Source organism: Triticum dicoccoides, chromosome 4A, assembly GCF_002162155.2.
Source record: "Triticum dicoccoides isolate Atlit2015 ecotype Zavitan chromosome 4A, WEW_v2.0, whole genome shotgun sequence".
Classification (NCBI taxonomy): Eukaryota; Viridiplantae; Streptophyta; class Magnoliopsida; order Poales; family Poaceae; genus Triticum; species Triticum dicoccoides.
This window is the reverse complement of record NC_041386.1, coordinates 718825440-718934376: the sequence shown is the minus strand read 5'-3', so window position 1 is coordinate 718934376 and position 108937 is coordinate 718825440. Positions and strand designations below refer to the sequence as shown.

The following is a 108937-nucleotide window of genomic DNA, read 5'->3' as shown; positions in this document are numbered from 1 at the left end:
TAGGAGGGGGGGCGGCGCCCCCCTCTTTCCTTCCCCTCCTCTCCCCCTTCCTTCCCCTCCTAGTAGAAGTAGGAAAGGAGGAGTCCTACTCCTACTAGGAGGAGGACTCCTCCTCCGGGCACGCCCAACAAGGGCCGGCCGGCCTCCCCCCTCCCTCCTTTATATACGGGGGCAGGGGGCACCCCATAGACACAAGTTGATCTACGGATCATTCCTTAGCCGTGTGCGGTGCCCCCCTCCACCATATTCCACCTCGGTCATATCGTCGCGGAGTTTAGGCGAAGCCCTGCACCGGTAGAACATCATCATCGTCACCACGCCGTCGTGCTGACGGAACTCATCCCCGAAGCTTTGCTGGATCGGAGCCCGGGGATCGTCATCGAGCTGAACGTGTGCTGAACTCGGAGGTGCCGTATGTTCGGTGCTTGGATCGGTCGGATCGTGAAGACGTACGACTACATCAACCGCGTTGTCATAACGCTTCCGCTTACGGTCTACGAGGGTACGTGGACGAACACTCTCCCCTCTCGTTGCTATGCATCACCATGATCTTGCGTGTGCGTAGGAAATTTTTTGAAATTACTACGTTCCCCTTCAGTGGCATCCGAGCCTGGTTTTATGCGTTGATGTTATATGCACGAGTAAAACACAAGTGAGTTGTGGGCGATATAAGTCATACTGCTTACCAGCATGTCATACTTTGGTTCGGCGGTATTGTGAGATGAAGCGGCCCGGACCGACATTACACGTACGCTTACGCGAGACTGGTTTCACCGTTACGAGCACTCGTGCTTAAAGGTGGCTGGCGGGTGTCTGTCTCTCTCACTTTAGCTGAATCGAGTGTGGCTACGCCCGGTCCTTGCGAAGGTTAAAACAGCACCAACTTGACAAACTATCGTTGTGGTTTTTTATGCGTAGGTAAGAACAGTTCTTGCTAAAAGCCCGTAGCAGCCACGTAAAATTTGCAACAACAAAGTAGAGGACGTCTAACTTGTTTTTGCAGGGCATGTTGTGATGTGATATGGTCAAGACGTGATGCTATATTTTTGTATGAGATGATCATGTTTTGTAACCGAAGTTATCGGCAACTGGCAGGAGCCATATGGTTGTCGCTTTATTGTATGAAATGCAAACGCCCTGTAATTGCTTTACTTTATCACTAAGCGGTAGCGATAGTCATAGAAGCAATAGTTGGCGAGATGACAACGATGCTACGATGGAGATCAAGGTGTCGCGCCGGTGACGATGGTGATCATGACGGTGCTTCGGAGATGGAGATCACAAGCACAAGATGATGATGGCCATATCATATCACTTATATTGATTGCATGTGATGTTTATCCTTTATGCATCTTATCTTGCTTTGATTGACGGTAGCATTTTAAGATGATCTCTCACTAAAATTATCAAGAAGTGTTCTCCCTGAGTATGCACCGTTGCCAAAGTTCGTCGTGCCCAGACACCACGTGATGATCGGGTGTGATAAGCTCTACGTCCATCTACAACAGGTGCAAGCCAGTTTTGCACACGCAGAATACTCAGGTTAAACTTGACGAGCCTAGCATATGCAGATATGGCCTCGAAACACGGAGACCGAAAGGTGGAGCGTGAATCATATAGTAGATATGATCAACATAGTGATGTTCACCATTGAAAACTACTCCATCTCACGTGATGATCGGTTATGGTTTAGTTGATTTGGATCACGTGATCACTTAGATGACTAGAGAGATGTCTGTCTAAGTGGGAGTTCTTAAGTAATATGATTAATTGAACTTAAATTTATCATGAACTTAGTACCTGATAGTATTTTGCTTGTCTATGTTTGTTTGTAGATAGATGGCTCGTGTTGTTGTTCCGTTGAATTTTAATGCGTTCCTTGAGAAAGCAAAGTTGAAAGATGATGGTAGCAATTACACGGACTGGGTCCGTAACCTGAGGATTATCCTCATTGCTGCACAGAAAAGTTACGTCCTGAAAGCACCGCTGGGTGCTAGGCCTGCTGCTGATGCAACTGACGACGTTAAGAACGTCTGGCAGAGCAAAGCTGATGACTACTCTATAGTTCAGTGTGCCATGCTTTACGGCTTAGAACCGGGTCTTCAACGACATTTTGAACGTCATGGAGCATATGAGATGTTCCAGGAGTTGAAGTTAATATTTCAAGCAAATGCCCGGATTGAAGATATGAAGTCTCCAATAAGTTCTACAGCTGCAAGATGGAGGAGAATAGTTCTGTCAGTGAACATATACTCAAAATGTCTGGGTATAATAATTACTTGATTCAACTGGGAGTTAATCTTCCGGATGATAGCGTCATTGACAGAATTCTCCAATCACTGCCACCAAGCTACAAGAGATTTGTGATGAACTATAATATGCAAGGGATGAACAAGACTATTCCCGAGCTCTTCGCAATGCTAAAAGTTGCGGAGGTAGAAATCAAAAAGGAGCATCAAGTGTTGATGGTCAACAAGACCACTAGTTTCAAGAAAAAGGGCAAAGGGAAGAAGAAGGGGAACTTCAAGAAGAACAGCAAGCAAGTTGCTGCTCAAGAGAAGAAACCCAAGTCTGGACCTAAGCCTGAAACTGAGTGCTTCTACTGCAAGCAGACTGGTCACTGGAAGCGGAACTGCCCCAAGTATTTGGCGGATAAGAAGGATGGCAAAGTGAACAAAGGTATATGTGATATACATGTTATTGATGTGTACCTAACTAGAGCTCGTAGTAGCACCTGGGTATTTGATACTGGTTCTGTTGCTAATATTTGCAACTCGAAACAGGGACTACGGAATAAGCGAGCACTGGCCAAGGACGAGGTGACGATGCGCGTGGGAAATGGTTCCAAAGTTGATGTGATCGCGGTCGGCACGCTACCTCTACATCTACCTTCGGGATTAGTTTTAGACCTGAATAATTGTTATTTGGTGTCAGCGTTGAGCATGAACATTATATCTGGATCTTGTTTGATGCGAGACGGTTATTCATTTAAATCAGAGAATAATGGTTGTTCTATTTATATGAGTAATATCTTTTATGGTCATGCACCCTTGAAGAATGGTCTATTTTTATTAAATCTCGATAGTAGTGATACACATATTCATAGTGTTGAAACCAAAAGATGCAGAGTTAATAATGATAGTGCAACTTATTTGTGGCACTGCCGTTTGGGTCATATCGGTGTAAAGCGCATGAAGAAACTCCATACTGATGGACTTTTGGAATCACTTGATTATGAATCACTTGGTACTTGCGAACCGTGCCTTATGGGCAAGATGACTAAAACGCCGTTCTCCGGAACTACGGAGCGAGCAACTGATTTGTTAGAAATCATACATACTGATGTTTGTGGCCCAATGAATGTTGAGGCTCGTGGCGGGTATCGTTATTTTCTCACCTTCACAGATGATTTGAGCAGATATGGGTATATCTACTTGATGAAACACAAGTCTGAAACATTTGAAAAGTTCAAAGAATTTCAGAGTGAAGTGGAAAATCATCGTAACAAGAAAATAAAGTTTCTACGATCTGATCGTGGAGGAGAGTATTTGAGTTATGAGTTTGGCCTACACTTGAAACAATGTAGAATAGTTTCGCAACTCACGCCACCTGGAACACCACAACGAAATGGTGTGTCCGAACGTTGTAATCGTACTTTACTTGATTTGGTGCGATCTATGATGTCTCTTACTGATTTACCGCTATCATTTTGGGGTTATGCTTTAGAGACGGCCGCATTCACGTTAAATAGGGCACCATCAAAATCCGTTGAAACGACGCCTTATGAACTGTGGTTTGGCAAGAAACCAAAGTTGTCGTTTCTTAAAGTTTGGGGCTGCGATGCTTATGTGAAGAAACTTCAACCAGATAAGCTCGAACCTAAATCGGAGAAATGTGTCTTCATAGGATACCCAAAAGAGACAATTGGGTACACCTTCTATCACAGATCCGAAGGCAAGACATTCGTTGCTAAGAATGGATCCTTTCTAGAGAAGGAGTTTCTCTCGAAAGAAGTGAGTGGGAGGAAAGTAGAACTTGATGAGATAACTGTATCTACTCCCTTATTGGAAAGTAGTTCATCACGAGAACCAGTTCATGTGACAACTACACCAATTAGTGAGGAAGCTAATGATAATGATCATGAAACTTCAGATCAAGTTTCTACTGAACCTCGTAGGTCTACCAGAGTAAGATCCGCACCAGACTGGTACGGTAATCCTATTCTGGAAGTCATGTTACTTGACCATGATGAACCTACGAACTATGAGGAAGCGATGATGAGCCCGGATTCTGCAAAATGGCTAGAAGCCATGAAATCTGAGATGGGATCCATGTATGAAAACAAAGTATGGACTTTGGTTGACTTGCCCGATGATCGGCAAACCATTGAGAATAAATGGATCTTTAAGAAGAAGACTGACGCTGATGGTAATATAACTGTCTATAAAGCTCGACTTGTTGCAAAAGGTTTTCGACAAGTTCAAGGGGTTGACTACGATGAGACTTTCTCACCCGTAGCGATGCTTAAGTCCGTCCGAATCATGTTAGCTATTGCTGCATTTCATGATTATGAAATTTAGCAAATGGATGTCAAGACTGCATTCTTGAATGGATTTCTAGAAGAAGAGTTGTATATGATGTAGCCGGAAGGTTTTGTTGATCCAAAGGGTGCTGACAAAGTGTCCAAGCTCCAGCGTTCCATTTATGGACTGGTGCAAGCATCTCGGAGTTGGAATAAACGCTTTGATAGTGTGATCAAAGCATATGGTTTTATATAGACTTTTGGAGAAGCCTGTATTTACAAGAAAGCGAGTCGGAGCTCTGTAGCATTTCTAATTTTATATGTAGATGACATATTATTAATTGGAAATGATATAGAATTTCTGGATAGCATAAAAGGATACTTGAATAAAAGTTTTTCAATGAAAGACCTCGGTGAAGCTGCTTACATATTGGGCATCAAGATCTATAGAGATAGATCAAGACGCTTAATAGGACTTTCACAAAGCACATACCTTGACCAAATTTTGAAAAAAGTTCAAAATGGATCAGGCAAAGAAAGGATTCTTGCCTGTGCTACAAGGTGTGAAGTTGAGTCAAACTCAATGCCCGACCACAGCAGAAGATAGAGAGAAAATGAAAAATGTTCCCTATGCTTCAGCCATAGGCTCTATCATGTATGCAATGCTGTGTACCAGACCTGACGTATGCTTAGCAATAAGCTTGGCAGGAAGGTACCAAAGTAATCCAGGAGTGGATCACTGGACAGCGGTCAAGAACATCCTGAAATACCTGAAAAGGACTAAGGATATGTTTCTCGTATATGAAGGTGACAAAGAGCTAGTCGTAAACGGTTACATCGATGCAAGCTTTGACACTGATCCGGACGATTCTAAATAGCAAACCGGATACGTGTTTTTATTAAACGGTGGAGCTGTAAGTTGGTGCAGTTCTAAACAAAGCGTCGTAGCGGGATCTACATGTGAAGCGGAGTACATAGCTGCTTCGGAAGCAGCAAATGAAGGAGTCTGGATGAAGGAGTTCATTTCCGATCTAGGTGTCATACCTAGTGCATCGGGACCAATGAAGATCTTCTGTGACAATACTGGTGCAATTGCCTTGGCAAAGGAATCCAGATTTCACAAGAGGACCAAGCACATCAAGAGACGCTTCAATTCCATTCGGGACCAAGTCCAAGTGGGAGACATAGAGATTTGCAAGATACATACGGATCTGAATGTTGCAGACCCGTTGACTAAGCCTCTCTCACGAGCAAAACATGATCAGCACCAAGACTCCATGGGTGTTAGAATCATTACTATGTAATCTAGATTATTGACTCTAGTGCAAGTGGGAGACTGAAGGAAATATGCCCTAGAGGCAATAATAAAGTTATTATTTATTTCCTCATATCATGATAAATGTTTATTATTCATGCTAGAATTGTATTAACCGGAAACATAATACACGTGTGAATACATAGACAAACATAAAGTCACTAGTATGCCTCTACTTGACTAGCTCATTAATCAAAGATGGTTATGTTTCCTAACCATAGACATGTGTTGTCATTTGATTAATGGGATCACATCATTAGGAGAATGATGTGATTGACATGACCCATTCCGTTAGCCTAGCACTTGATCGTTTAGTATGTTGCTACTGCTTTCTTCATGACTTATACAAAGTTCCTGCAACTATGAGATTGTGCAACTCCCGTTTATCGGAAGAACACTTTGTGTGCTACCAAACGTCACAAGGTAACTGGGTGATTATAAAGGTGCTCTACAGGTGTTTCCGAAGGTACATGTTGGGTTGGCATAATTCGAGATTAGTTTTTGTCACTCCGATTGTCGGAGAGGTATCTCTGGGCCCTCTCGGTAATACTCATCACCTAAGCCTTGCAAGCATTGTAACTAATGAGTTAGTTATAAGATGATGTGTTACAGAACGAGTAAAGAGACTTGCCGGTAACGAGATTGAACTTGGTATTGGATACCGATGATCAAATCTCGGGCAAGTAACATACCGATGACAAAGGGAACAACGTATGTTGTTATGCGGTTTGACCGATAAAGATCTTCGTAGAATATGTAGGAACCAATATGGGCATCCAGGTTCCGCTATTGGTTATTGACCGAGAATAGTTCTAGGTCATGTCTACATAGTTCTCGAACCCGTAGGGTCCGCACGCTTAACGTTATGATGACAGTTTTATTATGAGTTTACAAGTTTTGATGTACCGAAGTTTGTTCGGAGTCACAGATGTGATCACGGACATGACGAGGAGTCTCGAAATGGTCGAGACATAAAGATTGATATATTGGACGACTATATTCGGACACCGGAAGTGTTCCGGGTGATTTCGGAGAAAACTGGAGTGCCGGAGGGTTACCGGAACCACCCCCCCCTCGGAGAGTTAATGGGCCACATGGGCCTTGGTGGGAAGAGAGAGGGGCGGCCAGGAAGGGCCGCGCGCCCCCTCTCCCTCTGGTCCGAATTGGACTAGGAGGGGGGCGCCCCCCTCTTTCCTTCCCCTCCTCTCCCCCTGCCTTCCCCTCCTAGTAGGAGTAGGAAAGGAGGAGTCCTACTCCTACTAGGAGGAGGACTCCTCCTCCTGGCGTGCCCAACAAAGACCGGCCGGCCTCCCCCCTCCCTCCTTTATATACGGGGGCAGGGGGCACCCCATAGACACAAGTTGATCTACGGATCGTTCCTTAGCCGTGTGCGGTGACCCCCTCCACCATATTCCACCTCGGTCATATCGTCGCAGAGTTTAGGCGAAGCCCTGCGCCGGTAGAACATCATCATCGTCACCACGCCGTCGTGCTGACGGAACTCATCCCCGAAGCTTTGCTGGATCGGAGCCCGGGGATCATCATCGAGCTGAACGTGTGCTGAACTCGGAGGTGCCGTACGTTCGGTGCTTGGATCGGTCGGATCGTGAAGACGTACGACTACATCAACCGCGTTGTCATAACGCTTCCGCTTACGGTCTACGAGGGTACGTGGACGAACACTCTCCCCTATCGTTGCTATGCATCACCATGATCTTGCGTGTGCGTAGGAAATTTTTTGAAATTACTACGTTCCCCTTCAATGAGCCCCCTCACAAAGGGGTCGAGGGTGAGGCCTAGGCCTCGGAGGAAGTGAGGAATGAATACGACGCTCTCATTGGGCTCCAGCGTGGGGATAACTGGCCCTGGAGCAGGAAGTCTGTGTTGGATATCAACGGTCAGGTATTCGACCTCCCTAAGCTTAGTAATATCCTCCTCTTGGATCGAGGAGGCCACCCACCGGCCTTCTGCGTCGGATCCGGACATACTGTCGGATCTGGGGTGTTGGATCTTAGGTTTTGAGTGTTGGAGCTCGAGGTGCAAGAAGGAGCAGGAGAGGTGGAAAAGAGGTGTAGGCATGGTCCCCTTTATAAAGGGGATGAATATCAAGAGTCCTCAGCGTGACCGCTTGAGACTTATCTAAAATACACAGAGTCATACCAACAGTCATCGTGGGGCCACACACGCCCATATTGATGAAAGATCCCGTAATAGGAGGAACACGATCTCTGCTTTGGCAGGACGTGCCAATAAAACCACCTCGTGACGCGAGTCGAGGTGGAGCAGGAAATGCCGGTTCGTGTTGGACCAGGCCACGATGCAAGGGCACGGCATACAAAAATTGCCGGCAGAACGGATTTATGCTATGTTCCCTACAATGGTGTGTGAAGATCATCTTGCAGATCCGGACACGGTCTACGTATTCGATAAATAACCTTGGAGTATTCGGAGAAGGAACCAGCCTTGCAATGCCGAAGACAAGACTGTGCGTCGGACTCATCGTCATTGAAGCCTGGTTCAGGGGCTACTGAGGGAGTCCTGGATTAGGGGGTATTCGGACAGCCGGACTATGTACTTCGTCCGGACTATTGAAGCGTGAAGATACAAGACTCAAGACTTCGGCCCGTGTCCGGATGGGACTCTCCTTTGCGTGGAAGACAAGCTTGGCGATCCGGATATTATATTTCCTTCCTTGTAACCGACTCCATGTAAACCCTAGCCCTCTCCGGTGTCTATATAAACCGGAGAGGATGGTCCTTAGAAGGCCGATCACAATTACAATCATACCATCATAGGCTACCTCTTAGGGTTTAGCCTCTACATCTCGTGGTAGATCTACTCTTGTACTACTCATATCTTCAATATTAATCAAGCAGGAAGTAGGGTTTTACCTCCATCGAGAGGGCCCGAACCTGGGTAAACATTGTGTCCCTTGCTTCCTGTTACCATCAGCCTAAGACGCACAGATCGGTACCCCCTACCCGAGATCCGCCGGTTTTGACACCGACACTAAGCACTAGGCTTTGAAGCAAATCCTATTTTACATCTGTGGAACGATGCGTTATAGCTAAAATACAAGTCTGGTGCCGTCACGAAGGAACGATCTTGTAGGGGAGCGACACGATCACCAAAGCACATCAGTGGTGATCTTCTTCCTCGCGTCAAGCGTCATCAACTAGGCCACCCAAAAGTAGAAGATCATTGCACTCTCCTCGTGTGAGGTGGAGTACATCATCAACAAGTCAAGGGATTTGGCTCACTTGTCTCCTCGGTGACATGAATGGCAGGGAGTCGCAACATGTGAAGCTTTATATGTGGACACCACGTCTACAATTGTTCTTAGATAGAACCCCATTCATCATGAGGGGAGCAACTATATTGACATACGCTACCACTTCATTCATAAATGCATCAACCGTGGGAAAACTGTTGTCGATCACATCGAACACATGGACAACTTGCTGACATACTCACTAAGCGTCTTAGACGAGTCAACTTCATCGAGATGAGATTGAAGCTTGGCATGAAGGAGGTGATGTCAAGCACAACAGGATTAAGGGGTGAGTTGTTGGCTTTGTTCAATCATGTCACTCCATAGTTAGCTTAGTCAGTTGGTCAAGTTCATTGAGATGAGATTGAAGCTTGGCATGAAGGAGGTGCAGTCAAGCGCAACAGGATTAAGGTGCTGAGTTGTTCGCTCTATTTAATTATGTCAGTCAATAGTTAGCTTAGTCAAATTGTTAGTAGCTAATAAGGTGCCATGGAGTGTGTTCCCTACACGAGTTTTCCGCCTTGTCATTTCCTTGCACCATAGTTGTAGGCAAACAAAAATGATAGCTACCTGGGATAACACGAGTTTTGTGGGCACGCCTTTAAAGAATAATGCAAACCCAACGAGTCCAGTTATTTTTAGTTGAACCCAGCGACTCCAGTTGTCAGGAAGATTTATCAGGCAACCCTCGTTTTGTCATACTATCGGCCTTTTACATGAACTAAGCGACTGAGTGAAATATGTCGGCCCATAAAATGTTTTTTTATTTTCCTTTAATCTGTTGTTTAATTTACCCATTTTTGTTGGCTTTCTTTTCTTTATTCATATTTTCCAAAATATTTCCACAATTTTCAAATTTTCTGAAATTTTTAATGACAACATTTTCAAAAGATGTCTTTTTAGCAAAAAATCAGAAAGATAAAATATTTTGCATTTCAAATAATACATATTCCTAGATTATTTTTTGAAAAATTCTAAAAACAATGTTCACAATATTATTCAAATATTCTTAAATTTTCAAAATATGTTGGATCTTTTACATAAATAAAACTTATTTTTCTAAAACCAAATGAAAATATGACTGACAATAAATAAACTAGATAAAGCAAAAAACAAAAGTAGAAATATGACCTAAAACACTCCAGTCGCTTCACTGTAGTACACGTACTCGGTCCAGTCAACAGAAAGCTCCCGCGCTACCAGGCTATCAGGAACAGACAACATGTTGGCAATCTAATTTCCCGCATATTGCGATGGATAGCCAAGTAACCTGACCCCCTCTGCTACTACGTATGATAAGCCCAACTCCAGTTTCTGATTTCGGAAAGGTTCAGACCGGTTTTTGTGAGGTATTTTTCTCGAATTTCCCTTTTTAATTAATGAATTGTTTTTCAATTTCACGAACATTAATGAGGCGTTGAAGATTTTCTTTTCATTTTTTCGAACTTTTTGAATTGGTCAATATTTTTTAGTTTCGCGAGAACGTTTTCGAATTCAAGACCAAAAATCAATATCGCAAACATATTCCAATTCGTGGAAGTTATTTTCATTTCCTGAAGTCTATTTTAATTTCCGAAATTAAATTTGAATTTATGAACATTCTTTTACGTCATGAACATTTTTTTAACTCACAAACATTATTAAATTCAAGAATATTTTTTCAATTCACGATCATTATTATAGATTCATGAACAACTTTGTTTTTTTATTTCACAAATATTTCTTTAATTTTTTAACATTTTTATTCACGAACATTGTTTTTGTAATTCTTGAAAGTTGTTTGAATTCGTATAACTTTTTAGGTTTTACGAACATATTTTTTACAACTATGAATATTGTTTGAAAGCAGAAACAATCTTTGAATTCATAGAGATTTTCAAAATTTATGAACATATTTAATTATTAGAGAGTACTGCATTTGAAACTGGCCAAATTTATAAAGAAAAAATTGAAAAAATTACACTAATAAAAACAAAGAATCTTGTACCCCTAGCATCGCATTCTTATTGTATCAGCGTTGTAACACTACTGACATGGGTAGGGGATGTGTTTGCTCGCCTGCCAATGCCCTACGCATTGCTTAGGAGGTCCCTTAATATGTGTCGCTGCTTTGGAGGGTTATGCACGAGCGACCTAGATATTTCTCCTTCAATCCAAAATTTTCTCGCTAGCAAATTAAGTCACTATTATTTCACCGGATATCTACTTGGTGTGGCTGACACAAAAAAACCAAGAAAGAACTCCAGAAAGTAAATACATTGCAAAAACACATTTCATGATAGTGATGTTGACTGAGTAAATAGGATCTTTTGTTTCTATCAAGTTGGTCAAACTTCAAAGATTTCACTCAAGACAAAATCTACATGTCTTATTATTGGAGAGGAATGAGTCAGTAATACACATGTCTTATTCATAGTCAATGCAATAACTATCCTTAGATGGCAACACAAAAGCGATCTTGTTTTTTATTCTTTCGTAAAAAATAAGTAAATTACTTATAAATGGCTTATGTTCTCCCACATATAACTCCAAGAAAGGTGCACTCTCACGATACTTCGTCAATAAAATTAATAATAGTAACAATCAAAGCTTATGTTATCCTATGTGCATATTTTAAAAGGAGAGCGAAAAGATATTTTCCCAGATCCAGGCATTTTTCGGTCAGGTCATCCTACTGCAAAGTGTTCATGTTCAAAATGTTAAATGGATCTGACAGGTATGTGGATAGCATACCCAGATTCGTTATATTTTTCTGATCATTTTTCATATGTAAAATATTTTCATCTGACTTTCGATTTTATTTTCTATGAGTTTCCAAAGTTTATATGATTTTTTGAATTTATTGGACATATTTTAATTTGAAAAATATTAAATGGATAACTGGTAGATACACCTAAAAGTGTACCCAGGCAGTGCTGTGTGAGGCTGTCAGTGGGGCCTGTTGACTGCCTAGTCACCAGACAACTACTGACTGTCAACTAGTCAATTGACAGGTGGGGCCCAGCTGCCATTGACACATTAAATTAACAGGGGTATAATCATGTTAGTTAGCCGGGGGGGCAAGGGGTCAGTGGGGTTAGGGGGTTACTTAGGTGGCTAACTAAGTTAGTTAGCTCATGGGCCCACCATCAATGACCCACCGGCAGGTTTATGCCGGCCGCGCACGCGGTGGTGCATGTCGGTGACAAACAGAAGGGCGGCGACGCGCGGATCGACGCTTCTGGTCACCATTTGGCCTGGGAGGAGATGCTAAGGGACCGCAGCGACGTAGCGCATCGATATGCACCAGCAGCAGCGGCTGGGGTGCCCTGTAATGGCGACGGCGGCGAGCTCAAGCCACGACGGAGCTCGGAGCTTGAGGGTACGGCTAGAGGAATAAAACGAGCAGGGGGAGAGGGGAAGCACATGGGATTTCACAGCGAATCATACAGGCAAACCAGTAGGGTCAGAGGCGCTCAGATGGCGACGTGGTTGACAACGGCGGCAGGCGGCTCCGGGGTTGAACACGCGGTCGATTCGGTCATCTTTGGGCTTCTCTGGATGCGGTTGTGGGTGGAGACGAAGAGGCCATTGAGGCGGATCCTCAGGACAAACAGCGGAGGCGATTCAAGGACGGTGGTCATGCGGACGAGCTGCGGTGGCGACGGCCATCTCGGGCGCGAACGGACCTGGGAGGGAGACGGGCTAGCGAGGGAGAATGGGGAGGTGCTAAGGTTCGTCAAGGGTTCCGGGGGACCTTATCCATTGCGGGACCCGATGGATGACCGGTGTGTGTCCATCTCAGCCATGGACGCACCTGCCACGTCCAGCGCGCCCCGGTGAGCAGTAGGTTGAAGACAACCTTAGGGGTGGGCTGGCAGGTAAGTTTCTCTTTTCCTTTTTCCTTTCTGTTTTGTAATTTTCTTTTTCTTTTTTTTTGTTTCTTTATTTATTATTTTCTGTGTTGCATTTTAATCTCATAATAAATGAATTCAGTTGAATATTAAATTTGTCCCATAAATGTTAGGCAAAGATTTGAAGTATCCCAACAAGTATCAATTTATTTTGAAATGATTAAGTATTTGTTTAAACTAAACTGGCTCAAATTAATGTTGCTGGCACTGTTTTATTTAGGTTAAGTGCATTTTAGTAATTAAAAAGATCTTGGTTTATTTATGACAATTACCTGGTGATTATTTGCCACCCAACGAACATTTTTGTTTCTCTGTTTGAAGAAATAATAATTTGAATTGAATTTAAATTTGCTTTTAACTTTGAGTTTTATCAATTGGCAATTGGCTTAGCAAAAAGGTGATGACATTGCATCATTAGCATGGGTTCACCATAGCTAATCATCAAGAGTGTTACACTATCGGGAGGCATCAAAGGTGCATCGATGACTGGAGGCAGCTGTGGAGACGCCACAACCACATATACAGCACATCTCATACAAGGAATTTGACGTTGTGCACTGCGACCAGAGGTCCCAATCCAGTAGTGTTCATAGTCGGGGGAGCCTCAACTAATGTTGCCACATGCATCGGTAGGGGATGCTATGAGGGCACCACTGGAGATCTATGCCCCACCAGTCAACCGGGGACTGCCGCGGCAGTGGCTCCGCAGGTGCATGTATGTGGACCAACAATGAAAGGGTGTGTGCTTCTATCCGAGCGTCGAGGTTCAAACCTACCAAGAAAATCATGTACCATCTCTGAAGACCGCCGGAGTGGCAGTTTCTCGGACATGAGGGAGTGAAGTGTGATGTTTGTATTGGAACATTTGTTGAGGTGATCACCTATGCCCAATCTAAACCGAAGCACTTGGTACGAGGCTCTATATGACTGCATTCCTCTTGATATTGTTTTTTGAACCAATAAAATCCACCCTTTGTCAAAAAAATATGACTGTATTTCCAATCTGCACTAACTATGTGCACTTGGGTGTGTGGCTCATGTAACGAAGGTGGGCTCTCATGTGAAGAAACTAGGCGACAAATAGTGAATTGTTTGTTAGATACATGAAGGGCTCCAAATCCTATCATGTCATGTCTATGACTTCGTTACGCACTGCCACAACATCAGCAGGGCATGCTACACAAAGGTAGATGCGTCCATGTCATCTCTGGGCTTTGAGTGGTGCCCACATCAGCATGATTTGCACCAGAGGGAGAACGCATCATCCTACCTCCATGTTGGCCTCTATGCCAATGATCGGGTAATCAACCGCATGTGCGTCAATGAGATCAAAGAGTTCAATGCACATATGCACGAGCTCTTCAACATGAGCGACCTCGGGTGTCTCAGATACTAACAGGGACTCGAAGCCACATATCGCACATGCTTTTTCATGTTGTGCCAAGCAAGCTATGTGGTAGAAATTCTGGAGCTTGCCAGCATGGAAAATTTCTACTCGTGTCACATGCCTATGGAGAATAGGCTTAAACTTAGCAAGAGCACTGGGGGAGTAGGTGTAGATGTGATACACTATCGCAATGTGATCAGGAATCTATGGTACACTAGTGAACTCGCATATGGAAATCGCCTATGAGGCGGGAATCGCAAGCCGGTTCATGGATGCTCCAAAGGCTAAGCACTAGGATGCGGTGAAGCAAATCCTATTTTACATCTGTGGAACGATGCGTTATAGCTAAAATACAAGTCTGGTGCGTCACGAAGGAACGATCTTGTAGGGGAGCGACACGATCACCGAAGCACATCGGTGGTGATCTTCTTCCTCGCGTCAAGCGTCATCAACTAGGCCACCCAAAAGTAGAAGATCATTGCACTCTTCTCGTGTGAGGTGAAGTACATCATCAGCAAGTCAAGGGATTTGGCTCACTTATCTCCTCGGTGACATGAATGGCAAGGAAACGCAACATGTGAACCTTTATATGTGGACACCACGTCTACAATTGTTCTTAGATAGAACCCCATTCATTATGATCGGAGCAACTATATTGACACACGCTACCACTTCATTCATAAATGCATCGACAGCGGGAAAACTGTTGTCGATCACATCGAACACATGGACAACTTGCTGACATACTCACTAAGCATCTTAGACCAGTCAACATCATCGAGATGAGATTGAAGCTTGGCGTGAAGGAGGTGATGTCAAGCACAACAGGATTAAGGGGTGAGTTGTTGGCTCTGTTCAATTATGTCACTCCATAGTTAGCTTAGTCAGTTGGTCAAGGTCATTGAGATGAGATTGAAGCTTGGCATGAAGGAGGTGCAGTCAAGCGCAACAGGATTAAGGTGCTGAGTTGTTCGCTCTGTTTAATTATGTTAGTCCATAGTTAGCTTAGTCAATTTGTGAGTAGCTAATAAGGTGCCATGGAGTGTGTTCCCTACACGACTTTTCCGCCTTGTCATTTCCTTGCACCATAGTTGTAGGCAAACAAAAATGATAGCTACCTGGGATAACACGAGTTTTGTGGGCGCGCCTTTGAATAATGCAAACCCAACGAGTCCAGTTTATTTTTAGTTGAACCCAGCGACTCCAGTTGTCAGGACGATTTATCAGGCAACTCACATACGACCCTCGTTTTGTCATACTATCGACCTTTTACATGAACTAAGCGACTGAGTGAAATAGGTCGGCCCATAAAATGTTTTTTCCTTTTTTTTAATCTATTGTTTAATTTACCCATTTTTTTGGTTTTCTTTTCTTTATTCATATTTTCCAAAAAAAATCCACAATTTTCAAAATTTCTGAAATTTTTAATAACAAGATTTTCAAAAGATGTTTGTCTTTTTAGCAAAAAATCAGAAAGATAAAATATTTTGCATTTCAAATAATACATATTCCTAGATTATTTTTTGAAAAATTCTAAAAACAATGTTTACAATAGTTATTCAAATTTAAAATATGTTGGATCTTTTACATAAATAAAACTTCTTTTGTTAAAACCAAATGAAAATACAGGGCTCCTCCTCCACCTCCTCCTCCTCCTCCAAGAAAGAAAGTTAGGGTTTGTGCCTCTCGCCGGCGCCGACGCAGGTCCGCCTCGTCTCCGGTGGCCCTAGGGCCATGGAGGCGCGGTGGATCCTGGCAAGGGTCGGCGGGAGGGCTTCATTTTTAGTCGGTTTTTTCAATCTTGTTAGGGTTTGTGTCCTATTTTCAGGAAGACGAGACGGCGGCGGCTCCCTGAAGATGGAATAAAGGTCTCCCCGCCTAGCCCCCATTCCGGCGGTGCGTCTAGCATCGTTGGTGGGCGTGTGGAGGTGTGTCTCTGGCAGATCTATCTTTGGTGGATTTGCTCGGATCTCGTCGTTGTTCGTATACGTTCGTGTGTCTTCGGTTTGGATCCTTCCGATCTACGTTATTTTTCATCGGCGGCGGTTGTTGTTCTGGGGTGCTGGTCCTATGGGGCCTTAGCACGACGACTTCCCGATTGTCTACTACAACAAGTTGTGTCCGGCTCCGGCGATGGAGGGGCGATGACGGCGGCGCGCCTTCGGCTTGCTTCGGTGCTTGTAGTCGTCGCTAGGTGGTCTACGAATCTGGATGTAACTTTTATTTCTGGTATTCGTTGTACTGCCATGATTGAAGATGAATAGATTGGAAGTTTTTCCCAAAAAAAAACAAATGAAAATACGACTGGCAATAAATAAACTAGATAAAGCAAAAAACAAAACTAGAAATATGACCTAAAACACTCCAGTCGCTTCACTATAGTACACGTACTCGGTCCAGTCAACAGAAAGCTCCCGCGCTACCAGGCTCTCAGGAACAGACAACATGTTGGCAATCCAATTTCCCGCATATGGCGATGGATAGCCAAGTAACGTGACCCCCTCTGCTACTACGTATGATAAGCCCAACTCCAGTTTCTGGTTCAGACCAGTTTTCCTTTTCGCGAGGTATTTTCCTCGAATTTCCCTTTTTAATTAATGAATTGTTTTTCAATTTCACGAACGTTAATGAGGCGTTGAAGATTTTCTTTTCATTTTTTCGAACTTTTTGAATTGGTCAACATTTTTTAGTTTCGCGAGAACGTTTTTGAATTCAAGACCGAAAATCAATATCGCAAACATAGTTCAATTCGTGGAAGTTATTTTCATTTCCTGAAGTCTATTTTAATTTCCGAAGTTAAATTATAATTTATGAACATTCTTTTGACGTCATGAACATTTTTTTAACTCACAAACGTTATTAAATTCAAGAACATATTTTTAATTCACGATCATTATTATAAAGTCATGAACAACTTTGTTTTTTTATTTCACAAAGATGCCTTTAATTTGTTAACATTTTTTATTGCCGAACATTGTTTTTGTAATTCTTGAAAGTTGTTTGAATTCGTAGAACCTTTTAGGTTTTACGAACATTTTTTTACAACTATGAATATTGTTTGAAAGCAGAAACAATCTTTGAATTCATAGACATTTTCAAAATTTATGAACATATTTAATTGTTAGATAGTACTGCATTTGAAACCGACCAAATTTATAAAAAAAAGTTGAAAAAATCACACTAATAAAAACAAAGAATCTTGTACCCCTAGCATCGCATTCTTATTGAGTCAGCATTGTAACACTACTGACTTGGGTAGGGTATGTGTCTGCTAGCCCACCAATGCCCTACGCATTGCTTAGGCGGTCCCTTAAGATGTGTCGCTGCTTTGGAGCAACTAACTAAAGGTTATCCTTGGGTTACCCCAGCAGGGGTCATTTTTTGGCATGGAGGGCGCAAGTGGTGTGCCACACTGCCACATGTCGTATGTTGGGTGCTTCCTCTATATTTGGGTTTTGTTATTTTTCCGTACCTGTTTGCGGATAGATGATTTTTCTTGGCTCTTGAGTTTTTTCCTAGTTTTTGTTATGTTTTCAAGGGAATTTTTTGTTTTTTTAAGAAACAGTGTTTTCCTATAAGAGGCGTAACATGTGCTTTTGCAAGAAACACAGTTGTGCTTCCCGAAAAAGCAAAAAGCATAGCGTGTGCTTTTTCCCCGAGATGAAGCACAACCTTACTTTCGCGAGAAGCACAACCTCTACTTCTTCAGTAAAAGAAAAAATCACTACTTGTGCTTCCCAAAAAATAGAAAACTGCAACCGTGCTTTCAAACGCCGAGTTTATTGGTATTCGTTTTATGTTCCATGTTTTTTGGGTTTTTATTTTTTTGGATTTTTTTTGTTTTCCCTTTTTTTTCATGAAAAAAAAGTTGGCCGAAACATATTAATATGGGATCTAACTTCAAAGTTCTCAATGAGAGAAATCCAATAGGAAAAATGGTTCCGTATTTGGACGTATGGTTCAAGAGATAAAACATTTTGAATAAACAAATCTACAAGAAAAGCTCACGGGTTGTGAGAAGTGGCGCACATGAAGTGAGCCACTTGTAAACAGTGGAGAAAGCTGGGGAGTGGCCTTTGCAAAGAGTATCCTTTAACTAGTGATTTTGATGAATCTAGACCTGGGTGCGAGTTCGGCTTGGTCCAAAATAATAGAAGGGCAAGCCGAGCTCCTCTTTCGGCCTAGCCAGTTGATGGTCCTTTCGGCCTTGTGGATTTTGCAGACTAAAAATATCCAACCAGGATGACCTATGCGGGGGTGCTTCTATTCTGGGAGACTTGTATGAGATATCACATTAGGTGAGATCGTGAGATCAATCCAAAATTTCATATTTAGACATTTTGAAAAAAATCTGAAATTATTTAACAACATTCATGTGGGGTATGTCTACAACTTAAAAAGAATCAGCTCAAAACTCGATGTACATTTGGAGATTCAAAAAGACAAATTCACATGTGAATAGTGGCAGCTTTGGGTGAATAATACTTTGACACTATTCATGTTCAACTTTGTATTTTTTGTTTCTATTAATGTAGGTCGAATTAGGAGCTGAAACTTTTTTGAGGTTGAACATGTAGGTTTATTTTTCAAAAAACAATTGATCTCAACTAATGTGCGATCTCACACAAGTCTTCCCTGCCCCCATTTCTTAGAATGGGCTAGAAAATCGCTCACCCCGAAATATGGGCCTGGCCCATTTATCATATATTTCACACAAACCTTTATGTCCGAATTTTTTGGGGAAAAGTTCCTTCCGAGTTTTCTGTTCGCTTTTCATTCCATTTTGAAAAATTTATTAAATTTCCTGAAATATAAAATGTACTAACAATAGAAGACAAACCAAATGCATGCATTTTACATAATTTAAAAAATACTCATGAGTTTTCAAAAAATTGAATTTCAAATAGTATAAAATTAAGAAATCGCCCATGTTAATGAAAAAATAAAAGTCTCGGTACACTAGAAAATCAATACAAAAATAAAAGATGTGAAGAAAAAATGGAAAATGGAAAAGGAAGAAATGTTATAGAAATGAAGAAAAAGAAAGGCCAGAAAAAGAGAACTAAAAAACCGGAAGAAATCATGTACATAAACAAGAGACGTGTTAGATCGAAAGAGCACGGTCTATCTCATTTATTGCACATCCTTTGTGATTTGGGCATCAATTCTACATCGTGAGCATAGAATAGGAAATGAACCCGGCAACCAGAAAGTCCGTGTTTATGATCAAATTTGATCTTCAGGTACCTTCATACCAAAAATAACATCAAGATATGGAAACTTGACAAGGAGGTGAAGGGCATGCTCAGGACATCATCAAAAGTTAGCTTGCAACCAATGACACCAAGGGCTACAAAACCGAACTGATCGGGCTAATGTTAGAGGCATACACACCACACGATCACGGTCATGACCCGCTTATATGAATGGACAACATCATAGATGAGTGCAATACCTTCTTCTTCGCCAGGCATGACACTAGCTTGCACATGCTTACATGGGCCATTTTCTTGCGGAGCACACATCCAATGGCAGCAAAAGCTCAACGAGGAAGTGATGAGAGGGTGTGGCAATGAGATTCCCACGGCAAACATTCTCAACAAACTAGGGACAGCCACGACGATCCCCATTGGACAGAACTTCAGAATGATCGGGGCAAAGGTCGTGATTACTATGATTCTTCAAAGGTTCTCCTTCTCCTTATCCCCAATGTACATCCATGTCTCGATGGACGTCGTCACTCTATTACCCAAGTTTGGTCTTCTCATGATCCTCAAGAACCTAGAGATGTAAAGATAGACGTATGTGTTGGGTGTAACACATTGTTTTGTATTTATTTGACTAGGGTATAGTTTATGTAATCGGTATGTTTACATTAGCTTTGTCAACTCTTGTGTTGGGCTTGGAAAACCCCATAAGTTCAACTTCATCGATGTTTCTATATGATTGGTTTCCAATAACTTCCATGCCAGAATCACTGTCATCAATGGTTCTAGTGATTTTATTCTTCTCAATCAGGTTGTAGCATGTGTTCCTGATGCTCACGTCTTCAAGTTATGGTTTGAAATCATGGATGGGCTGGCTACTCGATGGTGGTCTTTATGCTTCACCATCTACCGTGACAACATTTTGACTTGCCACGTGCCACATGTATTCACCAAGGTAGCATGCTTTATTTTGATAAAAATCAAGGTAGCATGTGCATTTCTCATTCATTGCTTCAGCCGCCACCTTTAGTAGCATGTCTTTATCCCTCATTCAATTTCACTCAGCATGGATATATCAAACGGCTAAGAATGTCAAACTTTATCTGGTTCACGTAAACATGGGTTAAACAAGGCCCTCAATTGTGGCAACTTTCTCTGGTTCACGTAAACATGGGATAAACAAGGCCCTCAATTGTTGTTATAAATAGTACCAATTAAATTAGGAAGGCAACTGGCTGTTGCATGTTGGGTTGCATGGATACTCGCAATCGATCTCTTTTACTCTTTGGCCTCTGCTGAAGTGCCAATCTCCAACAGCTTGTGCGATCGTCTGATCGGCAGAATGAAAAGCAGAAGATATCAATCCGAACTATAAACATGTATATGTTGCATCAAAGAAATAACTTCATAAATAATGGTGTATGATGAATATTTTACATCCTAGATATCGAGTTACTTAATTTAAACACACCCATAAAGAAGAGTCTACCTTATTTCCAAGCCTTGGGGAAATTGGTGAATCCCATGAGATTTTAAATGGTGTTTGGCAGTGGGTGAAGCACGAATCAATGAACAATCCCCACTCCTCCTTATCTTGGACGACTTTCAGATCACCTACCATTGTTTTCCTGAATCCTAGATATAGAACGTTGTTCAGAGAAACGAAAGGTAGTATTCCTACCCGATGCTAGAGAGAAAAGATGCACCAACCATGAAGGACTTCGATTTGTGTGGAATCACAGTCTCGGATGTTAGCCTTGCAAGTCAACCATGACTTTTCGGGAGAGGATTCATCTGGTACTAGTACATTTTGTATCTACGGATCATCAAGGAGCATGTATAAATATATAGCTAATTAGAACTTTTAGTCTAGACGGATGCATGCTTACAAGATGAATATAAGGATCAATTGACACTTAATTACCTGCCAAGAGTCATATCCAGAGTTGAGAATAAAAGTGGGGGTGTTGATGCTCTTAATAAGCTCAGAAGGAAAGAAACACTAGGAACATACATTAAGTACGTCAGCAAATGATTCGTTTCAATTACTATTGAGCAAGATACAACAAAATCTGTGTGTGCAAGAAAATCAAAGTAAACGATGGTTCGGGACTTCTAACTGCGTACATCCAGTGGTTCCATCCTAGCGAGGCAGTCCTTGGGCAAAACTTTGCTAACATTCTGAAAGAAATTCATCAGCAAGAAATGACTCAGTGACAAACTTACAATGCATGAATGTGGGCATAAGTAGTAAACTACATATAAAGATAAAAAATAATAAAGGTTTTACATATGACATTACAGCCTTTTTAATATAAAAAATGCAACACAATTAGAAGAGGGCTAAACAAAAGACTAGATCAATCATAGACTAAGAAATGTTTCTTTTTGGTTTAAAGTAGTTGCCTCCCAAGCAGCTCACCTGGAGGTGAACAACCCCATTGTACACGGACCGGAAAAAACTTTCTCCGTCTATATCCTTTCTGTCAGAGAAAAGTAATTAGCACGTAAAAACATGTAAAGTGGAATAGCTAGTGACCAATATTTGTTTAGTTTTAAGTGTAGTCTTACTTGTCAAGAAAAAATCCAGCATCAGAAAAGCATTTAACTGCAACCTTCCGAGGAAAATGTGCACTAAAATCATCACAGTGCAGTAGTGTGGCTAAACCACCAGAAGAACAACCTGCAAGAAGGGCCTGATCCACGATGATATTTCACATGGTCAATTATTGTTCAAGAATCGCAATAGATATGAGATATATGCTTCTTGGTAGCTTAAAACACAACAACGTTGAAATATTAGTAAATTGTTGTTATGTATGACCTGTTTAGCATTAGCAAGTCCTTTCTCCATGAGTTCATCAATGATCGCTTCCCAAATGCGCAACCCTCTGAAGAATAGCCTGTTTCCATCCTAATAACCCCATCCATTAAGAGAATATCATTGTAATTAATAAAATAAGTAAACAATGGAATATCAAACGAGAGCACAAAAAGAAAATATATAGCCCTACTTGATCTTCATACTCAGCATCCCCAGAAAATGACGCCCCATCACAATACCGCACGAAAACTTTATTCCAGTTGTAGAAATCTAATTGATAATCATGTGAGTAATCAAAACTAGTGCAAGGCCGGCCGGCAAACATATTCAAGATAGGTAGGCGGCAACTAAGAAATGGAACTCAGGCCGATTAAACACTTTGATCAACAAAACTATGTCAGAATAACAGAACATTGCAGATTACCAGAATTTTGGCTCTGGTCATTGCTGAAAATTCCAGCATACTGCACCGCTTCCATAAAGTTAGATGAACCAAGCGCCGATTTTGTGTGCTTCGAACAAGCCTCAACGGTGCTGCACCACCCTCCTCCCTGAGAAACACCGGATTTACTCGCTGCAGGTCTGAAATAGATGACATATTTCTACATTCTGCGTGGTGTTTGTTAATTAATTAATAAGCTATTTTTACCATCAATCTTAGTATGGATATGCGACTGGAAATTATGCCCAGTAAAATAAAATGTAAATAATTTTGTATTTACTGGTGGTTAAACATGGATAAATCAATTTCACGCACTCTAGGACGTCATGTATTTACTGGAGTATGAATGATAGTAACCTCTAGATAGACCAGCCAGTTGTGAGATCCGGAGCCGAAGCCTGCCTCCAATTGGTAAGCCGGCGGGCTTCCATCCAAGCACACTGAAATGTATATATGGGATCACCGTTCACAGCGCCAGTATACAAACTTAAGCAGCCCTACTACGTACATGTGAATGATTTTGTTCTGCTACATATAACATGATTTTGCATAAGAAATCGTTGAAATCTAGATAGGTGTACCAAAGCAAATTAAACTTTAGAAGAAGCTAACTGATTCAAATTGACGGCCATACTGGCTCTGATGTGAGTACATAATACTATGCTTACCTGCGCCCTTCTCTGCTGCTCCGGCGAGGAAGGTTAGCTCCGGCGGCCGTCTCACAGTCGTCGGCGGTGAGGACCAAACAAGAGGGCACATCATCACGGAGGCCAGGAGAAGGAGAATAGGCACCAAGCAACCCGGTCGACGCTGCAGGAGCTGCTCGGACGCCATGGCCTTCCCGGTCGCCGGTGTGGTCAATCAGAGACTACTGGCTCGATCTGCAATCTAATCCTTGCTATGCTGAACATACAAACAAACGACGCAGCAATTTCTATTAGTCTATGACCTACCGGCCAGTGGCTGGCGTGCATGTTACAGTAACATGCATATGGCCTCGATCGTCGATGGCATCCCATGACAACGTACATATTCCCATGAGATTTCAAGGAATCTCTCGCACAATGTGTAACCAACCACTTTTTAAAAAAAATGATCCCATGAACCAGCTGACTTCTCTTTATAAAACAAACGAATCTGGGCAATACTCACATATTAATCCTAATTAATTATATAATATTTTTGAAGAATAAGAATGCAATAATTTTTGTACTAGTATCGTACACATGCCTTAATCCTAGTTAATGCAATAATTTGTTTTCGATGATTAACCAATGCAATAATTGTGTGATTGCTTCGCTCATACGCAAGGATACCCAGCCGCTAGGGTTTCTCGTACCTCCCGCCGGCAGTCTACCTCGTTTCCTGTGGCCTTAGGACCATGTAGACGTGGTGGATCTTGACCCTTGCCGGTGGGAGGGCTCCGTTTTGGGATGTTTTTTGAGTTTTGTTAGGGTCTGTGTCCCGCTCAAAGTGGTGAAGCGGCTGTGGTTTTTTAAAATGGAATAAGGTTCTCTCCGCCTATCCCTTGTCCCGGTGGTGCTTCTAGCATCGTCTGTGGAGGTTTGTCTCCGATGCATTTCACATGATTCGGTCGGTATTTGTCTACGGTGGATCCATGTGGATCTGGTATCTGTTCATCTGTCTTCGTGTGTGTACAGGTTGGATCATTCTGATTTACGCTTCTCTTCAATGGTGGTGGCTCCTAATCTGCTGCGTTGGCCCTGTCGGGTCTTAGCACGACGACTTCCCAACTGTCTATTATAACAAGGTTTTTCCGGCTGCGATGAGGGGGCAGGGGGTGAGGGGATGACGGGAACCCGCCTTCGGCCTGCTCCAGTACTTGTAGTCGTCGTAAGGTGCTCTACTGACCTAGATATAATTTCTATTTCTAATGCTTTGTACTCTGCCTTGACAGTAGATAAATAGATCAGAAGTTTTTTCCCATAAAGAATAACAATTGTGTATTGAATAGCAACACATGAGCGACGTGTGTAATCCCACGAGGAAAAACTACCAATTTTTTTAAAGTAGTGTATCATTAAGAAAGATAGTTTCATTTTAATCCTTGCAGGTCAAATTTAAATATATATTTATTTTACTAGTTTTACCAAAATGCTTGTAGGTAAGTAAAAAAGTTGAAAGTATTTTAAGAAAAGGTTTGTCATGCATCAAGATTTTTTAATCATGTTTAAAAAAAGCATCACATATTTCAAATATTTTACCAAGTTTTTAAAAAGTTTATTGTGTTCAAAATATGTTCATCGTGTTATATAATAAATCACCGGGTATTAAAAATGTTCATAGTGTATTTTAAAAAACACTGGATATTAAAACAATGTTCACTACGTATTTAAAAATCCATGATGAACATGTCCAAAGAAATGATGTACATTTTTTAAATACTCGACGAACAGTTTCTAAATACACAATGAACAGTATCTAGGTACATGATTAACATCCTTTAAGAAACAATGAATATTCTATAATACTGATGAACAATTTCCTGATATGTCCAATTTTTTAACAATTATATTAATTAGTTTAAATAACTGATTAATATTTTTTGAAATACTGGACAATCCTTTCTAGAGTACACAACAACAAAATTTATAAACGGTGATCATTTTTTATATACGCGCCTAACAATTTTCAAAAAGGTGACATAAATCCTTTTAACATACATGATGAGCACTATTAAGTTCCCAGTACCCTCGGAATTTTTTTAAAGCTTTTTATGCATGATGAACAAAGAAAAAGAATCGGAACACAAATCTTAGAAGAAAGAACAAAAAATAAACGAAATGTATGCCGGGAACCAGAAAAGGGAAAATAAAAGAACAGAAATGAAAGCGAAGGAGACAGAATCAAAAAGAAAAAAAGAAAGGAAAAATAAAACCGACCAGGTAGCAGCTTAAAAAGTATGTAAAAACGACAAATAAAAATCGATGTGAATCGCACTTCGCCTGGCTGCTTCTGAGTCGGCCATCTAGTGTCGCCCTTAGGCGAGCTGACAATAAGTTTCACAGCAAGCGAGATATATAGCATCATCTGTCCCACCTGCTGCGACAAAGAGTGTGAGTGGCTCGCGACAGGTTAGCCTCTGATGAACCAGCCCAGTAGGGACCTGTCGCTTGGTTTGTTCATGTTCGACGCGTTTTTGTCGCAATTTTATGAAAATATGGCATCAATACGCACATACAGGTGTTGACAAAGATGTTGATTTTCTTTGAAAAATACCGTATCGAGCCGGTGGAGAGCATGATTTATGCCTGCCGGTACGTTGATCTAATCAACTTGATTAGATAACTATGCATGCAATGAGCCATGCATGGCTCACGTGCGCTATGAAGAATGAAGAACATTATGTGTGTATCCATATGGTACGTGCTAGTATATACGCATATAGCTAGTTAAATGGTCAATGGCCAAGTTGTACAGCAAGCAAATGACCGTGCATGCCCGATCGATCAGGTTGTGGTGCACAGCATGCTTAGCACATACATATATACGCGTCACAACTTAACGACCGGCCGGATAAGCATCAGGAAGCAGATAACTATGACCCTCACAAGATCGTACATATCTGCTCCTTGAAAATCGGGAGCTCGTTAGCTCGCCTGCGCCTTACCCTCTACCTATAAATACTAGAGCAGATTGATCAGCTGAGGGGGGCGAGACGCGCCCACAGCGGCCGCGTCGAGGAGATGGACGGAGGGAACCTGCGGAAGAGGCCCTAACACTTCACACGCACGTACGCGAGGCCCTGGGCGTAGGGCGGCAACCCATGGACATGCGCCGTGCAACCGGCCGCGGATGACGCGTCGACCGGCATAGCGCCCGGGCCGAGGAGGAGGCTGCGGCATGGCATACGCGCCGGCCGCCGACGAACAGGAAGCCTCGATGCTATCTTCATGGTGTTGATGAGACTCTCGGGGGCAGCACCAAGTGCGCCCAGGAAAAGGAAGGCGAGAGGCAGCAACCAAGCGGAGTCGGGTCTGCCGCACACGGTGTGCCGGCGTTCGTGATGACAGTGGACGTCCGCCGGCGAGCCCGACGGAATCTTCATTCATATGAGCTGCCGCCGCTGCATCAACAATCAACACAAGCATCCTTCTTTGCTAATGGCGTGCCTATATAATTAATCTTCTCACTGTTTTCTTCCCTCATTTCATCTCTCTCTTCAGCCCAAGGCAACAACGTCAACGAGTTGGACGGAGGAGGCCGAGGAGTGGGCGCGCCCGCGGCGGCGGCACACTTGCCCTGTAACATGCACGTGGTCTGGCGATGTCCGGTGGCAGTAGCGCATGCGCCAAGAGGACGCACGACAGCGAGCAGAATGCACCAGCGGCTAAGGTGGCATGCACTAGTGTGAAGCCTACGCGGAACGCCTGGTGGTGACGAGCATGCTATCGATGACACAAAGTGGAGCTTCATCCAGGTCAACATAATTTTTCTACATCCATTTATCTCTTATGTACCCAGGTCAGGATATTTCATGAGTGTCCGAGAGCAGCACCTCCAAGACACGGAGCAGAGAGGCGAGGGAGCGCCTGCGGCAGCGCGCACGGCGTGTACACCCGGGACGTCCAAGTAACCCGAAGCTGTTCCCCGGAGATGCGTGCGCTCTCGGCGGCAGCCGACATCACCTTCATACACGCGCCCTCATGGCGGCAGCAGCTCGCCGGCGGCCCGAGGCAACGCCAGTCGCGTCCGCAAGACCAGGAAGCTGCGCCGCCGGCAAGCAGCAAGGCACTAACTTTACCTCAGAGGCGACATCGAAGGGACGGCCGACGTGTGGCCTGGCTCCATCACCACCGCCACGACAACGTCGGATGCCGGCCTCAAGCCCGGCGCTATCTCCACCATGCCGGCGTGCGTCCCGGCTCCATCATCATTGCCACGACAACATTGGAGCTGCCGGCCTCAAGCCCGGCGCTATCTTCACCATGCCGGCGTGCGTCCCGGCTCCGTCACCATCGCCACGACAACATCGGAGCTGCCGGCCTCAAGCCCGATGCTATCTCCAACACGCCGGTGTGCGGCCCGGCTCCATCGCCACCGCCACGACGATACTGGAGCTGTCGGCCTGAAGCCCGGCGTTATCTCCATCACCACCGCCACGACGATACTGGAGCTGTCGGCCTGAAGCCCGGCGTTATCTCCATCACCACCGCCACGATGATGTCAGAGCTACCGGCGTGCAGCCCGGCGCCATCTACGCCACCACGATGACATTGAAGCTACCGACCTACCGTCCGCCCCATCTGTACCCTGCCGACATCAACCCACACTAAGGTTGAGAGAGGCGACACATCACATAGAAGCAGCGACACATCAGCAACCAGGCGCGTCCCATGAAGACCGCATGCAGATGACGCGCCAAGGCTAAGTATATTGGCACCGATGATGGGCTTGTGCGCGCAGACGTACTAGACCTGGAAGAGCACATGGATCTTCCAAGAGGACCTGTGTAGCCACGCACCAGAAAAAAGGAGGCCAACATCTAAGGCCACGACATCATCTACCACGACAAGGGAAGATCAAACTCAGGGCATCCATATTCTTCAGTGCCAGGCCTACACGTACCATCTTCTCTTTATCTCATTCTCTTTTCCTTTCCCTCTCGTTCCAGCGCATCCAGAGTTGAGCGGACGATAGGACTCACCACGGAGGCCATGGCTGGATGATCAGAGCTCGCCCATGCGCCATTGAAAAGGACGGAGGAGGAGTTACCCATCGTCAGCCCATCTTCATCAACCCCGCCAGGGCCGTCATCACCAATCCCGGGCTCGACAAAGAAGGCTTCTACATCAACCTGACTTCGCCATTCTTCATCAACTTCTCTCGAGGAGAGGGCACCGACTGCCTCGACATGCCACCCGGCTACATCGACATGGTGTCGCCAACTTCATCAGCTCTACATTTGACGAGTATGTCGTCTACATCAGCACCACCGGTCATCCATATGTCATGGCCATCTTCTTCGACTTTGCGTCTAAGCGACGACGTCGTCTACACCAACATATTGTCATTCTTCTATACCAAGTGGAGGCCATCCCTGTAACTGCGACGGTATGAGGTCTACATCGATGAGCTCGCATCATCGTCATCTTCAGGTAATGCCGCCATGCGGCGACCCTCGAGTCTACTCCAAGTTCTACATCAACACACTCCCCAAACCCCGTCCAAGCTCCGACGAGGCGAAGCCACTTCACCGACATGTCTTCTTCCGATGAAGCTACCCATATCTTGCTGGGCACCGACAAGGCGAAGGCAAGACACACCATGTCCGACACCGACGAGGCGGACATCACCAGGTCGGGCACCGACGAGGCGAAGGCCGCCCATCTATCTGAGCTGACGAAGCCAGACATCTTCATCATCGGACATCGACAAGCCGGAGGGATACCGCTAAGCATCGCCAGAGCGACGGACGTACCGCTCCATCCTTCTTTTCCACCACATCATCTCCATCGTCTACACCGAGCACTTGGAGAAGACGAGACTTGAAGACGACGACCATTGCAGCAGCTTAATCGGAGATGGTCCGCGGCTTCAGTTCGCGGACGTAATTAAGCGGGAGCTTCCCGAGGCCCCGTGAACCAGAACTTCACAATCGCCCAAGTCGTATCGGCCGCGCTAGCAGGCCACGGAGCGCTTATGTAAAGGGATCATGTAATTTGTTTCTCCGATGAGAGATTAATAAAATACAAGTTTCCCTAATTTTATTTGTGTACTTAGTACACTGGCACGCCCGCATGTTTATTTCTCCTAGCGCGTAGAGAGATAATAACACGACAACCATCGTTGTTTTTATTATTTTTCGTGTCAGACAAAATGGCACGCCCGGTGGGACCTGGTTCTCCTCCCATCTTTGCTGCACAACAATGGTCGTCGATTTCATCTTTTGGGTCTTCTCCAACTTACAAGATGGTGTGGATATTTCTCAGCTCGGTTTATTCTTGTCATGCATCTATCTTTTATGGCGGCTTCAGTTAACCCTTTTGCGATCCAACTCGGATTACTATTCTATGGAGGTCCGCGGGTGCAATTTCATTATGCCCTAATCACCGGTTTCCTCAATATTGCGCGGCCACGTCAAGAAGGCGCCACAATTCACTTCAAGTACCCAAGACGTTGCATTTATCTTGGAGGCGTTCTCAGTGGATGAACAAATGTGCCATGTATGACCATGAGCTTTGGCAACCTCGACCTCACGCCCAATATGCTGGTGGCATTTCTTGAGGTGGCCACAACACGCGAAGGCGCTTCGTTAATCTTGACTATAAATTCCAGTCGGCGAAGCCTATATAAAATGAAATGGTCTTTTATCTGTAAAGAAATCATCCTGAACACACGCTCAATAGTAGCCAACCTGATGGGCCCATCTCCTCCACCCAACTAGTGCCTTGACGTGATGACGAAAAGTTGAGCGAACATCTTCATCGGGCGCAGGTTCAACTTGAAGAGCTATGGCAAATATAGCCTTCTCATATTGCATTTCCTTTCAATTTACACCACACCCGTCACATTTCTTTCACATGTTTGCATGATTGGAGGCAATTTCGAGCATAAATACTGGCTTTCCTCACAATTCCACGCTAGTGCTTCAGAAAGGCTACCTGAGGGCTTGTTGACGGGCGGCACATTGTGCCATGTTGAAAGTGAAGCGGCTCCCACACCCATAATGCACCACACGTGCCAAGTGTATGCTTCTGGAGGCAGTAAAGAAGACTACTTGGGCACTTCTATTATCAGATCCCACGCCCATCATGTTTCCCGGCATGTCTCATGTTCGCAGAGGCTCACGTCCCAGGGAAGACTATAGGAAAAGATCATGAAAAGGCTACCTGACCCAACACAAGTTGGACTTGGTGTGTAGCCACATGGCAACCCTGGGGTGTACCACCAATAAGCCCCAGATAAAGTGTCGGAGGGTTTTCTTAGTACATAGAGGTGAATAGTTGTCTTCCAAGTTCTCAAGGTGGGCCCCCAAGCAAGTGTAGAAAGTGTTCCCCCAAGAAGTTCAACCAAATATCCAAAAAAAAGTACTCATGAAGTCTAGGGCCATGCAGTCGGCCCGTGCAAGTAATCCTCACAAAAGAGCAAATCTCCTGAAATTCCAAGAAGCAATCCTCAGAAGAGGAAAATTCTGCAAATGCCAAGAAGCAAGTCCAGTGAACCGAAGCTGTAGGGGGACCACTGGAAAGAAGGCGGAAGATAGCCATTCACGGCCCACTTGTCTTGCGCTAGACGCAAGACGGTAGCAGGTCCTGCATTGATTTAATGAACACGAGAGGGAAACAATTGACGACGGGCAGATTCTATGGGCTCGGCTTTACATTTATGTGGGCTTGGTACGGGCCTTGTTGACTAAGGTAACAGAACTCGTGAATCCTGATACGCTTCCAAGTGGTTATCTTCCCCTCAAACAAAAACATCCAAGTGGTTAACATTGCTAAAAAAAATCGAAGTGGTTCTCTGGCAAACAGAATTCCCTAGTTAACGCATTGTGCGCCAAATAGAACCCCAACACACAGTAGGTATCGAGCAAGCAACCGAACGGTCCGGCCCATTTGGCTTACAGTGATCAGCGATTTGGGGATCAATTTTTGAAAAGGTTCAGGTTCAACTTTTTACTGGTTTTTTATTTTCATTTTTTGGTTGTGTCTTTTAACAGTTTTCTGTGTGTGTGTTTTTCAAACTTCTTTTTAAAAAGGTAGACTTCACTTTTTTTCCTTTTAGAAAACCTTTATGTTTTCAAAATAATTGGAACTTCAAAAAACGTTCCCTTTTCAAAAATTGTTCGCAGATCAAAAAATTATCCTATATTCAGGATATGTTCGAAATTTCGAAAAAAATAAATCATATTTTAAAATTTTATTCTGGAACTTTACAAATGTTCCCATTTTTGAAAAGCATAGATTCAACAAATGTTCGTACAAAACAAAGGTTTGGGAAATTTGCGTTCTTGTTTTGTTTTTCTGAATCTAAAAAATGTTCCCGTTTCCAAAAAAAATCATAGATTCAACAAATGTTCGTACAAAAACAATGATTTGAAAAATTTGCGTTCTCGTTTTTTTTCTGAATCTCCAAAATGTCTTGTTTCCAAAAAAACATCATATTTCCATCAAATGTTCATGTTTTGGAAAAATTCTCCAAATTCTTTAAAAATTTCAAAAGATTCAAAAAAATGTTCCCATTGTTGAAAAATATTCGCTTTCGTAAAAATCAGTTCATATTTTCAAAAGTGCTCCGAATTGTTTTTTTAAACACGGCTGCTACGGTGATAATGTCATCCGTGCCGCTCTCTACAGTGATTTTTTTTGGGTAGCTCTGTGCATCCGGGCGACGTTTTGACCCACAGAGCATAACATAGGTACTCCCCTTGCAAGCCAGATACATGTGTTTAGCTGCAAATGGAGGCTACACATTCTATCCAAGCTGACACGTCCAAACTTTTTTTTTTATCGTTGTAGAAAATGGTGAGCCTAATGGGAACTTCGACACCTTTGAAGGTTTCCCATCTCATCTGCAGTAATCCAGAAGGTGTGTATCAGTGTACCGTTGTTGCTTCCTATCATAACAAGGAAAAGGAGACAGAAAAATATAAGAATTAAAAGGTCACGATATGCACCTCGACTACAGGTTTGTTTTACCGCATCAGCGATGATCTTATCTCTGTTATATGGGTTAATTGCACTACGCTACCATATTTGCGTCTAGGTTTGTAGAAAACCACCAAATCGCTAATTCGTTGCAAAAATCAGCATTTTCACTAAACCTCTTGCAGAAAGTACTGATCATCCACTTTGGCTCGTTTAAATGTGTTTATGACAGATGGGACCAGATCGTCAGAGCTGACTTGGCAAAAAAATTGACACACACACCCCTCGAATCTACAAACGCAATCAGCTCCTCCCGATGTTGGCCTTGTCCACCCGCTCAGATCCGTCGTTGTTGAGCTCGGTTGCGACGGGATCCATCGAGGGGAGGTGCTGCAGCCACGGCTCCTTCTCTGGCAAGGATGACGCCATGGTATCCCAGCTTCGGTCGCCGTCGATTTGTGGACCTCTTCCTCTGGCACCGTCCACTCGTCGGCTCTACTCGCAGGAACGGTGTCCCCTAGGGTGGACAGCATCTCGCCTGGCGCGGGTATGGGCAGGGAGGTCTCGTCGCCGGCCGGCGAGGCCCTGGCGCGGTGGCAGGCGGTGATGAAGTCATGTACCTAGGGTAGGGTCATGGACCTGTCCAAGGCACCCTCCCCGAGGACATCTTTTAGAAGAAGCCGTCTTCCAGTCGACCAAGAGGCACTCCACTCGACGGACTAGAGGACGCTCGACGAACCTGAAGACACTCGACCATGAAGACTCACTCGACCGCCAGGAGTTCAAGATCTACTCTCTATCCAAACGGTCTGTAATTAAGTAGTCTTTATGGTCATGATGACACTTTATGTAGGGTGTTACCAGTAACGCCCGGCCCTAATGTACTTTAAACCCTCCGTTACGTGGGCTGGCTGGGGTCTTCTGTTACTTCCTCTGAGAAGGGTCTGAACTCGTAAAACACTTGTGTGCACAACTGCTCCATAGCTAGGATCTTACCTCTCCATACCTGCCCCCTATTCTACTGTCAGACTTAGAACCACGACAGGCGGCATTGTTGGAGAAGGGAGAGAGACAGCGGAGTTGGAGAGGGAGAGGGGGCGGCGGCGGTGCCCGGTGCACCGACGACCTGGTGGCAGCGAGTTGCGGGGAAGCCCGGGCTTAGCGACGGGAGGCTAGATGGTTGCGGGCCTGGAAGAGGCACCGGAGACGGGCGGAGCCGCCGGTCGCCAGGAGCGGAAGAGCATGGAGGTTAGGTCCCATCCACGGTGCCAAGCGGCCATAGCATCCCGACGGACCACAGGCAAAGGGCGCCTTCGTGGCTTCAAGGACGAGCTCCCGGTGGCAGCCTTCCCCGTGCAATCCATCCAGAGATTGTGTTTTTCTTTTTTGATCGAGGGGTGTCTATGTAAAGAGATTGCAGAAGAATCTTTTTTTTTTTGCCCAGTCAGCTCTGACGATATGGTCCCGTCTGTTATAAACACGCTTAAACGAGCCAAAGTGGATGATCAGTGCTTTCTGCAAGAAGGTTTAGTAAAAACATAGTGATTTTTGCAACCTGGATTAGCAACTTGGTGGTTTTATGCAAACCTAACCGTAAATGTGGTAGTTTTGTGCAATTAACTACTGTTATATGGTTTTCACACCATCTTCTACAGTCTACAGAGAGTGAATTGCAGCAAACCATCACATTACAGAAAAGACTCTTCTACGAAATTGTTACAGAAAACACTGATTCACGGCCTAATCTTTTGCAAAACACACTGATCGATCGCTTCGGACATTTAACCACGATTATGACATATAGGTCCCACATTTGATGACGTGGCATAGCGTTTCGCGGTAGACGGTATTAGGCTGCTCTTTTTTTCCAAGAAAACCTCCCTCCCAAAGATAAATCCAGATCGCGACCACCCTGCGCCTCGGCGTCGGACTCCTCGTCGCCGCTCACGCTGCCCTGTGCCTCGACGTTGACCTCCTCATCGACGCATGTGCCGTCCTGCGCCTCGGCGGCAGTCCCCTGGTCGTGAGCGCTGGCCCTCGCGGCCATCAGCCTCCTCGTCGCCGCCGCTACAAACCCTGGGCCATTGTGTCGCCATGGACGGCATCATCCGCGCCATCACCCTCCACCTCTGCCTCGACCTCATGCCTGTGTTTTGATTTTCGGCCGCAAAAAGTGGATTTCGGCCGAATTTCGGCCATCTCGGCCTGAGGCGAAAAGTATATTTAGGCCGAAATTGCTCAAATTTAGGAAATTTTGGTCAAATTTAAATCAAATTGCAGTCAAATTTTGGTCAAATTTCAGCCGAAATTTTTGAAAATGACCGAAATTCGGCCATCTCGGCCTAGGGCGAAAAAAAGCTCAAACCGAAAATCAAAACACAGCCTCATGCTCGTCAGCCGCAAACCGTACAAGCTCACCGCCATCTACAGTGATGGTGGCATAAGTGCAAGCAACAATGGCGGGGTGAAGCACATGCGCAAGCAACGCGCTTACGCGCGCGACACAAGCGCGAGGAGCGGCGGCGGCACACACCGGGGCAAGAAGACTGGTGGCGGCTGGGGGAACCAGAGCATGCTGCGGCACGCCGGTGCAAGCAGCAACGGCGGCACACAAGCAGCAGCGGCGGCCCGGCTGCGTGCAACACGGGTGCAGCCAAGCAGCGACCCTCATAGGTCAGCTCCACAGCTGCCGGGCACCGGTGTGGGCGGCAGCGCACGAGCGCGGGATGGCTAGCGGCAGAGTACAGTCGAGCTTGGCATGGCAAGGGCCTGATTGCATTTTTGTTTTCTGATAGAAGGGTGCCTCTACAAAGATACCAGGGACTATTTGGTAAATTCATATCACACCATGTCTAATGCCGTCTGGGACCAACAGTTATGCCACTTCGCTAAAGCTGGACCCACTTGTCATAAACGAGGTTAATATGCCCAAACTGACGGATCAGGTGCTTTGTGCAAAATATCAAGCCCAGAATCAGCGTTTTCTGTAACAATTTTATAGAAGAGTCTTTTCTGCAGATTTACGCTGTAATGTGGTGGTTTTCTGACTCGCTTACAGATGCTGGAATTCTGTGACATGAAAAATTCGAAGCTGCCGTATACTCTCATGAATTGAAGGTGGTCGGTTCTGAACGATGGTTTCGAGCAAACGATGCATGAGAAGAAGCACGAGGATATCGTCGAGGGCTTGTTTGAGAGGAGTTCATATGTTACTGCCTCTAACGAACCAGACGTGCTTTTAAGCTACTGATCTGCCAGGGCATAACATGTAGTTCTACATCTGCCTACTGCACCGATAGGAGCATGCAAAGAGTTTTCTCTGATGATCGATAGAAGAACCTCAAATTGGAAGGCTGACAGGTGTGATCTGTAACTCTAAGGCTAGAACAAGTAGGTGTAGTGCTTCAGATGACTGCTTTGCCATCTGTGACCCAATCAGTGAGGGAAATGGATGGGATTCTGCACTTGTACTGGAAATGAATACTCTCATCTTTGTTTTTTAGTGCTTTTTTTTAGTGCTTGACATCAACATTTTCTACGTCTTGACATCAACAGTTGGAATTTTTATATTTAATTGGCCAGTTAAACAACATTTTAATTATCAAGAAGTTGGAGTAAATGGTACTGGCGGTCCTAGAACTTGCGATGTGGGTGCACCTATGTCATGGTACTTGCAAACAAGAAAAACCCGTCATAGAACTTGCATTGCGGGTGCAAATAGATCACACAGGCCATCTAAACCGGCTAGCTGCCCGGTTTCTCCCTGTGATGGTCACGCACGATGCACATGAGGTCGGTTGGGCGCAAAAATTGTCACGCGTCGCTCACAGAGGCACTGGCCGACCCTGATTTTTAGCACAAAGGCCCTTGCCTTCATAGGTAATGATGTATTGATGTCCTGCTTATTCGTTGTCGATGGGAGAGTAGACTGGTGGCACTGTGTCCGCGTCAAGATCGTTGGCTGCAAGTGAACTTGCAACGACGATGGTGCCACCTACTCTAGAGTTGCGTTTGAGAACCAAAGGTCATGGATGAATGATCTACAACGAGTCCCATTTCCCCCATCTGTTAGGGTTTTTTGCCGCGGGGGATGATGATGATCGGCGCTCCATCCAAGTAGTTTTAGGTAGGTTAGCAGGTGAATTCTTGTAGGATTAAACTTGTATTCTTGTAGGATTTGTGCAAACTTTTGCAATTTTGGGCTGCTTGCTATGGTCACCAAATTTTGCTGCCATTGATCATCAATTAATTGTCCAATGTAGGGTCTGATTCAGTGAAATTATAGAGCTGCATCATGAGGGGTTTTCATCAGGAAGGGCATTAATATGAAATATATGGATGAAAGGTAGCACGGTTTGATAATCTGGACATGACCACTTTCTGCAATGATATGATTGACTCAATGATGAAAGGTAGGTTAGCTCCTACGAGGGAGTTGTCTGAGCTACAGCCAGAACCCACGCCACCAAGGCTCGACGTCGCTGCCATCCACGTAATGCCCCATGTATCCCGCTAGAAGAACGAGAGAGGAGGGATAGGGATTTGAGTTGGACTCCGGAATTAGGGAATTGGGTTCGAAATTTGGGAACGAGATAAAAGGGCATCTTTTTATAGCAGCCAGATTTGCAATACGGCTCTTGTACTAAAACAATAGAGTAGGTGGCACCATCGTCGTATGCGTGGGCTCTACAAAATAATCAACCCCAAGCAACCTCATGCACGCCACGCATGACCGCTAGAGGGGGAAACAAGCGCAGCTGGCCGGTTCGTATGGCATGTGTGACTTACTTGCGCCCGCAACGCAAGTTCAAAGACTGGGTTTTTTTTTCTTTCAAAAATGGGGCAGCTAGTCCGTTCAGATGGTATATGTGACCTATCTGCACCCACAATGCAAGTTTTTGTACTACCAGTGCCATTTACTCCAAGAAATTGGATAGAACGGTATGTTATGTGTGCAGCTTGCAACTCATCAGCGGTAAATTTGTTCTTGCTCCATTTTTCGATAAATGATGTTTTTTATTGACTCATAATATAGCATCGAGGGATACAATCATAATGAGTATAACACCCGGCCTATGCATAGCTAGGATGCACACAACCAACACTAACACACACAAATGATCACGTACGCGTGGAGCAAAGTCATACAAGACCGAAGCTATGCCAGACGGAGTGATAAAAAGAAATATTCCCGAAGCGATTCGACAATATACGGGGGTGACCATCGGCACCTATCATCTCTTGACTACACAAGGAATACGAGAAAGGTTTTTCAAAAGCAACGCCTCCAAGAAGGGAACGACGCACAAGTGCTGCCGTCGCCGGGTCCAACCACCAAAGGTCAGACCATGGATTTTCACCCTGAAGATCAAGTTCAAGCAAACTCCAAACAATGCCTTCATCGGGGTAACGGTGCAAAGAACGCGCCATTGTCAGGTACAACCAACTAGGGTCGAACCTAGGGTCTTCACCCCGGAGCTCGAGACCGGGTACTCGAGAAGTACTACCCAATCAAAGTCATCCTTCGTTGTCTCCTCCACTTTCCGCAATCCCTGCAACAACATATGTGCAAGAGGCGCTCACCATGTCGAAGCCTTTAACGGGGAAAGGACATCAGCACCACCAAAATCCTGAGATTCTCCGGTGGCGCCGCATCATCCTCACAAGTGGCAGCTGATGGTTGATCTGCATCAGACGACACCATCATGTGACGCCACTAACTCCACCGCCCTCGTCTGTGGCAGCATGACCGCGAACGATCCAACGCCGAAATGACGCGACGCTCCAGGCCACAACCAACAACAGCTTTGTGTCGCCGGCTGCAGATCTGACCGATCCAGACGAACATTATTGTTTTCGCCAGATCGATGGTCGAACCGCAGTACCCCATCAGTCACCATCGTCCCGCGGATGCCAGAATCAGAGGCCACTCAGCCTTGCGCCCAAGCCCGACTGAGGACCATCATGACCGCCGCCTTCCTGTGGTTGCACGGTCCATGGCCCATGGCTGCTGCGGATTGACTTGGTTACTTGGTGCACCCACATCTCGCTGAACTGGACGTCGTCACGGAAATCCGAGGCAGCCGCCCATGCCTGAATATGTGTTGCCGCTGCAATGTCCGCCTTCAGAGCATCTGGTCACCTAACACGCATCATCAAACGCCATGGGAACTGAGCACCGCCGCCGCCGTCGGCCGCCCAGGCAAGCCCGGCGGTGCCGACCGAAGGCAGGGCGCACGCGAAGGTCTGCCCGGGAAAAGTGGATCGGGGGTGGCCGCCCGTGTCGCGCTAGTCGCAGGACGCGCTCCGTAGGAACGTAATTATCAAGAGGGTCGGCGTGCGGGGCATGTGCTCTCTGCTCGCACCTCTCCCTTGACCCGGAACACGCCGTACTAGGAAGAAGCGGATGCACATATCAAACAGCAACTCCCAAGGCCATGCAACCATCACGAAGAAACATACGGTGAATGAGAACAAAAGGAAGATGAGAACCACACCCGAACCTTGGCCTGCGCCCTGCGGTGAGAGAGGGAGAGAACTGAGGGGAAAAGCAAATCCCCGATCAACTGCAAAAGAGCAGTGAACGAGTGCATCAAACCGTATAAATAACCAAAAGCAAGACCATAGTTAAAGTCTGGTCAGCCGACGACAAAGCAAACAACACGGCGACGGATGATGCAAAAGAAACACCAACGAGCGAGAAACCGCTCCGGCAGAGAGAGCTACGAGGTGAAGCAAAAGGAAGACCACTGTGCACCATGGCCGATGTGCGGCGCCAAACGACAAACTTAGAAGAGAATGGAACCGACATAAGAAAATGACCAAAACGCCGACGGCAAAAACTTGGAGGAGAAGGCAGCCACCAAGCACGGACCTACTCCAAACACTTGACCCCCAAGGTGACTGTCTACAAAGCACCCCACGTGGGCCGGGCGTGCAACATTCATGCCATGAGCCGGGTGCGCGCGCAGGCCCGGCTAGACAGCGCCTAGCCAATAGGGCAGCACTCGATGGAACCGGATCCTCTAACATTATGAAGGAAAATTACGGTGCTACAGTGTTTGCCTAGTGTAAAATGAAGAAGGAAAGTTAGGGACTCTTAATAGATACTCCCTCCGTTCCAAATTACTCGTCGCTGAAATGGATGTATCTAGAACTAAAATACATCTAGATACATCCATATGTGTGACAAGTAATTCAGAATGGAGGGAGTAGTTAGTAGGTTGTTTACTGTTGGTATTTACTGTAGATATAAATAATTTAAAATTAATTTTATTTCATCATCAATTTATTTGTATGTAATTACTATAAATGTACACGGTAGATCATCAATTTGCAAATTAATTTAAATCGTTTTAGCCATAATCATATGGATAGAAAGAAGAAAAGTTAGGGTATTATAGCTTCTCTAACTTTCTTTTTCAATGTTAGAGGATCCGGTTCCGCACACGATGTACCCGGCATGGCGCCAACGACCCTAAGGGCATGTACAATGGTGGCATACGGATACATATGCCCCATGACAAAAAGTAATTTGAGGCATCTATATTTATTTTGTCTCCCCAATGCAAGCTACCATTAGTGGGCCTCATTAAGAAATAAAAAATAAAGACTCTACCACACATCCATCTCTACTTTTCACTCCAACCTTTTCAACTTTTGTCACCGGACCACACTTTTTCTTTCAAGCACCCGCCTCCTGAAGAGGATCCCGCTACCCTAACCGGACCTACTTTACGTCATATCCGATCCTACATGGCATGCGAGGCATCACCTTGAGGCTATGCATTGTACATGCCCTAACAAGATGGCCTCACGCCGCGTATCGGCTCTGTAGACGAGGCACACGGCCTGGTCGGCGCGAGCGAACAAGCCCAAGACAGGGGTTCACGCGCGCCCGGCGACCAGGGCTCCACGTGCACATCTGACATCCAGCCAACTGGCCTATCAAGACGGGCCCATGCATGAACCGGCTCTACTGGTGAGGCACAAGGTAGACTAAAAGCGAGCTAATCAGACAGGAATGATGCAAACCTTGCCTGTCGCCACCGAACTCGTCCGGCACAGGTCGACGGCGCCGATAGGCAAGCTCGTCTGCAACTTCGCGCACGTGACAGGTCCCTCCCGAGCGCTCCCAATGACGGTGGCCCCTAGCGAGCGAAGCGGTCCACCTGTCATGGGCCTTCCAGCCAGACCACTCGGGCGTGAGCCATCCGGGAAGATTGGATGGCTCGGAGCCGCACCGAGAGACCCCCGCGGCATGCCACCTGGAAATGGGCGGCTCGGAGGGCGCCAACTGTACCGATCGAGCCAACCGGATGGGGCTAAGAAGCTAACAGGCGGGTCTATAGCTAGGTGCTCGCACATAGGTGGGGTGTGCCCGAAGCTGCCCAATGATAGTGGCCCCAGGCGTGTCGGGTCGCACAGGTCTACGGCCATGGCACAGGGTTGGCTAAAACGGGATAACCAGATTGACAAGATGCGTACAAGCCCGATAGGGAGGCCCAGACGCGCAAGCTGGCGCTAGAGGCGTGATGCAAGCCTCGCCTGTTACCACTGAACCCACCCGGCGCGGGTCGACGATGCAGATAGGTGGGCCCGTCAGCACCTTCACGCGCGCGTTAGGTCCCTCCCGAGCATGACTGATGCCACCCAATGACGACGGCATCGGGCGGGCCAAGTGGTCCACCTGTCATTGACCTTCCAGCCAGACCACTCAGGCGCAAGCCGTCCAGGCAGATCGAACGGCTCGGAGCCGCACTGAGCGATCCCCGCGGCACACCACCGAGAAACAGATGGCTCGAAAGGCCGCCGACTGTAGCGACCGGAGATAATATCAAGCCTTTGTCATGCTTTTAGGTCCTTTTGAACTCTCTAGGCATAATTGTGAAATGACTTGTATGAATGAGGTTGAGAAAAATTTGTGCACCTCATGTTATGATGTGTGAGTAGTAGTAAAGGTATGTGTGTTAACTTTTGGACTTTAGATGGATATTACCCTATATTTGTGAAGCCTTCTTCCATGCTTGGTCAATGAAGGTGAATGATTATCCATCTTCACATGAGATACCCCTGAACTTCATCATTCAGTTACATAATTAATTTAAGCTCAGTCAGTTCTTGGTGTTTACTTATTGGACTGAAAATATAGTACGACTTTGCATTTGCATTGTATGCTCATATAGATACGATGCAATTTGATTCCATTCACTTCACTTGCATGGGAGTAAGTCAGTGATTATGTCCAACATCGTCCGAGCTATCATGTTGTTTACGTGTGTGTTTTTTGTTTTTGTTTTTTTCTACAAGGAGGGTTACACCCGGCACCTGCATCATTTAGATGCACAATCCATTATTAGCTCCAGTGCACAACTACTATAAGTAAAAATGTCACAACCGGCAAAAAAAAATATGCAGTCGTAGTTAATGTTGTAGGTGACTAAAATTAGCTGCTATGGGTTGTAGCTTTTGTTGGCGATATTAAAGTTATTAGGGTATTTCCACTGTCAAGTGAAGTGCATATGTTGATAATATACAGTTGTGTGAGTTGATAGGAGTTTTTCCAATGGAGTGGCAATCAGTTTTGCTCTTTTTGATTGACCATGTTGAGGACGTGATTTATCTTTGTACTCCCAAAACATTCATCCTTTACTTGGATGTCGTGTCTGTTGAAATATATTGTCCGTCTTTCTACATCAGTTCGGACTTTTGGATGAGCTAGCTAGAGCATGAATTCAATATGGTATCCGTGTCAGGAGGTCTTGAGCTCAAGACCCTGCCAACGCAGTATTAAAAAAGATTTTGCGTCCTACTCCTACATAATCCCACGTCTAGGAACTAAATAAGCCTAGACATCAGGGGGGAGTATTGAAATATATTTCCCGTCTCACGTTGCGGCTACTAGAGATGGTAGCCAGAATGCTGCCTGAGGAGCAAAGGTCGCAATAGGAGGGGTGGGTGGTGCACAGCCGGCAGACATCACTGGCGTCGACCATATCACTACTGGTGGAAGCAGTGCTCCCATGGTGGCCAGAATGCTACCAGAGGAGCAAAGGTCGCCACAGGAGGGGTGGGCGGTGCGCAGCCGGCAGCCATCGCTGGAGGCAGCGGACTATAGAGGCACTTGTCGTAAAAATTGATTTGCATGACATAACATCAACATTATTATGGGGTGGAGAGGGGGCATATGTCCCCACATACCCCGGCGAACTTCACGACATTATATTTATTCAAATAGTTATTTATGATTGAGTACATGTGTCTTATAATCATTATTCAGTGGCTCCATATGAAGGAAATATGCCCTAGAGGGAATAATAAAGTTATTATTTATTTCCTTATTTCATGATAAATGTTTATTATTCATGCTAGAATTGTATTAACCGGAAACATAATACATGTGTGAATACATAGAAAAACATAGTGTCACTAGTATGCCTCTACTTGACTAGCTCGTTAATCAAAGATGGTTAAGTTTCCTAACCATAGACATTAGTTGTCATTTGATTAATGGGATCACATCATTACGAGAATGATGTGATTGGCTTGACCCATTCCGTTAGCTTAGCACTTGATCGTTTAGTATGTTGCTATTGCTTTCTTCATGACTTATACATGTTTCTATGACTATGAGATTATGCAACTCCCGTTTACCGGAGGAACACTTTGTGTGCTATCAAACGTCACGACGTAACTGGGTGATTATAAAGGTGCTCTACAGGTGTCTCCGAAGGTACTTGTTGAGTTGGCGTATTTCGAGATTAGGATTTGTCACTCCGATTGTCAAAGAGGTATCTCTGGGCCCTCTCGGTAATGCACATCACTATAAGCCTTGCAAGCAATGTGACTAATGAGTTAGTTGCGGGATGATGCATTACATAACGAGTAAAGAGACTTGCCGGTAACGAGATTGAACTAGGTATTGAGATACCGACGATCAAATCTCAAGCAAGTAACATACCGATGACAAAAGGAAGTATGGTGTTATGCGGTCTGACCGATAAAGATCTTCGTAGAATATGTGGGAGCCAATATGAGCATCCAGGTTCCGCTATTGGTTATTGAATGGAGACGTGTCTCAGTCATGTCTACATAGTTCTCGAACCCGTAGGGTCCGCACGCTTAAAGTTCGGTGACGATTTATATTATGAGTTATGTGTTTTGATATACCGAAGGTAGTTCGAAGTCCTGGATGAGATCGGGGACATGACGAGGAGTCTCGGAATGGTCGAGACGTAAAGATCGATATATTGGACGACTATATTCGGACATCGGAAAGGTTCCGAGTGATTCGGGTATTTATCGGAGTACCGGAGAGTTACGGGAATTCGCCGGGAGTATATGAGTCTTATTGGGCTTTAAGGGAAAGAGAGAGAGGCAGGCCGCGCGCCTCCCCAAGGCCTAGTCCGAATTGGACTAGGGGGAGGGGCTGCACCCCCTCCTTCCTTCTCTTCTCTTTTCCCTTTCATTCACTCCTACTCCTACTACATGGAAGGGGGGAATCCTACTCCCGGTGGGAGTAGGACTCCCCAGGGCGTGCCATAGAGAGAGCCGGCCCCTCCCCTCCTCTCCTCCTTTATATACTGAGGCTAGGGCATCCCATGACACACAAGTTGATATGTTGATCTCTCCCAGCCGTGTGCGGTGCCTCCTCCACCATATTCCACCTCTATCATATCGTAGCGGTGCTTAGGAGAAGCGCTGCATCGGTAGCAACATCACACCGTCGTGTTGACGGAACTCTCCTGTGAAGCTCTGCTAGATCGGAGTTCGCGGGACGTCATCGAGCTAAACGTGTGCAGAACTCGGAGGTGCCGTACGTTCGGTACTTGGATCGGTCGGCTCGTGAAGACGTACGACTACATCAACCGCGTTGTGCTAACGATTCCGCTTACGGTCTACGAGGGTACGTGGACAACACTCTCCCCTCTCGTTGCTATACATCACCATGATCTTGCGTGCGCATAGGAATTTTTTTGAAATTACTACGTTCCCCAACATCATGCTCAACAGGTGTTTGATGTATTGCCACAAAGAGAGATGGAGAGGAAGAAGAAGACCAAGTCAATATGGTTACGTGGCAGTTTTTTCCTGCCAACTAATTCTGATGGGTGGGCCGCTCCGATTAGTGACGTCATCGAAACCCTTAGCATCTACCATCAATGTTTTTGTCACTGTCAATTTTTGAATTCGGTGCAAAGTGTCATATTTTGTAAAGTGTTGGCTTTCCGAAAGATATGACGCTAAAGTGGTGGTTCTATGCATTGTACTCGGCCTACCCATCACTAGGGAAAACCATGAGCCCACCGGGACATGGTTGCGGCTCTACAAGTGCGTGTATGTCAGACCAACAGCGGCAGGGTGTGTGCTTGCATTCCGACATCGAGGTTCAAACCTGCTGAAAAATCATGAATCATGAACCAGGGAGTGGAGGTTGCTCAGACTCGGGGGCACCGAAGCTCGTCTTTGTCATTGGAAACATGTTGAAGAGGTCGCCTATGCACGGTCTGAAGGGAAGCACTTGGTGTGAGGCTCTATATGACCGAAATCCCAATGTGCACTACCTACGCACGTATGGGTGCATGTCTCACGTAAAGAAGGTGGCCTCTGGCGTGAAGGAACTGAATGAATTGCAGATAACATCGACATTAAAGGCTAGGATTGCAGAAATCACACTTCTACGGTTTTGTGTCTAAAACCACTAATTCTGAGGCTAATGTTTTTTGCAAAAAACACTAGTCGGCAGTTTGGGCCGTTTTGAGCATGATTATGACAGCTGGGTCCCACTGAACGGGGTGATATGGCATGATATGACAAAATCACAAATAAATAGAATAACATATACTAAACTGTAAAAGGGCCTATACGAGGATAAGGTCTAGCTCCTCCTTCCTCTCCTCAGCCGTGCGCACGAGCTCCCGGCCGGCGAGCTCGCCATGGAAAGATGGCTCCGCGACACCCCGCCTCCTTCTCCTCCTCCTCCTGCTCCTCTCTCCCCCCGCCCCCACCTTCCTCCCAATCGCCTGCCTCGGCCTCCCCTTGCTGCTCACCTGCATCGGCGCCGGCGAGGTGAAGAGGAGTCACGACGGCCGCCTGTGTAGGCATGGTGAGTGAGGGCATGAAGTGAAGGCGCGACGACGACCGCCATGGATGAGCTCCGGCCGGAGCTGCGCGTCAATGAGGGGCAGCGAGGTGCGGTCCATGTCCCTCGATGGCGAGCTCCGCTGTCGGCGGTGCCCTCCCCTATCTCACTCATCTCTCGCTGAGCGTCGGTGCCCTCCCCTATCTCTCCCATTTCTCTCTGATGCATGCCCAATGCTCAAGCCGCAGCCGTTGGAGCTCAATCATGGCTGCTCGATGCTCAAGCTGGATCCGTCAGAGCTCATCCATGGCCCCCGATGCTCAAGTCGCCACCGGAGCTCCGTTGCCCCGTTGTCCTAACCGACACCGCTGCCGGATCCACACCCTCTTGCCCGTCCCAGACCACGCCGGACCTTCCATGTGCCCCGCCAGCAGCGTCCACCACCGGGCCGGTGGGAGATGAAGGTTACGGTCTCACGGAGGACCCGATTTCTTTTTTCCAAGGGTCCTTTCGCAAAACAAAATTGTATTGAATGTAACTGACAGTTTCTTTTGCCGTGTCACCCTATCCAGCGGGAGCCACATGTCATAATCATGCTCAAAACGGACTAAGCCGTCGAATAGTGGTTTCTGCAAAAAAAAAAGGCTCGGAATTAGTGTTCTTTGGCACAATGTGAATGTGGTTTCTGCAACCCTAGCCTTCAATGTTAATGTTTTCTGCAATTCACTCTAAAGGAACTAGACGACAGATGGTCGGCATTGGTGTTTATTGGATATGTGGAGGATCCAAACCCTATCATTTCCATGACATGTTACGCACCGCCTCAGTGTCATCGTGGGTGTGCTACGTGAAGCTAGACAGGTCATTCATCTTTGGGCATTGAGGTGTGTCCACAAGAGCATGCTCTATACCAGAGGGAGAATGCAACGTCCTACCTTCATGCTGGCATTTTCGTCAATGACCTGGTGATCACCCGCATGCATCTCGACGAGATCAAATAGTTCAAGGCAGTAGCGGATCTAGGATTTCGACGCAGGGTGGTCCGCCTATAAAGTTTTTTGACAACAAATATGTCATGCAAACAGAGATTGGGTTGGATATTTTTACAACAAATAAGCCATACAGTGCCAAAATTTTCAGTCAAAGATACTTTTTTTAGGGAAATATACTACAGCAGCTCCTAATTAATAATGAACTCAATTAGATACTGGGAATGAGGATTGGGAAGTGCGTACTGAAGATAATGCGCTGGGCGGCTGGCTTCTGCACGTTTCCACAGTGTCCAGTCCGACCCTAGTGGTCTGCTAGCTGCTAGTTGGGATCTATTTTATTTATTTTTCTCCGACCCATCTCTATACGGGTCAAACCAAAATCTCAGGATGGGCCGCGCCCCGCCCTGTCCACCCTCTGCCCCCGCCAATGGTTCAAGGCACAAATGCACTTCAACATGAGTGACCTCGGGAGTCTCGGATACTGCCAGGGACTCGAAGCCGGACAACGCACACAGGTGAATTCACGTTGTGTCAAGCAAGTTATGCAGCGGAAATTATCGAGCTCGTCGGTATGGAAAATTGTAACTCGTGTCAGATGCCTACGGAGAATAGGCTCAAACTCGGCAAGAATACCGGGGGAGTAGGTGTGGATGGGACACACTATCGTGGTGTGATCGGGAGTCTATGGTACCCTGGTGAACTAATGTATGGACATCGCCTACACGGTGGGAATCACAAGATGGTTCATGGGTGCTCCAAAGGCTCGGCACTGGGCTACGGTGAAGAAAATCGTGTTCTACGTCCGTGGAGCGATGGGCGACAGCTACAGCTACAAGTCTGGTGCAGCACGCCCCGCCCCTCTCTTAGGTGTTGTAAAGCAACGATCTTGAAGAGGGGAGCTGGACGATCACTGAAGCACATCGGTGATGATATTCTTCCTCATGTCAAGCGTCATCACCAGGGCCTCCCAGAAGCATAAGATCGCCACACTCTCCTCGTGCGAGCCGGAGTACATCGCCGCGGCATCATCAGCAAGTCAAGGGATCTGGCTTAGTTGTCTCCTCAGTGACATGAATGGCAAGGAGCCGCAACATGTGAAGCTTGATCTGTGGACACCAAGTCTGATTGTTCTTAGAAAGTACCCCCGTTCATCATGAGCAGAGTAAGCACATTGACACACGCTACCATTTCATACAAAAATGCATCGAGAGTCAATCATCACATCGAGAGATGGACAACTTGTTGACATACTCACTAAGCGTCTTAAAAGAGTCAAGTTCATCGAGATGAGACTGAAGCTTAGCGTGAAGGAGGTGATGTCATGTGCAACGGGATTAAGGGGGTAAGTTGTTAGCTCTGTTCAATCTCGTCACTCTATAGTAACTTAGTCAATTGGTCAAGTTCATCAGTATGAGATTGAAGCTCGGCCTGAAGGAGGTGAAGTCAAGTGCAACAGGATTAAGGATTTAAGGGGGTGAGTTGCTAGATCTGTTTAATCATGTCACTCTATAGTGCAGTGTGTTTTTGTACATGATTTTTCCCCTCGTCATTTCCTTGCACCACAGTGATAGTTGTAGGCAGCAGCGATGGCAACATCGGTTCTAAAAAAATTAGTGATGGCAACATCGGTTTGTGAGAGTTTCCAACTCATGAGCGGTAAATTTGATCTCGTCCCATAGAATACGATAATGTAGCAGGCCAGCTTGTTCCTGAAAGGAATCGACATTCGAATCAGCAATCGGCTCATTCCGTCGAATGAACTGCAAATAAAGGAAGGCCAAACTGAATGCCAGCATGGCTTGGCTACATGTGTAGAAATCAAATTCCACAGATGGCCGATCTTCAACTCAATAACAGTGCATAGAACTATAAAAATAAAAATGGTCAGGTTCAAAATTGAGCTAAACACAAGAAACTTGTTTGCACAAGCAACTAACCAGTACCCAGGCAGTATGTTTCCTGCCAATGGTGGCGAAAGCCGGCAAGGATCTCCAGTGGCTGCGGTGCTCCTCTTCCGGCCGTGTGTCCGGTGGCGACCTCGCCCTTCTGCAGCTTCCTGTTGTGCGTCGTGCTTGGGGCGTCGGCGATTCCTCTGCTACGGGTGCACTGATGGGCGAGACCTTGTGGTTGTTGCTTCTGCTTCATGCTCCATAATCGTTTGCTAACCTTCCTTACCTTGTACCTGCCGTTTGGGGTTACATCCCCTGTTCTTCTTTTCGGTTTAGCTTGTACTGTTGATTGTATCCTGGCCGGTTGATGGCATTGTTAATTCAAAGCCGGGTTAGGTCCAAGCCCTTCTCGGGCTTGGCCGAGCCTTTTCTCTAAAAAAAGAAACACCAACGAGCGAGATACCACCAATGAAGCTCCGACGGAGAGAGCTACGAAGCGAAGCAAAAGGGAGACCACTGTGCACCATGGCCGACGTGTGGCGGCAAACGACAAACTTATAAGAGAATGGAACCGACTTAAGAAAATGACCAAAACGCCCACGGCAAAAACTTGGAGAAGACTGTTAGATATAATCTTGATGTTTTCTGTATCTGCATGTTTTGGTTTTCGGTTCTGCATGTAGCGTAGGGAGTCGTCCGGCAAGGTCTAGGCTGAGCGCGCATAGCTGTGAGATGCAGCATGGCCGTGAGAAGCGGTAAGGCGTGGCTGGGGTTAGACCGGCTGGAAAAATCAGCTAGAGGAGATCGTCTAGTTTGTTAGTTTGTTAGCGCATGGATAGGTTAGTTAGCCCCATGAGCTTGCACGTCCTAGAGAGATTCTAGGGGAGGAGTTATGCGTGCGTGGGCACTGCTAGTGGCTGGGTAGTGCGCCTGTGTGGCTGCTACTTATACAGATGTAGAGCATGTTTACCTTCGACAAGAAATAGACAGAAGAAAACGCTGGCTGTGTGAGGTAGCGGTACCATTTTTTTTTTTTTTTTGAGAACCGCCATCAAGGCCTTTTTATTCATTTTGGCGGAACACTTCTGATTGCAAAATGTCAATCAGAAAACCAGGGGGTACATCAAAATTACAAGTAAAAGAGTCTATCTGAAGAGCATGTTTCGCACATGCATGGGCAGCCTCATTGGCATTCCGCCCCAACGTAAATCAAACCCCTGGAAATTTTGGAGATAAGTACGCATCTCCCTGATGATATGACCTCCAACCGAGCGATCATCGCTTCTACTCCACGCAAGTGCCGCTTCCTGACAGTCTGTCTCAATCACAACTTAGTTATGGCCCTGTTCAGTTTCTAGGATTATAGCGTCCCGACATGCTAATAGCTCGATCACTAACGGATCAAGCACCCCTTGGTATTTGTTACACCTGCCAGTAAGAAACTGACCAGCTCCATCTCGCACAACTATTCCCGTTCAAGAACATTGTAGCATCTGATCAACCGCCCCGTCAGAATTCAGTTTCATCCAACCATGCTCCGGCGCCTCCCAAGAGTGCCTCTGAGCTGGTGTCTCCACTCCTGGTTTTGGAAAATCCAGGCTTTGGACATGATCCCTGATGATCTCCATCAATCTGTGAGGCCGGAACTGAACCTCATTATGTGTAAACTTGTTACGATTGGTCCAAATTGCCCACATCACAGAGATTATGATTGCTGCATCCTCTTTCTTCATTACAGTGTGTTCCTCCATCCTCTTTCTTCATTACAGTGTGTTCCTGTGTTCAGAAATTCAGCCCCAACAAAGGCAGCCACCAAGCCCGGACCTGCTCCAAACACTTGACCCCAAAGGTGATTGTCTACAAAGCACCCCACATAGTCCGGGCGTGCAACATTCACGTCATGAGCCGGGTGCACACGCACGCCCGGCTAGACAGCGTCTGGCCAATAGGACTAAATAGCATAAAACTACTAGTTTACAGGCTATGGTTCCAAAAAAACTACCACTTTTTAATCTTTCTCATAAAACTACCGAACGCGCGGTTGGCTGTTTCAAAAAAACCCAAACCCACGGTGACTAGCGTTTTAACCGTTCTTCTGACGTGTCGGGCTCACATGTCAGGCCCACGTGGGCACGCGCGCTCACGGCGCGGCAGTTAACGGCCGTTAGCGCAGCTGGTCCGGTCGGAACGAAAGGTAAATACCCCACTCACGCGCGCTCCCACTCGCTGCTCGCTCACTCCCCACTCCTCCCCTGCTCCCACTCCCCTGCTCTAGTACAAGCTCGCCGCCGGTCGCCGTCTTTGAGGTAGGTCACCGTCGACCTCCTTGCCGCCATGCCTTCCTGGAACGACGAGGAAGCGAGCTCTGACGAGGACTGCGAGGTCGTCAGCATGGACATGGGACTGATGGTAAGTTTTTCTTTGCCACCTAGGGTTAGGGTTAAATGCTAGTAGGCCTAGGCTACAACCATGGATCTGGCTTAATTAGTGTTGTTGTTGTCTCTATGATATGGATCTTCATTAGTGAGGGTGGGGATTGAGAAACCCTAGGGTTCATCTCTGTACATTGTTAGGGTTCATCCTGATTTGGGGATTTTCACTGTTTAGGGTTAATGAACAGTGCTAGTTGATTGTGGTATAGAGTGGTGATTGAAATCAGTGTATTTTTTGGTTGCAGGAGGAACCAGACACCATTGTGGAGCCCCCTTTCTGTGGCCAACTTGAGCTTGCTGAACCCAAGTGGATTCTGCATCAAATGAGGCATGTTAAGCGTGTTGCTTTTGAAGGCATTGTAACAGGAAGGTGTTTCTATGGCTGCCCAGTCCAGGTTAGATATTGATGTTCACTGTCCTCCCATGATGCATCCGTTAGTTACTGATATGAAATTAGCTTCTCCACTTGCACTAACTTATCACATTTACAAATGTAGGCAAATGGTGTGAATTGTGGTGTTGTAGAGTGGGTTGATGGGCCTTGGCCTCCAGTTCTTCAGAGATGTTTGTCCAATCTATGCGAAATGTTCCATGAGCAGAACTGTGGAAGGGTACTTGACAAAGATAAATTTGAGAAGGAGTTGGCCAAGGTTAAGAGTGAACATGAAAGGGAGTTGGCCAAGCTTAAGATGGAAAATGACAATCTGTGCATTGAGTACACCAAGCTTGTTGATGATGTATCCAAGATGTTTGATTGGCAGGATGGTAGGGTGGACAAGAATGTGCACCAGAAATAAGTGGAGGAGGAAGAACTTGAGAAGAAGAAGAAGGAGCTAGAGGAGAAAGCTATGTTGGAGGTGCAGATGGAAAAGCTTAAACTTGCAAAAGAGCAGAGGTGCATTTTGCAGAGCCAAGCCGATATCATCAAGAACACCAGGAAGGCTATGAAGGAAGTTCAAGTTGACAGAGATGTTCTTATGAAGGAGAAGGAAAAGCTTGAGCTAGTTGTTGCTGAGCTGCTGAAAGATGGGTATGGCAGCAAGGAGAAATTAGAGCAAATCAAGGCCATCCTTGAGTCCTGAAGTTGCTGTGAGATGTTGGTGAAGTAAGTACATCCAAGGCCTATATATAAGAATGTGGCCTATCAGTATGAAGTGATTATATGGGTGTACATTTTGGGGGAATGTGAAGTTAACCTAGTGTTTGGCCATGCATCTGAACTTTAGTTTCTTATGTAAGAACCTTATTTGCTATGTTCTTAAGTAAGTTGTAATGGATCTCCTATGCTATTAAGTGTTGCAATGGATCTCCTATGCTACTAAGTAGTGGAAATGGATCTTATATGCTATCAAGTGTTCAAATTGATCTTATGTATTATGTGTTAGCCTACATATATTATTTTTGTGGGTAATTAGGCTTAGTGGCCCACTAGTCTCTGACCAAATGCAACCCTAGGCCTACTAAAACCCAACCCCATCTGTCAATATAAACCCCTCCCCACCCCCACCCTTTCTCCCAGTCACTCGACCAGCCGCTACCCAAAAGAAACCATAGAGATGGATCCTGACATGGGAGATGTCACAGAAGAGGAGGGGGAGGCTGTGGAGCACTACAAGAAATATGTCAACTAGTGACCTTCTCTTAGTGACCCTAGTTGAATTGGTCGTAAATCCATGGCCATTTCGCTTGGAAAGGCTCAAACCCTGAATTGCCTTAGACCAAATGGTCATAAAAGCAGACAAGAGTTGTCCATGACCTTATTTCTACCTGATTACGACCAATATAAATGGTCATGAGGTTATGAACGTGGATGCATTATTACTTATTGCTATGACTAGGCGCCACCTCATCAGTTTTGCCTATGTGTCATGTCCATGTGTCAATTTTTGCCCTAGGTTGTGAAGCAACCTATATTTCTGTTATTCCAAAAATTTCCAAAAAATTCTCATAAATTGTTTGGATCATATCTTCATCAAATATGTCAAAAACCTTCCTTGCCTAGTTCAAAAATAACTCAACAATATTCATTTCCCTATTCTGTCCGGAGCAGCACTTTGTGAAGGAAGTGTTATTTATATATTCTCGATTTCCCTAAAAATTTGTGAAGACATTCTTCTTAGTATATGATCATCCTCAGCCAAAACTCACGCCCATTGGCCATGTGCATTTCCCGTACCGCTAATTAAACACTTGGCTGCTAATTCATATTTGAGCATAGTTCGGTATCCTCATGAGAATCTTATGTTATAACTTTCTTCCTAGAACCTACCTGGGGAGTGCCCAACCCACTAGACATGCCTAGGCCGCCCAGAACACATGGCAATGCCACGGTCACGCGGTGACCATGCGACGGGCATGCGAGCTTATGCGCTCTAGAGTTGGGGCCCTCGGACACCGTCCAAACCTCGATGTCTCGCCATCAAACCATGTATTTCTAATTAAATAGATACTTATTTACCTAGAAATGATTTTTGGAAAAAATAAAGAGCAAACTATGAGACAACTGCAGTTCAAATTTGACCCGCTTCCAACTGAATCAACGGGAATTTGTCTTTTTCACCAGAGGTGGATCAAAACTTTTGACACCCAACCATTTTGTCAATTGTGCATTAAATATAGACTAGTATTTTATAAAATTGATTAGGTACAATTTTGCAACAAATATATGGTAGGTCCTTCACAAAAAAAACTCATTTCGGGCACTCGGAAAAAGGAAAATGTTTTTTCCGTGAAAAGAAAATGAAAACTCCCTTAGGCAACATTGTTTGGAATTCCAATATGCACCCTTGTGCACAATATGAGATCATTTTAACAAACTATGCCATGAATGTGGCCATAAGATTGATCATTTGGCTTGAAAGCCATGAATCTTCACGCATGATAGCTCGTTTCTGAGAACACTTTTTAAAAAGAATTGATGTATTAGAAGTTTATTATTTTTCCTGTAAAATTGGTCACATATAATGACACAATGCGAAGGTTTTCCAAATTTTTTTTAATATTTTATGCCCGTTTCAAAATGCGGTCAAAACGGCGGTCTTGACCGTTCCTAGCTAGTGGTTGAATCTTGGAAAACTTTTGATGTTTATCTTATAAAATAGATAATTATGTACCTAAAAATGATTTTTGGAAAAAATAAATAACAAACTATGAGGCAGCTACAGTTCAAATTTGACCGGCTTCCACCTGAATCAACGGGAATTTGTCTTTTTCACTAGAGGTGGATCAAAACTTTTGACACCCAACCATTTGGTCATTTGTGCATTAAATATGGCCTAGTATTTTATAAAATTGGTTAGGTCCAATTTTGCAACAAATATATGGTAGGTCCTTCACAAAAAAAAACTCATTTCGGGCACTCGGAAAATGGAAAATGAATTTTCCGTGCAAAGAAATTGAAAATTCCCTTAGGCAAAAATTTTTGGAATTCCAAGATGCACTCTTGTGCACACTATGAGATCATTTTAACAAACTATGCCATGAATGTGGCCATAAGATTGATCATTTGGCTTGAAAGCCATGAATGTTCACGCATGATAGCTCGTTTCTGAGAACACTTTTTTAAAAGAGTTGATGTATTAGAAGTTTATTATTTTTCCTGTAAACTTGGTCACATATAATGACACAATGCGAAGGTTTTCAAATTTTTTGATTCTTTTTTGAATTTTTTATGCCCGTTTCAAAATGCGGTCAAAACAGCGGGCTTGACCGTTCCTAGCTAGTGGTTGAATCTTGGAAAACTTTTAATGTTTCTATTATTAAATAGATACTTATGTACCTAGAAATGATTTTTGGAAAAATAAAGAGCAAACTATGAGGCACCTGCAGTTCAAATTTGACCCGCTTCCAGCTGAATCAACGGGAATTTGTCTTTTTCACCAGAGGTGGATCAAAACTATTGACACCCAACCATTTTGTCAATTGTGCATTAAATATGGACTAGTATTTTATAGAATTGATTAGGTCCAATTTTGCAACAAATATATGGTAGGTCCTTCACAAAAAAAACTCATTTCGGGCACTCGGAAAAAGGAAAATGTATTTTCCGTGAAAAGAAAATGAAAACTCCCTTAGGCAACATTGTTTGGAATTCCAAGATGCACCCTTGTGCACAATATGAGATCATTTGAACAAACTATGCCATGAATGTGGCCATAAGATTGATCATTTGGCTTGAAAGCCATGAATCTTCACGCCTGATAGCTCATTTCTAAGAACACTTTTTTAAAAGAATTGCCGTATTACAAGTTTATTATTTGTCCTGTAAACTTGGTCACATATAATGACACAATGCGAAGGCTTTCCAATTTTTTGAATTTTTTATGCCCGTTTCAAAATGCGGTCAAAACGGCGGGCTTGACCGTTCCTAGCTAGTGGTTGAATCTTGGAAAACTTTTGGTGTTTCTATTATTAAATAGATACTTATGTACCTATAAATGATTTTTGGAGAAAATAAATAGCAAACTATGAGGCAGCTACAGTTCAAATTTGACCCGCTTCCAACTAGATCCGCGGAAATTTGTCTTTTTTACCAAAGGTGGATAAAATCTTTTGACACGCAACCATTTGGTCAATTGTGCATTAAATATGACCTAGTATTTTAGAAAAATGATTTGGTACAAAGTTTCAACAAATTTATTGTAGGTCCTTCACAAAAAACCTCATTTTGGGCACTCGAAAAATGGAAAATGATTTTTTTGTCCAAAGAAAATGAAAACTCCCTTAGGCAACATTGTTTGGAATTCCAAGATGCACCCTTGTGCACAATATGAGATCATTTGAACAAACTATGCCATGAATGTGGCCATATGATTGATCATTTGGCTTGAAAGCCATTGATCTCCACACATGATAGCTCATTTCTGAGAACACTTTTTTAAAATAATTGTCGTATTACAAGTTTATTATTTTTTCTGGAAACTTTGTCACATATGATGACACAATGCGAAGGTTTCCCAATATTTTGATTTTTTTTTGAATTTTTTATGCCCGTTTCAAAATGCGGTCAAAACGGCGGGAATGACCATTCCTAGCTAGTGGTTGAATCTTGGAATTTGTTTGGTGTTTCTCTGATTAAATAGATACTTATGTACCTAGAAATGATTTTTGGAAAAAATAAAGAGCAAACTACGAGGTAGCTACAGTTCAAATTTGACCCGCTTCCAGCTGAATCAGCGGGAATTTGTCTTTTTCACCAAAGGTGGATAAAAACTTTTTACACACAGCCATTTGGTCAATTGTGTATGGCCTAGTATTTTAGAAAAATGATTCGGTCCAATTTTGCAACAATTATTTGGGAGGTCCTTCACAAAAAAAACTTATTTTGGGGCCTCGAAAAATGAAAAATGTTTTTTTTTGCCAAAAAACTCATTTCTCACTACTCCTTTTTGAAGATATTTATCTTTTTTCATGTTTGTTATTTTTTCTGAAAACTCGTTCACATTTTGGTGACACAATAAGAAGGTTTTCTATTTTCTTTTTGAATTTCTCAGGTCATAAAATAGCTGACATGGTTTTAACACATTGTTTTTAGGCAACTATGACCAATTTAGATGGTCATAGCATCATACTGCATTCTGATTGGTCCGTAGACGTTTCACGCGGATCATGCATCATACGCCGTCGGATGTTCGTGGATCCAACGGCTCTCCTCAACCCTCCCACACCAACCCCCAAACCCTAGCTGGTGATTTTTTATCCACCCCCTCCCGCCTCCTTTCTTTCCCAAACCCCCAACCCCCACCCGCAGCCACCTACCCAAACCCTAACTCACATCACACTCCTCCTCCCGCATCTCCTCTCCGCTGCCATGCTCTCCCTCCCTCAGATCTCGATCCGCCGTCGTCCACCTCAGCGCGCACCCCGTCCTCCTCGCCCGCCTCCGCGCGGCCTCCTAGCCTGGGACTGCTCCGTGTGGGTGCCCAAAAGGGAGCGGCTCGAGTGCTTCGCGGTGCTGCGGTACAACATGGAGGCGGAGCGCCTCAGAGCCCCGGCACCGGCAGCGGAGGGGCAGACGCATCACACCAAGGCGCAGAGCAGGACGATGGTACCCGGTCTCGCTCGTGGAGGACCTGGACCCGTGCGTGCCCACCCCGTTCCAGCTCCTCAACCCCGACCTCGTCATCTAGAATGACCCCAACTCCGGCGAGTGGGTCGCGCTCGACGACCGCGCCCCGCACCGCCTCGCCCCGCTCTCGGTACCTCTCATATCATCTCCTCTCCCTCGCCTCTGTTTGTTTCAAGAGCCAAATCCTGTAGTACTGATGAGTGGGTGTTGCGTGCCTGCGCGCGCGCAGGAGGGGTGGATCGACGAGACGGGCGGCCTGCAGTGCTCCTACCACGGCTGGTCCTTCGACGGCTCCGGCGCTTGCACCAGGATCCCGCAGGCCGCGCCCGAGGGCCTGGGCGCTGCGCTCGCCCAGGGCCTGCACCACCAAGTTCCCCACGCTCCTCTCCCAGGGGCTGCTCTTCGTCTGGCCTGACGAGAAGGGCTGGGACAAGGCCAAGGCCACCAAGCCTCCAATGTATGTGCGTCAACTAGCTGCAGGACTTCTTCACTGGAAAATTCAGTAAACAGAAAACATCATCATTTTGTTTCGCTTGGTTTCAGGCTGCCGAAGGAGTTCGATGACCGGCCTTCTCCACCGTGATGATCCATAGGGACCTCTTCTATGGGTATGACACGTTGATGGAGAACGTCTCTGATCCCTCGCATATAGAATTTGCTCACCACAAGGTAAATGCTGTGTAGAGATTTGAGAATGGGTTTACTTGTTTGCTATACAAGGTTTCCTCTGTTAGAAGAGGATGCATACTGTCATTTCTATCCATTGTACGAAGATCTTGCTTGCCAAGAGACACTTCTATCCATTGTACGATAAGTTATCCAAGGGATACACATCAATAAAATGCTGAATTCATGCTGGGAACATTGCTACAGCACCTAATCAAATTTTCAGCTTGCTTAACCTGCTTTGTATTATTGTTTTGAGTGCTGGAATAAGGAACATATGCTTAGAGAGCATTGCAAGGTACCATCAGCTGATGTTGCTTTGTTATTTAGCAATGTTTTATTACTAGAATTATAATTGATTACCCAGGGGTCAAGTTATGTTCCCTTCGCGGCTGGTAGCATCACCCCCTCTGAACGTCGTGTGACTATTAGTTATGCATCTGAGTGTTGGGTCTGTAGGATAATAGGATCGTCAACTCCCCTATTTCCTGTTGTTAGTAGTTAATCTCGGGGAAGAATTTTTTATGGAAACATGGAGGATGATGCTTTTGCTATGCAGTTGTTTATCACCCCTCATAACATGTATATTTAGCGGTTACTGCTAAAAGTTTTGCATTTTAGTGTTGGGTAGGTAGGATCTTAGGATCATCAACTCTTGTACACTGTTTTAACTGGTTCTGCATTTGTACATACATGTGTACATGTAAATCCAAGTGTACGTGCTATCTTTTGCAGGCTTATTTCAGGTTGTGCTTGTTTGTCCTAAAATATATCAGTCTGTTTTTTTATATCCTCGTACACTAAGCTATCTGTGCTATGTCCTATTGAAGAATATTTCATATTCAGTGCCTTTGTAAATGTTGTCTTTAGCCTGAAGCTTTCTATTCTTCATCAATTTTGCCATGTTTCTTATTGATTATGCTCCTCCTCGCAGTTGCGTGCAGATCAGCAGCCGCCCTAGACCCTCTCTCCACAGTCCACACTGTGGCCTATGGCGTCCGCCGGTGGATCCCTCGTTGTGGCGTTCATCGTGGGCTTCCTCATGGGCACCAACCCACGGTGGCACGTCTATGTCATCGCCATTCCACAGAAGTTGTAGGTCGATGAACTCGCCACCCTTCACCTCTTAAAGGACAACCTTCCAACCTTGTTGTGAGATACGACCAACTCCCCCCTTCTGTTCCTAGCCTTGTGAATCAGGTTATGCAAACCTGTTGCATTTAGCACCATCAAAGCTTGTTACTACATCAGTTGCTTGCTCCAAGTGTCTTGTTCTGGGTTCCTTGATTTGTTGTTGGCCTACATGTGCTCTGTACCTTGCTGTGGTTTTAAGTAGCAAGTACCTTAGTACCTTGTTGGCCTTGATTGAAATGTTGGCTGTTATGTATTGATTATAGTATCGAAAATGGCTCAAACCTGAAGTACTTAGAATAGATTTTAGTTTCTTTCTTGTGTGTTTTGATACCCATATACCTGCCCTGTATTAGCTCTTTCCTTTTGTGCATGTTAATTCAGTGTTGTGTTGATTTGATGCCAATGTTCAGAAACAAGATTTTGATGGATGGGTTTATGTGTTCTGCTAGTATATATGCACACGGATTGGCCTTCATTATTTTGTATATGCTGTTAGATATATGTTGTTAGATTTGCTTTTATTTTGTACCTAACCATTTTGTTCTATAACGTGCAGATGTTGGCGTTTCCTGTTTCATCGCGAGCATCAAGACGAAGAAGTCGGAAGAAGCATAGTTCAAGCTCATTGGAGCTAGTTCAAGGAGTAATGAAGCCCTTGATGCTGATCGTATTGGAACAAATTGAAGCACAAACTTGGCTCATGTGACATATTGTACACCTGTAGAGCTTGTTATACTGTGATCACATTTGTATGTGTGTTGATGTAACATATTGTTGCTTCTTGTTATTTGAAGTATTACACTTGTTTTCTGTCTATTTTGATTTAAATATTGGCTGTTTAATTATTGGCATATTGAAATATGAGGAACATGACAACAAGGACCCACAAACCAGAATCGGACATTTGGGACCCACCTATCAGAACCTGACAATTGGGACCCATTTGAAAAAAGAAAAAAGGGCCACAACCCAAAAATAAAAAGGTTGAATTATAGGGCCTGGCCCGTGTAGCTTACCCAAATTGAAAGAAAAAAACAACAACAAATGGGCTAAATTGTTGGGCTCGGCCCATGTAAAACACTGAATCGGACCGGGTTGATTCCTATCCATGTCAGCTTGCCATGCTGGATGCCTACGTGGTCTGGGGATGTTGCTTGTGACCAAAAATTTGGTCGTGGAACCAACGACCTTTTACACATCGCAAAGGTCGCTATAGTCAGTTTACGACTGTCAGCTTTTGACCTTCTGTTTTTGGTCACAAAAAGGTCGCAAATGAAAAATTGTGACCATTCAGTGACCAATAGTGGTGGTCACAAGTTGACATATTTCTTGTAGTGGAGGTTAGTGCTGCTGCAGCACAGAGGAGGAGGAGGAGGAGGCGCAGGCAGAGGGCAATTGCGGCGGCCCAGGATGAGCAGCAACAGGAGTTCAACTGGCGACTCTCCGACAAGGTACTGGAGAAATGAAATGATGAAGAACTGGAGCTGATTTTCATTGGTGGCAGGGGAAGAACCTTCATGCAGATCATTAGCTGGGCAAGGATGAGGGTAGTCATGGCTCCCCATCCAGCTACTAGGGCCAAGTGGGTTCGTTTCTTCGAGCGTTATGATTGATGAATCTATGTATCTACCTATCTATCTATCTATCTATTTGGTACTATTTATGAGATGGTGATGACTATCTTTTTATCTATGTAACAAATGGATGTTTCTGAATCAATGTATGCATTTGGATGTTTCTGAATCAGCAGATGATATGCTCATATAAATTGAAGATGCATATACATTGAAGTTGCATATACATTGAAGATGCATATAAATTGAAGTTGCATATACATTGAAGATGCATATACATTGAAGTTGCAGACAACCTAGTGTTGAATGCAGATAAATTGAAGTTGTAGCTAAACTGAAGTTGCAGATAAATTGAAGTGCTGAATCCACAAACAGTATCATATTACAAACCAAATCAAATCCAACAGTACCAAGTACTTACTGAAGCAGTGTTATTACAAACCAAATCCAACAGTTCACTTGCATAAGCAACCTAGGATAACAGATGGGTTCAACCACTTGAGCTAGTTACCACTTGCATAAAAGTAATCCTTCAGCCTCCCAGATGGCTTCCTGACCCTCTTTGACCCATCCTGCACAGCACTTGTAGCAGATTGTCTAGGAGCAATGAAAGAACAATTGCCAGCTCTATTGGCAGAAGTTGGCCTGGTGTTCTTTGCTGGAGAAGACCTTGATGCCCTGGTGTTCTTTGCTGGAGAAGAAATAGTTGTGCTCTTTTTCTTGGGAGGTGGTGCTGGTGCTGCTGAAGAGGTGTTGGTCCTGCTCTTCTTGAGAGGTGGTTGTGCTGCTGTTGTAGCCTCAATGTTGGTGCTCCTCTTCTTGGAGGCTGATGTTGTACCTGCTGCTGCTACTGATGTGGAAGCAACCCTCTTCCTTGACCTACAAGATTTTTGTGTTGACTCATTTGTTATTGGAGGAGCTGTTGGTGCAGGTGCAGAGGCAGCAGGTACACTTTGGTGGCCTTTGTGCAGTTGCAGCCATTGAAGAACCAGCCTCAGAGTAGTTAGCTCTATTTTCCTACACAAGAAGATAAGTTAGCTCTATTTTCCTACACAAGAAGACAAATGAAATGAATGATACAATGCAATGAATGGAACTGAAGGACCTACCTGGTGCATGTTCATCCTCATCTGGAACTTAGGTTTTAGTGGGTCACCACAATTGTTGATCATGTGCCCTTGTTTCTTGCAGTTGCTGCATGTCACTGTACCAATCCTAGAAGTATCCTTTTTAGCTGGCACCTCAAACATGCCTTTCCTCCTGGCAGTTTGTTTCTTACCTTTCTTTTCTCTAAAAACAGGTGGAGAAATATCATCACCAGGTGTATGAGGCCAATAGTCAGGTCCTGGCACAGGGAATATTATGTGCTTATATGTTTCACAATACATGGGTTTCTTGAAGAAAGCATGCACATAGTCTTCAGGATGTATCTTCACTTTTTGCGTTGCAGCAATGGCATGACTGCAGGGCACAGCTGTCATGTCCCACCTCCTACAGTCACAGGTCTCTTTATTCAAATTAACACAATATGTGTTCTCGGAGCTACTTGTGACTTGCCATATGCCTGGACCTGCCATGTATGCTTCACAATACTTAGCCCACTTCTTCCCCTCTTCTAAAATCTCTGAATAAGTAGGTGTGATGTCCCATCTGCTTGACTCTATCTTCTCTCTGATCTTCTGAAACTTAATCATCAACTTTGTTCGTATGCCCTCTAACATAGTCCTGATTGGCTTGTTCCTAACATCTAATATCATTCTATCAAAAACCTCACATTCACTACCAGGTCTGTTTTGCACACAGTGTCCATTTTATACCTAGCCCATGTATGCTCTCGTATCTGTGACAACCACTTCCAAGCTTCTAAACATTCTTTTTTCAAATTCTCCATGCCTAAATCATGACCATGTTTGGTACAGGAATAAGCAGCCTGATCTAACTGTTTCTTAAGTTCCTCTCCTCTGAAACCAGCAGATTGGAAATTGGCATAAATATGTCTAAGACAAAACCTTTGTGGAGAGTCAGGGAATACATCATCTATTGCATTCAACAATCCCTGTTCAATGTAGTGTAATCTTAAGTGTTACTACTGAATAACATTTTACTCATGGCAAATGTAAATGCAATTGTAAATACTAGGTAGAGAACTCTACCTTCTGTCTGTCAGACATAATTGTATATTTGCCAAACTTATTGCCAGTTCCAATGACTGTTCTCAACTGTGTGAGAAACCATGTCCAGTTGTCTATCTCTTCCTTATCAACAACACCAAAAGCTATTGGGAAGATGTTATTGTTGCCATCCCTCCCTGTAGCTACTAATATCTGCTGACCAGTGCTTAGCTTGATGAAGCAACCATCTAGACCTGCTAACATGATCACATGAGTGCCTAATTACATCAATGCAAAAATATCATATACATTTGTGTCTGAATACTTACCTATGAATGGCCTGCATCCATTCAGAAAACCCTCCTTGCATGCAAACAAGTAGTAAAACATATAATGAAACCTTGGGGTAGGAGCTGGGTTTAGTGGGTCCTCATGTGTTGTTACTATGCACCTACTACCAGGGTTGGTATCTAGCACACATTGCAGGTAGTCCCTTATTCTGTGATACTGGACTTTGTGATCTCCTTGCACAACCTCAACTGCTTGCCTCCTTGCCCTATATGCCAAGCTTTTAGGCACATGGACAACATACTTCTTCTTTGTGTATGACATAATTGTGTCAACACCAGCTCCATGGTTGGACCTGACTGTATCCTCACAAACCTTAGCAATCCAACTGACTGTCACATTTGTGTTCTCTTCACTTGCTCCACAAGTGTGATCCAGGTTCATCTTCTTGATACTGAAAGTTGCCTCATGAGCTATCCTAGATGCAACTATGTAAAACTCACAACCATGTTTTCTCTCAGAGCATAAGCAATAACCCTAGTTGGTTCATTTCTATGATACTCATAACTCCTAAGAGTCCTCACATGAAAATTTCTAAGTGCTTCTCTGAACTGAACTACATTTTCAAAGCACAAATGCATTGAAAACTGCTCATGTGCATCAGGCCTGGATGGATCATACCATCTCCTCTCCTCCTTCTGCTTGTTCCTACTCTTCCTTCCAGATGGCAGCTTTGGAAAATCCTCTTCATCACTTAGGCCAAAATCACCTGGAAAACAGTACTCATCAGCTTCAGGGACATAATCTTCAAACTTTATGTGCTTAGGCTCACTATGAGACTTGCTAGTTGGGCCAGGATTTCTAACTGGCTTAAGCTTTTTGGCTCCTTCTGTAATTATAGCAGCAGGATCCTCTGCTTGTTCATCTTCAGAAACAATTGGTTCTTCCTGCCAAAAGTCAGAAGGTTCTGAGTTTGCTCCACAAAAGTGCTCAGCAGTATCAGTGCCTGCCTCATCTTCACCCCTACACCAAGATTTGTAAGAAATTTTCTCCCCTCTGTAATCACCCCTAAATAACTCAAAATCTGAAGATGATTTGTCATCTTCAACTTCATCTTCTTCTTCTGGTACACCTTCATCATCTTCTTCTTCATCTGATTCTTCTTCTACATCTTCTTCTTCCACAACTGTTTTCCCCTTGTTCAAATTGCTGCTTTGCTATGTGTTCAGGTAGGGATCATCAGGAGTTACAGGTGGCAAACTAGCATTAGAGGCAGGGTACAACACACCTTCTTGTGAAACTCTATAAACAACAGGTTCACCAACATGATCAATGGGGATCTGTTCCTCAAGCATGATGTGATCCATATTAACATCTGTTGGGCTTGGATCAGTAGCTTTTCTGACAGTGATGTTCAGTACCTTCTTATCAAGAAATAAATCAAGCATTTCCTCTAATGCCTCCTCACTATATCTAGGTTCACCAGCCCCTTTCCCTCTTCCTTTACATAAGTCAGAAAAGCATCCATTCCATAGCCCTCCAACTCAATCAATGCTAATATGGTCAGATAACTGATATCTGAAGAAACTGAAAACTTTCTCTCCATATTATCTGTTCCTTGAAAATGTAGCCTCATGTCCCAAATCTCATCATCTAAGCTGTAGGATTAAATTGACAAAAAAAATTATTTTTTAAGCCACTGAAACTTAAAACAATGACCAAATGCACTGAACGTTACTGAACTTGCTTCTAACTACAGTGAGTGCACTGACCAAATGCACTGAACAAATGAACTAATCAAATGCACTTTCTTCTACAGTGACATAATCCTAGTTCTAATTCTAATTTTGAACAAACAAGTACTAACCCTAGTTCTAATTTTGAACTAAATGTATAAAGGGCCTAGAAATTTCTTACCTCACTCCACCAAAGGACGACGCCCATCTGTGGCCGCCATCTGGATCCGGGTGGATGCACTTCGCCACTGCCCTAGCCGCGCGGACTGCCCGATCTGAGCTCGCCGGATCTACCTGAGCCGCGGGCGGTGATGGCTGTTGCGACCGCTGCACCGGGAAGCTCGAGCTGCCTAGCCATTTTTCCACCTCTGAGTGGGCAACACCCTCCTGGCCGCTGACGCCTTGGCTCAAGAACTCGTCGCCGACGGGATTTGGCTGCGCCGCCGTCATCGCCCACCTAGGTCAGTGCGGGGGAGAGGAGGGGGAGACTGAGAAGAGAGTGCGGCCCGACCGCCTCCTTTCGTTCCGACCGAACCGGCTGTGCTAATGGTCGTTAACTGCCATGCTGTGAGCGCCCGTGCCCACGTGGGCCTGACATGTGGGCCTGGCACGTCAGAAAAACGGTTAAAACGCTAGTCACCGTGGATTTGGGTTTTTTGAAACAGCCAACCGCGCATTCGGTAGTTTTATGAGAAAAATTAAAAAGTGGTAGTTTTTTTGGAATCGTAGCTTGTAAACTAGTAGTTTTATGCTATTTACTCGGCCAATAAGGCAGCACACGGGTACCCGGCACGGCGCGTGTCGGCTCTGTAGACAAGGCACGCGGCTTGGCGTCCAACCAACGCACCACACACATATCTGCCAGCCAGCCAATGGGCCTATCAAAATGGGCCCACCGTGTGAGTCGGCTCTATGGCCGCGGCACAAGGTCGATTAAGGAAATCCCTATTCGCCACATTATGCGGCAAAGTGTCGACCTGCCGCACACCATCGATCGTTCGCGGGCCGGCCCATGACGGACGCTTTCTACAGAGAAAATCCCCTAAAAACGAAGAAAGCGAGGAATCAAACCTCAGACCTCCCACTCGTGGAGGTGGGTAGCTAGCCACTGCAGCTTAACAACACTAGTGTCATACCGTGCAAGAGGGTGTCTATTATCTATTTTCTTTTTTCGCGTTTTTTCGTTTTTGTTTTTCTGTTTGTTTCTTTATTTTTTTATAAAAATCGCAATTTATAAAAATTTCAGTATATTCTATACTTTGTTCGGTTCTAAAGAAGATGTTCGAATTTTTTTGTTCAGGTTTTAAAAAACATTTCATTCTTTTCAAAAAATGTACAAAATTTTGTTTGTGTTTCCGAAATTTGTTCTGAGTTTCAAATTTAGTTCGTGATTTTCAAAAAATGTTTGCGTTTCCAAATTTGTTCATTTTTTGGGATTTCACATTTGTTCCCATTTTTCAAAAATTGTTCGTGTTTTTTAAAAATTTCTTCGTGTTTTCAAATAATTGTTTGCAGATTCAATAAATGGTCAGCTTTTCAACTTTTGTTCAGAAATTTTCAAAAAAAAATTCCTATTTTTAAAATTGTTCACGTATTCAAAAAGTTTGTTTGGAGTTCCAAAATTTGTACACGTTTTTTGACAAATGTTCAAACTTTGAACATTACTTACCTTAAAATTGTTCATAATTTCCAAGATTTGTTCAAATAAAATCAAAAAGTGTTGAGTTCTGGCACTGTGTTATTCTTAGATATTAGCGCTATAAATCGGAGAATTGGAAACTTGGAATCATTAGCATGCATGGAAACTGAATAAAGCAGTGCATAGCTTTTTAAATTTTTTTGTTCACATATTCAGAAAATGTTCTTGTCTCCGTTTTTCTTCTCCAGGAATTTAAGAAATGTTGATACTTTTTCAAAATATGCATTAAAAAACGTTCACCCCAGTAACTAATTCAGATTCTCTACAATAGCTAATTTGCTACAGTACTGGTTCCAGGTCGCTACAGGATACCGTATCTGTTTTACATTTATTGGTAGTTCTTTCAGCTATGCACTGCTTTATTTGACAACAGCACTGGTTAGTTGGAGTGGCTACTGGTGCGTGCTAGTACGCAGCTCGTCTCAGGTTTGATTCCTGGGTCACGCGCGTTCCAGAGCGCGGCGTATAGGAGATCCCGTCGATTAAAGCTGGCTAACCAGACAGGAACGATGCGTACAACCCCTGAGAGGAAGGTCCCATGTACAAGTTGAAGCTGACAGGCAGGTCTAGCTAGGCGCTCGCAGGCAGGGCGTGCCCGAAGCCGCCCAAGATAGTGGTCACTGGCGCGTTGGGCGGTCCACCCATCATGGAGCTTCCAGCCAGGTCGCATAGGTTTACGACCACGGCACAGGGTCGGCTAAAGCGAGCTAACCAGATCGGCACGATGCCTACAACCCTGATAGGGCAGATCGACGCGCAAGCCGCTACTACACGCGTGATGCAATCCTCGCCTGTCGCCGCCGAACTCACCCGGCCTAGGTCGACGACGCCGATAGGTGGGCCCGTCCACACCTTCGCGCGCATGATAGGTCCCTCCTGGGCATGCCCAATGCCGCCCAATGATGAAGGCCCCGGGTGGGCCAAGTGGTCCACCTTTCATCGACCTTCCAGCCGAACCGCCAGGGCGCAAGCCGTCTAGGAAGATCGGATGGCTCGGAGCCGCATTGAGAGACCCCCGTGGCACACCACCCGGAAACGGACGGCTCGAAGGATCACCGACTGTAGCGACCAGAGATAATATCAAGCCTTTGCCATGCTTTCAGGTCCCTTTTGAAATCTCTAGGAAAAATTGTGAAATGACGGGTATGAATGAGGTTGATAAAATTTTGTGCACCTCATGTTATAATGTGTGAGTAGTAGTAAAGGTATGTTTGTTACCTTTTGGACTTTAGATGGATATTACCTTTTGTTTTTTAAGCCTTCTTCCATGCCTGGCCAACGCAGGTGAATGATTATCCCAACCTCCTATGCGATACACCTGAATTTTCATTAAGTTACATAATTAATTTAAGCTTAATCAGTTCTTGATGTTTAGTCCATAGGACTGAAAATATAGTATGACTTTGCATTTGCATTGTATGCTCATAGATATGATATGATTTGATTCCATTCACTTCGCTTGCATGTGAGTAAGTCGGTGACAACAATATCCAACATCGCCCGACCCTTTTTCCTATCATGTTGTTTACGTGTGTTTTTCATTTATTTTTCTACAAGGAGGATTACATCCGTTGCATCATGTAGTGATAAGATCCCACGGCGACCGGTGGAGGGAACGTCGCCGCACGAGGGGTGGGCAGTGTGCAGCCGACAACAATTGCTGGAGGCGGCGGATTGTAGAGGCACTCGCGGAGGGAGTTGTAAAAATTGATTTGCACAACATAACATCAACACTAATATAGGGTGGAGAGGGGGCATATGTCCCCCCATACCCCGGCACACTTCATCACATTGTATTTATTCAAATAGTTATTTGTGATTGAGTACATGTATATTATAATCATTATTTGCATCATGTAATCACATGTAGATGGTGTAGTAAGACATTATTTGCTAATACTAATATATTTTCCATTTTTATGGCTTTATAGTAATTTTTAGACATATGGATGGATGATCATGTACACATCCATTCGCATATAAGGAGACAATTGTCGTTTTCATTTAAAATATTAGCTACATCCCTGTGAATTGAATTGGGGAAAGTGGGCGTCATTTGTTCTTTTCATTCTTGCTATTATTTTAAATCAAAACACAAGCAGATTGGTGTTTGACCAATGACTGGCCTTTCCCAAGTGCTATTTAAATGGACATCGTGTAGGTGGACCGTATGCAGAATTAGAGTTGAGAACAATTGGTGCATGAACCGATAGCGACTCAATCTGCTCTAGCGTGTTGTCTTTACCATGGGGAATTTAGATTTCCAGTCCATATCCATCAAGACACAAAATTTTCCCGGGCAGGTACCGAACTCTAGCGGAGTTTTCGCGGTGTGGTCGGCAAACCTCGAGGTGGAGTAACAGGGCTGCAAGGGAGTGTGACCTTGTCACATAGGGCTGGAAAAAAAAAGCTCGAAGCTCACAAGCTAAACGAGTAGTTCGTGACTCGGTTCGAATCGACTCGAACTCGATGAATAACGAGCCGAGCCGAGTTTTAGTTTAAGATCGTTTATAGACCAAGTTAAACGAGCCAATCTCATGAGTACTCGTGTAACTCATTAGACTCGGTACAAAAGATCAACCACTTCCAATACAAAAAAAAGATCAGTCACTCATCACCCTATGTCCCAGGCAAACAACACAAGGCCTAGCCGTTGAAGGCCCAGCTGCCTAGGAGACTCATCCGTTACAAGGAAATTACTATTGTTTAGTGATACATATCTTTAATATATACATAATCATTTTTACAATATTTGAGGGTTTTAGGTTCATATCTTTAATGAGCTTAACAAGCTAAACGAGCCAGCTCGCGAGTTATACGAGTCGAGCCAATTTTGGATTTGAGCTCGTTATAATAACGAGTCGAGTCGAGCTAGCTCATTAACGAAACAAGCTCTAGCGAGTCGAGCCGAGCTGGCTCGACTCGGTTCGAATTACAGCCCTATTGTCACACCACTCGTTCTGTCGATGGTCCCTTTCGGTGCTGGTAAGATAGAGTGTCTAGCTAGTGGTAGCCACTCATGCCTAGGCCGGCCAGCTAGATACCGAGGCACCATTGAAATATTGTGGATGACGCCTAGAGGGGGGTGAATAGGTGCTTTAAAATAATTACAGTTTAGTCTTGAACAAATACGAAATAAAACTAGCGTTTAATTTGTCAAACACAAGAACTAAAACAACTAAGCTCACATACGTGCACCAACAACTTATGCTAAGAAAGATAAATAAATGTCGTAGTAAGATATATAACATGAACACTAAGGCTATCAAAAAGTAAAGTGCATAAGTAAAAGGCCCGGGTAAGAGATAACCGAGGCACGTGGAGACGACAATCAGTGGTGGAGCTAGCATTTGACGGCAGGGTGGTCCGTTTTAAAAACATGACAACAAATATGATATGTGAACGTTCTAACTAATTATCAATATCACATAGAAACATTCAAATATGGTCTGACAAACACACTAAAATTCTCAATTAAGTCTCGGTTTGCATAAGAAAGCCTACTTAATACATACTACATATCTTGAGAAGTTGAAAGAAGACTATGTATGCTCTTGAACTACAAATTCTCCGGTTTGCTCTTCGGCCACATCGGAGTCCTGCACATCTGACATACTAGCTTTCTTTCCTTTCTTCTCAGCATGTCTCTCAAAACGAGAAGCAATGGTGCTTTTCATTCTTTATAATAATTCTGCTAACTATGTTCTATCAATCATAATGACATAGTTGAATAGATATACCATGTATATCAAATAACCTGTATATCAAACATACCATGTATATCAACACTAGTAAGGTACACATCAATAACCTGTATATCAAATATACCCTTGTTCACTTTGCCATCCTTCTTATCCACAAAATATTCAAGGCATTTCCGCTTCCAGTGACCATTTCCTTTGCAGTAGAAGTACTCAGTTTCAGGCTTTAGTCTAACTTTGGGCTTCTTCACGGAAGTGACAACTTGCTTACCATTCTACATGAAGTTCCCTTTCTTTTCCTTTGCCCTTTTCTTGAAACTAGTGGTCTTGTTAATCATCAACACTTGATGCTCTTTCTTGATTTCTACCTTCATCGATTTCATCATCATGAAAAGCTCGGGAATCATTTTCGCTATCCCTTGCATACTATAGTTCAGCACGAAGTTCTACTAACTTTGTGATGGTGACTAGAGAACTCTGTCAATCACTATCTTATCTGGAAGATTAAGTCCCACTTGATTTAAGCCATTGTAGTGCCCAGACAATCTGAGCACATGCTCACTGCTTGAGCTATTCTCCTCCATCTTTTAGCTATATAACTTGTTGGAGACTTCATATCTCTCAACCCGGGTATTTTCTTGAAATATTAACTTCAACTCCTGGAACATCTCATATGGTCCATGATGTTCAAAACGTCTTTGAAGTCCCAATTCTAAGCCGTTAAGCATGATGCACTAAACTATTAACTAGTCATCATATTGAGCAAGTCAAACATTCATAACGTCTGCATCTAGTCCTGCAATAGGTCTGTCACCTAGCGGTGCATCAAGGACATAATTCTTCTATGCAGCAATGAGGATAAACCTCAGATCATGGACCTAGTCCGCATCATTGCTACTATCATCTTTCAACATAGTTTTTCTCTAGGAACACATATAAAACATAGGGAAGCAACAACGCGAGCTATTGATCTACAACATTATTTGCAAAATACTATCAGGACTAAGTTCATGATAAATTAAAGTTCAATTAAGCATATTAAATTAAGAGCTCCCACTTAGATAGACATCCCTCTAATCATCTAAGCGATCACGTGATCCAAATCAACTAAACCATGTCCGATCATCACGTGAGATGGAGTAGTTTTCAATGGTGAACATCACTATGTTGATCATATCTACTATATGATTCACGCTCGACCTTTCGGTCTCAGTGTTCTGAGGACATATCTGCATATGCTAGGCTCGTCAAGTTTAACCCGAGTATTCTGCGTGTGCAAAACTGGCTTGCACCCATTCTAGATGAACGTGGAGCTTATCACACCCGATCATCACGTGGTGTCTCGGCACGACGAACTTTGGCAACGGTGCATACTCAGGGAGAACACTTTTACCTTAAAATTTAGTGAGAGATCATCTTATAATGCTACCGTCAATCAAAGCAAGATAAGATGCATAAAGGATAAACATCACATGCAATCAATATAAGTGATATGATATGGCCATCATCATCTTGTGCCTTTGATCTCCATCTCCAAAGCATCATCATGATCTCCATCGTCACCGGCATGACACCATGATCCCCATCATCTTGATCTATATCAATGTGTCGTCACATGGTCGTCTCGCCAACTATTGCTCTTGCAACTATTGCTATCGCATAGCGATAAAGTAAAGCAATTATTTGGCGCTTGCATCTTATGCAATAAAGAGACAACCATAAGGCTTCTGCCAGTTGCCGATAACTTCAACAAAATATGATCATCTCATACAACAACTTATATCTTATCACGTCTTGACCATATCACATCACAACATGCCCTGCAAAAACAAGTTAGACGTCCTCTACTTTGTTGTTGCAAGTTTTACGTGGTTGCTACAGGCTTTAGCAAGAACCGTTCTTACCTACGCATCAAAACCACAATGATATTTCGTCAAGTTAGTGATGTTTTAACCTTCACAAGGACCGGGCGTAGCCACACTCGATTCAACTAAAGTTGGAGAAACTGACACCCGCCAGCCACCTGTGTGCATAGCACGTCGATAGAACCAGTCTCGCGTAAGCGTACGCGTAATGTCGGTCCGGGCCGCTTCATCCAACAATACCGCCGAATCAAAGTATGACATTGGTAAGCAGTATGACCTGTATCACCCACAACTCACTTGTGTTCTACTCGTGCATATAACATCTACGCATAAACCTGGCTCAGATGCCACTGTTAGGGAACGTAGTAATTTCAAAAAAAATCCTACGCACACGCAAGATCATGGTGATGCATAACAACGAGCAGGGAGAGTGGGTCCATGTACCCTCATAGACCGAAAGCGGAAGCGTTAGCACAACGCAGTTGATGTAGTCGTACGTCTTCACGATCCGACCGGTCCAAGTACCGAACGTACGGCACCTCCGAGTTCAGCACACGTTCAGCTCGATGACATCCCGCAAACTTCGATCCAGCAGAGCTTCATGGGAGAGTTCCGTCAGCACGCCGGCGTGATGACGGTGATGATGTTGCTACCGATGCAGGGCTTCGCCTAAGCACCGCTACGATATGACCAAGGTGGAATATGATGGAGGGGGGCATCACACACGGCTGGGAGAGATCAATAGATCAACTTGTGTATCTATGGGGTGCCCCCCTCCCCGTATATAAAGGAGTGGAGGAGGGGAGGGGCCGGCCCTCTCTATGGCGCGCCCTGGGGAGTCCTACTCCCACCGGGAGTAGGATTCCCTCCCTTCCATGTAGTAGGAGTAGGAGTCAAGGAAAGGAAAGGGAGAAGAGAAGGAAGGAGGGGGCGCCGCCCCTCCCCCTAGTCCAATTCGGACTAGGCCTTGGGGGGCGCGCGACCTGCCTCTCTATCTCTCTCTCCCTTAAAGCCCAATAAGGCCCATATACTCTCTCGCGAATTACCGTAACTCTCCGGTACTCCGATAAATACCCGAATCACTCGAAACCTTTCCAATGTCCGAATATAGTCGTCCAATATAACGATCTTTACATCTCGACCATTTTGAGACTCCTCGTCATGTCCCCGATATCATCCGGGACTCCGAACTACCTTCGGTACATCAAAACACATAACTCATAATATAAATCGTCACCGAACTTTAAGCGTGCGGACCCTACGGGTTCGAGAACTATGTAGACATGACCGAGACACGTCTCCGGTCAATAACCAATAGCAGAACCTGGATGCTCATATTGGCTCCCACATATTCTACGAAGATCTTTATCGGTCAAACCGCATAACAACATACGTTGTTCCCTTTGTCATCGGTATGTTACTTGCTCGAGATTTGATCGTCGGTATCTCAATACCTAGCTCAATCTCGTTATCGGCAAGTCTCTTTACTCGTTCCGTAATACATCATCCCGCAACTAACTCATTAGTCACATTGCTTGCAAGGCTTATAGTGATGTGCATTACCGAGAGGGCCCAGAGATACCTCTCCGACAATCGGAGTGACAAATCCTAATCTTGATCTATGCCAACTAAACAAGTATCATCGGACACACCTGCAGAGCACCTTTATAATCACCCAGTTATGTTGTGATGTTTGGTAGCACACAAAGTGTTCCTCCGGTATTTGGGAGTTGCATAATCTCATAGTCATAGGAACATGTATAAGTCATGAAGAAAGCAATAGCAATATACTAAACGATCAAGTGCTAAGCTAACGGAATGGGTCAAGTCAATCACATCATTCTCTAATGATGTGATCACGTTAATCAAATGACAACTCATGTCTATGGCTAGGAAACTTAACCATCTTTGATTCAACGAGCTAGTCAAGTAGAGGCATACTAGTGACACTTTGTTTGTCTATGTATTCACACATGTACTAAGTTTCCGGTTAATACAATTCTAGCATGAATAATAAACATTTATCATGAAATAAAAAAATAAATAATAACTTTATTATTGCCTCTAGGGCATATTTCCTTCAGCGCAGGCCCGATGTCGCCCAATGATGACGGTACCGGGCAGACCAAGCGGTCCACCTGTCATCAACCTTCCAACCGGACCGCCCGGGTGCAAGCCGTCTGGGAAGATCGGACGGCTCAGAGCCGCACTGAGAGACCACCCGGAAACAGACGGCTCGAAGGATCACCGACTGTAGCGACCAGAGATAATATCAAACCTTTGCCATGCTTTCATGTCCCTTTTGAACTCTCTAGGAATAATTGTGAAATGACGGGTATGAATGAGGTTGATAAAAGTTTGTGCACCTCATGTTATGATGTGTGAGTAGTAGCAAAGGTATGTTGTTACCTTTAGAACTTAGATGGATATTACCCTTTGTTTTTAAGCCTTCTTCCATGCCTGGCCAATGCGTAGGTGAATGAGTATCCAACCTCCTATGAGATACACCTGAACTTCATCATTCAGTTACATGATTAATTTAAGCTCACTCAGTTCTTGATGTTTACTCCATGGGACTGAAAATAAAGCATGACTTTGCATTTGCATTGTATGCTCATATAGATACGATATGATTTGATTCCATTCACTTCGCTTGCATGGGAGCAAGTCGGTGACAACAATGTCCAACGTCGCCCGCGACCCTTTCCTATCATGTTGTTTACGTGTGTTTTTTTCATTTTATTTTTCTACAAGGAGGATTACACCCGGCCTCTGCATCATTTTTTTTCTTTTTCGAAAAGGGGGTTCGCCCCAACCTCTGCATCAGAACGATGCATACGGCCAATATTATTAATAAGCAAAAGATCCAACATAAGTCTCCAAGTCTCGCACACAGTAGTAAACAAAGGCTCACGAAGAGCAAAACATCAAAAGAAAAAGCCACAACCGGCTGGCATAAAAATATAGGAGCACTATATGCCTATCCTATTACATGACTGCCATCCAAACCGGTTGAAAATATCCCGTGCTACCATCTCCCATCGGGTAGAAGCAGTAACCAAACGCTCTCTGGCCTCCGTCGGAGTGAGTAGCAACCATATACGGATCAACGCAATGGCCCTAAAGATAACCTGCAAAAAGTGAATGTTTGTTGTTCTGTTAAAAACCAGATCATTTCTGCAGTTCCACACTGCCCAAAATAAAGCACAAACGCCTATACGAATGTGCCTCGCTGTATCTGAATCTATCCCATCGAGACACGTCCCATATAACGTGCTGATAAAATTCGGTGGATTAATATTAAAAGCTATGTGAACCGATCGCCACATAATTTTTGCCAGCGGACAATCAAGAAAGAGGTGTTTGATTGATTCGTTTTGGTCGCAAAAGCCTCTGCATCATTTAGAGTTGGTGGCTCGACGGCTACCGGTGGAGCGAACGCCGCTGCAGGAGGGGTGGGCAGTGTGCAGCCGACAGCCATTGCCGGAGGCGGCGGATTGTAGAGGCACTCGCGGAGGGAGTTGTAAAAATTGATTTGCACAACATAACATAAACACTAATATGGGGTGGAGAGGGGGCATATGTCACACTTCATCACATTGTATTATTCAAATAGTTATTTATGATTGAGTACATGTGTCTTATAATCATTATTTGCATCATGTAATCACACATAGATGGTGTAGTAAGACATTATTTGCTGATACTATTACATTTTCCATTTTTATGGTTTTATAGTGATTTTTAGACATATGGATGGATAATCATGTACGCATCCATTCACATATAAGGAGACAATTGTCGTTTTGATTTAAAATAGTAGCTACATCCCTGTGAATTGAATTGGGGAAAGTGGGTGGCATTTGTTCTTTTCCTTATTTTTGCTACTATTTTAAACCAAAACGCAAGCAGATTGGTGTTTGAGTTTGACCAATGGCTGGCATTTCCCAAGTGCTATTTAAATAGACATCGTGCAGGTGGACTGTATGCAGAATTGGAGTTGAGAACAATTGGTGCATGAACGGATAGCGACTCAATCTGCTCTAGCGTGTGTGTCATTGCCATGGGGAATTTAGATTTCCAGTCGATATCCATCAAAACACAAAAGTGTCCCAGGCGGGTGGTGAACTCTAGCGGAGGTTTGGCGGTGGAGTAACAGGGCTGGAAGGGAATGTGACCTTGTCACACCAATCCTTCTATCCATGGTCCCGGCCTTTTGGGGCTGGGAAGATAGAGCGTCTAGCCAGTGGTAGCCACTCATGCCTAGGCCGACCAGCTAGATGCCGAGGCACTGCACCACGATGCTCCATAGAAGCTACTCCCTCCGTTCCAAAATAGATAACCCAACTTTGTACTAACTTTGCACTAAAGTTGAGTCATCTATTTTAGAACGGAGGGAGTAGCTTAGAGGCAAACCCTTCCAAGGAGCTATCGCGGAGCATCAAAGGCACATCCACGATAGGAGGCTGCCGTGGAAATCTGTGACTGTGACCCAAACAATGTGAGAAATCTGAAAAAAATTTCGCTCTTCTCTCAGACTCTTACACCCCTAGCTCTTGTCAAGCGTGTGGTCATAGCTGGATGTGAAACACGGTGCTACATGCTATGTAAAGCTAATGAGATTTTGCACTAAACATGCTACTGGAGTGCTTGTGCTCATGGACATGGATCATACGCACAGTGCTAGATTCGGCTATCTTTGAGAGGTTTCAGTGGCGGACATTGTAAACATGTACTCTCTCCGTCCCATGATACAGTTGCTTGTAACAAGATCTTATATTATGGGAAGGAGGGAGTACCTCTTTTATGTCTCCAGTGTAACCAAGTTCAAGCAATTGAGAATCGCATGTACGAAATAAATAACCTGATCTTATTTGTTACTCCTCCGTCCCATAGAAACGCTCTTATATTATGGGATGGAGGGAATAGTAGGCAACCATATATTACCACCACCATCTTCTGTATCTGGTCACACCCTTTTCAGGCATTGTATTTGTGGTGCATCTATACCGGCTGATCAACCATAACTTCACCCATATTTTCAACATTGCAGATGTGTTCTTTAAGCTTTTGTTTCTTCCCTTTCAATTCTACAAATTACCGAGGGAGATACAGTGGTATGCAAATATTCTGTTCTTTCATTAAAAATGCTTATACAAACGAGCGTGGGGATAAGAATTTTCCACTATATGCAGCATGCAAGGCAAAGAAAAACACATTCCAGCAAGTGCAAGAGACTAAAACTGATTCAATTAACATAAGTTCCTCGATAGATTAAACACCAGTCATACAGTAGATGTTTACAAACAAACACTTCACACAGCACCGTTGGTGGAGTACAACAAATACTTAACGCCCAAATTAGTCAAATAGCTTTAGGTTCGCACAATGTTCAATGCTACAAATGGAACTTAAAACACCCTATTGCAGAAGTGACAACAGCTTTAGGCTTATACAATGGTGAAAGAAAGCAGCACTAATACAGCTCGCCGTTGCTTAAATTTAAATACCCTCAGTGGAAGCAACGACGTCCCATCTTGATAGTAAAATATGATGTGCTTGAAATTTCCATTGAGGGCACGGAAAGGCCTGACAGCAACATTCCCAAACGCCCCGATACTGCTGCATGGATTGCCCTACGGAGGACCGCGCGCCAAGTGCACCGCTAGGCACAGACCCGCTGTGAGGTATTCGGCTCCATGTAAAATGTAAATTCGAGCCCGGGAGGCTGCCTAGAATGCCGGAGGAACTGCAAGCAACCAGCCAATGGTCAGCGTTGAAAGTTACAGCATTGACTCTAGCGTGAGAAAATGTGGTTTGTGTTGGGAGTTCACCGATTTATACTGAGCGGGTGCACCTAGCATACCTGGAACAGAAGAATTTTATGATTATAATTGGCCCGTTAAGCAGCACTACATATTAACTATCATATCAAGAAGTAGGATATAATAGTAAACTACATGTAGCACAAGTGTTGTTTATGACACATCGGCGGTAAATTTTGTCAATGTCATCCAGATAGAGGATGTGGAGGAATGTCAAAATCTCACCAAGAAAAGGAAATCCAGCGACGACAAAAACCATCAACATTCTGACAGGAACAGAGCAGCAATAAAATGGGTTGTGTACATCCAGATGCAGAAGCCGGGAGGTTGAACTCTTTTTTGTGACTGTACCACCTAGATACTTTTGCAAAGAATCAATAAAGGACATCCTTTTTGCAAAATACGAACAGAGCAACACTGCATCTCCGAGTTTGCCTGAGTAGTAGGCAAAATAAAAGGTGTGATCACAAAGTAGAAAAAAAGAAGTGCAAGAACTGCAAAAATGAAGAAGCTAGAAAAAGCTCAGCCGACAACAAAACATTAAATTGTTACCGTGCATAGCTGACCTTGTGTGCAGTTGAAAATTGTACCAAGCATGGTGCTGAAACAGGAGACTTCAAGGTGAAGAGAGCAGTGTAAGGAGTAGCAGCAAGCAGAGAAACACCAAGCTGTCAATCCTCAGCACGAGTTGTAAGTGTATGGCAGATCTTCTTCGATGTTACTGGTAACAAAAAGAGAGAGATGTCAGTTGTAACTGTATACACTTACAGCGAAGAAGACCTGAGGTCCTTGACCGAAAGAGAAGTAAATAGCTGACCCCGTGTTGGCCGTCGCCATGACCGTTGTCTGCAACAAGCTCTGATCTCCTGCTGCTGCAGGCTCGGGGTGGAAAGAAGATTCCATTTGTAGCAGTGAAGGCGTCAACCTGAACTGCAGCAGCGGGGAAGGTGCAACAGTGCAGCAACAGAGTCGAATAAGCGAAGGAGAAATGCAAGAGCAGAACCCATTTCCATCATCTTCTAAGTGAGAGCCTTGGCTGTTACGGACAACATGAACATAGACATGAATTGTAAGTGTATAGTAGTAGCAGTTATCATCTCGGTCAATCGATAACTATATAAACTAGTAGTACTAGTTGAACGAAATACAGGTTAATTAGCTGACCTGATGACGTCGGTCGTTGCCGTGACCACCACTTGTGATTCTGAGCCGATCTCTTCCTCTTCTGGACGAAAAAACATGGACCACCAGCCCTGGTCTGCTTCGCCTTCTATGTTATGCTCGCTCCAGTCCTCACTTAGTCGCAGCACGGGATCGTTGGGGTGTGCCTCCACTTCCCGTTTAAGGGCACCAAGCTTTGCCACTTTAGCCCCCAAGCCAAGTGAAATCTCCTTGAGCCTTGGGAGGTGCTTGATACCAACAAATTCCAACCAAACCCCACTTATCTGTATCCTCTCCAACTGGTGTGAGGTGCCCTCTTCGAACCTCACCTCTCTCACTCGACTTAGATAATAAATATCAAGTATCCTGAGATTTGAGAATGCTCCTGGTCCGAACACTAACCTCCTCCCAACATATGTATCCTGACCAAGACCAAGCACCATGAGGATGGGCAGTGCACCTAATAGTTCCATGGTTTTACCTCCTTTCAGCCAGCTATGCCCTAGATAAATCTTTACTAAATGCATCAAACTTCCAAACCAGTTGGGCATTTCTCCAAGACATCCAACCAACTTAAGGCTCCTCATAAGGCGGGAAGGTAATGAAACAGAATGTAGCCACTTGAGAGAACCTTCTTCACCCGCATCCACATTAAGAGAGCACAGGGAAGTGAACTTCTCAATAGCTGCACAAAGTAACATGCATTTTTGGTCGGTGGCCTCTTTTGTTACCACGCCAAGTTTTTTTAGCTGCACAAGCTCACCTAACTCTTTAATTGCATTGTCATCACTCCGTTTGATGTCCACGACCTCTAGTATTTGTAACTCTTGTAACTTGCTAATCCCTCTCGGCACACTGACACCTTTGTATATTGACCAATGGCTAAAGCAAGGCATGCGCGGCTTCAAAGCTTTTTCATGAGAATTATGAGTAATCATACGATGATACATCACGTCCATCAAGCATCCCATAGAGGGCTCAAGATCATGATAATACAACCAATGTGTTTTTCTACACCGGATGCTACGGAGACTCACAAGGTTGCAAATCTCATTTGGTATTGTTGATATATCTGTCATTCTTATCTCCAAAGTCTGCAAACCTTCTAATATTCCTATAGATCTTGGAATTCTACAAATGTTTGAATGTGCATTAGCACTCCCAATATTCAAATACTTCAAGTGGCGGAACAATCCTATGTCCTTGATATCTTTTTGTGTGATTCCAAAGTGTGCACTGTGTACATCCAGGGTTCTAAGCATTCTCATGCTAGGTGGAAACAGGGGAGCAGGTGGCTCTATGGGTTTCTCACCAAACATGGTTAATGACCGGACATGCCTCCAATCTATGCATTCCTTTAGGCACTTTCTACCATGGTATGATACATGACGAAAGTTCTCCTCTGCTACACTATTTACATTATCGTCGGCAGACAAGTACACAAAGTTTTCATCTCTAGCAATTGAGATCATGACATCACGCATGACATCATGGACTCGACAACTCTTAACTGTTCCTTCCACATTCACTCTTGATGGTATAATCATGCTTCGGTTGATTAGCTCAATGAAATAATCTTTTCCAATTTTCTCAATGTTTACCCTGCCTCTAGCGATGACGAACCCCTCAGCTATCCATCTATCTACTAGAGACCTCCTCTTAATTTCAAAATCCTCGGGAAAGATGCTTAGGTACAAAAAGCATGACTTTAGATGAGATGGCAGGTAGTTGTAGCTCAGAGTAACCATCCTCCTCATTGCATCAAGGCTTGGATTAGTCTCAAGCTCTGAAGGGAGATGCTTATAAAATTGTCCCCACTCAGGTACCTTTTTTGTGGCAAGGACGCCACCTACCATGAGTATAGCTAATGGTAAACCACCACATTTTTTAACTAATTTTTCAACTATGTTCTTCAAGTTCTCATCTTTCTCCATGTCCTCCTGCCTTTTCCTACACTTTCTTAGTAACAAATTTGCAGCATCAACTGATTGTAGTGGTTTGAGTTGGTAGATATGTGAGTCAAGAGAACACTCCTTAGCTAAGCCCATATCTCGTGTTGTTATTACTATCCGACTACCTTTCTTGTTACTGCTAGGAAAAGCAAATTCTTTGATCCACCTCCACATATCTATGGTCCACAAGTCATCAAAAACAATAAAATACCTTTTATCCTTGAGCTCTTCCATGAGGTAATTGGAGAGGTCATCCACTTGCACTGCCTTCCCTTTAAGTTCTTTCAAGCATTTCTTCAGTGCCTCATGTCCCAAAAGCTGCCCGATCATACCCTTGAGCATCTCTACCTTGAAAATCGAATGTGATACTGTGACCCAAGCAACACAAGAAAATTTCTGCACAATATCTTCCTTACTTTCATATGTCTTCCTTGCAATAGTAGTCTTTCCTAAACCACCCATGCCGACAACACATATCACCTTAGGAAAATCATCTTCAGTGTTGACATCTATCAGGTTTGTCAACTCCTCCTTAGGCTTCGAAAAGCCCACAAGTTCTGCTTCATCAATGTTGCTAGTTGCGTGATTGCGAACATCTTCGTTGTACGAATCTACCTCGTCAACAGTGTTGGAGGCCTCTGTCTTAATGAAGTTGTAGCGTCCATTCCTAATGCTTAGTTCTTCAGCTCTTATTTTGAGTTCACGGATCTGCATGGCAATTTGATGGCGATCTTTGAGCTTCATCAGCTGTCGCGATAAGCTTTGGCTTCTCACATGCACCATGAATTCACTAAGGCAATCTTCAATATTGTACGATAAGTCTTTGACTTGCTTCGCCCACACCTTCAGTTGAATGTCTTTCATCTTACTCGCTTCAACAGACAACAGAAATGCCTGCATCGACTCTAGCTCATATTTAATGAACCTGTCAAACAAAAATATATTAAAAAACATCGCACAACAGTTGGTGACGTCCTAGAGCTCGTATTATGCAGGAATGTGTGAGGAAATTTGCACCCAAAAGAATATATTTTAGACCCGCCACATAAATCATGAGATTTTCTATAGGCTGAGGTGGGAGTCAGGGTTGGTTGGCTTCAAATCATGAGGGGTTACGTTGAAATCATGGTGCATATTAGATTGAAATCAAGGGGGGTTGATCCATAGGCTCCTTCCATGGCTTTAAGCCTGTAAGTCTAGCATTTTTGCCAGACACATATATAAACAAGATGATACCCCTCATGTTGTCGTCGAACTAAAAAAATTATTTCTAAATATTGTACACAATATAAATTCAATCTTAAGATTAAAACTATGTGATAACCTCTGTAAAAACAAAAGAACAAAAGAAATTGATATAAAAGTTGAACATGGCGTAAACTAAATGCCAAGGCATTTAAAATCCACTATGTTTGTTGCAGTTAGAGAGACTCTCGTATTCAAATCGGATGTATGTCAGTTGACCAAGCTAGCAAATCGATTGTCTGTAACAATTTGGATGATGTGGAAGTACGCATGAGCATGAAAATAACAATTTAATGACTTACAGCGGGGCTTGTCTATATAAGATACTAGATGATACCTCGCGCGCTGCTGCGATATGGTTGCAAGTATTTTGGTGAAAATAGTATTTAAACTAATAGTATGTGAACCAAAACAAAATACATACAACTTATTGTATTTGATTATTTTATAAAGAATTAGAAGTAAAAATACATATGGTTTACTTTGTTCAACAAAATGATTTTGTGAAGAATAGAGAAATTGTGGATGGTATTATGTCTTTACATAAGACCCTTCACACTACCCATGTTAGAAAACATGTCGGCATTGTTCTCAAACTTGATTTTGAAAAAAAGCATACGACAAGGTGAATTTGGATTCCTTCTAGAATGTTTTCCTTATAGAGGCTTTAATTCTGATTGGATTGGCTGAACTAATAACATCCTTAACGATGGTACTGTTACTGTTAAGTTGAATAACACTATGGGTCCTTATCCGCAAAGTGCTAAAGGTGTTAGGCAGGGGACCCCTGTCCCTGTTTTTGTTTAAATTGGCTGGTGAATGCATGTCTAAAATGGTGAGGAATGCTCAAGAGAAAAATTTAATTATTGGTCTTGCTCTTCATCTTATTAACAAAGGCATTCATATTCTCCAATGTGCAGATGATAAGGTTTTGTGCATTTACCATGATAAGGAGAAACGTGTGATCCTTAAGATGCTGCTTTACATGTTTGGACTTATGCCTGACCTCAAAATAGATTAATGACATTGCTAAACGGCATATGCTAATTTGTTTGGGTGCCAGATTTGGGGCTTCTCAATGAAATACCTACAAACTCATGTTAGATATTCCCTACTTAAATGTGTTGGTTGGGATATTTTGTAGAACCTAAATATTTGAACAAATTGGATGCATTGAAAGGCAATGTTGCATCCATGGGTGGCGGGGTCATTTGCTTATTGTCATGCTTAATAGCCTCTCCTATCATATGTCTAAGCTACTTCTGAAGAAAAAAACTGTGACTGAGAAGTTGTATAAGCATAGGAGGGGAGTTTTAGGCAGTGGTGTAGTAACAATAAGAGATACCAGCTTGTGAGATGGACAGGAACGTTTGGTTTATGGATGTATATGCACATTATATGGAAAAAATAGTAATTAAATAAAAAGTCAAAAAAATCTGAAAATATTTTTGAAATAAATTTCACCTTCCATTGTACTGGTAAAAATAATTCCACAAAAGAAAAAAATCCCGTTGACTTCAGGGCAGAAAAGATTTTAAAAATGACCAAAATAGTGTGAATAGTGACTTATATATAGCAATATGGTTTTTTCCCAGAAGTCAATGGAGTTTTATTATTTTTGAAAATTTATATACCAATGCAAAGGAAAGTCAAGTTTATTCCAAAAAAACTTCTGAACTTTTTTGACTTTTTATCTAAATATTTAAAAAATCCCCATATAGATATACACCCAGGAACCAAAGGGCATTTCCCTTGTCAGGTCGACTAAAATCTAAAGAAAAAATAGTGCTTTGGGAATAAAAGACCTTAGACAATATAATATCAGTTTGTTAGCTGAATGGTGGTGGAAACTAAAGAATCTTCCTGGGCTTTGGCAAGATATTGTTAAGGCAAAATATCCTAATGGTTGTATTGTATATAGTTAAAACAAAATTTGCCGACTCTCTTGCATGGAAATCTTTGTTCAAAGTGAATGCCTTTTATATGATTGGGAGAAAGTTGAAATCCATTCTAGAGATGTTGCCAAATTATGGAAAGATTCCTTACATGGTCAAAAACCTCTGCGTGAGCAATTTCCGGAACTCTTGCAATATGTATGTATAGTGAAAGATGTACATCATGTAGACATCCTCTCCTTTTCTAGGAGAAGACTTACAACTAGGTTAACTTACCAATGGAGTCAGATCTATAATACTATTCTAGGACGAACTGGTCTGATGAGCCTAACAAGATTGTGTTGGGTTTAAGGGAAAAGAAGGTGTGTGCTACCAAATCTGTTTATAAATGGTTGGAGAGTGGCCTTTCTGGTAGTAGCTTCAAATGGATTTGGAGTTCAAAATCACTCTCAAAATTCAAATTTCCTTGTGTCATATGTTCCAGAATGCTATACTTACTAGAGACAACATGAAAAAGAGAAAGTGGCATGGTAATCCCATGTGCTTTCTTTTGTAATCTCTTGAAACTGTTCAACATCTTCTTTGTGTGGTTGCCTGAGTGGTTTGGAGGACTGTGGGATCTGGCAGCGATCACTTGGGCCATTTGGATCCACCGGAATAGAGATACTTATAAAGAAAGAAAGATGACCCGGACTCCATTTGAGATTGTTTTCGTTGCTTGTTCTTTCTTGTTTAATTGGGCAGGTATTCAGAAAGGAGTTGATGGTCATGTGCTTTGCCCATTCTGCAATCAGAATCTCTAAATTAAGGAAGTCTAGTTCTCGTAATCGAGCAATTCATCAACATACCACTAAACCACTTTTTATTAACATAATGACAACGAGCCCTTATTGTAGTTGATGCCACTAAATATGTTGCTCTTTTTTTTGGTACCAACAATTAAGAACTTTTTCCCTAACTTGTTGGACCAAAAACTAAATCACAAGCTTTTGATAAAAACGAGCCATTCTAGTGGCATTTATAATATGAGTACCTTTACGCTTTGCCGGATGAGACCATAAACCACATTCTGGTGAGTTGCGTGTTTGCTAGAGAAGTTTGGACCCGGATATGCCTTGCCTTGTGCAATTCAGAGAGAGCACTACGGCTGACGAGACGTTGGAACCGTGACGTACCCAGCAGGAGCGCCAGGGTGAACACTGGAGAACCACCCATGCCATCTACCTATTTGGCATGTGGGAAATTTGGAAACACTGAAATGCCATTGTGTTTGATGGAGTGACACTGTCTGAGAAGCAGGTTATTCAGCAGACTGAGAGTGATGGTAGGGTTTCAAGGGGAACTAGACGATTTCTTTGCGGCCCTATCGAGGTGGACAACTACCGAGTAGTCACGTAGGAAATTGTGGGGTGAAGGTGGCTGAAGTGCACCATATAACCTTACCGTGTAATGCTTCAGAGTGGAGCAGTTCTTTCACATTTCTCCTATAATATATGATATGCACACTCATATGTATTTGAGAAAAAGAAAATCCGGCCATGCTTATGAAGGCTTGCGCAAGAACGGGTGAGCATGTCAACGTTTGGTTGCATGCTATCTCCGGTCTTCGTCTTGGTATCTTAGTTTGTCTAGCCTGTCTTAGCGCTGGCGTGTGCTGTCTTTTTTGGTTAGGTGTTGAATTTGGATGTTTCTAGGCTTTAGCTTAAACTTATTCATTTCACTAGGTTTCCCCCCCTTGCCTCAAAAAAGAAAAACTAGGTTTTTTCCCCCATATTGTTTTTTTAGGGAATTTTCCCCCATATTGTTTAGGGTGTGCATAGTGGGATTCCTGGTGATGCCTGAACTTGCCTCTGCCCCTTTATTCCAGCTTGATTTTGATGAACTTTGTATTTATGTTATATGTATATAATGGAAAAGGGTTGTTGCCCGGTTCAAAAAAATAGGGAGATCTTAACTGGCTAACATTCACAGTGACGTTCAGACAGCGAACGCCCTTTGAACCGCACGATCTTCATCCAATGGATGGCAGTTTTCGTAAAAAATAATCCAAAAGATAAAGCAAAAAGACCATGGAAGGAAGGAACTGCCATGGCAGTTTCAAAAAACTACCACCCCTGCCCCCTCTGAACTCAATAAAAACGGCCACATCCCCCCGTTCGTTTGCTATCCATCCCCTGGCCCCGTTCGTATGCGCGTCCAAAAAACATGGTTTTTTGTGTTTGATTTATTGTATAATTGTAAAACATTATAGCATAATATAATATAAATTCGCATTTTTTTGAGAAAATAAATCCGCATTTATGTTTGCATGTTGAGGTGAATTTTTTCCATGCATGGTTGCATGCTAAGATTACTTTTTTTTCTATACATGTTTTGTTTTGAAGTGGCATGCTTATATGACGAGAGAAATAAAATAGGTGTTAGCAATTTAGATGTAGAAGATATATAGCAATACTGACCGTACAATGATCTAATTAATACAAACTTAATTATACCAGATATCCTTCTCCACACCCATCAATAAGCTCATCTCGGCCGGGGCGGCCGAGGCAGCCTTGCTGATGGCACCCCCCAGCATGGACCTCGCCATGCTCACCGCCGTCCCTGCCATGTCCGGCCGGTTTCTCTCTTGCCAGAGTGTCTTTTTTTTCAAGGGCTCTCTTGCTCAAGTTGGAGCTACTATTTGCAGATCACAGGTAGAGGGAGGCGCTTATATAGCTGATCGACCGAGCCCTTGCTGTGAACCAAGTCTCATGTTGTAATCTTTAGCCGTAGCCGTTGCACTCCACTAATGAATGAGCCTATGTGATAATACACAATATATCGTCATCCGAGTTAATGCAATAATGGTCCTTGGACGGCAACACACAAGCCACACATGTAATTTTTTTTTCCTTTGTTTCAAAATTCTTTCGCTCGTGGCTCTTGCTCGCGGGAACCCTTGCGGGAGGGGAACGAGTTTACCCAAGCCGCCGCTTAGAAGCAAAAGGGGAGGGAACATGTTAATTAAAACGCATAGCTGAATAATCATCTAATGGCATTGATTTGGTATTGTAGGTGTCAATTTTTTTATATAAACTTGAAATTTTGACTTAATACAAAATCTACATGCCCATTTATATTTTATTAGTATGAAGGAAGAGAGTTATACTGCACACGTCCTAATCCTAATTAAGGCAATAATTGTCCTTTGGACTATGACACACGAGCGACGTGTGTTTTATTGTTTGTCCCAAAATACTTCCGCTGAATTATTGTGGCTCGTGTTTTTGTGTATGTCTACTTGTTGTGTCCCACAAAAAAAGGACAAATAATTGCAAGAAAGTTGCACACTAAAATTGCATCAAGGAAATACCAGCCAAAGATGAAAATTAATGTCAAAGATGGACTTGTTAGCTTACGTGGAACAAATACACCCAATTGATATGATCATATACTCTCTCCTACGGATCTGTCCTTGATGGATTTGGTCGGATCTGGTTATAGTTTGTCTATGTTCTGTGTCTTCAGGTTGGATCCTTCTGACCTACGCTACCCTTCATTGGCGACAGTTGTTTTTCTGTTGCGCTGGTCCTATGGGACCTTAGCATGACGAACTCTCAACTGTCTACTACAATTGCCCGGCTCCGGCGAGGGAGGGGCGATGACGGCGGCACACCCGAATTGAAAAAAAAAACACTCAAACATTTTATAAACTTTTGGGCAACATACATGGTCTAGCATAATTAATACTCACGGTAAATGTTTCGGGACAAAATAATTTACGCCGTATTGCGACAAAATACAACAGAATCAATACTATATAAACGCTACTATTCATGATTTTTGTAGCTGCCCTTTCTTTTTTTCCGCTCAGAACACGACATAGCTCATTTCGTCCTGAAACTTTAAACGTGAGTATTATGACATAGCTCATTCCATCTCAAAACTTTAAACGTGGTGCATCTTATCAATCGTTAAACCAACTCCAATATGGTTAAGTCAATCTGGTCATAAAATCAGTCCCTGCATGTAACCAAAGAACAAGCGAGAATTTGAGATATGCAATTTGAATTGCCGGTATAATATGAAGTACTTAATCAACACTTGTCAGGACCAGAGCCTTAGTTTCCTCGGGGGAAAAAAAGGACCAGAGCCTTGGGAAAAAAAAGGACCAGAGTATGTATGTATCTTTGGGTGGACAGGAGGCTCATGTATATAAAACATTTGTTGGACAAAACAGGGGTAATTATATATCTTTAGCTAGGTGAACGGGAGGCCAAGATGGTCATGTAAATACAACATTTGTTGTATAGTATTAGTGGAGGGCAGTATATGATATAGTGTAACAGCAGCAGTAGAGTATTTGTTCCAGAAAGGCAGCAAGGATGTGCAGGATTGTGGCGCCAAAGAATCGCAAATTCAGAATGCAATGCCTAAGATTTGCTCGATAAATCTTCCAACTAACAACTGCTAAAAGAATTCAGTGGCTGAGATTTTGTTCAAGTAGGTCCAGAATTCGTTGGCTGAATCTGCTGCTTGCCGAAATATGCTCGCTTAACTATGACAGGCAAGAGATACATACAATGTCTTCTAGAGTAGTTATTTTTCTTTTAAGCTAGGCTAGGAGTGTGTCCTACAGGGGATTAAGAAGGAATTCCAGAGCCAAAATCTTAGTACCTTGAGGCGGCAGCGCAGCAGAGTCATTCGATCCAACCAATACCTGGTATAGTTGAGAGCTTTGCTCTGCCGCCCCTCCCTCGCCGGCAGAGCATGCAGCTAGCGGTCCGGGAAAAACAGAGGAAAAACCTCTGTTCAAGAAGTAGCTTGTGCATTTTCAGAAGCTTGTAACTTGTAAGAAGCTTATCCAATGTGCACCCACTGTCCATTGAGTATGTTGAGTACATTCTGAACCCCCAACATAATAAACACAACTAGTATGCAGCAGCATGTGACACTACATGGCATGTGCTAGTCCCTGGTTTCCATACGACAGTTTACGGTTGAGGTCTTGCAACATATAGATAAGTACTCCCTCCGTAAAGAAATGTAAGAGCGTTAAAGTAGTGATCTAAACGCTCTTATGTTTCTTTACGGCGGGAGTACATCTACTAAGAAGAAACATAAACTTTCTTGGCAGATGTAATTCGCGATGCTAGGCAGAGTTTTCTTCTCTTCTTCCCTGGGATGGACTGCAGCCAGTCCCATCTATCTGCCCTTGCATCATCTTCCACTTGAGACGAAGAAGCAGAAGCTGAACGCTGCCGGATGTCTCCCACAACTAAGATTCTGATGCGTCATGGCATAATACTCAGTTCTGCACCTGCCTAATGCATCGATAGGAGCACGGAACCGAGTTTTATCTGTGCGCAGATGACCAGATGGAGCAGAGTTTGTGGAAGAAGCATGCACCTTATATTGAAAGGATGACAGGTAGGATCTACTCCCTCCGTTCCAAATTACTTGTCGCAGGTATGGATGTATCTAGATGTATTTCAGTTCTACATACATTCATTTCTGCGACGAGTAATTTGGAACAGAGGGAGTACCTGTAAGTGTAGGGGCTAGAACAAGTAGGAAATCTGAACATTTTTCTCTTCTCTCACACCCCTATCTGTTGCCAAGCAAGATCTTTGCTGGATGCAAAACACGGTGTTGCATGCTATCTAAAGATCATGTTTTGTACTCCCTCCGTCCGAAAATACTTGTCGGAGGAATGGATGTATCTAGACGTATTTTAGTTTTAGATGCATCCATTTATATCCACTTTAACGACAAGTATTTCCGAACGGAGGGAGTATCCAGCAAAGATGGTGTTATAAGTGCCTGCGAGCTGTATTTCCAGTAACGGACCCTATCTGTATTGTTTTACACCATTATGCACATCTTCAACTCAATAACAGTGCATAGAATTATAGAAATAAAAATGGCCAGGTTCAAAATTGAGCTAAACACAAGAAACTTGTTTGCACAAGCAACTAACCAGTAACCAGGCAGTATGTTTCCTGCCAATGCTGGCGAAAGCCGGCAAGGATCTCCAAGGTCGGCACCGGGAAAAGATTAAGGATTGGGGAGCATCACCGGCAGACAAGAAAGACTCGAGCAGCATCAGCATGGTAAGGGTACAACAGACCAACTAGGCTTCTCCACTGGTTCTGCTAGTACCGACAGTGCCCTCCGCTTCCTGTCATCCTCCAGTAACCAGGGGCCCTTATGGTCCTCTAAGGGCGTGTTTGGTTGCCGTGTGCAACAATGCCTGCATCGCATACACTTTTCTACTCAGCCTGGTTCTGAAAAAAACAGCCTCATATGCGACGTTTGCGAGTTGTTTGGTTGCCTGCATATGGACTTCCTGCATTAGGAGGACAACCAAACACCGTGTAGTTGCATGCGCCGAGACAATGCAGGCAACCAAACGGGCCACTTTCTTCCCGCGCGGGCCAGGCTGGGCCTAGTGCGGGCAACCAAACACGCCCCAAGGCTCTCGAATTCAATGCGCATCACCCTTGACTTCCTATCAAGAGGTTTGGCGTGCGGGGCATGTGCTCTCTGGTCGCGGAACACACCGTACTATAGGAAAAAGTGGATGCACATACTCCCTTCGTTTTTATTTACTCTGCATATTAGAGTTGACTGAAGTCAAACTTCGTGAAGTTTGACCAAATTTATAAAAAAGATATAAGCATTTACAAAGAAACAACACGGCGACGGATGATGCGAAAGAAACACCAACGAGCGAGAAACCACCCACGAAGCTCCGACGGAGAGAGCTACAAAGCGAAGCGAAAGGAAGACCACTGTGCACCATGGCCGAAGTGCGGCGCGAAACGACAACCTTAGAAGGGAATGGAACCGACATAAGAAAATGACCAAAACGCCCACGGCAAAAACTTGGAGGAGAAGGCAGCCACCAAGCACGGACCTACTCCAAACACTTGACCCCAAAGGTGATTGTCTACAAAGCACCCCAGGTAGGCCGGGCGTGCAACATTCATGCCATGAGCCGGGTGCGCGCGCAGGCCCGGCTAGACAGCGCCTAGCCAATAGGGCAGCACACGTGTACCCGGCACGGCGCCAACGACCCTAACAAGATGGCGCCACGCCGCGTGTCGGCTCTGTAGACAAGGCACACGGCCTTGTTGGACGGCGCCCGGCGACCAGGGCACCACGTGCACATCTGACATGCAGCCAACTGGCCTATCAAGACGGGCCCATGCGTGAACCGGCTCTACGGCTGAGGCACGAAGTAGACTAAAAGGGAGCTAACCAGACAGGAACGATGCGTACAACCCCAACCCAACAGGGACGTCCCACGCACAAGCCGACGCTGCAGCCGCGGCGCAAACCTGGCCTGTCACCACCGAACTCGTCCGGCACAGGTCGACGACGCCGATAGGCAAGCTCGTCTGCAACTTCGCGCACGTGACAGGCCCCTCCCGAGCGCTCCCAATGCCTCCCAATGACGGTGGCCCCTAGCGACCCAAGCGGTCCACCTGTCATGGGCCTTTCAGCCGGACCACTCGGGCGCGAGCCATCTGGGAAGATTGAATGTCTCGGAGCCGCACCGAGAGACCCCCGCGGCATGCCACCTGGAAATGGGCGGCTCGGAGGGCGCCAACTGTACCGACCGAGCCAACTGGATGGGGCTAAGAAGCTAACAGGCGGGTCTATAGCTAGGTGCTCGCACATAGGTGGGGCGTGCCCGAAGCTGCCCAATGATTGTGGCCCCAGCCGTGTCGGACGGTCCACCCCGCATGGAGCTTCCAGCCGGGTCGCACAGGTCTATGGCCATGGTACATGGTCGGCTAAAGCGGGCTAACCAGATTGGCACGATGCGTACAAGCCCGATAGGTAGGCCCGACGCGCAAGCCGGCGCTAGAGGCGTGATGCAAGCCTCACCTGTTGAGGACGTGATTTATCTTTGTACTCCCAAAACATTCATCCTTTACTTGGATGCCGTGTATGTTGAAATATATTGTCCGTCTCTCTACATCAGTTCGGACTTTTGGATGAGCTGGCTAGAGCATGAATTCAATATGGTATCCGTGTCAGGAGGTCTTGAGCTCAAGACCCTGCCAACGCAGTACTAAAAAAGATTTTGCGTCCTACTCCTACATAATCCGCCTAGACATCAGGGGGAGTGTTAAAATATATTTCCCTTCTCACGTTGCAGCTGCTAGAGATGGTAGCTAGAATGCTGCCAGAGGAGCAAAGGTCGCAATAGGAGGGGTGGGTGGTGCACAGCCGACAGACATCGCTGGCGTCGACCATATCACTACTGGTGGAAGCAGTGCTCCCGCGGCTGCAGATGGTGGCCAGAATGCTACCAGAGGAGCAAAGGTCGCCACAGGAGGGGTGGGCGGTGCGCAGCCGGCAGCCATTGCTGGAGGCAGCGGACTATAGAGGCACTTGTCGTAAAAATTGATTTGCACGACATAACATCAACATTATTATGGGATGGAGAGGGGGCATATGTCTCCACATACCCAGGCGAACTTCAGGACATTGTATTTATTCAAATAGTTATTTATGATCGAGTACATGTGTCTTATAATCATTATTCAGTGGCTCCATGTGAAGGAAATATGCCCTAGAGGTAATAATAAAGTTATTTTTTATTTCCTTATTTCATGATAAATGTTTATTATTCATGCTAGAATTGTATTAACCGGAAACATAATACATGTGTGAATACATAGACAAACATAGTGTCACTAGTATGCCTCTACTTGACTAGCTCGTTAATCAAACATGGTTAAGTTTCCTAACCATAGACATTAGTTGTCATTTGATTAACGGGATCACATCATTACGAGAATGATGTGATTGGCTTGACCCATTCCGTTAGCTTAGCACTTGATCGTTTAGTATGTTGCTATTGCTTTCTTCATGACTTATACATGTTTCTATGACTATGAGATTATGCAACTCCCGTTTACCGGAGGAACACTTTGTGTGCTACCAAACGTCACGACGTAACTGGGTGATTATAAAGGTGCTCTACAGGTGTCTCCGAAGGTACTTGTTGAGTTGGCGTATTTCGAGATTAGGATTTGTCACTCCGATTGTCGGAGAGGTATCTCTGGGCCCTTCGGTAATGCACATCACTATAAGCCTTGCAAGCAATGTGACTGATGAGTTAGTTGCGGGATGATGCATTACATAACGAGTAAAGAGACTTGCCGGTAACGAGATTGAACTAGGTATTGAGATACCGACGATCGAATCTCGGGCAAGTAACATACCGATGATAAAAGGGACAACGTATGTTGTTATGCGGTCTGACCGATAAAGATCTTCGTAGAATATGTGGGAGCCAATATGAGCATCCAGGTTCCGCTATTGGTTATTGACCGGAGACGTGTCTCGGTCATGTTTACATAGTTCTCGAAACCGTAGGGTCCGCACGCTTAAAGTTCGGTGACGATTTATATTATGAGTTATGTGTTTTGATGTACCGAAGGTAGTTCGAAGTCCTGGATGAGATCGGGGACATGACGAGGAGTCTCGAAATGGTCGAGACGTAAAGATCGATATATTGGACGACTATATTCGGACATCGGAAAGGTTCCGAGTGATTTGGGTATTTATCGGAGTACAGGAGAGTTACGGGAATTCGCCGGGAGTATATGGGCCTTATTAGGCTTTAAGGGAAAGAGAGAGAGGCAGGTCGCGTGCCTCCCCAAGGCCTAGTCCGAATTGGACTAGGGGAAGGGGATGCGCCCCCTCCTTTCTTCTCTTCTCTTTTCCCTTTCCTTGACTCCTACTCCTACTACATGGAAGGGGGAATCCTACTCCCGGTGGGAGTAGGACTCCCCAGGGCGCGCCATAGAGAGGGCCGGCCCCTCCCCTCCTCTCCTCCTTTATATACTGAGGCTAGGGGCACCCCATGACACACAAGTTGATCTGTTGATCTCTCCCAGCCGTGTGCGGTGCCCCCTCCACCATATTCCACCTCGGTCATATCATAACGGTGCTTAGGAGAAGCGCTGCATCGGTAGCAACATCATCACCGTCATCACGCCGTCGTGCTGACGGAACTCTCCTGTGAAGCTCTGCTAGATCGGAGTTCGCGGGACGTCATCGAGCTAAACGTGTGCTGAACTCGGAGGTGCCGTACGTTCGGTACTTGGATCGGTCGGATCGTGAAGACGTTGTGCTAACGCTTCTGCTTACGTTCTACGAGGGTACGTGGACAACACTCTCTCCTCTCGTCGCTATACATCACCATGATCTTGTGTGTGCATAGGAATTTTTTTTAAATTACTACGTTCCCCAACACCATGCTCAACAGGTGTTTGATGTATTGCCACAAAGAGAGATGGAGAGGAAGAAGAAGACCAAGTCAATATGGTTACGTGGCAGTTTTTTCCTGCCAACTAATTCTGATGGGTGGGCCGCTCCGATTAGTGACGTCGTCGAAACCCTTAGCATCTACCATCAATGTTTTTGTCACTGTCAATTTTTGGATTCGGTGCAAAGTGTCACATTTTGTAAAGTGTTGGTTTTTCGAAAGCTATGACGTTAAAGTGGTGGTTCTATGCATTGTACTCGGCTTACCCATCACTAGGAAAAACCATGAGCCCACCGGGACATGGTTGCGGCTCTACAAGTGCGTGTATGTCAGACCAACAGCGGCAGGGTGTGTGCTTGCATTCCGACATCGAGGTTCAAACCTGCTGAAAAATCATGAACCATGTGTGAAGACCGCGAGAGTGGAGGTTACTCGGACTCAGGGCACCGAAGCTTGTCTTTGTCATTGGAACACATGTTGAAGAGGTCGCCTACGCACGGTCTGAACGGAAGCACTTGGTGTGAGGCTCTATATGACCTAAATCCCAATGTGCACTACCTACGCACATGTGGGTGCATGTCTCACGTAAAGAAGGTAGCCTCTGGCGTGAAGGAAGTGAGTGGATTGTAGATAACATTGACATTAAAGGCTAGTGTTGCAGAAATCACACTTCTACGGTTTTGTGTCTAAAACCACTAATTCTGAGGCTAATGTTTTTTGCAAAAAACACTAGTCGGTAGCTTAGGCTGTTTTGAGCATGATTATGACAGCTGGGTCCCAGTGGACAGGGTGACGTGGCATGATATGACAAAATCACAAATAGATAGAATAACATATACTAAACTGCAAAAGGGCCTATAAGAGGATAAGGTTTGGCTCCCCCTTCCTCTCCTAGGACGTGCGCGCGAGATCCCGGCCGGCGAGCTCGGCATGGAAAGATGGCTCCGCGATGCCCCGCATCCTTCTCCTCCTCCTCCTGCTCCTCTCTCCCCCGCCCCCACCTTCCTCCCAATCGCCTGCCTCGGCCTCCCCTTGCTGCTCACCTCCATCGGCGCCGGCGAGGTGACGAGAAGTCACGACGGCCGCCTGTGTAGCATGGTGAATGAGGGCATGAAGTGAAGGCGCGACGACGACCGCCATGGATGAGCTCCGGCCGGAGCTACGCGTCAATGAGGGGCATCGAGGTGCGGTCCATGTCCCTCGATGGCGAGCTCCGCTGCTGGCGGTGCCCTCCCCTATCTCACCCATCTCTCTGAGCGTCGGTGCCCTCCCCTATCTCTCCCATCTCTCTCCTTTCATAATTTCTCCAACTTTCAAACTATTTTATCTTTTTAATATAATAAATATATTTTTTAAAAACCAAATGAAATATGACTGGAAATAAATAAACCAATAAAAGATACAGAGTTACTAGAAATCCAACCAAAAATGCTTTAGTCGGTACACTACAGTATATCGCGCCCAGATTGCGACAACTGGTGCACTTCCGGCTCAGGTATTTTCTCTTCCATTTTTTCATGAAAAAAGACTTCGTCGAAACTTCTAACATGGGATCCAATTTTGAAGATCTCGAGGCGAAAAATTCAACGATGAATATGGTTTGCGATTTGGATGCGCGGATTAAGAGATAAAACATTTTGAATAAATGAATCTACGAAAAATGAGAAAACTTCCTGGTTGTGACAACTCGTGCACTTTCGGCTCGGGTATTTTCTCTTCCATTTTTTTATGAAAAAAGACTTCATGGAAACCTCTTAACATGGGATCTAATTTTGAAGATCTTGACGTAAAAAATTCAACAACGAAAATGGTTTGAGATTTGGACGCACGGATTAAGAGATACAACATTTTGAATAAATAAATCTTGAAAAATGAGAAAACTCCCAGGTTGCGACAACTGGCACACATACAGTGCCCCACTTGCCGCAACCTGGAAAGAGGGGGTGACCTTTGCAAGGGGTGCCCCTTGATTAGTGATTTCGGTTCAAGACACCTGGGATGGAAGCTCCTATTTTGCGTGGTGCGCATTCCCTAACGAGCCAACGTGCATTCTTTCTTTCTTTGGGCCGGTCCATTTATGGAGATGGACACCCCATTTTTTTCCTTTCTTTCTTATTTATTTTCTGTTTCTGTTTTATTCTTCATTAAAACATTCAGGATTACAAAAAAGATACCAAAATTCCAAAAAATGTGAATTTTGGAAAACCTGTCCAAAAAATAAGAAAATGTTCGCAGATTCAAAAGAAATTGTTATTTTAAAACAAATGGTCAAATGTTGAAAAATTGTTCATGAATTTCAAAAAAGTTCCAAATTCAAAAAATGATGACAAATTTGGTAATACACTGTTTCAGAAAAAAAATATTCGTACAAAAATGTTTGCTTATTCAAAAAATATTTGTGAATTTGAAAATGTGCAAGAATTCAAAAGTATTCGAGATTTTGTAGAAAAAATTGTTGCCAAATTTCTAAAAAATTCCATTAGTTCAGAAACATTTCCAATTCAAAACATAGTTCACAATTTCAAAAAATGTTTGCCCATTCAAGAAAACGGTCTTGATTTTCAAAAAATATTCATGACTCAAAGAACTATTCACGAAATTGAACAATGTTTACGATATCCAGGAAAAATTGTTCATAAACTTGAAATTGTTCGCAAAATAAAAATGAAAAGGGGAAAAGGCAAGAAAAAAATAAAAAAGAAAGGAAATGAAACATAACAGGAAAACGCAACCCACGCGCCAAATATGATCCCCGAGCAGGGCTATATATCGCCCGAATTGATTCCTTCGCTTAAGATTGACAGTACAGGCCGGCCCATTTTACCACGCGTAGGATCGCTCATCTCGTAGTGGTCGCGTAGGTCCAATTGACTACGTTTTTCTTTCTTTCTTTTTCCTTTTTATTTGTATTTATCGGTTTTCCTTTTCCTTTCATTTTTATTTGATTTTCTTTGTTTCCTCATTGGAGTATTGGTTTTTCTTTCTTTGTTATACTTTTCATTTCTTTTGTTTATTTCTTGCTTTTCTTTCATATCTTTGATATTCTTGTTTTTCCTTTCTTTCATTTTTGGTTTTTTGCCGATTTTCCTTTTTCTCTATTTCCAACACATGCTACATTTTTCAGACATATATTGTTTTTTCTTATACATTAGTAACATTTACTTACACACATTTAACATTTTTCAAATACTGGATTAACATTTTTTAATATATTTTTATGTCTACTTTTTATACATAGTATATTTTTCGTGTACGTATTTTTTTTAAATGTTTTACATTTTTACAAAAGCATGTTTTGAACATTTTTTCCAAAATACTCCTACATGTTAAACATTTTTAAATACACAGTTTCAAAGATAAAACATTTTTCCTGAACTATACAATCTTTGTTTAGCATCGCATGTACAAAATGAATACTTAGATCCTGTTAGTTAGTTGTAAGCATATCTTTACCATCAACATTTTCTACATCAACTAGTCATGCTATATTTATGCCAGATATGGACAATGATTTCAAGAAACACCATGTCGGTGAGAAAATTATGGACATCATCTAAGACAGCAAAAAACACAGGCCCCTTAAACCCAGCAAGTGGACAGAGGCTGCAGGTGATTCCATAACATTGGCTCCTCAACAGATTAAACAGAACAATAACTCTTTCACACCCGAATCAGCACAGTACAGCTCGCGGGCACTTAAAAAACATCGACATCAATGGAACCGCCACAACCTTAGCAGTAAAACATGACACGCTTGACATTTTCCAGGGAGAGGCCTAACAGCAACATTCCCAAAATGCCCTATTACTGCGTGCACCGCTAGCAACCAGATGTCCGAGGTATCCAGCTGCGTGTAAAATCAAGCCCAGAAGGCTGCCAAATGTGCATAATACGCCGGAGGGACTGCGATTGCAGCGTTCAACCTAGCATGAGAAACCTAAAGGGAGTGATTTTCAAGTGGGGAATTTACCGATCAATACAGAGCGCGTGCACCTAGCATGAAACAGTAGGAATTTTATATTTAATTGGCCAGTTAAACAGCATTCTAATTGTCAAGAAGTTGGATAGAATAGTACATTACGTGTAGGGTTTGCAACTCATCAGCGGTAAATTTGTTCTCGTCCCACAGAACAAGATAATGACGCAGGCCGGCCTGTTCCCTGAAAGGAATCGACATTCGAATCAGCAATTGGCCAAATCCATCTAAATAAATTGCAAATACAGGAAGGCCAACCTGAATGCCAGCATAGCTACATATGTAGGAACCAAATTCCATCAGATGGCAAATCTTCAAATCAATAACGGTGGATGGAACTATAGAAATAAAAATTGTCAGGTTCAAAATTGAGATGAATACAAAAAGCTTGTTTTCACAACCAACTAACCAGGCAGTATGTTTCCTGTTTCTATCAACAATATGTTTCCCGTCAATGGCAGTGAAAGCTGGCAAGGATCTCCAAGGTGAGCACCAGGAAGAGGTGAAGAATCGCAGGTGTGGAGAAGCAAGCATCATCGGTGGGAAACAGGCGGGCAGCATCAGCACGAACTCTTAAGTGTAAAGCAGATCAGCCTGGCTTCTCCATTGGTTCCGCAAGTATCGACAGTGCCCTCCGCTTCCGATCATCCTCCAGGAACAAGGGGCCCTCACGGTCCTCCAAGGCTCTTGAATTCAATGCCATCACCCTTGACTTCCTATCAGGCCCAATCCGAAAATACACCGGTGGCCTCTCCTTTGGAACCATCCTCTTCCGACCTCGACCTTGGTCTTGGTCCCTCCTCCCCTCATCAAGTCCTTCACCTTCTGATTCAGCGAAAGCAGGTGCAAAGGCATCATCAAGAACAGGGTGTTTCTTCCCCAAATTCGGCATGCCAACCTCCGACACCTCCTTATCCCCACAACGCAACGCCGACTGAATAAACGGATTGCTCTTGACGACAGCCCTATCTAGCTCCTTCTCCTTGCCAGCACCCTCCTCCACCACCGCCGCCGGGCGGATCCCGTTGCCACCCGCGAGCGCCAGCTGCCGTTGCAAACCGAGCAGCGACTTCTCGGCCTTCCTCTGCCGCCACGCCTGCTCGACCTCGTCCACCGCAGCCGACGACCCGCCGACCATCTCGCCCGGCTCCTCCTCGGCAATCGCATACGTGTGGGGCTCCGGAAAGGCCGGGAGCCAGTCAGGCACATGCCGCATCCCGCTCCCCCGGCCCAGCGCCGCAAAGCTAGCACACGACGACGGATCGTGCCGGACCGGAAACCTGGGCAGCGGCCGCCCCGCGGAGAGCGGCCTGTCATCGGCATCGCCGGCGAACGCGATCAAATCCTTGACGACGCCGGAGCTTACGAGGCAGCCGCGGGTGGAGAAGGAGGCGCCCTCGAAGCCCTGGTAGGTCTCGCCGGTCTCCTCGAGGAACCGCAGCACGTCGAGCTCGTTGGGGGCGGAGCGGCCGGCAAAGTTGGCGTGGGCGCTGGCGGCGCCGCCGAGGAGGCGGAGGTAGCGCAGGAGCACGTCGGCGAGCGCGTCCACCGCCGAGCGGGTCGCGGAGGCGAAGCCCGCCGCCTGCAGCGCCCGCGCCGCCGCCGCCCTCGCCGCCGCCCGCCCGAACTCGTCGGGGCCGCCGCCGCCACCGCCCATGCCTCGACGCCCCCCGCGCGGGCGGATCCGGGGCGGGGTTGGGTGCTAGGGTTGCGGGTCGCGCTGCCGCCTCCGCCGAATCGGGTGGGAGGTTAGTCGCATCGATCGGATTGATCGATCGATCGAGGGGTTTGGGGGGTGGGGGATTTGAAGGCGGCCGCCGCGGTGGCCTGAATTTGGCAGGGAATCGATCGAGGGTGGGTGGGGTGGGTTTAGTTAGGGTTTGGACCGTTGGGGGTCGATGATTTCCTTTCCCCGTCGTGCACCTGTGGCCTGCGGGAGGGGAGACGTGAGAGCCGACACGGAGGGGGTGCGGACCCCACCTACTCACATCGACATGAGCACCCCCGACAAAACTGAGCCGGCATATCGTCATGGGCTTGATGAAGTTGCCACAGACGTTTTCGTTGTCGACGGAACATCTCCTCCCACTAAGCACACACATCATCGGGAAGCACCAATGTCAAGTTTAGAACTTGAACTCTGATGAACTCTTGTGGGTTGGGAATATCATTGTCACCCTAACCATCCAACTACAGGTTGATTTGCGCTGACATAGACGGTTGATGTGTGAAGTTAAGAGAAGATTCTATTCTAGTCTCCCCTCTCTTGGGGCAACTAGTATGTTGTCGAATAATTTCATAATTGTTTTAAATTGTTTTAATATGAATTTTTTTTTTGGGTTGATCCTACGATTTCACCTAAGGAGTAGATTATATTCTAGTCTCCGCCTTCTCTTCCCCATCAGACAATGCTGACCCCTCCCGGAGCCGCGGATCTCCCGTCGGATGAAGGCAGCTCCTCCCAGCCCAGTCACGCTCTATCGCTCGTCGTGTTGCCACCCCACCTATCTCCATGTTGCCGGATAACGAACATGTTCCATAGCTAGTGTTAGGCTGACATTTTGAGGAAATGTACTGAACTATGTATATACTTAATTAAATTTGCATTTGAAAACTATGTACTTTGCTGAAGTTGGCAATAAAAATGTTAGCATTTGTCGAAATTGGTGATGAACTATGGTGTGTCTACAGTTGACCAAAATTAGCGAAGTGGACAAATGGGTGGAATTGCAGGGCTGCACTTATGGTACCTACTGGGTAAGCGATTCTTATTCAAAGAACCCTTACCTTTTGTTTAGCTTAAGACTAAATCATCGTGGCTCTAGTATGAATCTAAGATTTTAGTTGAATTGATTCATAGGATCACAAAGATAATTTCTATATTACGCAGGATCCTAGCTGGATGCGAAAACATGATGCCATGCCATGTAAAGCCAACATGGTTTTTCACTTAGAATCGCTACTCCACAGGTGGTAATCATTGGCCTGGATTATACACGCAATGTCAGTGGTGGTCAGTGTAAAGATGTGCTACTAACTCTCTGATTTTGCTATCATTGTATCCATCTTCAACATTGCTAACTTCAATTCTGGAAATATAAGCCTGCAAAATTATCAAGAGTATGCAGTCGTTTGCCAGTGTTCTATTCTTTCACTAGAAATGCTTTCATACAGACAAGCCCCAAGAATTTACCGTTGTATGCAACCATGCAAGACAACAAAAACACATGCCAGCAAGTGATTCCATGACTCAGGTTCATAAATATTTTAAACACCAGTTATACAAATGTAGATGGCTACGCAGATATCTCACAAGGCACAGCACCGCAGATAAGCTAACACCCAATCCAGTCAAATAGCTTGCACCAATCGCCAATCCGGTGCAAGTACTTAGAATACCCTAGGCAAGCAATAAAACAGAGTACAACAGATACTTCGACATAGGTTTGCACAATGGTGTTGAACAGCATCACCAATACTACTCGCAGGTGCTTCAAGTACCCTCACGGTAACCGCCAGGGTCTTAGCAGTAAAACATGACGCGCTTGACGTTTTCCTTGAGGGCGGGGAGAGGCCTGACAGCAACGTTCCCAAACCTGGTGCTGCTGCGTGGACCGCCTTGTGGAGGACCGCCGCGTGCACCGCTGGCCACGGAACCGCTGTCGGAGGTGTCCGGCTCCATGTAGAACCGAGCCCGGAAGGCTGCCAGATGCGCATAGTATGCAGGAGGAACTGCAAGCAAGCAAACAACCGATGGTCAGAGTTGACTTTTAAAAGCATCGGATCTAGTACGAGAAGCTTGAGGAAATTGTTGATCGCGGTAGATTGGGAGTTTACCAATTGACACGGAGCGGGTGCATCGAGCATATCTGAAACAGCAAAAGAATAATGTTTGATCAGACAATGAAACAGCAGTGAGTTTTAATTATTAGAAGGGCATGATATAACAGTAAATTACGTGTAGCACAAGTTGTTTGTGAGAGTTTGCAACTCATCAGCAGTAAATTTGTTCTCGTCCCACAGAACATGATAATGAGCAGGCCGGCTTGTTCCCTGAAATGAATCCACACTCGAATCAGCAATCAGCACATTTTGTCAAATGAACACATTGCAAAAATGAAGAAAAGCCAACCTGAATGCCAGCATGGCTGCACAAGTAGAAATCAAATTCTGTCGGATGGCAGATCTTCGAGTCAACAACGGTGCCTACAATTCGGAAGCATAAAAATGGTGAAGTTCAAAATTTCACCAAGCACAAAAAACTTGTTTGCACAAGAAACTAACCAGGTAGTATGTTCCCACTTCTATCAACAGTACGCTGATCATTATGATTGTTAGCGAAAAGCCTAGTGTGGTGACGCTTCTGGACAACCACAAAAGTAACTGGAGGCTGATAGTTGGGCTCCAAGGATGCACAGGCCTAACAACATGGTTAAGAAATATCAGTCAGGGAAAAAATGTGGAATATTACCAACTAAAATATGGTTAAGAGTAGCTTCTACAGAAAGTATAGTCAAACAAATTGTACCTTACGAATGGCATCAAGTTCAAACAAAAGAACTTGATAGAACTGTCCCTCACTGACACCATCCCTGAAAATACCGGTTGTTTAATAATAGGCAATCATGCTTTAGCAAAGATGCGCAAGAAAGGCTATGAACCTGTAAAATATGATTCTCTGAGGTTTCTGTCCAGTTGCCCTCTTGAAAGATATGAGAAGCTCCCTGCAAATTTAACAGAAAATACACTTTTAGCAGCATCCAAATATAGAGTTAATGTCTCTCCTTAGCTCGCTAAGAGCTTACTTGATCATGCCGCCAGTCACAGTTCCTCTTTGGGGATCTTGCCATACTTTAAAAAGATCCTGTATCAGCTCTTGCCTATGGGCTTGGGCACTCACTAATCCTGCGTACTTTGTTATCTCAGGCCAGTCTTGAGAAGCAACCACCTAGAGGAGAGAATATTATCAAAAAATCAATAAAACCACAGAACTTCCAACACACCTAGAAAAATTGTGGACCTTCAATTACATCTCAAGACATATCTTTATAATATCAAGTCACTTACAGCTGCAATGGAAGGGCTAGAATCTTCTCCAGGGTGGGGATGTGTAACATCAGCACCAAATATTATGGTCGGTCTGTCGGTAACAAGGCGAATCCTCCTTGCCAAAGCATCCACAAGAACAGTATTCCTTCCCCCCACCTGAGAAGTAGGAAAATAAATAAACCACAAGGTCTATTATAGAGAAGGAATGGTTGGAGGTCAGTGAAGTACCTTAACATTGATTTTGAGAGCTACATTTGCAAGATACTGCTTGCTCATCTTAAAAACATGTTTTGTAAGACAACACTGGGATACCAATCCAAGTTCAGTCTCACAAATTCTTTTAAGGTCCCCTGGAGAAAAAAAAAACAAAAAAATAATAAGCAAAAGTATGCACTTGGGAATCTTCAAACGTGCTTTGGAAGAGATCATACCATAAAGAGAACCATTATTATCTGGCAGTATAACAATTAGCAGGTCAAGTTCTTTGCCCGGGGGTTTGCTTGCGTTCATGGCATCATGATAACGTGCCTTCAGTGCTCTTTCCACGTGTTCAGGCCTCGCACTAAGTACGGGCAGCACAGGTTCAGGTGCAAAGTTCTAAGACATAGAAAAAGAGAAGTCGATGACTACAGAATACAAAATAACCAAAGCAATATGAGAAGCTAGTTGCATGATCGAACCATACCATTCCAGATATTTGGCACATTATAGCCAACTCATGACAGAAAACCTTGGCAGCATTATCTTGAACATTCCGAGAGAAGTTAATACATGCCCAGTGGCTGACTCTACCACCGTTGACCATTTTCTACCCACCAAAATGAACAAGTATGAGAACTAGTTAAAACATAACATCACAAGATGAAGGGGGTATATGGGTTGAAGAAACAAAGCTAATGGAGGGCATCCACCCAAATAGTATGGTTTTAAGATGTGCACATTCTCTTAAAATTATCCCATGTGAACCTAGACAGTTCTCTAAAAAGTGAGAAAGAAGGATAGCAGCAAAATTATGATACAGTTAGTATTTATGAAAGCTGCATGTTGCAAATAAGTTGATACTCTTGCTACTATATTGATAGTTCATTGAGCAGACAATTCCAGAAATAATTTCCAGCTCAGATGGTTAATTGTTTCCCAGTTGTGTGATTCGGTCCCAGTTGTGTGATTCGTTGCCACTTCTATTTTTATTTCACATATCATTTTTTTATCTATGCATGACTTTGTTTTAAAATTATTTCCGTAGAATTCTTCCGTTACATCACCAAGACCTACCTTGTTCATCATGTTCCATTGGCCGACCCTGGGTAAGACATCCTTCTCTCTGCCACTATCATGGTACTTAAGCTATAAAAAAGAGCATGCAGTCAGCTGCTATGCACATATATGAAATCAACTGCTGTCTAATCGCAATAGAAAACTGACTTACCCTTGGCGGAGGCAGAACACGAGCTTCAACAGATGCAAGTTGCTCATCTATTTTTATGCCAAATTCCTGTGCATATGGATCTTCATAGTATGCATTGTGATGCACAGTCTGGTTAAATGAAGACAGACAAAAAAGAGATTTAGACGCTTAAGTTTAAAAGGATAATCCTGGTGCAGATAACAGTGATAGTACCTAAGCATTTGACATAAGAGATATAAAGGGTCATAATAGTTTCCACCATAACAACTGACCCATCAAGACATCAACAACTATCATCCTCATCAAGAAACTACCATCTATTAAACTATACTTGTGCAGGAAACCTAAAAAAACATACAGATGCTTTAACTGCAATAGCATGAACTAAATAGTAAACACATCAAACAGGAAGAACTTTGTCAACATGATTGACTGGGGAAAACATACAGACTAGGGAAAACATCAAACAGCTACATGAACACATATATACAAGTGTCAAAAGGTAATTTTGCAGCAACAATGTTACAGCAATTTGCACTAAAATGATAAAAGTAATTAACAATCACCTGCAAGATGTCCTTCTCACGCTCTTGAGGGCGCTGGCAAGTCACTTTCAGTAGAGCAGTTATTTGTTTTTCATTCAGTCGTTTTGAGTAGCGTTGTCCTTCAACAATCTTACAAACCTGATATTTCCATGTGAGAAATTGATGAATAACTTGTACCAACATACCAGGTCTTGAAGAAAGCAAGGTTGTTGAAGATATACTAACCTCCATGGGGAGATAATTCGGCCTTTGCTGATTACCGACTTGCAAGCAAGGTAAAGTGGTGTGCTGAATATTGAAACCATACGTCTCCAGGAAGTATTGCACTACAGTCTTCACAGTACCGCGATCATCAACAGGGAATCTACCACAAGAAAACCCAACAAGGAATCACCCACAAATCTGCAGGAGCATGAGAGCATTCTGTGTATAAAGCAGGGAAGAGGCACATACGATAGCTCTCGTGTTGCTTGTGATGTGAGGCCAGATATACGGTATTTCCTACGCATGTTTCCTCGATGTGTAACCTCAACCTTTACACCTCGCAGGGCTTTTTTAATCTGCAGGAGGGAGAATAATTATGATAACTAGGCATAAACAGAAGTCTCTGAACAACAGCGAGACAAGTAATGAACCGAACCTTCACACGATCTGAATCAGTGAGCGGTCTAACTGAGATGTCTCTGCACAGAAGCTGAGCAACAAACTCAATCACAGGGAGAGGCTCGATAAATGCTGTAGAAGACATATCTGCGAGAAGAAACAACATGTAAAATCATTATTTCAGCAAGACCAATGAGCATTCAGTAACCTACACCTAGATGCTCGGTAAACCAGAACTTGGACACTATGTATTACTGAGCATTCAGGCCACCCAACATTTATCACAACTGAGAAGACAACAAATGAATAGTGATAAGAGAAATCAAGATGGGAGGGGGGCATCTAACCAATATTCAGCGAAAGCCCCATCTGCGTAGGTCTTATACTTTGGTAAAATCCACGCCAACTTTCCAAACCGTCCCCAAGTCTCTGGCGTCTCCCTAGGTTGGGAGAATAAAATGATCTACTAACTGGGGAATACCTACAGAAAAAAACACAAACAAATTTTAACCCATGCCACATGAAAAATAATAACAAAATACATAGTTAACTAAAATTTACCTGGCAGTAGGCAATTCCCGTAGCACAATGTCAAGCACCTGAAGTGCTTCTTGAGGTGCATCCGGTTGCCTCCCGGCTAGAAACATAGCCAAATGATGGAGATCAGCACGGGCAGCATACTTGATCACCACCCTGAATTGTCTCTCACGCCTTAAAAACAAAGGGGAATGTCAGTACAAAACTATGGATAAGTTCCAAGTACAAATATCACAGCAACAGCATACCTTGGCGTGGCTTGCCCACCAACAAGGCCTTCATCTTCATCTTGCAGAGCGATTTCAAATGTCCTCGAAGTAAACGGTAATGGCCCAGCTGTATAAAGGCTCTTCCTTCCATCATAGGCAGGTAGACGTCCATTCATATGAGATTGTCTATACAGCTTTACAAGTTCTGCAATCACGGCACGATTAACACCGCGCGATGTAACCTCTGGTGTTATGGTCACCTGATGAAACAAGACTGATGATCAGAAATTGCAAAATAATAACTTCAGTATGGAAATAAGATTTCATCTGAAGGGCATACGTCGTATTGGTGAAGGTCTTTATCAGGGAGCTCCGCGAAGAAATGATTGGCTTTCACCACACACCTATCCCCACATTTACCCATTCCAGGGCGTAATGGGAATCGAACTGATTTGCTTGATGCAGGTGCCGGTTGAATGGCTTGGCTGGTCGAACTTTGATCACTGATGTCAAGTTTCTGAAACTGTTGCTCGACTTGTCCACTGCTCACCTCTGCCGCAGGCTGAGAGGAAGAGCCAGCTCCCGATGCGGATGGTGAAACCACCGGGGCTTGATATTGGACATCTGGGGCTTGGTGCAGCTCGGGAACTGTTCTTGACTGACCTGGAGGAACATTGTGTCCTCCACGTCCACCCATATGCCCGCCATAGGATGGCTGCGGCATTCCACCCCCTCTAGGGCGTGGACCACCACGCCCCTGATAGTCACGCTGTTGATATTCAGGTGGACCGCCACCTGGATGTCCACGGCCCTGAGGGTCGCGCGGTTGGTATTCAGGTGGCCCACCACCTGGATGTCCACGGCCGTGAGGGCCGCGCGGTTGATATTCAGGTGGAGCACCACCAGGATGTCCACGGCCCTGAGGGCCGCGCGGTTGATATTCAGGTGGAGCACCACCTGGATGTCCACGGCCCTGAGGGTCGCGCGGTTGATATTCAGGTGGCCCACCACCTGGATGTCCACGGCCCTGATAGTCACGCGGTTGATATTCAGGTGGACCACCACCTGGATGTCCACGGCCCTGATATTCACGCTGCTGATATTCGGGTGGGCCACCTGGACGGTGTGCAGCTGGCCCTCCCTGGCCCTGATACTGTCCACCACGGCCTAGGTATTGCCCACCACCACGGCCACCCTGTTGAGGCACCCAACCACGTCCACCACCATGCTGTTGATGCTGTTGAGGAGCTCTCTCAGCTGGCTGCGAGGAACCCTGTCCAGGAGCTCCCGAAGCCTCTCCGGAACTCTCTCCAGTGCCGGTTCTTTTCTTCCTAACCATGATGGGCGCTGCCAAGACAAGAATGCACCAAAATGTTAGGTTACAGAAATCATGAAGTATCAAAGATGGAAAGATACTCCTCGGGTATAACTTGAAGCAGAAAGACATAACATCATAATCGAGCAAAATCCTAGCGAGAAAAACAGAATTGGTGCATTTCTCAGTTTAGCATCCCATCAACCAGATGGCCCCAATAACAAGTCTGCAAACAAACATGGGACAAGATTCGTTCCACGCTTCTAACAAACGTACACACACCCCTTCGGAAGACGCTCTACTCGACCTGAAAAGGAAGGCTAGAACACAAGCTCGGTCCTCACAAGTCTGCTGCGATTTAACCCTGACTCGACGGCGTGTCAAGGCAAACCATGCACGACAACCTTTCCTCAAGCACCGAAAACTCTTCAGAATAATGTGCATAGTTTGCATATACAGTGGCACTTGAGATCGAATACCACACTACAGAACGTACTGATGGAAGTCGTATGACTGCAAGATTCGGAAACCTTGAAAGATGGTTTCACTAATGTCATCATACTTTCCTTCTCTATACGTGTTACTGCTAAGCCACTTGGTGGTGAGGGCACCAAGTATTTGGAACGCGGCAAACAAAACCATCCATATATGGCTCCCAGAAACCTATGGACACGACCACGAACAACAGTCCTCCACAACAAGCCTGCAGCCCGCAACGGGAGAAGGAAGGCGCATTCCCCGCCTGTAACAGCTGCACACAACCCCGACGGGAGTCTGACCCGCAAAGTAACCTAGAGTTTATTCAACCCTGGCTGGCTTGGCGGCGCATCTAGGCAAGCCGCGCGGGAGCATCCTAAACCTCGATGGACCGCGCGGCCAGCATGAGTCCGAGCCAGAGCCAGACAGCCAGCAAGCGATGAACAACAGAGTAACAAAACAAATCGCAACTCCGGCAAGCAGCCTGCGCCGTCCCGCAAGCGCGCGCGCGAGCACGCACGCACTATGCGCCGAACGAACAGGACGCTACAGCAAGCGGACAGGGCCATCGATGCGGCCGGCCGGCCCAGGCGCGGGAGCTCCGGGGGCGCCCTTCCCTTAGACGGGCAGGGGGCCAGCCTCGGGAGCGAGCCCCGCCCCGACGCCGCAGGGGCGGGCGGGCGGGGAGGGAGGGAGGCTCTGCCGCGCGATGCGATCTCCTCCGGCGGGGCGGGGCGGGGCGGGGACGCACGCGACGCGG

The 108937-nt window shown here is 44.5% G+C and overlaps 3 protein-coding genes and 1 pseudogene across 5 annotated transcripts in view; 1 reads left to right on the top strand and 3 right to left on the bottom strand.

Moving 5' to 3' along the window:
• Nucleotides 1-20814: 20814 nt before the first annotated feature.
• LOC119284232 (pectin acetylesterase 5-like) lies at nt 20815-34519 on the bottom strand. Its single transcript, XM_037563439.1, has 14 exons — nt 34384-34519; nt 26668-26718; nt 23530-23604; nt 23219-23301; nt 22844-22970; nt 22610-22689; nt 22420-22509; nt 22167-22291; nt 22018-22078; nt 21723-21776; nt 21520-21597; nt 21306-21411; nt 21085-21230; nt 20815-20925 (listed from the first exon to the last, which is right to left on the bottom strand). The coding sequence occupies exons 1-14, from the start codon at nt 34517-34519 to the stop codon at nt 20815-20817; spliced, it is 1323 nt and encodes a 440-aa protein (XP_037419336.1).
• A 21886-nt stretch (nt 34520-56405) lies between these two features.
• On the top strand, nt 56406-57617 carry LOC119284230 (annotated as a pseudogene).
• Nucleotides 57618-76951: 19334 nt separating this feature from the next.
• LOC119288147 (disease resistance protein RPM1-like) lies at nt 76952-86456 on the bottom strand. 3 transcript variants are annotated; one of them, XM_037567777.1, is made up of 7 exons: nt 86281-86454; nt 78697-81570; nt 78350-78568; nt 78085-78253; nt 77758-77967; nt 77542-77573; nt 76952-77456 (listed from the first exon to the last, which is right to left on the bottom strand). In XM_037567777.1, exons 1-4 carry the CDS (start codon nt 86394-86396, stop codon nt 78211-78213), a joined length of 3252 nt encoding a protein of 1083 aa, XP_037423674.1. In that variant the 5' UTR covers nt 86397-86454; the 3' UTR covers nt 76952-77456; nt 77542-77573; nt 77758-77967; nt 78085-78210. The 3 variants fall into 3 exon arrangements, with proteins under 3 accessions (XP_037423674.1, XP_037423673.1, XP_037423672.1); XM_037567776.1 differs by having other exon boundaries at nt 78099-78253; XM_037567775.1 differs by lacking the exons at nt 76952-77456; nt 77542-77573; nt 77758-77967 and having other exon boundaries at nt 78128-78568; nt 86281-86456.
• An 11598-nt stretch (nt 86457-98054) lies between these two features.
• Nucleotides 98055-108937, bottom strand: part of LOC119288146 (protein argonaute 1B-like) — an 11323-nt gene continuing 440 nt past the window's right edge. Inside the window, exons 2-27 of the mRNA XM_037567774.1 lie at nt 106726-107732; nt 106425-106645; nt 106201-106350; nt 105987-106120; nt 105677-105786; nt 105490-105596; nt 105262-105400; nt 105058-105174; nt 104513-104620; nt 104359-104430; nt 103769-103891; nt 103515-103680; nt 103312-103433; nt 103102-103239; nt 102840-102982; nt 102696-102758; nt 102563-102626; nt 102319-102454; nt 102167-102240; nt 101993-102087; nt 101872-101903; nt 101631-101766; nt 101090-101137; nt 98444-99470; nt 98293-98372; nt 98055-98218 (exon numbers count right to left, since the gene is read on the bottom strand). Coding sequence (XP_037423671.1) covers nt 98624-99470; nt 101090-101137; nt 101631-101766; nt 101872-101903; nt 101993-102087; nt 102167-102240; nt 102319-102454; nt 102563-102626; nt 102696-102758; nt 102840-102982; nt 103102-103239; nt 103312-103433; nt 103515-103680; nt 103769-103891; nt 104359-104430; nt 104513-104620; nt 105058-105174; nt 105262-105400; nt 105490-105596; nt 105677-105786; nt 105987-106120; nt 106201-106350; nt 106425-106645; nt 106726-107724 — 4344 coding nt within the window. The 5' untranslated portion in view covers nt 107725-107732 and the 3' untranslated portion in view covers nt 98055-98218; nt 98293-98372; nt 98444-98623. The remainder of the gene's footprint in view (nt 98219-98292; nt 98373-98443; nt 99471-101089; nt 101138-101630; nt 101767-101871; nt 101904-101992; nt 102088-102166; nt 102241-102318; nt 102455-102562; nt 102627-102695; nt 102759-102839; nt 102983-103101; nt 103240-103311; nt 103434-103514; nt 103681-103768; nt 103892-104358; nt 104431-104512; nt 104621-105057; nt 105175-105261; nt 105401-105489; nt 105597-105676; nt 105787-105986; nt 106121-106200; nt 106351-106424; nt 106646-106725; nt 107733-108937) is intronic.

Excerpts from the sequence above, each read along its gene's own strand:
- LOC119284232 (XM_037563439.1), bottom strand. The coding sequence starts at position 34,519 with ATGGCCGCGAGGGCCAGCGCTCACGACCAGGGGACTGCCGCCGAGGCG. Across the intron at positions 22,510-22,609 it reads ATGCTGAGTATGAAGATCAA|GATGGAAACAGGCTATTCTT; the intron begins GTAGGGCTATAT and ends TGGGGTTATTAG. Across the intron at positions 20,926-21,084 it reads CCCCAAGGCTTGGAAATAAG|ACGATCGCACAAGCTGTTGG; the intron begins GTAGACTCTTCT and ends TCTGCCGATCAG.
- LOC119288147 (XM_037567775.1), bottom strand. The coding sequence starts at position 86,396 with ATGGCAGGGACGGCGGTGAGCATGGCGAGGTCCATGCTGGGGGGTGCC. Across the intron at positions 81,571-86,280 it reads GGTGTGGAGAAGGATATCTG|GTTCATTAAATATGAGCTAG; the intron begins GTATAATTAAGT and ends TTTGTTTGACAG. Across the intron at positions 78,569-78,696 it reads GCAACGACCGACGTCATCAG|CCAAGGCTCTCACTTAGAAG; the intron begins GTCAGCTAATTA and ends TGTCCGTAACAG.